The sequence below is a fragment of the Narcine bancroftii genome, chromosome 14, assembly GCF_036971445.1.
Source record: "Narcine bancroftii isolate sNarBan1 chromosome 14, sNarBan1.hap1, whole genome shotgun sequence".
Classification (NCBI taxonomy): Eukaryota; Metazoa; Chordata; class Chondrichthyes; order Torpediniformes; family Narcinidae; genus Narcine; species Narcine bancroftii.
In genome coordinates, this window is record NC_091482.1 from 48,511,332 (window position 1) to 48,633,227 (window position 121,896).

The 121,896-nt window shown below is 43.6% G+C and overlaps 3 protein-coding genes and 1 long non-coding RNA gene across 5 annotated transcripts in view; 3 read left to right on the top strand and 1 right to left on the bottom strand.

Moving 5' to 3' along the window:
• The window catches only part of LOC138749342 (pleckstrin homology domain-containing family O member 2-like), a 46,978-nt gene extending 25,579 nt beyond the window's left edge, over positions 1 to 21,399 (top strand). Inside the window, exons 4-6 of the mRNA XM_069910551.1 lie at positions 12,003 to 12,107; positions 15,978 to 16,076; positions 19,034 to 21,399. Of these exons, the coding sequence (XP_069766652.1) occupies positions 12,003 to 12,107; positions 15,978 to 16,076; positions 19,034 to 19,954 (1,125 nt within the window). The 3' untranslated portion in view covers positions 19,955 to 21,399. The remainder of the gene's footprint in view (positions 1 to 12,002; positions 12,108 to 15,977; positions 16,077 to 19,033) is intronic.
• A 14,219-nt stretch (positions 21,400 to 35,618) lies between these two features.
• On the top strand, positions 35,619 to 57,202 carry snrpa1 (small nuclear ribonucleoprotein polypeptide A'). 2 transcript variants are annotated; one of them, XM_069911762.1, is made up of 9 exons: positions 35,621 to 35,748; positions 36,180 to 36,327; positions 41,457 to 41,535; positions 42,876 to 42,922; positions 44,028 to 44,130; positions 49,617 to 49,696; positions 50,050 to 50,125; positions 55,322 to 55,415; positions 56,823 to 57,202. In XM_069911762.1, exons 1-9 carry the CDS (start codon positions 35,667 to 35,669, stop codon positions 56,882 to 56,884), a joined length of 771 nt encoding a protein of 256 aa, XP_069767863.1. In that variant the 5' UTR covers positions 35,621 to 35,666; the 3' UTR covers positions 56,885 to 57,202. The 2 variants fall into 2 exon arrangements, with proteins under 2 accessions (XP_069767864.1, XP_069767863.1); XM_069911763.1 differs by lacking the exons at positions 49,617 to 49,696; positions 50,050 to 50,125 and having other exon boundaries at positions 35,619 to 35,748.
• A 28,106-nt stretch (positions 57,203 to 85,308) lies between these two features.
• LOC138749697 (uncharacterized) lies at positions 85,309 to 88,912 on the bottom strand. The gene is made up of 2 exons (XR_011348825.1): positions 88,516 to 88,912; positions 85,309 to 87,295 (listed from the first exon to the last, which is right to left on the bottom strand). It is a non-coding gene; the product is annotated as an uncharacterized lncRNA (long non-coding RNA).
• Positions 88,522 to 121,613, top strand: chsy1 (chondroitin sulfate synthase 1). The gene is made up of 2 exons (XM_069911451.1): positions 88,522 to 89,656; positions 116,262 to 121,613. Exons 1-2 carry the CDS (start codon positions 88,679 to 88,681, stop codon positions 117,849 to 117,851), a joined length of 2,568 nt encoding a protein of 855 aa, XP_069767552.1. The 5' UTR covers positions 88,522 to 88,678; the 3' UTR covers positions 117,852 to 121,613.
• The last annotated feature ends 283 nt before the right edge of the window (positions 121,614 to 121,896 follow it).

The following is a 121,896-nucleotide window of genomic DNA, read 5'->3' on the forward strand; positions in this document are numbered from 1 at the left end:
TCCACCCCTCCTTCTACTCATCCCTCCCTCTAACTGCCCCTCGCACCACCATAACTTCCCCTGCCCATTACTCCTCACCTACACCCTCTGCCCACCCCTGCTTACCCACCCACTCAGGCCCAGCGCGCTGCCGATCAGCCTTTGCAGACAGCCACCATCTCTCTCTTCACGTGCAGGGCCGAACCAGCCGTCCCTGGGGTCCGCGCGGGTGCAAGCGCTGAAGGCCGTGGCAACCGGGAGAAATGCGCTCGCGCTGTGTAAGGGCCGTCCGGTGCCAGTCGCGCGGGGCTCGCGCTGCCCGGGGGCCATGCGTAGCCTGCCATGCCCGTCGCGCCGACAGAAAATCATAGGCGCTCGCCCAACCGCCGCACCGCTCGACAGGTGGGAGAAGTGATTGGTTGTGCGGGGAGCCTTCCAACTGGCTTGCCAGCTGATGACATCGACAGACTTCTCGTGTTACAATGGGGAAGGATGTGCAATGAAGGGGGAGGATGGTGGGGGTGACATTACCAAAAAACAGCATTGGCTCTCGCTGCAGGGCGGGCCACCTCTAATACATTTTTGAAATGATCTTGCGGGCCAAATATAATTATATCGGCCCGCGGGCCAGAGTTTGACATGTGTGTCGTAGACAGTTCCCTTCCTTATAGGTCACATGGTTGTATTGTGGAGTTTGAGCAAGAGAATCTGCAGATGCTGGGATTGAGTATAATGCACAAAAGTGTGCTGGAGAAACCCAGCAGGTCACGCAGTGTTCATAGGAAGTAAAAGGCAATCAGCATTTCGAGCCTGAGTCCTTCATCAAGAATGCCAGAAAACAGGTGAATGCCTGAATATACAGGTAGGGAGGGGGGAAAGGGCAGAAGCTTAGAGTTAATGTAGATGGGAGTGCAAGAGGAAAAATAACTGATGCGATGGGGCAGAGGGCTAAGAACGGTAGTTCTCTGATAGTAGAAGGAAGGGAAGGATGGGGAACTTCCGGCTATGCAGCTAGCTCCATGTTGTGATTTCTTCATTGGAAAAGTATCTAACAAAATGTAATCCTGAACTTATGGTTATGGTTGGAAACATGGATTTTGAAATATTTTGTAAAAATGCACCTTCAGAGAGATTGAAACAAGGGGTCATAAGTTAAGGGTTAGGGAGCAAAACTTTAGAAGCTTCTTCACTCAGAGAGGGGTGGCTGAGTGGAATGACCTTCCGGAAGAGTTGGTTGCAGCAGGGTCAATTTTGTCATTTAAGAGGAGGTTGGATAAGTGGATGGATGAGAGGGGGATTGGAGGGTTATGGGTAGGTGGGACTAGAGGAGTTTCACTTAAATCAGTGCGGACGAGCAGGGCCGATATGGCCTGTTTCCGTACTGTAATTATATAAAGGCTCTACCTTGAGGGGAGGTAACGTTAATGAGTTGATTGTCATATTTGGGCAGTGAGGTCAGTGTAGCAATTAACTCAGCGCCAGTGACCCAGGTTTGAATCCGGCTCTGTCTTCACTCCTTGCTTGTTCTCCCTGCGTGTGCGCAAGATTTCCCCGGTTTCTTCCCACCCTCCAAAACCCATGGGGGTGGTAGGTTAGAGTAAAGCACCAAAGTCTGCAAACGCCCTGGCTGCAGTTAAAAACACACTGATGCTGGAGGAACCCAGCCGGTCTCACAGCACCCAGAGGGGGGGTAAAAAAATATATTACTGACGTCTCGGGCCTGAGCCCCTCCTCAAGGTGTCAGCAAAAAAGGGAAGAATGTGAGGGGAAGCAGTATAGACCAACAGACAAAAGGATAGGATTGAAGGAAAGGAGAGAGGGAAGGTGTGAATGGAGAAGGGGGAGGGCGGGGTAGTGTTTGGCTTTGTGAAAGGAGTCAGAGGGAAAAGGGAGACAGAACGGCAACAAGAAGTGTTATTGGGCAGCACGGGTCTCAATGGCTGGAATCAACTTCTACCATGTTGCAAATAATAAAATAAAATATAAGGTTCAATGTAGATAATTCACAATCCTGACAATAGATTGATCAGCACCAAAGCAACACGGCATTCATTAAGAAGAAATTATCCTTATTTCTTAAGTGCATCAGTACATGCTTTGTTCTACTTGTTAAAATTATTTTGGTGAGTTAATTTACTACAAGATTTTTAAATTAGTTGGAATTATCCACTTCAGCTTCTTGCCATTTTCAAAAATTGTCATAAAAGGACCGTGAGCCCATTTACCAATGCATGGAAATAATTTCAGTTTTATTTTGCACGGAAATCTGAGCTTTAAAAGTTAGTGTAAAGGTCTTGAAGGGCAAAGGCCTCTCTACAATAGGCCCTGGGTAAGTCGGCCAATGGTGTCTGTGCTATTAATTCAGCATGTTGAATTTCCTTTGCGCGAGGATATTGTGTCATCTTTCCTGGTGTCACAGGCTGGAAGTGACTTCCGTTACAGTTCTTGCTTAATCCTATCTCTTGTTCAGAGACTCAGGCAGAGCTCAGTTCCTGCAGTGGAGCAATCAACTGAGAATTTTGACTTAAGCAGCAGATGGTCACTCAGATGACCTAATACCACACATGCTGGTGCACTCAAAGGTCGGCTTGAATACATTCCAGCTGTCTTGCTTTTGTACTCCTTTGATAGAGCTAATTTACAGTTGACTTGATTTTGGGAGGAACCCAGTCTTTATGCTTTCCCTCCTAACATTCCCCTTTCCGTCAACCCTCTGTAACATTGTAAATGCAAGTTATGGACTCCAGCATGTAAAAGCAAAACACTCAGCAGGTCAGCGAGCATCTGTGGGGAGTGGTCACCACCCTCACCCCCCCAACCCTAGGGGCTGACCACTTTCTACATTAGGTGCAACCACATTGTGATTGGAAGTCTCTAGGTCCACGGACGGTGGGGTGGGAAGGAGAGAAAGAGCAGAGATTGGCTTGAAGTTGCTGGAAGAGCCCTGTCGGAAGTAGGAGAATGTTGCAAAGAGAATGGGCTCTTTGTGATAGCTTCAGAGTGTGAATCATAGTGGGGGGGGGGGAGGTGGGGTTGGTAGAGAAGATGTGGCAGGTGGTGGAGACAGTTTTGTTCCCCTGAGCAGGACTGAGAAGATTCTCCCATCAGGTTAGGCCTTTATTCTTTGGAGTTTAGAAGATTAAGAGGTGATGTTATTGAGACATACAAGATCTTGAGGAGGCACTGGAAGGAGAGTCTTAAATGAAGTCACAAGAGGTAGATATCAGGGGAGTCACGTGATGGAGTAGTGGCCAGTTGGGAAAACCAGCCCTCTCCAGGAAAACAGGAAAAAAAGTTAGAAAAAGACAAAGCACAACAAAAATAAAATATAAGAAATAGAAGATAAAGTTACAGAGTAGAGAAGGAGGATGGCATCCAAGAAGGAGAAAATAAAAACAACTGGAATAAAAGAAGTAGAAAAATCTCCGAAGAAGAAAGAAGAAGGCCTTACCTGCACGAAGGAACAGGATGCTTTGGTGGCGAGGAGCGCCCGACTCCAGAGGTCAGTGCCTGCCCTACAAAGTTGCGACTCACCTGCCGGTGGACTACAAAAATGGCTCTCGGAACCAAACAAAAGTGCGCAACCAACGGAAACAAAGGAAAAAGAAGACACCGGTTGGAGGGGGGCCAAGCAGAGGAGCGGGCAGCCGCAGCGCAAACAGCTGAGGGATGCCCGACACCAGGGTGCTTAGCTGGAGGACGAGAAAGGCAGCAGAGAAGGGAGCGACGTGGGAGAGAGATGGAGAGACGACCGGCAAGAAGATCAACAGCAGGAGGCACAACAGAGGAGTAGCCCAAGAGGGGAGGACCAGCAACAAGAGGCCCAGCAACAAGAGGCCCGACAAAGAGATGCAAGTAGATCCACAGGAAAAACAGAAGAGCTACAGACACAAAGAAGAGAAGAAGAAGAAGACACAAACACAGGTACAGACACAGAAGAAGAGGATGAAGAAGACCAAGATCCTCACAGAAAAATAGAAGGTAAAACTGATGGACAAAGAGAAATAAAAGGAAAAACTGATGGTCAGAATATAGATAAAGTTTTTTTTAAGAACAAATGAGATCATTAAAAGAATGGTCATCATTAGAATTTAATGCAATTAAAAGGAAAATGAAAAGAACAGAAGATAAAATGCAAAGGTTTGAACTGGTAATGACAGAAATAGGGAAAAGAGTAGAGAATGTGGAAGAGCGGGAAACAGCTGTAGAAATGGAAGTAAATGACAAGAGAAAAATTGGAAGAAAGTGACAAAAAAATTAAAGAGACGCAAGAGTTATCTCAGAAAATTGATGTTGGAAAATTATAGTAGACGAAACAACATAAAAATAGTGGGCCTGAAGGAGCTGAAGAAAGCACAGACGTGAAGGAATTTATAAAAGGATGGATCCCAAAGGTCCTAGGAATGACAGAAATACAGGAAGAAATGGAAATAGAAAGGGCTCACAGAGCATTAGCTCTGAAACCACAGGCACATCTAAAACCAAGATCCATCTTAGTAAAATTTTTGAGATATACGACAAGAGAAAACATACTGGAATGGACAAGGAATAAAGTTAGAGAAGACAATAAACCATTGGAATACAAGGGTCAAAAAATATTTCTTTATCCAGACATAAGTTTTGAACTCTTAAAGAGGAGGAAGGAGTTTAATACCACAAAAACGATTTTATGGAAAAAAGGTTACAAATTCATGTTGAGACATCCAGCCATGCTTAAAATATTTATACCCGGGGAGCAAAACAGACTGTTCTCAGATCCGGAGGAAGCACAAGAATTCGCAGAATGTTTACAGGACAGATGAAGAGATGTAGCAAGAATGAAGAACGGCGATAAAGTATATATAAAGATGTAAAAACAATGTATATGTAAAGAACTAAAGAGGGAAAAGGGAAGGAAGGAATAAGGGGGGGGGAAAGAGAGCTTTGTTGTATGTGTAAAAAAAAAAAAGTTCTCTGGGGAGGGCTGGGGGGAGTGGGAATAACCGTTACTGTAAGATCAGTTGATGCTTGCGAGCAAGATCGCAATCCAAATGGAAAGGGGAGTTGTGGTTGCCCGACAAGGGATAAGGGGGAACTCAGAGAGGGGGGGAGCATTTGGAGTTATGGTATTATTGGCTGTGGGAATTGTTGGGGTATTTTATGTTTTAAATGTGTTGTCGTATATTGAGTTTAATAAGCGAAAACTAAGAGATGAGAATGGGAAAAAGGGGGATAGAGGTGGCAAGGAGGTGGAAAAGAGGTGTAAGCAAGATATAAGATAGCCACATTGAACTATATGACTAAACATTAATGGAATACATAATCAAATTAAAAGGAAGAGGCTACTAAATTTATTGAAGAAGGAAAAAATAGATATAACATTTGTGCAGGAAATGCATCGAACTGAAGAGGACCATAACAAATTAAATAGAGACTGGGTAGGACACGTAGCGGCAGCATCATATAATTCAAAAGCTAGAGGTGTAGCCATATTAGTTAACAAAAATGTACCAATCAAAATAGAGGAGGAAATAATAGATCCAGTAGGGAGGTATGTAATGATAAAGTGTCAGATATACTCAGAATTTTGGAATTTGCTCAATATATATGTGCCTAAGGAGGAGGATCAAAAGTTTATGCAGGATATTTTTTTGAAGATTCCAGACACACAAGGAAATATATTGATAGGAGGAGATTTTAACCTTAATTTGGATCCAATGTTGGATAAAACTGGACAAAAGACAAGCAAAAAGAGTAAAATAGCCAAATTTATGGTTAAATCAATGCAGGAAATGAAACTTAAAGATATATGGAGGAGGTAACACCCAAGAGAGAAGGAATATTCATATTATTCGAGTAGACACAAAACATACTCAAGGATTGATATGTTTTTGTTGTCAGCCCGTATTCAAGGGAGAGTTAGAAAAACTGAGTATAAAGCTAGATTACTATTAAATCATTTACCCCTGTTATTAGCAATAGAACTGGAGGACATCCCACCAAGAACATATAGATGGAGGTTAAATGCCAAATTAAAAAATATTTTGAAATAAACGCAGAATCAGTGAAAGATAATTTTATATTATGGGACGCAATGAAAGCCTTAATTAGAGGGCAGATAATAAGTTATGTGACTAAGATGAAAAAGGATTACAATCGGGAAATAGAACAGTTGGAAAGGGAGATAGTAAGTACAGAAAAGGAACTAGTAAAAAGGGATGATATAACGAAAAGGAGAGAATTGGCGGACAAAAAAATAATATACGAAACATTACAAACGTGCAAGGAGGAGAAGAACATAATGAAAACAAAGCAAAAGTATTACGAACTGGGAGAAAAAACAAAAAATATTAGCCTGGCAACTTAAAACCGAACAAGCTGAAGGCATCAAGGAAAAAGAACAAACAAATTACATATAACCCAATAGAGATTAATGAGAACATTAAGGAATTTTATGAACAATTATACCAAACCGAGAACGAGAGGAAAGATGATAAAATAGAGGAATTTTTAGCTAAAATTGAACTGCCGAAATTGCAAGAAGAGGAACAAAACAAACAAATAAAACCATTTGAAATAGAGGAAGTACAGGATATATTAAAAAAGCTACCGAACAATAAAACACCAGGAGAGGATGGATTTCCAATAGAATTCTATAAAACATTTAAAGAGTTATTAATTCCTCCTCTCCTGGAAGTAATGAACCAGGTAGAAGAAACACAAAACTTGCCAGATTCATGTCTTTTTTTTTTTTTTTTTTTCTTTGGCTTGGCTTCGCGGACGAAGATTTATGGAGGGGGTAAAATGTCCACGTCAGCTGCAGGCTCCTTTGTGGCTGACAAGTCCGATGCGGGACAGGCAGACACGGTTGCAGCGGTTGCAGGGGAAAATTGGTTGGTTGGGCTTGGGTGTTGGGTTTTTCCTCCTTTGCCTTTTGTCAGTGAGATGGGCTCTGCGGTCTTCTTCAAAGGAGGTTGCTGCCCGCCAAACTGTGAGGCGCCAAGATGCACGGTTTGAGGCGTTATCAGCCCACTGGCGGTGGTCAATGTGGCAGGCACCAAGAGATTTCTTTAGGCAGTCCTTGTACCTTTTCTTTGGTGCACCTCTGTCACGGTGGCCAGTGGAGAGCTCGCCATATAACACGATCTTGGGAAGGCGATGGTCCTCCATTCTGGAGACGTGACCCATCCAGCGCAGCTGGATCTTCAGCAGCGTGGACTCGATGCTGTCGACCTCTGCCATCTCGAGTACTTCGACGTTAGGCATGAAAGTGCTCCAATGGATGTTGAGGATGGAGCGGAGACAACGCTGGTGGAAGCGTTCTAGGAGCCATAGGTGGTGCCGGTAGAGGACCCATGATTCGGAGCCGAACAGGAGTGTGGGTATGACAACGTCTCTGTATACGCTTATCTTTGTGAGGTTTTTCAGTTGGTTGTTTTTCCAGACTCTTTTGTGTAGTCTTCCAAAGGCGCTATTTGCCTTGGCGAGTCTGTTGTCTATCTCATTGTCGATCCTTACATCTGATGAAATGGTGCAGCTGAGATAGGTAAACTGGTTGACCGTTTTGAGTTTTGTGTGCCCGATGGAGATGTGGGGGGGCTGGTAGTCATGGTGGGGAGCTGGTTGATGGAGGACCTCAGTTTTCTTCAGGCTGACTTCCAGGCCAAACATTTTGGCAGTTTCCGCAAAGCAGGACGTCAAGCGCTGAAGAGCTGGCTCTGAATGGGCAACTAAAGCGGCATCGTCTGCAAAGAGTAGTTCACGGACAAGTTTCTCTTGTGTCTTGGTGTGAGCTTGCAGGCGCCTCAGATTGAAGAGACTGCCATCCGTGCGGTACCGGATGTAAACAGCGTCTTCATTGTTGGGGTCTTTCATGGCTTGGTTCAGCATCATGCTGAAGAAGATTGAAAAGAGGGTTGGTGCGAGAACACAGCCTTGCTTCATGCCATTGTTAATGGAGAAGGGTTCAGAGAGCTCATTGCTGTATCTGACCCGACCTTGTTGGTTTTCGTGCAGTTGGATAATCATGTTGAGGAACTTTGGGGGACATCCGATGCGCTCTAGTATTTGCCAAAGCCCTTTCCTGCTCACGGTGTCGAAGGCTTTGGTGAGGTCAACAAAGGTGATGTAGAGTCCTTTGTTTTGTTCTCTGCACTTTTCTTGGAGCTGTCTGAGGGCAAAGACCATGTCAGTAGTTCCTCTCTTTGCGCGAAAGCCGTACTGTGATTCTGGGAGAATATTCTCGGCGACACTAGGTATTATTCTATTTAGTAGAATCCTAGCGAAGATTTTGCCTGCAATGGAGAGCAACGTGATTCCCCTGTAGTTGGAGCAGTCTGATTTCTCGCCTTTGTTTTTGTACAGGTTGATGATGGTGGCATCACGAAGATCCTGAGGCAGTTTTCCTTGGTCCCAACAAAGCTTGAAAAACTCATGCAGTTTGGCATGCAGAGTTTTGCCGCCAGCCTTCCAGACCTCTGGGGGGATTCCATCCATACCTGCTGCTTTGCCACTTTTCAGTTGTTCGATTGCCTTATATGTCTCATCCAGGGTGAGAACCTCATCCAGCTCTAGCCTTAGGGGCTGTTGAGGGAGCTGGAGCAGGGCGGAATCTTGGACTTTGCGGTTGGCACTGAAAAGAGATTGGAAGTGTTCTGACCATCGGTTGAGGATGGAGATCTTGTCGCTGAGGAGGACTTTGCCGTCTGAGCTGCGCAGCGGGCTTTGGACTTGGGGTGAGGGGCCGTACACAGCCTTTAGAGCCTCGTAGAAACCCCTGAAGTCGCCAATGTCCGCGCTGAGCTGGGTTCATTTGGCGAGGCTAGTCCACCACTCATTTTGGATCTCCCGGAGTTTGCGCTGAAGATGGCTGCATGCGCGACGGAAGGCTTGTTTCTTCTCTGGACAGGACGGCTTTGTAAGGTGAGCCTGGTGGGCAGCTCGCTTCTTTGCCAGCAGCTCCTGGATTTCCTGGCTGTTTTCGTCAAACCAGTCCTTGTTTTTCCTGGAGGAGAAGCCCAGTACCTCTTCAGTGGATTGCAGTATGGTAGTCTTCAACTGATCCCAGAGGGTTTCAGGGGACGGGTCTGTGAGGCGGGTTGCATCGTCGAGCTTTGCTTTGAGGTTTGCCTGGAAGTTTCCTCTCGCTTCGTCTGACTGCAGGTTTCCAACATTGAACCTCTTTCTGGGGGCTTTATTGTTCCTGGGCTTTGGCTTGAAGTGAAGGTTGAGCTTGCAGCGAACCAGCCGGTGGTCAGTGTGGCATTCTGCGCTAGGCATGACCCTGGTGTGAAGCACATCTCGTTTGTCACTGTCTCGCACCAGGATGTAGTCCAGGAGGTGCCAGTGTTTGGATCGGGGATGCATCCAGGTGGTCTTAAGGCTGTCCCTCTGCTGAAAAAGGGTGTTTGTAATGACAAGCCGCTGTTCTGCGCAGAGCTCCAACAGGAGGCGACCATTGTCGTTGCACTTGCCGACGCCATGCTTGCCCAGGATTCCTGGCCACGTTTCTGAGTCTTTGCCGACACGAGCGTTGAAGTCGCCCAGGATGACAACCTTGTCGGCTGTAGGGGTGCGTTGGATGAGGTTGCGCAGGTCGGTGTAGAACTTGTCCTTTTCTGCTGGTTCCGCCTGGAGGGTTGGAGCATAGACACTGATGAGGGTGATGTGACGCTTGTTTTGAAGTGGGAGTCGCATGGACATGATTCGGTCCGAGAGGCCTGTCGGAAGGTTTTTGAGTTTGGAGGCAATGAAGCTCTTGACCATGAAGCCTACACCAGATAGGCGTCGTTCATCCGAAGGCTTGCCAGACCAGTAGAGTGTGTAGCCCGCGCCGCGTTCTTGGAGGCTGCCTACATCTGCCAGGCGGACTTCACTGAGAGCGGCTATGTCGATGTCAAGTCTGAGGAGTTCATGTGCAATGAGGGCAGACCGACGTTCAGGTCGGTGGCTGTCAGCCTTGTCTAGCATGGTTCTGATGTTCCAGCATGCTAGCTTGAGTTTGTGAGCATCTTTTGAGGGCGAGGACGTGGAGGGGGAGGACGTGGAGGGGGAGGACGTGGACCTGTCCTCGGGCCTGCGCAAAGGAGCTTTTAGGTGGAGTGCAGTGCGCGCAGTACTGGCCCCACCCTTTACACCCATGGTTCGTGTGCCGTGGCCAAGCAAGCTGGGACGTGGCAGCGAGGTCCTTGGGTCGTAGGTTTTATATCGGAGTGGCCTTCTCCTATGCAGGTTTCTTACCCGGGCTGGAGGGGCCTGCCTCCCCTCCTAGGTCGGTCCATACTGCCCGGACCGGGGCCGAGGCAACACTAGAACATTTACAAATGAACAATGTGCTAATAAAGGGGGAAGATATGTACGCCAGAAATTGGATTCAATTTCTCCTTGTATTGTTCTAAGGCAAATTTTTTAAACCATCGACCTCTTCATGGAATCCTTGATCTCCCATGGACCCCCAAGCATGTAAAATAAATATTATCAACGATAACTTTCTCAATAGCCCCTTGGATAGCGCCATTGACTCCCAGGGGTGAATTTCGACCACTTTGCCGACTCGTGTTCTAAGGGCTGGGTGTTTTATCAACGTTAGCATAGAAATCACAGAAAAGTTGCACGGCAGAATGAGGCCGTTTCGCCCATTGCAGAGGGGATTTACCAGGATGCCGCATGGATTGGAGAACGTCTCATACTAAGGGAGGTTGACAGAAGTGGGGCTTTTCTCTTTGGAGTGGCGAAGGACGAGTGGTGACTCAATAGAGGTATATGAGGGGCTTGGACAGCTCCTTTTCCCCTGGGGTGACAATAGCAACTACTAGAGGACATCTGTTTAAAGTGAGTGGAGAAAAGGGGAAATGTCAGAGGTGAGTTTTTTTTTATACGCAGACAGTGGTGGGTGCCTGAAATGCCTGGCCAGGGGAGGTGGTGGGGGTTGGTGTGTAATGGAGTCATTTAAAAGACTCTTGGACAGGCATGTGGACGCAAGAAAAAATGGAGAGTTATAGGGAAAAATTTGTATGCTGTGGAGTAGGTTTCCATAGGTCGGCACAATGTTCTGGGCTGAAGGGCCTGTACTGTGCTGTAATGTTCTATCTTCTGCTCATTAAAATTAAAGAGCTACCCTGCCATAATCCCACCTTTCAGCTCCAGACCCTACCCTTCCAAAACTGTTTGCATCTGATGAGAACGTCTGCCTGTCCAAACTTTCAGGCGGTAAGTTCCTGAGCCACGGATGACAAAAAGATTCAATTTTTCTTACTCCAATCCTTTCACTAGTTAATTCAAACCTGTTGCCCTTGGGGTTTTTTTATATATAAACCCTGTGACGGCGCACATCTCTTGGAGCGAACTGCCCCCGCTTGTATCGCCGCGCTGGCGGGGCAGCTGCAGGAAGATGGCGCCGTCGGGGCTTGCTGATTGCCTCATGGCTGAGGCCGCAGCTCACGCCCCCAGGCAACGGGATGACAGCATCGCCACGCGGGGCGGAAATCCCATTTGACCTTAAAGGGGCACATGCGGAATTCAAATAAACAGTTCAGCTGAAACCTCCACTGGGTCCTGTGGTGTGTTTCTGTGTGTGTAGCAGCCGCTACAACCCTTTGGATAAGGGAAATAGCTCCTTATTCCTTGCACTACCTCAGCCCCTCATAAATGTATGTATCTCGTGGGGTTCCCCCTCAGCCTCCCATCCTTGTACCCTCACCAGTGTAATCTTATCCTTGAAATGGTGATCAGTATCAGTGTTCCAACTAGTGTTGTGTCTAGTTCTAGTGTATCATTGTATCCTACTAATTAAGGGTTTTATTTACATTTATTGACTTGCTAACGTTAAGGATCTGCAGAATTACACCCCAAGATCCACTTCTTTGTTCATACCTCTCAATGTCCTGGCATTTACTATCCATTCCCTTGCATGGTTTCCCCTTTAAATACACCATTTTGCACCTCTCCAGATTGAGCCCCATTCGGCACTTTTCTGCACAACGAACCAAACCATCTTGAAGAAAGAGTGAAAGGTGAACTGAGCCCTTCCAATTCTTGTTTTTCAGGTGCCCGAACCAAAGTTTCAAGTTCCAAATGCTGAAGAAAAGGATTTGTGGCTCGCTGCCTTAAATGAAGCAATCAAACAATCCAACTATGAACAGTTTGATCAGGTGATTGTTGCCATTGGCCGTAAGATGCTGTGCGGGGGAGGGGGGGATTGGTAATCAATTTGCTCCAGTGGGTATCAATCTAGAAAAGGGTCTCAGTTCCAAATGTTTCTCTCCACGGATGCTGCCTGACCCATCGGGTCCTTCCAGCCTCTCACTCTTTGCTTAACATTTCAGCATCTGCTGTCTCCCATGCGCAAACGTGCAAGAAAGTCTCCAGATGCTTTGGTTGCGTGCAAATCACAAAAGTGCTGTGGAAATTCCCCAGGCCACACAACATCTATAGAAGGCAGTATGAGCATCTCACAGATTAGTGGTTCTCAACCTTTTTCTTTCCACTCACATACCATTTTAAGCAATCCCTATGCTACCGGTGCTCTGTGATTAGAAAGGGATTACTTAAGGTGGGATGTGGGTGGAAAGAAAAAGGTTGAAAACTGACTGGTTGGCTGGACCCTGCGGGAGCGCTGCATCTCCGCTCCCCGTGGGTCCACACCAGCGGCAGCACTGTCGTCACAGCTGCTCTGGTGCCGCCGCCCAGATAATCAGTAGATCTGCCTGGCGGCCAGGTTAGGAATTGAAATCTAAAAATATGTACTCACCACAGTGAAAACAGTAAATGGCAGTGTTATCACATGATTTAACGCAAGCAAGTATTCTCACTTTCCAGTTTCACTTCCCAGGGACTTGCCAATCTTGCCTTGTTATGCACAGGACCGGGCCTCACAGACTTAAAGTGATGGAGCCAGGTATAGAAGATGCAGGAAGAAACTTTCCTAATGCATTTGGGCTCTGGAGTTCAACTGCATTGTTGCCAAAGCTGGCAGTCACTGCAGTGCAGGAATTCAAAACAATTCTAGGATGGTGACATGCAAATGCAGGCCTGTGATCCCAAGGAGTTTGTCGAGAAACCCCATTGCTCCCATTCCCCTGCTTATCTGTGAGGCTCTGAGTGTAATACTCAGTCAAATGCTCATAGAATTCCCCTTGCACCAGATTGCCACTGTTTAACTGTGTGTAAGAAAGCTTCCCATACCCCTTTCACCATGAAGGCTGTGTTGCCTTGTCCTTGAACTCTTCATATGGGAATAGCTTCCCTCTGTTTACTTCATCTAAGCACATTCTGATCTCGTACACCTCCATCTAATCTAAACTTCCAAGGAGAACATTAGTCTAACCTTGTGGTTAAAATCCTGGATCTGTTGCGGTAAATATTTTAAAAATCTTCTCCAGGTCGTGTAAAGTTAAATGAGCCGAGTGAGATGAAACACTCCGTAATACTCCAGCTGTTCCCGAACTAGTTCTTTTTTTTTACAACAAATGTTCTGTATAATTTACATGATTCCAAGCAAACTTCAGATGCTGAAAATTTGAAATTAAAATAGAACATGCCCCTTAATGGGCAGGCAGCATCTGGGAAGAGAGAAAGAGCGTTCACACTTCGGGCCAATGAAGTTTCTTCTTCCTCAAGGCTGACTGACCTCTGAGTGTTTCCAGCACTTTGGGATGTTGGTTTTGTTCTCCATTGGTGGTTCCCAGATCCCCACATACTTCACAATCACGCGTCAGTAATTTACTCATCGACCATACAGAAAACACGGTGGTTTGGCTTCTGGCTCCTTGTGTAATATTTGCTACCTCAGGAAGTTCCCACCCTCTTGTCCCCTCACCAGGGCTCTGGTTCCCACTCTCCCCCCATCCCCTCACTGGGGCTCAGTTCCTGCACTCACTGGAGCTCTGATTCCCACCTTCATTGTCCCCTCACCAGCGATCTGATCCCACCTTCCCTGTGCCCTCACTGGGAGCCGCCGTCCCCACCTTCCCCGACCCACTCTGGGATCCAATTCCCATCCTCAACGTCTCCTCACTGGGACCCCTGGCTCCTTGTCCAATCACCAGGACCCCTAGTTCCTTGTCCAATCACTGGACTCCTGGCTCCTTGTCCAATCACTGGACTCCTGGCTCCTTGTCCAATCACTGGACTCCTGGCTCCTTGTCCAATTACTGGACTCCTGGCTCCTTGTCCAATCACTGGGCCCCTGGCTCCTCGTCCAATCACTGGGCCCCCGGCTCCTTGTCCGGTCTTCGGGACCCCAGCTCCTCGTGGATTCACCAGGACCCCGGCTCCTCATCCAATCACCGGGACCCTTTCTCATCTAGTCACTGGGACCCTGGCTCCTCATCCAATCACCAGGACCCTGGCTCCCTGACCAATCACATGCTCCCTTGATACCTTCCTATTTCTGTTTCCTGCGTTCCCTTTAAAGTCAACATCACTAAATGTGTCATTTCATTAAAAGGCAAAGTATTAATAAAACCTTCCAATAATGTGGAAAATCTGCTAGCCTGGCACTGCCAAAATCCCGAATGAATCCTTTACAAACCACGCTCTCAATCACATTTGGAGATTTATGGTCACATTTCCCATTGTTAACTTTTAGCTGCTATTTTACTCACATTAAAAACTACTCGCCCTGGCACTCCCTGATGGACCCTCCGTCCACAACCCTGAGTCCTTCAGCCAATTTCTTTACTATTTTACACCTGGCCCGTTTATTTCACAGGCCTCCATTTACCTGCTGTGTGAGACTTTTATCTGATATCTTCAGAAAATCTTTGGTGGAAGATATAGAAAGTAGTGACACAGGTTGGCAAGGGGGTGAAGAAGGCTTTTTTTGTCCCGCTTGGCTTCATCTAGCAGAGCACTGAGAACAGGGTCAGGGACATCACGCTCCAACTGTGCAAGATGTTGGTGAAACCAGACTTGGGGCAGCGTGCGCAGTTCGAGTTACCCAGCCACTTAGCTGAAAAGGGGTGCAGAAAACATTCACGAGAATGTTACTGGGGCTTGAATTCCAGGGAGAAGCTGGATAGGCCGAGACTTCTCTCACTGGGGCTTAGGAAGCGAAGGGAGGTTACAGAGAATCCCCATTATCCAGTGCCTTCGGGGAACGCGGATGCCGGAAATGCATATTTTCTGGTTGACCGAGATTCACTGTGACAATATGCATTAAGAATACACTGTTCAAAAGACAGTGCGAAGTGTAAAATTATATGAAAAATATCAGTGTTGTAGTCTTTAATTATGAAAAGTTCACTTTAATGAGGTAATTTCCATAACTTTTAAAAATTTAAATTTGAACCCCAGTCGCTGGTCTGTGATGATGTTGCACTAACCACGAAGCTAAACTGTGTTATCATCATAATTTTAAACTTGCATATTTTTACAAATCGTATATGCCAATTATAGGACGATCCAAAACTTTAAAATGTCTCCTCAAAATTGGGTAATCTTAAACACCGGGTCTAAAATCCAAATCTTGGCAGCGAAGTCCCAGCACCTCCCCCTCCATATCCTATCTCCGCTGGCTCTGCCTTGAATGTCCCGGTCAGGCCCTAGGCACACTCTACCACGTTCCTCGCACCGACCGACAACCCAACTGACCTCTGCGCAAGTGTCCCGCTCAAGCTCTTCGAACAACTTCCTCGCGCTGGCAACCTGACTCACCTCCATGCAAGTGTCCCGGTCAGGCCCTGGGCGCACTCCACCACCGTCCTCGCGCTGACAACCCGGCTCACCTCCACGCAAGTGGCGACAGCGAAAAGGAGGCACATTGAGGGGCGTTGCTAGTTCAGCAGGGAAAACCTGCGCATATCCAACAAAGTCTCAGTGCTCCCCCCGCGGGGTTCGTCTTATTTATTCCAAAGTATTTATTTATTTCCTTGCCTTTGTTGTCGGTTGTTTGAGTTTCTGGTTGATTGAATTCCAGGTAACAGGGATTCCACTGTAAAATCGTGGGTGCACGGTATAGATAATGTAAATAGTCATGGTTATTCCCAGGTTAGGGGAGTGTAAGACATGTTTGTGCTTAGGTTACAGTGGACGAAAAGAATTCTCTGGATCACTTGACGCGTAACAGAGTGAAAATAAACCACACCAGAAGACCACCAACCAGACAACATCGGCGAGAAGTGAGTTTATCTGAAAGCTGTAAAATGAAGAATTTCCATGTGTGGACTGTATACGTTCTCTTATCAAAAAAAAATCAGGAAATGTTAATGAAAACACTGACTCAGCCTGCATTTTAGAGTATTAAGGGTTAAATGTACACAATGTTATGTAAGAATTTTGTAATCAAAATCCACAACCTACTGCAGCCAAATGAGAACTTTATACGACAGCATTGAACAAGACCCTGCGACATTGGCCAAAAACACCCTCTGTTCCCAGTTTTATTTCCTTCCTCGTGGCCCACCCATCTGGAATATGCTTGGGGGAAATAGGTCAGAAATCATTCACTTCAACACCCAAATGTCACTCTGCGATCCAGTGGCTTGTGCAGAGTCAAACTTTTCCTCTTTTATAAGGATGTGAATTGTAAGGAATTTTGTTTTAACTTTTTGGACTCCGTGTACCGGTTTTCCAGGACTGGTTTTACACCCAACCACCAGCTGGTTTGTACTGCTGTCCGCACTGTAGTTTACACATGGACCCATATTACGAAAGGTTAAAAATGGCCAGAGTCCAAAGGGTTTTAAATTAGCTTTGTTGGCTTGTTCCATTCCCTGTAACTGAGCCATCGTCTGCTGTTCTCAAACTCAGCGGAGATTTCTCGACCTCTCCATGTGTCATTGCAACAACTAGCAGTATGGCATTTTAATGAGATTTACGAACTTTTAGACCGTTTGGAAGACCATAGAACCTTTCGAGCAAAATGTCTGCTGAAGATGGGGTGTGCCTGGAGTTGATATTCAGGATTGGAAATCCCATCTCTCAGGAAGATTTCGTACTTGGAACCCAAAATTAAATGAATAAGCTTTGTCACATCAGTTCATTAAAAGGGCCACAGGCTTTAGGAATCTGAAACCCAAACAGAGCCGGTGAAGTATTTATGGTGAGAGCAGAGAATAAACAATTCAGGAATGGACCCCTGAGATAAAAGTTGCTGCACTTTAGCAACCGGCAGTAACATAAGAAACTGAACCACCTCTGCACCACTTTCCTCCTCCTTATCAGTTCTTTTCCTGTCTAAAATATCTGTCAAATCAGTTTCATCCATGCACTGAGCCCTCTTGCGCAGGGAGTTCCATAGGTTCACTGCTTTCTGGGTAAAGAAATTTCTCCACAGCTCTGCCTGACTTACTGATTCCTTGTATTTGCAACCTTGACCCCTGGTTCTAGATCTCCAATGGGGGAAGACTTCTGCTGAGCCCGATTGAACATAGTCCATAATTTCATAATCATTTCATAATCAATCAACAAATAGCTTTGGTATGGCTGGTGTTACAAGCCCAGAGGACTCCAGAAGCCAGCAGCAATAGAAATTCACCAAGACAAATGGTTACTTAAACAAAAATTGCTTTTAATTTTCTTTACACATAAAAACAGGATCAATCTTTAATTTATTACTATTAACTTAACCCTCTTCTAATTTTAAGTGCACGTGTATGTAATGTGTATATGTTCAGGAAAGATCTGTTTCACTGTCCAATCATTCTCTTTTCACTTTTCCAAGTTCACTGGTATCAGACAATTTTTATCCTGTGCACAGAATTTAACATTTATAAAGTCTTCAGGATCTGGTGCTCAAAGTTAAGTGGTTACCACTCAGGAAGATTCTTGTTGGTTTCAGAGAGAAATTTGTTGCTCGTTGGACACACACAAACTGATTTCCTCCAATCAGTCACTTCAGTGTCTTGCTGAAGAAACTTGCCCCATCATGGGTTTTCCGAATGATCACCTCTTCTTCCAGGTCACCGCAGAGTTCCTCTTGTTTCCCTTAGTTCAGGAGAAACACTCTAGCCAGTCATTTCCTCTTGTAAGGACTATTAGGGTTTTGAACAGGCTGAACTCAGAACTCGCAACCTGTCTTCAAAATGGGGTTTTCAACAAACCTGCCAGCTTGCCATGTTGCAGCATCAAAAGCTACTGTAGAACTGACCACCCCCCCCCCCCCTCTCTCTCCAAAAGAGAAATGACCTGTTTGTTTTTTCCTCTCTCTGCTTGTAAAAACCAAATGAACTTTCCGAAGGCTCCAATCCCAATTTTCAAAAGATCTTATCAGTTTCTGAGCCTGGACATGATCAACTTTATGTGCCATTTGCATCTCCTTTCCAAAGCAGTTCCATTGTCTCTGCAAAGTCACTGGTGACACAATGTCTCACTTCTGCATTTTAAATAAGATCTCTTTTGTTCCTCTGTTTGTGAAGTGTAACCTAAACTAAACCCCCCCCCCACAACCTATCTCTTTTAAAGACATATTTTACCCATAACTATTCTGATATATCCCGTAATACTGGTTAGATTGCCTTGGTCAGCAATAAGTATTATTTTTATATTGAGCCTATATTTGGCATGGAAGCAGAAATTCCAACCCCCCCTGTGAACCTTGCCCTTGTGCGTGTTCTTCACCCAAATTGTTTCAGGGATGAGAAGTGAAACAGCAAAATCTATAGACACTGTGGTTTAAGTAAAAACATGATGCTGGAGAAACTCAGCAGGTCAAACAGCGCCCTTTATGTAGCAAATATAAAAGATACAGAACAGATGTTTCAAGCTTGAGCCCTTCATCAAAATGTAGGCAGGTGCCTGGTTCATTGGTTCTGTATTTTTATCTTTGCTACCTAAAGGACAGTGTTTGACCTGCTGAGTTTCTCCAGCATTTTGTGTTTATACTTCAATCGCGGTGTCTGCGGACTTTCCTGTTTTACTCCTATTTGTAGGGATTGCTGCTGTTAAAAACATAGTCAGGCAGCTTGTATGGATTCACACATGATTCATCGGCTCCTCCAGAGATAGCCTGGTCAAGTTTGTTGTTGGCTAAGTGCACTGTTCCTCTCTCTCTCTCTCTCTCTCTCTCTCTCTCTCACTCTCTCTCTCTCTCTCTCTCTGTGTCAATGAGCTCTAATCATTTCTTTTCCAATGGTAGGTTGCCACTGCTGTGTCTGATGGAATGCAGAGATTGGAACTTGGTGCTCAGGATCTCATTGAAGACTCCACAAATGAAGGGAACTCAAAGAGAAAAGTTGTTGACCACACTAACAAGAACATGCCTATCCTTGTGCCTAAGGCCAAACCCAGACACTTAAAAGTTGACGATGGCTTGGAGGTGACAGTCAACCAGACCAAGGAGCTGGGGAGCAAGGAGGGTGTGGAATGGGAGAGCAAGCAGCCAGCGGCCACGGAGATCGAGGAGCAGGAGGGCGAGGAGCCGGCGTCCACGGAGGACAAGGAACAGGAGAATGATGGGGAGCTAGTGACCGATGAGGGCTTGGAAGATGTTCTATCGGAAACTGTTTCTCAAAGCCCAGAAGGTGGAAGTGAGCCTGAACTCCAGGCACATGTATCCAAGGACGATGAAGAAAAGAAGCTGTCTTCCAAAACAAACAGTGTTATCTTACTTTCTAAAGCAAATCTATCCAGAGTTAAATGTTCTTCCTTGGGGGATATCTTATCAGACTCCAAACCAGAAGGAGCAAAGAAAGAATTTAAGGCTTATTATGCTGACCTAAAGAATACAAATGTGGCAAAAATGGAAGGTGAAATAGCACTGGAGCTAAAAGTAACCGAGAAACTTCTCCAACAAGTGTCTAACTCTAAGGTCTGGAGTCTGGGTGATGGCACACGGGATGAGCACCATCCTCAGAGTGAGGTGGCAAAAGACGGCCAGTCGACTCAGAGTGCCGCTTACTTCTTAAACGAAGCTATGGCTAAGTGGTCAGAGGCAGACAGAGTCTTGCAGGAACTTAAAGGCTTTAAGGAAGTGTGCAAGAATTCAGAGGCGGTGACCCTGGAGGAAAAAGAGAGACTCAAAAACCTGTTGGCCGTCCACAGAAGAAGTGCGCCGTAGATTTGGATGTGTGGCGACGAAGAATGCCAAGGCATAAAACTGGTGGCCATACGAATTGGAATGCCCCAGTCTGGATCCAGGTTTTATTACGTTGTGTTAAATTTGTTTGTAGAAGTTGGACGGGAAGTGAAAGACTTGTGAACAGATGACCAAGAGCTTCTGTGATGAAGTGATGGATTCTTTTTGTACAGTATTGAGCTGATGGACTGATGATTCCACTGGGGTTATGCTAATCACCAGCTTGACTGCTATGGAGAGTCAAACATTTTGCACATGCTCAGTTTTGTTTTTGCCTTTTAGCCAAAAAGAGCTTCCTCTTTTTTTTAAAAAAAATGGCTCTTATCTTGCTCTGACCTTGTTGTTTCAAGTCTGGCTTTTCCTGCTGTGTTGCTCCACTCTGATGTAGAGTAAACGCAGGGGGATTTAGAGCTCCTAACTGCATGCGGCATGTCCCTTCCTGTATTGTCGAACAGTATGATGAAGGCTGTTGCAACAGATTTCTTTCCAGCAGTGGTGGTGTCAGTGGGGCGAGCGGAAGGTTTGCCTGTGAAGGGAAGACACAACACTGGAGAAAACTCAGCAGGTCAGTGTCCTTCAAGTAGCAAAGGTAAAAATAAATAACGGGCATTTTGTGCTCGAGCCCTTCATTAAGGTATTGAAATACATCGGCAGTGTCCGAATAAAAGGGAGGGGTAGCTGGGTGAATAGAGAGGGAAGGGGGTGGAGAGCTGACAGGGACCAGGGAAGGGAGGGGGAAAGGCGAGCAGTTCAGCAGAAACCATTTTTATCTTTTAAATTGTTTAAAACCAGGCAGTGATGCAATTGCACAGGATACATCCTCTGTAGTTTTTGCCATAGTTCAGGCGTCTGCTTACATTTTGCTCAGACCTTAATGAAGGGCTCAAGCCCGAAACGTTGGTTCTGTGCCTTTATCTTTGCTACATGAAGGACGCTGTTTCTCCAGCGTTCTGTTTATACGCCAACTACGGTGTCTGCAGACTTCCGTGTTTTGCTTCTTGCTAGTGAAGGAAGCAGCCTGTGAATGTCTAATCCTCACCAGGCTTGAAGGCATTTAAGTTCAAAGCTCTGTAACCATTGAAATATGAATGTAATGTTACTGACTTCTGTTCTCCAATCAGTATTTGAGTTACCACAAGTATTACTGTATTCCGATAACTGCATTCTCCAGACAATATTTGTATTTCTGTGAACTCCGATTATTTTTACTTCCAGTATTAATATTTAAGCAAAAAAAACACACACACAAAGACTGTCTTCGCATACACCCAATGGAATGTTTTTTATATATCCTACCAATTAACACTGGCTTGTTGCTTAATTTATATTTTAACCGTTTATATTTTTCTGTAATGGGGGATTCATGCCATGAAATAATGTGGAAATGTTTCAAAATAAAATGGCATCCTGTCACCTGCAATTTTAAATGTATCGTTTTTATATTGAATGGTTTGGGATGGGCAGAACTTGAAATGCTTTGGCGCGACGGGGAATCAATGTAATCTAGTTTTTATTTTGCCTGTACCGCCGTAACTGTTCCGCCCAGCGAACTTTGAACTGTTGGTGTAAACTCAAGATTACAATTGTCCGTGAATTAATTCTTGCAATGGTTAAGTTCATGTGGCCTTGTTCCCCTGTGATGGTTAAGACACTCTTGCGTGTCCACCTGGTGGGACCACAGTTTTAACATCTCAGCTGAAGAAAATCACCATCCTTCTTGATGCACTCCCTCAGTACTGTAGGAAGAAAGGGAGGTGAAGCCATGCAGAGAGAGTTGAGAAAGTGAGGACTATAAGACGTAGAGGCAGAATTGGGCTATTTGGCCCATTGAGACTTCTCCGTCATTTGAACCATTTTTCTTCTCAACCCCATTTTCCTGCCTTCTCCCTGTAACCTTTGACACCTTTAAATTATCAAGAACCTTTCAATCTCTGCTTTAAATTTACCTAATGACCTGGCCTCCACGGCCGTCCATGCCAACATATTCCACATTCACCCCCCCTCCTCCCGGCTGAAGAAACTTCCCATTTCTGTTCTGAAGAAACATCCTTTTTTTCTAAGGCTATGCCCTCTGGCCATACACCCTCCCACTGCTGGAAGCATCCTCTCCATGGCCATATTACATCTTTGCATTTATATTCTAGTTCGTATGAAATGAATGCTAACATTACATTTGCCTTCTTTACTACCTATTCAGCCTGCAAGTTATCCTTTAGGGAATCCTGCACTAGGACTCCCACGTTCCTTTAGACCTCTGCTTTCTGAATTCTCTCCCCATTTAAAAATAAATAGTCTGTGCTTTTATTCCTTCTGCCAAAGTGTGTGACCACACATTTCCCTACCCTGTGTTCTACCTGCTACTTCTTTGTCCATTCTCTCGGCCTGTCCAGGTCCTTCTGCAAACACCCTACTTGCTTAACACTAGCTCACCTATCTTTGTATCATCTGCAAACTTGGCCACAGAGCCATCAGCTCCATCGTCCAAATTATTTGCATATCATGAAAGGTACCAGCCCCAACATCGACCCTAGCGGAACACCACCAGCGGCCAACCATAAAAGGCTCCGTTTATTCCCACTCTTTGACTTCGGCCAGTCAGCCAATCTTTGATCTATTCTAGTTCCTTTCCTGTTACACCATGGGCTCTAATTTTTCAGCGGCTTCAAGAAAACATGATATACAGCGCAGTACAGGCCCTTCAGCCTACAATGTTGTGCCGACCTATAGAAACCTGCTGCACAACAATCTAACCCTTCCCGAACTCACACCCATAACCCTCTATTTTTTCGTACATCCATGCGCTTAATCTAAGAGTCTTGAATGTCCCTATTGGACCATCCACCACCATCACCCCCAGCAATGTTTTCCAGGCACCCACCACCTGTGTAAACAACTTACCTCTAACATCTCCCCTAAACTTTCCTCCACCTACCTTAAACAGATATCCTCTGGTATTGGCCATTGTTGCCAAAGCAAAATGATGCTGGCTAAACTCTTAATAATCTTATATACTGAACATCTATTAAGTCACCCCTCATCCTTCATCACTCCAAAGAGAAAAGCCCAAGCTCTGTCAACCTTGATTCATATGGCATGTTCTCCGATCCCTACAACATCCTGGTAAATCTCTCCAGATCATCTACATCCTTCCTGTACTGTGACTAGAACTGAACGCAGTACACCAAGTATGGTCTCGTTTTATAGATCTGCAACATTGCCCCGTGGCTCTTGAACTCAGTCCCCCGACTAATAAAGGCCAACATACCTTATGCCTTCTCATCCCCACTATCAATATGGGTGGTTATCGTACAGCACCGTGTCAAACGCCATCTGAAAATCCAAGTAAATCCATCCTTTGTCTGTCCTGCTTGTTCATTCCTCAAAGAACTCCCAACAGATTTGTCAGGCGAGATCTGTCCTGAAGGAAACCGCGCTGACCTGCCAATTTTATCACGTTCAATGGTTGTATTTGGTGGGTTATAGAAACTGAGGGACTCTGCTTGGCTGGGGAGATGGTGTTGGAGGAGGGCTTCGGAGACACGTAGTAAAAACATAATGCTGGAAAAACTCAGCAGGTCAAACTACTTCCTGTAACATAGATGAAGACGCACAACCAGCATTTCAAGTCCTTCAACGAGGTTTGAGTAAAATGTCGGCAAGCACCCAAACAAAATGGTGAGGGGGGGGGGAAGGGCAGGGAGAGGAGCACAGTCCCACAGGCAGGAGGTAATAGGTGGATAAGGGAGAGAGGGCACACTAGCAAACTGGAGGAGGGGGGAGAGAGCTGGAGGAAAGAAGATAAAGGGAAAGGAGAACGGAGAGTAGGCTAGCAGAAAGCAGAGAAGTTGATGTTAATGCCATCTGGTTGGAACAACACTTGATTTTCCATCTGGGCACTCGCCATCTGGATGGCATTAATGTTGACTTCTCTAGTTTCCGCTAGCCTGCTCCCTGCTCTCCCTCAATTTCCCATTCCTCTGCCTTCTACCCTTCATTCACAGAGCCATCCCTCCACCCCTTGTGGTACCCTCCCTCTCCTCCATTTGTTACCTCCTGCCTGTGGGACTTTTCCTCAACCTGCCCCTTCCCTACCCCACCATTTTATTTCAGACGCCACTCCACATTTTGTTCAGACCTTGATGAAAGGCTCAAGCCCGAAACGTCGACCATGTATTTTTATCTTTGCTGCATATAGGACACTGTTTGACCTGCTGAGTTTCTCTAGCATCGTGTTTTTACTTCAATCACGGTGTCTGCCGACATTCGTGTTTGGATGCTGTGGAATTGGAACACTTTCTGGGAGAAGGGAATTCTTGACTAATCGGATTGATTGCATTCCCATCGGAAAAGGACGAATATCCTAACTTGCTGGTGCTAATGGGGGGGGGGGGGGGGTCACAGGAGGAGAAGGCTGGAGGAGCAGCGGGAACCCGAGGGTAGAATGCGGAAGAAAGCGAAGCTGGAATTAGAACTGTGCGGCCCAGGCTATGGGTGGAAAGGAGTGAGAGGACATCCCTGAGACTGAGCAGACAGTGAATTACCGGAGGTCAGTGCGTCACTTCAAACCTTCTGACCCGGGAAGAACTAAAATATGAAAGTGATGCATCTGGGAAGGTCAAAAAAACTTCAAGGCATGACCAATTGCAGGATTCGTAATAGCAGAAGCACAGAGGGACCTTGGGGTTCAAATCCATGAATCTCTCTTAGGTTGCTGCATAGATTGATAGGGTAGTGAAGAAGGCTTAGGCTGGGGATTGAGTTCAATAGTTGAGAGGTAATGTGGCAGCTCTATAAAACTCTGGTTAGATTGCACTAGGAATATCATATTCAGTTCTGTTTGCCTCATTACAGAAAGGATGTGGAAGCTACGGAGAGAGAGTAGAGGGGTTTTGCCAGGATGTTGTCTGTATTGGAGAATATTGGAGGAAAGGGCTTTTTTGGAGCGAAGAAAGATGAGAGGTGACTAAATGAGGTCTACAAGATTGAGAGATGTAGATAAGGTGGACAGCCAGCACATTTCTTTCCCCATAGGGCAGGAGTAGCAAACACCAGAGGACAAAGTGAGGGGAGAGAAGTTTAGGAGCGATGTCAGGGGTGCTTTTTTTCCCCCACACAGAGAGTAGTGGGTGCCTGGAATCTGTTGTCAGGGGTGGTGGCGGAGGCTGGTAAATAGGGACATTTAAAAGACTCAGGCACATGCATGGAAGAAAAATAGAGGGTTACGAGGAAGGGAAGGTTTTGTTTTTGAGTAGGTTTCTATAGGTTGGCACAACAACGTGAGTCAAAGGGCCTGTGATGTTCTACTTAAAATGCATCAAGCATTGTCATCTGATCCAGAGGTCTGAGCACGGCTCCCAGAACTCCACCCCAGTCATTCTGAAATGAACTCGGTGGTTTGGCATTGGGTGAGTGAGATGAGTGGTGAGGAGTGGGCAATGTGTCCACAGGAGTGGAAGGGGATGGATCAATGGGAGCGGAGAAGAAAGTTTGTGGAAGGAACGCAAGGAAATTAAGATGAGTTTTTTTTCTTAGAAACGAAATACAAAATGATGAATTTCAAAGCCCCACCTTGTAGGTGGGGGGGGGGGGGGGTTGGTGGTGATGAGAGAGTGGGACTGGGTAAGAAACCCGTGGAGAGCTGGAAAAAATTTAATAGGCTGAATATCCATTTAAGACCATGAACATGAAAGAGAGGAGGGAAGAGGCATTCTGCCTGCTCTGGTTAATCACACTCCTCAGCGGCATTTTCTAATACTCCCAGATCCCTTGATTCACCAAGCATCCACAGATCTGTGGATCTCTGGCTTGAAGACACTCAGTCATTGAGCCTCCAGGGCTGAGGGTTCCAACAGCTCCCCACCCTCTGGGTGAAGAAGTGTCTTCTCCACTCTGTCAGAAAAGGCCGACCTCTGCGGCCCTGGGTCCCAGGTAAAACGGCCAGCGAAACATCCCTGCAATACTCTGTCCTGGTCAGAACATTGTCAGAATTGACCTACTGGACCTTCACTGTCTTCCCTCTATCACAAGTATTTCTTTTAACTCACGAGGCCAGACCACTGCCATCTGAATGTTTGGTGCAGAATGCCTCTGGTCCTCAGATCCTCCGTGCCATGATTAAAAACTTTGGCCAATCTACAACCAATTTGAAAATGAAAACCCTACAGATACTGTCAGTCTGAAATAAAACCAGGAAATGCTGGAAACACTCAGCAAGGCCAGGCTGTATAGGTGAAACATTTACCAGAGAAGCTCCCTTTGTCCCATACATCTCCCTCACAACCTCTGGATCTAACTTAAAATGAACCAGTTCCCTCTCCAAATTCTGATGAAGGATCTTTCTCCTGCAGCATTAACATTTTGCTGTGAGAACTGGGAGCCTGGCTAATTTTCTTCACCTGTACCTTGGGATTTTCAGGGTACCCTTGGTGGAAAGATTCTATTTTGAGAAGAACAGGTCAGACAGGGAAGTGGCCAGTCAGATTTACGAGATGAAACCTTACTTCAGGACAGGGACAAAGATCGCCCAAATCACAACTGAGGTATTCAAGAGTTGAATTGACTTGTGACACAGAAGGTGCTTCCAACTTGTAAAGAAACCCTGAATTTAGAGCACAAATATTGGCCAATTGTCCCATGCAATGTTGAAGGAACAAAACACTTTCACACACATTAAACCAAAGCTACACCTGCTCTTAATGCATTCTATTACACTATTTTATGGAATGGTCAGGGGGTTAACATTTCTACTTAACGCTGCACACAAATAATCGGTACTCAAATCAGGGTACAAAGTGGAGTGGGCAAATGGACAGCTGTCTATCCTCCATTAAAACCCTTTCTACACTTCAAAAGCACTTGATAGTCTCCAACCTGTTTTGGGACATGAACGTGCAATGTCAATGCATGCCTCCTTTTGGGTCAGTCATATATCCAATAGGCAACTTACAAGAAACTCCTTGTGGCAAGAGAGTGGTGAGAGTGTATGGGGTTGTATGGTGGGGGGGGGTGGTGAGTTTGCACGTGTTCATGAGCCTGTTTCCGAGCTTCATGTCTAAAACTTTTTAAAAGCGGATTCTCTTTCCGCAGAAGCTGCCAAGCCTGCTGTGCATTTCCAGCCTTTTCGTTTTTGACTGCAACGACTTTGATCAGTTTCTAATATTGGTTTCAGTGGACCTCGTTTCATTTCTTACCACTGACTTACCAGAGGACCATGCCTCAAAACTCTTCTACTGAGTTTTTTTGTTAATTATTTTCTCTGCCTTCCTCTAATCTTTCCACCAGTGAACTTAATTACATGGCTATTGCCTTCCCTGCCGAAGGAACTGAGTCCCTCATGCCTTCCCTGCCGAGGGAACTGCGTCCCTCCTGTTCGCACTGACTAGATTGTGGGGACAGGGAAAGGTGTGGTCTTAACAGGTCGGAGGTCATCGGTGGATACAGGTGGGAGGGTAGAAAAGTAAAAATCTGAGAAGTGATGGGGAGAGAGGAGCTCTGGGATAGGAGAGGGGAGAGAAGGGGGTGGGGGAGACTGAGGGATAGGGGAAGAGAGAGAACTGGGGGAGGGGCTCCTTACCCTTCCACCTCTTCTCTCCCCCCCCCCCTCCCCCAGCTTTTTATTCATATTCCTGGCCCAAAATGTTGGTTAACCTTTACTTCCCTGCTGAGTTTCTCCAGCACCTTTGGGTATTGCACTCGACCCCAGTATCTGCAGATTTTCTTGTTTGAAGAGAATGTAATTAATGGTTCTTTAAAACAGTCTGTGCTGACCAGAAGAACTCCTAATCTGCTTTACTGCCCCATGTGTCCGTACAGAATGCAGGATCAACCTTGGAGAGAGTTCAGAGTATGGAACTTGCTACCACAAAGTGTAGTTCAGGTAAAACACTGGAGCATTTAAATGTGGATAAAGCAAAGCAGCAGACCAGGGTAGATGGAGTGGCAGAAAGGTCAAGGGGAGTTGCGAATTCTGAGGCAAACCAACGTGATTGGGAGATGTCACTTGTCCCCAAGTTTGTCATTTTCAAATATGCTTGAGTTGCAATTAAACGTTCCTGTACGTAATGAGAATCAGCAAGATCACGTACCGAGGTGCTAGAACGGCTATCGCATCCATTTAAGGAAAGAGCAGAATATTTTAGTAGAATGATATGCTGCGAGTCTGTTTGATGAGTGATAGCTAGAAGGAGAAGTTGAAAAAAAATGGGCTAAAAATAATTGACTGCATTGACACCAAACCGCCGAACACTGCGGCACCAAGAACACTATTTCCTCTTAAATTCACATTTACTGTCACTGGAGACGATAAAACAATTCCAGCAAAGTTTTTCTTTGCTGTAATTGCAAAAAAAAGAACGGTCTTGTTTCCATATTTATGCAACTGTCAAAGTCATTTGATTTTCCAAATGGGCAAACCTTGCAGGTGGGTATAATTCAGCAGTGGAGAGCTGAATTACTTTGAGGTTAAATGCATAAATGTTTATCGCAAAGACTTGAAAAGATTCAGATGTTAGATTCACTGTCGGAGTGCTTGCATGACATCACATACAACCCTGAGATTCTTTTCCCTATGGGAGAGGCAGAATTTACCACTTATTGGCAGAGCAAAAAAAAAGACTGGCTCAATATAAAGAAATGTAAACAAACTGTGCAATACAGAGAGAAAAAAAAGTGCAAAAGTGAGAGTCCTTAGATGAGTCTCTGATTGAGTTTGTTCCTTGGGGATTCTGATGGTGGAGGGGGGAGCATCTGTTCCTCAACCTGGTGGAGTGAGTCTTGTGGCCCCCTGATGGCAGCAGCAAGAACAGAACTTCTGCTGGGTGTTGTGAATCCTTGATGTTTGCTGCCCCTCTCCGACAGCAGTGTTCCCCGTAGATGCTCTCGATAGTGGGGAGGGTTCCGCCTGTGATGCCCTGGGCTGTGCCCGCTATGTTTTGCAGGGCTTTACGGTCAGGGGGTATTGGTGTCCCCATACCAGATGGTGATGCAGCCGTTCAGTGCCCTTTCCACCATACGGCTGTAGAAATTTGACAGGGTTTCTGATCTCATGCCAGAAATCTCACAATAAGACATCTCGGGTTCACCGCTGGAATGGACAGGACACTGTGCAGCTACGGACGTTATAGGCGAGCAATAGGCAGCAGAGCAAGTGGCGGGATCCATGGATGCTTGATGTCTCTGAAGGGACTCTCTTGTTCATGTTGTTGCATGGACAACACCTCTTTGTGTCCCCTTATGGGGCAAACAGAGAAAAGATTTGTGTGCACCTGAGAATAAATGGAACCTTGCCCATTATGAACCTCTCACGAGCCTGCTGTTCCAACAGGGATCTGGCTGCACTCCAGTACGAACTGGAGCGGAGGTGAACAGGCAGCAACGGGACAGCATGGAGGAAAATTCAGGATTGGATCCAGGATAAAATGGAAGCATAGGATGGGGATAGCTCTAGGTTCCCAACCAGTGGGCCATAGGGTGTATCCGTGTGGGCCATGGAGGCTTCCCAACCCACTGAGGTCAGGGTGGGTCTGGGTTCATGCCTCGGTCCTCCCAGGTGACCTTGGCTGGGGTGGCGAGCAATCGACCATGTCTTTAGGCCTTCTCACATTATACCCCAACATTGTGAAGGAGGGTCTTCAGAAGATCCTGTCCTTCATGACCACTTAATCAGGCTTTTCGACGTTGCTGCAGGTGAAGACAAAGGTACAAAACTGCACTGAAGTGGAGGCAGATCCTTCCTATTTATTTATTTATTAAACATTTAGTCATTCAGCACGGTAACAGGCCAATTCAGCCCTACGAGTCAGTGCCGCCCAATTTACACCCCATTAACCTACACCCTGGTACATCTTTGGAGGGTGGGAGGAAACCTGAACGTGGTGTTCGGTGGCGACCATACAGATATCTGTATGGCCACCACAATGTTTGGGACAAAGACATTTTTATCCTTAATTTGCCCCTGTGCTATACATTTTTAAATTTGTAATCAAACAAATCACGTGATTGAAGTGCACATTCCAGATTTTATTAAAGGTAGAAATGACAGTATTTTTTATACATAGTCCCCTTATTTCAGGGCTCCATAATATTTGGATCACAGCTATGGTATGTATATTAGTCATGTTTAGTACTTTGTTGCCCATCCCTTGCATGCAATGACTGCTTGAAGTCTGTGATTCGTGGACATCACCAGGTGCTGAGTATCTTCCATGGTGACGCTTCGTCCTTAAGTTTTCTCTTCAACATATGGAAGGCGTCCTCAATTGGATTTAGATCAGGTGATTGACTTGGCCAAAATTTTTTCGAGTATTTAGCTTTGGAAAAAAAATCCTTTGTCTTGCTGTGAAATGAATCGCCGTCCAATGTGTTTGGAGGCATTTGCTCAAACTTTTTTTTTATTTTTTTTAAATTTTTTATTTTTCGCACTATAGATCACATTATTCAAGATATACACATTTCTCCTTTCAAATATATACAGTGTCGTTTTCTCCCCTCCTCCCCTCCCCCCCCCACCTCCCCCTCCATCCATTCAAAACTCTGAGTCCAAGATACATCAAACCCATCAAACAATGTTGTCACTCAACATTAACGAACAAAAACTTCCACTGAGTCAATTCTTTCCATTCTCTTTTCCTTTTGTCATTTTAGGTGATAGATGTTCCAGTAGGTTTTCTCTATTATATTCTATGTACGTCTCCCATATTTGTTCAAATAATGTTATATTATTTCTTAAACTATATGTTATTTTTTCTAATGGAATACATTTATACATTTGCTCAAACTTGATGCTTCTACAGACCTCGGACAACAGCCATCAGCAGTTACATCATCAATGAAGATTAACTCTGCCATTGTCTGTGGCAGCCATACATGCCCGGACCATAAGATCTCCACCATCCTGTTTCACAGAGGAGGTGGTAAGTTATGGATCCTGGGCAATTCCTTTACGCCTCCACACTTTGCTCTTGCCATCACTCTGATACAGGTTCATCTTGATCTTTTCTGTTCCGAAGACCTTTTTACCAGAATTGTGCAGGCTCTTTTAAATACTTCTTGGCAAGCTGTAATCTGCCCATCCTGTTTCTGCAGCTAACTAGTGGGTTGCACCATGCAGTTTAGCCTCTGTATTTCTGTTTATGAAGTCTTCTGCAGACTGTGGTCATTGACACATCCACTCCTGCTTTCTGCAGAGTGTTTCTGATCTTCCGGACAGGCATTTGGGGATTTTTCTTCATTATGATGAGAATTCTTCTGTCATCAGCAATGGAGGGTATTCCTTGGAAAACCAGACCATTTGCGATGACTGACCTCACCAGTGCGCCTTTTCTTCATAATGATGTTCCAAACAGTTCATGTTGATAATCCTAAGGTCCTGGGCAATGTCCATTTATGTTTTATTCTTGCTTTTCAGCTTCATAAGAGGATTTGAGTCCAGGAGTAGGGAGATCCTGCTGCAGCTGTGCAGGGCCTTGGTGAGACCACACCTGGAGTACTGCGTGCAGTTTTGGTCACCTTATCTGGTCATCATGGAGGAGGTGCAGTGAAGATTTACTAGAATGATACCAGGGATGGAAGGACTTGGATATGAAGAAAGGTTGGATAGACTAGGCTTGTATTCTCTGGAATTTAGACGATTGAGGGGGGATCTTATAGAAACATATAAAATTCTTAAAGAGTTTAGACAGACTAGACGCAGGTAGGTTGTTTCCAATGCTGGGAAAAACCAGAACCAGGGGTCACAGTTTAAGGATAAGGGGGAAGTTTTTTAGGATTGAGATGAGGAAAAATTTCTTCTCTCAAAGGGTGGTGGATTTGTGGAATTCTTTGCCACAGGAAGTAGGTGAGGCCAGTTCCTTGTCAAAATTTAGAAGTAGGTTAGATTTGGCCCTTGTGGCTAAGGGGATCAGGGGGTATGGGGAGAAGGCAGGAACCAGGTACTGATCAGACATGATCATATTGAATGGCAGTGAAGGCTTGAAGGGCCTTGGCACAACTCTGGTTGAAATCTGGCAACTAGAGACTCCAAAGGTGATCAAAAGCTCAGAAGCAAGCTTAGCTCTTTTATACCTGCACCAATGAAGCTATTAAACTTACCTGAGTCCTCACAAACACCTGTGAAGCCAAATGTCCCAAACATTATGGTGGCCTGAAATGAGGGGACTATGTATAAAAAGTGCTGTAATTTCTCCATGGTCAAACCAAAATGTACATAAATAACCTTGAATGAAACCTTGAATAATCTTCAAATAAATCTTTAATCACATGCAAATTGCTTGATTATAAATTTAAAACTGTGGAGCACAGGGGAAAATAAAGGAAAAAAAAAAGTGTCTTTGTCCCAAACATTGTGGAGGGTCCTGTTAAAGTCCTTGGAAAATGTGGAATAGAATGAATGGGATTAATTTTAGTTTTGTGTTTAAGATTCCTTTTATTGTCACATAATAATACCAGAAGTGCAATAAACTTTAATTTTTGCCTGCTGTAAGACATTGCCTGGCACTCCCAATAAGAGTCAGAGAAGCAGCAGAGTCCCTTCAGAGTCACTGAGTGTCCATGATTCGCCTCCAGCCCTCCCACAGCCTCTGCAGCCGCACAGATTCCTGTTCAAACCATCGGCAACCTGAGATCCAGATCCGAACCTCCCACACGATCAGGAAGCCTTCAGCATCCGAGGCCCTTCGGGAACCCTTCTTGCCCCTCAGCACCCTCAGTGACTCGGACTGCCTCCACAAAACTTATGTACCCTTTGAAAAATTGAATTCCTTGGATACTTTCCACGCCATATACTGTCAGTGTAATTGTAGAGACGTTGTAAAGCTGTGACTCATCAAAGTATCGTGGATTTTTAAATTTAGTTAAATCTGCCAACTTAGTTCCATTGAGGGCTTTGGAGCTAAATGGATGGGAGTGTGGCTGACAGGTCGTGAGAAATGCAGAAAATAATTACACTGTCTATGCATTACAATGTCCACATCCTAAACAAATTACAGGTTAGATGCTGGCAGACTGAGTCCAGATCGCAGAACTTAAGAAATAGGAGCAGGAGTCAGCCATCTGGCCCGTCAAGCCAGCTCTGCCATTCAAATATCATGGCTGATCTGAAGATAGACTCATCTCCACTTACCTGCCTTTTCCCCAATAATTCCCCTACAACGTAAAAATCTATTCCAACAAAGTTGTGGTGATGTGGCTGTATATACTGGCTGGCCTGCCCTCTGCGGGTCTCCCTTGATCCTTTCCATGTGACCCCTGGCTATAAAGGTCAAGTCCCATCTCCTTCCCGCTCATTTTCCTAGCCTTGACCCGGGCCAACAGTCATAAAGCCTGTTGTTCCCCTCAGTCTTCTGTCTGCATCATTATTGGGCTACCGATAGGGCCCAACACACATCTTTAATATATTTACTGAGGTTGCCTCCTCTGTTTCAATGGGCAGCGAATTCCACAGATTCACTTCCCTCTTGGAAAAGCAGTTCCTCCTCATTTCTGTCCTAATTATACTACCCTGAATCTTGAGGCTATGTCCCCAAGTTCTGGTCTCCCCCACCAATAGAATCAACTTACCTACCTCTATTTAGCCATGCCTTTCATAATTTTATATGAATCTATAAGATCTCCTTCCATTTGTCTGGCACATGTGGCCCCTCATCTTTATCCAGGCTAAATATTGTGTACATGTTCATTGAAAGGATCTGGCAGAAGTGTGTAGAGCTGCCAAATCCGAAAGGCAGTCAGACAGATTGATGGATGGGAAAGGTTTAGCGGGAAATGAGATAAAGGCAGGCAAATGAATCTAGCTTGGGTGGACAACTTGGTTACCAGAGACCAGTTGGGCTGAAGGGCCTATTTCCATGCTGTAAGACTCAATGACGACATGATTAAAAACATCGAGAATCCGCAGCTCTTGGCAGCAGGGGACTCCAAAGATTCTCAAGTCTCTGATCCACCCTCACCTCAATCCTTTCCCCTCCCAGTTCAAGGCTCCAGTTCCATTAAAGTCTCTCAGAACCTTCCATCCCCCATTCCTCTGACATTCAATGGGCGCCTACTCTGTGATTTCATGCAGAACCCATCAGCTTATCTCCAATTAAACGATTCTGATGAAACCAGCTGTTAATGTTCCTTTCCACAAACACTGTTTTATTCCAGTTCCCTTTCCTGATAAGCTTGTTGACGATGTACATATGCACTGAAAATCTTACTTCCTGTAACCAAATAGGTATCCTTGGGGGAAAAAAAAGTATAAATGATCCCAGAAAGAGAAAATGAATAGAAAATATTGACAATAAATAATGTTTATTACCTAATTATAGTTATATAATAATTAGTGCAAAATGGGCGTTTCAATCATCCAAACAGCTTTTTTTTGCTGTCATCCTAGTGCCTACACTTCCTAAGGAGGCTGAGGAGGGCAAGGCTACCAGCCCCCATCTTGCCAACATTTTACAGGAGAAAATTAAGAGTGTCCTTTCTGGCTGCATTGTTGTGAGGGACAGTAGCCACACAGCAATGGACTGAAAGTCTATAAAGAGGATCATCAAAAAGATCACTGGGGTCTCCCTTTCCTCTACTGACAATATTTACTGGGCAAGTTCCTTAAATAGGGCTCAAAGAATCATTTCATGCAGCACACAGTTTTGTTGACCCACTACTATCAGGAAGGAGGTACAGTAGCATCAAAATCCCAGGCTGGGGAATAGATTCTTCCTGCAGGCTGTTAGATGGATGAGTAACTGAGTAAATCGTATACTGTATATAGTCAAATTATGTGAACCAATTTTTGGAGTAAAATTTAGGGGGGTGGTTGACTATTACACCTATTTTACTTTGGATGGTGGTAAGTACCTGTGTTGCTCAGGGTGTTGGGAACTCAGATGGGCTGGAGGTTGGGGCCAAAAATAGGGGGTCAACTTTTATATGGTATTGACTATGACATATAAGGTGTATATATTTATTTAAATTATATCTTTATAGGTCATTATGATGTGCTGTGGACAGAGACACACTGGTTGTATATGTACAATCAGATGTTAATAAATTTGAACTTGATCAGTGTTCAGGAGCCTGACCCTACTGGGGAAGAGGCTGAGATGCCGGACCTCAGGCCAGGAGGTTGTGACCAAGGGGATGGCATCGTTCTGCTGTCCCTGACAGAGATGGGGAAGTCGCAACCAGCATTGGGGATTTAGCCACAAGCCCAACGAAACCACGTGCTGCGGACCTTGGTGCAAACCATGCAGACACACAGTCAGACATAACACACAATGCATATGCAGAACAGGGATTTAATGCAAGGCAAGGCTGGTTTATCACAGCGTTGAATTCCCCAGTTAATTCCGGGCCAGAGGAAATTAAAGCAAGGTGCTAGAGCAACTCAGTGGGTGAGGGGGAACCTTCCCACACACGCTACGGAACTTGCTGCGTTTCCCCAGCTCATGCACACGTTCCTGTCCGCCATTAACCCAAGGTTTTCGGCTGAATAGGAAGAGGGAAATACTGAGCCGAGACCGGGCAGCAGGACCTCCACGTCACCCCGCCCCGCGCATGCCGGGAGTGAGGGCAGCCCGTCCCGCTCCGCGCATGCCGGGAGTGAGGGCAGCCCGTCCCGCTCCGCGCATGCCGGAAGTGAGGGCTGCCCGTCCCGCCGCGCGCATGCCGGGAGTGAGGGCGGAAGCTCCGGGATCTCGCGAGAGTGCGGCTAAGCATGGTGAAGCTGACGGCGGAGCTGATCGAGTTGGCGGCGCAGTACACCAACCCGGTGCGGGACCGGGAGCTCGACCTGCGGGGTGAGAGAACATTGCGGGGTGATTGATCGGTCCGATGGTGAACGCTCGGCGGCGGTGGGATGGACCTCGGTGTCCCTGGTCCGCTCTTTCCTCCCCGGGCCCTCCTTTCTCTCCCCCTCCCTCCCGGCCCTCCTTTCTCTCAACCCCCCCGGGCCCTCCTTGTCCTTCTCCCTCCCCCCACCTCCTGGGCCCTTCTCTCCTCCCTTTGTCCAGACCCCTCTACCTCTTTCTGTTTGACTTCCCCTCCCTGTAGGCCTCAGAATCTTTTTTTCCATGTCACTCACTTCAGGCCCCATGTTCTCTGCAGCCCCACTGCCCCGCACACCTTCTGCCAGTTACTTGCACGCATCCTACTCTCTTGTGACCCTTGCATCGGTTTGTCTCTATGTCACCAATGGCAGAGGTCGAGCATTTTTTTTTTGCTGTTGCAGGATACAAGATTCCTGTGTTGGAGAATTTGGGAGCATCCTTGGATCAATTTGACTCCATTGACTTCTCAGACAATGAAATACGGAAACTGGATGGTTTTCCTTTGCTGCGGAGACTGAAGAGCCTGCTGTTGAACAACAACCGAATCTGGTGAGTGAGACCCCTGATGCTGGAAGGTTGGCGTACTTGACTGAAGTGGGGGGGTGGGGGTGGGGGGGGGGTGGGGGGGGGTGGGGGTGGGGGGGGGGGGTGGGGGTGGGGGGGGGTGGGGGTGGGGGGGGGTGGGGGGGGGTGGGGGTGGGGGGGGGTGGGGGGGGGTGGGGGTGGGGGTGGGGGGGGGCGGCGGCAACTGCAAATGAGTTGGTATGATCCATGCCAAATGTTAATTAAAAGGAGAGATTGAAGGGTAAAATAGTAAATAGGTATTGGAATGCTTTCAAAGGATAAGGAGTTGCATTGCAGTCTGCATGAGAGTGGGGCTCAGTCATAGTCATTGCTCAACTGCACAGAAACCAGCCCTTCAGCCTAATTTGTCCTTGCTGACTAAAATATCTTCCCAAGTTAGTCCCACTTGCCTGCATTTGGCCCACACCTCTCCACCTCTTTGCCCAATTCATCAAAATCCTGTTGTAGCCTTAGACAATCTTCACTGAGCACAACACCACTGATGTAATGAAAGTGCATCAAAAGTTCCTGGATAACTTCAGGTAATTGTTCAGGAAAGAATGTACATTGGATTCACGAACCAATCTGAGTATAAAAGTAGGAATAGAAGAATTACTAAAGAGCTGAACATTTTTGTACTTTTTAAAATAATAATTGTTATCTTCTTTGGCTTGGCTTCGCGGACGAAGATTTATGGAGGGGGTAAAAAGTCCACGTCAGCTGCAGGCTCGTTTCTGGCTGACCAGTCCGATGCGGGACAGGCAGACACGATTGCAGCGGTTGCAAGGGAAAATTGGTTGGTTGGGGTTGGGTGTTGGGTTTTTCCTCCTTTGCCTTTTGTCAGTGAGGTGGGCTCTGCGGTCTTCTTCAAAGGAGGCTGCTGCCCGCCAAACTGTGAGGCACCAAGATGCACGGTTTGAGGCGTTATCAGCCCACTGGCGGTGGTCAATGTGGCAGGCACCAAGAGATTTCTTTAGGCAGTCCTTGTACCTTTTCTTTGGTGCACCTCTGTCACGGTGGCCAGTGGAGAGCTCGCCATATAATACGATCTTGGGAAGGCGATGGTCCTCCATTCTGGAGACGTGACCCATCCAGCGCAGCTGGATCTTCAGCAGCGTGGACTCGATGCTGTCGACCTCTGCCATCTCGAGTACCTCGACGTTAGGGGTGTGAGCGCTCCAATGGATGTTGAGGATGGAGCGGAGACAACGCTGGTGGAAGCGTTCTAGGAGCCGTAGGTGGTGCCGGTAGAGGACCCATGATTCGGAGCCGAACAGGAGTGTGGGTATGACAACGGCTCTGTATACGCTTATCTTTGTGAGGTTTTTCAGTTGGTTGTTTTTCCAGACTCTTTTGTGTAGTCTTCCAAAGGTGCTATTTGCCTTGGCGAGTCTGTTGTCTATCTCATTGTCGATCCTTGCATCTGATGAAATGGTGCAGCCGAGATAGGTAAACTGGTTGACCGTTTTGAGTTTTGTGTGCCCGATGGAGATGTGGGGGGGCTGGTAGTCATGGTGGGGAGCTGGCTGATGGAGGACCTCAGTTTTCTTCAGGCTGACTTCCAGGCCAAACATTTTGGCAGTTTCCGCAAAGCAGGACGTCAAGCGCTGAAGAGCTGGCTCTGAATGGGCAACTAAAGCGGCATCATCTGCAAAGAGTAGTTCACGGACAAGTTTCTCTTGTGTCTTGGTGTGAGCTTGCAGGCGCCTCAGATTGAAGAGACTGCCATCCGTGCGGTACCGGATGTAAACAGCGTCTTCATTGTTGGGGTCTTTCATGGCTTGGTTCAGCATCATGCTGAAGAAGATTGAAAAGAGGGTTGGTGCGAGAACACAGCCTTGCTTCACGCCATTGTTAATGGAGAAGGGTTCAGAGAGCTCATTGCTGTATCTGACCCGACCTTGTTGGTTTTCGTGCAGTTGGATTGTTATAAGTAAATAAAATCAACATAAATAATGAGAGCTGCCATTGTAAGTGGTTGAGGCAGGTACTATTGCAATGTTTAGGAAAAAAAATTAAATAGATACATGAATAGCTCTTAATGAAGGGCTCAAGCCAGAAATGCTGGTTATGTATCTTTATTTTTGCTAAATAAAGGAAAGATACATAAGATACTGCTGAGTTTCTCCTGCATTGTGTTTTTACTGGCGTGAAGCAAGGCTGTGTTCTCGCACCAACCCTCTTTTCAATCTTCTTCAGCATGATGCTGAACCAAGCCATGAAAGACCTCAACAATGAAGACGCTGTTTACATCCGGTACCGCACGGATGGCAGTCTCTTCAATCTGAGGCGCCTGCAAGGTCACACCAAGACACAAGAGAAACTTGTCCGTGAACTACTCTTTGCAGACGATGCCGCTTTAGTTGCCCATTCAGAGCCAGCTCTTCAGCGCTTGACGTCCTGTTTTGCGGAAACTGCCAAAATGTTTGGCCTGGAAGTCAGCCTGAAGAAAACTGAGGTCCTCCATCAGCCAGCTCCCCACCATGACTACCATCCCCCCCCCACATTTCCATTGGGCACACAAAACTCAAAACGGTCAACCAGTTTACCTGTCTCGGCTGCACCATTTCATCAGATGCAAGGATCGACAACGAGATAGACAACAGACTCGCCAAGGCAAATAGCGCCTTTGGAAGACTACACAAAAGAGTCTGGAAAAACAACCAACTGAAAAACCTCACAAAGATAAGCGTATACAGAGCCGTTGTCATACCCACACTCCTGTTCGGCTCCGAATCATGGGTCCTCTACCGGCATCACCTACGGCTCCTAGAACGCTTTCACCAGCGTTGTCTCCGCTCCATCCTCAACATTCATTGGAGCGCTTTCATCCCTAACGTCGAAGTACTCGAGATGGCAGAGGTCGACAGCATCGAGTCCACGCTGCTGAAGATCCAGCTGCGCTGGGTGGGTCACGTCTCCAGAATGGAGGACCATCGCCTTCCCAAGATCGTGTTATATGGCGAGCTCTCCACTGGCCACCGTGACAGAGGTGCACCAAAGAAAAGGTACAAGGACTGCCTAAAGAAATCTCTTGGTGCCTGCCACATTGACCACCGCCAGTGGGCTGATATCGCCTCAAACCGTGCATCTTGGCGCCTCACAGTTTGGCGGGCAGCAACCTCCTTTGAAGAAGACCGCAGAGCCCACCTCACTGACCAAAGGCAAAGGAAGAAAAACCCAACACCCAACCCCAACCAACCAATTTTCCCCTGCAACCTCTGCAACCGTGTCTGCCTGTCCCGCATCGGACTTGTCAGCCACAAACGAGCCTGCAGCTGACGTGGACTTTTACCCCCTCCATAAATCTTCGTCCACGAAGCCAAGCCAAAGATGGGATGGGTTAGACTGGATATGGGCCTAGTATGGGTGAGACATTGTGGTTGGGCCAAATGGCCATTTCCATGATGTACGATTATCGCAGCCACTCTCAACAGGGGTCATACAGCCCCTCCTGGGTGGGGTCATGAACTGAAATAATTTTTTTTTAATAATGTAATTGGTAGGAAAGGAGTATGGAAGAAACCGATTAAACTTGACTGCTTCACCGGGAAGGGTCTCTTAAACTTTGAGCTCCTAGTTCATAGACAAAAAAAGTTGAGAATAGTCTCCATCACACTTTTTTCTCCTATACTCTTGTCTCCTTCAGCTCTGTACTCCCTTTCCTCCTTTATCCTATAAGAGAGCTACCCTTGACCCTCTTCCCCCTACACTTAACTTTTTTTTCTCTTTTCCCTCTCACCTGAATCCTCTTGCTAATTAGCCTGTCCTCATCCCTCTCCTCCCACCTTTTATCCAGGCACCTGCCTTTCTTTGCTTATATCTGTTAAAGGGCCCGGGCCTGAAACATTGGCTGCCCTTTCCTTCTTGTGGATGCTGCGTGACCTGCTGAGTTTCGGCCCGGGGGGGTGGGGGTGGGGGAGAAAGTTAGTATACTTCCCATAATGCATCTGTAAAAGTTTGACAGAGTATGTGACAACATGCCAAATCTCCTCTGGCTTCTTAGAAAGTTGGTGTGTCGCCATCAGTTTCCTTGATGTGGTGGCTCCAGATATCCTCCCCAAGCTAAAATCAACCAGTTTATGCTAGCTTTTTTTTCAGTAGTTTACTGATCCTCTGTCCAAGATCAAGACATTGCCTCCCAGTGCCATTTGCCCATCTCCTCCAATGACCTTTTATGTGACATATGTTTAAACTCTATCTGAAAATCCAAGCACACCATCCACCGGCATTCCTGCTCCTTCACTCTAGTTATGTCCTGAATTCCAAAGCCTCTATATCTTAAAGTTGTCTTGGATTTGCTTGATTATAATTATGTTCTGCTACTAATTCTCGCCATATGATAGGTCAACTGGTCTAAAGTTTCCTGGTTAATTCCACTCTTCAGTTAGAAGATTGTGCTTGCAATCTGGGACCTTTGCAAAATCTTTTTCTCCATTTTCTCACCTATTCTTCATTGCATGCTTGCAAAGGGGAAAAACTAGTGCTGCAGGGAAAGACATGATTGTTGAAACTACTTAGCTATTTCTTTCATCTAGTACCCCAATGATGGGCTGAATGGCCTTTTGTGTTGTGCCACTCTAGATGCTAAGCAGGTCATGCAGTGTCTGTAGAGAAGTAATTTTCTGTATTTAATATAAGCCGCTTTCAGGTGACCAGAATACCCTAACGTAAAGCTGCCTGAAGTACCTGAATGCGGCTGTTGGGAGGCTACCTGAAAGCGGAGAACACTGACCCGAGGAGTACTTACCCAAACCTCCTCGGGTAGGTGTATTCTCCGCTTTGAGCACTCCCCCTAGGCACCTGATAGCAGGCGGGACTATGGCCACAGTCGACAGGAGCCGGCGTTTGCTCCGCGGCACCTCTCCCCGCTGTGGACCTTTCAGGTGCCAGAACAGCGCCTTCAGCGCAACCACCTGATTGTCACTTTGCTCACACCCGCAGCCGGCTCCGGAGCTGCACGCTCCCAGCTATTCCACCTGAAAGCGACTATAGTTTCCGACTCAGTGGTTGTTCGGTTGGACGAGTTTCCTCCATACCATGAGTGGGGAACGGTTACAAGGTACAACATTTGTAAGCAGTATTGAATAATGTGTAAAATAACTTTGTTTCAGTCGCGTAGGTGAAGGCCTCGAGCAATCCCTTCCAAACCTTCGGGAGCTGGTGCTCACTAATAACAACTTGCAGGAACTGGTAAGTTGAACAAACTTCTGAAATGTGAAAAACACTGTGAGCAGCGGACAGCCAACCCGATCTCTCCTGCACTCAGGGGCTTCGCATCTTTTACATTGTCCATTCTGTATTAAACGTTGTGGTCATTAAAGCAGAATATTGCTCAATGGTAGCAATCTGGCTTGTGAGTTGGAACATCAATAAACTCTGGGTGCACATTGGAAGCATAAAGTTTAACAGCGTAAATTAAGCAGGAAGAAAACAACATAAGCTGACAGTAGATAATGTGATATGGGAAAAATTCAAGAGTCTTGGGGAGAAGACAACAGTGTGAAAGGAAGAGAGGGAATATGGAATCCTAATCATCTGCAAGTACTTGAAAGAAAGGTTGAGATGAGAGAAATGATCGAGGATAATATTATAGACGCTGAAATATTAAATGATTAATAATAAAATGCCAGAAGCTCTTAGCGGCTTGTGTAACATCTGTGCAAAGAGAAGCAATTCAACCCAAAGTCTTTGTCTGAGTCCTTTCATACTTGAAGAGTAAACTTTCTGCTCCAGATCTGCCATATCAGGGCATCTAAAACTTTGAAGGGAAGTGAATTCCGAGGCATGTAATCGCTTGTAAGGAACTGTTGAAATTGGTGTTGGTATGTAAGAGTTTGGATGCATCTGTACATTGTACTTGTGCATATATGGTCAAGTTTTCCATCCTTCCAAGCTGCATTGCTGGGTTACAGATATTGGGCAAAATGCTCTCCCTGTTGTTTGGTCAGGAGTTGAGAGATTTGAAGGTCAATAAGATGCTGAAAAGTAATTTGGAAGATCAATGTTAATTTGAAAGGGTCTATAAAATCATCACGTAACCAAATGATCAGATGGTGGGGCCACGGCTGTGAGTCTGCATTCTGCTGTGGGGACTATAAATCAAGGAAACCTTGGAGTGTTTGTGACTTGGCTATTTTAAAAAAAATGTAGACATACAGCACAGTATCAGGCCCTTTAGGTCCATGAGCTCATGTTGCTCAGATATGCTAATTATTCTAGAATGAATTTAGGGTGAAGATTAAACTGTGAGGATGGCCAGGCTGATGCTCCTTTATATAGAGGACCAACAAAGGATTGAAGAATTTGGTAAACTATTGATGATATTGGCATATTATTGGAAAGTTTTTCAGCCCCATCGAGTTAGTTCACAAACCATCCTCGAGGAGTTGAACAATGGGATGGTTCCTGCCCTGTTCTTGTAACTAGCATTCATTTGAGTATGTGTGCTGTTGGTTTCCCTTGGCCTGTAATAACAACACAGTAGCTGTTCTCTTGACGGTGTTCATGCTTGTCTTTATCTTCCTCCATAGGGGGATCTGGATACACTTTCAACCATCAAGTCCCTCACGTTCCTGAGGTATGCTCACCATTCTTCATTAGAATCAGAATTTATTGTTGTGAACATGGCATGAAATTTGTTGTCTTGCGGCAGCAATGCAGTCCAAACATTGGAACAAAAATTACATTTAAATGTAAATAAATGAGTGCAAAAACAAGAGAAAGTGAGGTCGTTTCTATGGTTCATTTTTCATTTGCTGGCAGAAGGGAAGAATCTGCCCTTAATACTGGTGAGGTTGCAATGGAGGACAACATGCATGAGATTTCTGGCTGTTAATATTTCTTGATGTGTTTAAGATAGCACCATGATTTGACATGCATATTTGCAGTATGTATCTCTGGGGCTGTTTTTGAGAATGAAAATGCTGCATACAATTTCATTGCATCCTTTAAAATTGTAATTTCTTGCCTTGTCACCATACTGGTGCCTTCTTTAATTTTTCTTTGGTTAGAAGTAGGTGTTTAGATCATCATTCTTACACCATGGAAAACAGCCCATAAATGTAAGCTTGTGTGTCCAGCTCTTGTCAAACTCGCCAATGGTTTATCAGTTGAATGCTGATAAACTTTGAGGGCAAGAAACAAATTGCTGGCTTTGGAAGTTAATGAATGGTATGGGTCTCCTGTTGTGGAGGAAGTGAACCAGGATCGTGCAATCGTCGAGTTGAGGAAAGAAAGCCTTTGGCTTGACCAGAAATACAAAGATTTGTGTTTTCGGCCAGGAGATGGCGGTGCACACCACTGTACTTCATGCCATATTCTTAAAAGGCATGGTTTGACGCTGCTTGAATTGGGTTCAGCTTGCAACACATTTTGATTGTGTCTCTGAGGTGACAGAATCCTAATGACCCGATGTAATTAATTTCTAACACCGGCATCAGTAGTGCCTTGCATAGTAAGTATTTTCTGTTATGTCATCTTTCTTCTGAACCCCGCCATGTTTTATCTCTAGCCTTGTGCCAAATATCCCACAATATGTGTTGTCTGGGCTAAGCCATTAACTTGCTCTTTTCCATCTTGCCCTGTATTACCTCCTTTCCCTTCTGCATAATGAAATTTTGACTGCAGTGAGGGTTTTGTTTTGGTCCAAGTGCAGTAACATTACGAACCTGCTGATTTTGCAGCCTCCTGCGGAATCCTGTAACAAGCAAGAAGCATTATCGTCTTTATGTGATCCACAAAGCTCCACAGATCCGAGTCCTAGATTTCCAGAAGGTGAAGTTGAAGGTATGGTTTGGACCAGCTGCTATAGTGCAATTCGCTTGCAAATTTTAGGTCTGTATATCTTTGTGTGCTGGAATATGAAATGGAACCCTTTAACATGGTGTGTTTTTGTAGGGACTCAACAAATCACTTTAGTCTTTATTGCATGGTAACGTCTCTTCTGAAGTTGAAGGGGAAGATACTCCCAGTGGTTCTTGGTTACAATACCTCAGCACTGACTGAGCTTTGAACTCTATTAAATATTCCTGAGCTCAGCAAATTAGAATTACAGAAGCAAATTGTCTACGTCAGCTTTTTTCCCCTCTGGTATCTCCTTCCATCGTCATCCCTCACACTGCTCAGTTGTAGAAAAGACGACGTCTTGGCCTGAATGCAGGCAATGAATCCTGCTCAGTATTAACATGTTACATAAATATTTCAAATAATATGCTTATTAAGGAATCAATGGCAAAATGGATGCAACTAATGTCAGTGGCATTTAATCGTAAATTGTCATCTGATTGCAGACAAAACCACATTTTCCGGTCCTTGATGCAAAAACGCGCAGACACACAATCAACATAACACACGTACAAACAATACACGTGCAGGACAAGTGTTTCATCTTTACAAATACTGTTTTGTGAATATGAGAGTCTCCAGTGGTTCGTGTGAGCAGTTGCTTTGGTCGTTCAGCATTCTCACTGCCCATGGGAAGAAGGTGGTCCTCGGCCTGGTGGTGCTGGCCCTGATCCTCTTGTATCCCTTTCCCGATGGGAGAAGCTGAAAGATGCTGTGTACAGGGTGGAAGGGGTCTTCAATGATCTTGGGCGCTCTCTTCAGACAACGATTGAAGATTATTAACTTGATTGTTACAGTTTGTCGCTTATTCTCAAAACTGACCTTGCCATCTAATCTTTCATGTTGCAATTGCATATAAAGATGGCTGATTAGACTAATCAGGGCTCAAATGTTTTCCACATGGTCGCCAGAGGTGCAAGAATATGGTAGCATCAGCGGTTCTTGATTTTCAAGATTAGCTGAAAGACACTGTTGGTTCTTCAGTATTAACAGTTGATGTATCTTCTGATCCTGGAGAGCTGGCTATCTCAGCTGTTAGTTACTGTGGAAAGAATGGAATGGTTGAAAAGCATGTGGGATCTCAGGAGAAAACCATGATCTTGGCACTTCTGGGTAAATATATTTGTAAATGCTTCAGCCTTAGTATTTTTTTCTTCCTGTGAAATGGAGATATTCTTTGAGCTGCTGAACTGAGTTTGCATCTTGATTATGTGGTCCAGTTTGGGCTCCCTCCAGCAGGCTCTTCTGTGAGTCATGGTTGGTGTTGTCCCTTAGAGTTATGGCACAGTGAGCTGTGTGGTACAAATCACAATGAAGTACAGTGCATGGGCATGGTTTGATCTCTGAGTAGTCATCTCCATTCCATGGCTGTCTCATTTCGCATTGTAATAATAGTGGCTAAGTTTCTTCTCCATTTGAAGAAGAGGCTCTTTCTCCACAATGACCTTCAGTTTTTCTTAGTCATGCAAATCACTTGTGCAGTGTGGTTTCAGGAGGAATTCATGCTGGTTGTTCACCACTTGCACAATTCTAGGACAGTGGGTCTTAACCTTTTTCCACTCACATACCACCTGAAATAATCCCTTACTAACCACACTGCACCTATGCCCATCGGAGCTCCTGACAACCCAGCCACAGCCCCAGCTGCCACCCATCTGAGCTCCCAACTGCCCGCCCATGCAAGCTCCCAACACCCCGAACAGTCTTGCCATCTGAGCTCCCAACGCCTCGAACAATGCAGGTGCTTTTCACAGTCAAAAGTTTGTGTAAAAAGTCGACCCGAATAATTGGTCCAAAAGACTTGACTATTTATATGAGTATAAACGGCACTTCTATTGATTTTTTTTTTTTACAATGTCACAGGAAGCAATGACAAAAGTGCAGCATTGCCTCTGCAGATTTTTAAAAGGCCAGTTAATAAAATTGAAGATTTTGGAAGAGTGCTGGCTTCAGTCTGGATTAGTTTTTTTTTCTAATGGGTTAAGAAAAGCAAACAGCAGGTTGGGGTAAATGGCTGATTATCCAGACTTTTAAAATCTTTTTTTATTTTTCACACTGAACCATATCAACCAAAATACATACAAACATTTCCCTCTTAAATATACACAGTGGCATTTTCTCCCCTTTTTTCTGCCTACCTTCCCTTCCCCCCCCCCCCCCCCCCCCCCCTTCCCACCCCCCTCCAAAACCAATAAACATTCAACATATACAATAAACCCATTAAACAATGAAAATAAACAAGAAAATTGTGTCATTACTTTTACACACTGGATCAGGTCATTTTATCTTCTTATCATTTTAGGGGCTGGAAGTCCGAGGCAAGCCCTCTCTTCTGTTCCATGTACGGTTCCCAAATTTGTTCAAATAATGTGACTGTTTTTTAAATTATATGTTATTTTTTTTCCAATGGAATACATTTATTCATTTCCATGTACCATTGCTGTATTCTCAGGCTCTCTTCCGATTTCCAAGTTGACATTATACATTTTTTTGCTACAGCTAAGGCTATCATAATAAATCTTTTTTGCGCTTCATCCAGTTTGAGGGCTAATTCCTTACTTCTTGTATTACTTAGAAGAAAGATCTCTGGATTTTTTGGAATGTTGTTTTTTGTGATCTTATCTAATACCTGATTTAGATCTTCCAAAAACTTTTTCACTTTCTCACATGACCAAATTGCATGTACTGTTGTTCCCATTTCCTTCTTACAGCAAAAACATCTGTCTGATAATGTTGGATCCCATTTTTAAAAAACTTTTGGGGCGTGATATATAACCTGTGTAACCAATTATACTGTATCTTGTGTTTATTATTCTTCATAGTTCACCTCACTGACAAAAGGCAAAGGAGGAAAAACCCAACACCCAACCCCAACCAACCAATTTTCCCCTGCAGCTGCTGCAACCGTGTCTGCCTGTCCCGCATCGGACTTGTCAGCCACAAACGAGCCTGCAGCTGACGTGGACTTTTACCCCCTCCATAAATCTTCGTCCGCCAAGCCAAAGAGTTCTAGAACATAACTTTTCCTATGTTTCATTTTTTTATCTTTATGTTTAAATCTTTTTCTCACTTTTGTTTGGGTTTATGGCTTATTTCATCATTTTCCTTCTCTTGCAGCTTAATGTACATGTTGGTTATAAATCTTTTAATTATCATTGTGTCTGTAATCATATATTCAAAGCTGCTTCCTTCAGGTAATGTCTGTTTCCCAATGTATCCTTTAAGTAGGCTTTCAGTTGATGGTGTGCAAACATTGTACCATGAGTTATTCCATATTTGTACTTCATTTGTTCAGCTGATTATCCAGACTTGAGGGCAGGAGACTTTGTTGTGTCTAAGGGTCTGTGCTGGTACCACTGCTTGCTGTATACACATTGGAATATAATGAATAACATTTCAAAGTTTGTTAATGATGCCAAACCTGGGAGTGTGGCAAAATGGATGGTAGCAGTTGACTGCAACAAGGCATTCTCTGTGAATTACTGGTAACTAAAGTTAGATTCCCCTGTTGATGTGCCAGAACTTGAAAACACTTCTGGATAGTTGTTCAGGCCTCTGGGTTCCTTGCTTTTGCTTTAACTAGTTGTCACAGTTCCTTGAACTCTTGTTTAAAAATGGTATAAATACACAGAAGGATTTCTGCCTCGTACTGCATTTGTTTTCAACTGCTCCCTCTGAGTTTGTAGCTGTGACTGTAATTCAAGTTAGTGCTATCCCATTGTGCATGGACAAGAGGCTAGTGTTAGCCTTTGATTGCACATTTGGCCCTTTCTGCCAGTTTACTCCATGTGGTGAGTCCCTTTAACATTGCTTGTCTGGACGCTGAAGCTACAAGATGCTTGTTGCTCCTCTCTCAACTTTGCTACTTGCCCTGTTCAGATTGTGGGTGAACTGCAAAATTGCTATCTCCCAAAGATTACACCACTGCATACGAAAACCTGAATCTGATCATGGTGTTGACTGGGTGATTGAGAGGTGACTGTGGACAGTCAGTTCATGGGCAAAAGTTTCATTAAATTTGAAAGCACCCTTGCCTAATTGTACAGAATATATTGGTTGTAAAAGTTTCTACCTTGGACCTGACTCAGGATAAGCTTCAGTGTTGTGGTGACAAAGAGTACTGCAGCTACGATTTCATGATTTGCTGTTATTTTGTCTTCTAAGTTCTTTAGACATCTTTAAAATTTCCTATTGTCAGTTGATGTGCAAGTTGAACTAAGTAACTTGGTAATGTTAGTGTATATAAGAACAACGTTGCCCATTTCTCAATCCTGGAAGTGTCTGCCACTTGAATGAATTGCATTATTGTGCTAAGCGCATGGATCAATATCTTTGGTTTAATGACATGCTGATTATTTTGGGCATAAAAATATACTAAAACCTGTTGAATTTTCAGAGCAGCAACATTATTAAAAAGTGTATTGACTTGGTGCAACATAATGTGCAGACATTAAAATCCACACTGCTCTGAATAAGCAGGTCATGTTGTGTCGCTCTGACCTGACTGATTCCTGCGAACATTTGCCATGGTTAGATGTGACCCAATTAATAATAGAAGCTGACTTCAAATCTCATTTATGTGTGATCTTTGCCAGCTTGATCCTGTTAATAATGCTAAGTTGCTATCCACATACCCATAACCACAGAAGTGATTTGCAAACAAGAGTTTACACAAAGGTTGTTGGAACAGTTTTGTATTCATCTTGTGCAATCTTCATCTTGAATTTAAGCATGTTGCAGTTGCTAATGCAGGTTCTCTCGGGTGAGGGGGAGACTAGGGGAACAGGGAGAGATAAGTGATTACTGAACTGCAGAGTGCTGGGCTGTCAGAGGTTTAATAGCCCTTTGAAACTCTTTCCATTCCTAATAACTCAGTGTGAGAAGTGGGGATTCAAAGGGGTCCCATTACTCCAGTACAGGCCCTTCAGCCTTTGATGTTGTGCTGACATATATTCCTGCCAAAAAAAAGTACTAAACCCTTCCTACCTCGTAACCCTCTATTTTTCTTTCATTGATGTTCCTGTCTAAGAGTCTCTTAAATGCCCTTGATGTGTCAACTTCCACCATCACCACCCCCAGCAATGCATTCCAGGCACCCAGTACTCTTTGAGTGGTGTGATGTTTCCCCTAAACTTTTCTTCCTTCACTTTGTAGTGATGTCCCCTGGTGTTTACTATTCCTGCCCTGGGAAAAAGGCACTGACTATCCACCTTATCTGTGCCTCTCAGAATATTGTAGACCTCTATTAAGTTTCCAAAGTGAAAAGTTCCAGCTCTGCTAACCTTGCCCGAGTTCCCTTGTTTGTTATGATGCAGTTTAGTGTAAATTGTGTACTGGTGTTCCTAGAAGTGTGGGAGTAGGCAGAATATTACTATTTTGGGATGAGACAATCAGTTTGACTGTAACTGGATTGTGATGTATTGTCACAGGAACGTCAGGAAGCGGATCGAATGTTCAAAGGCAAACGTGGGGCTCAGCTTGCAAAGGATATAACCAAGAAAACAAAGACGTAAGATACAGATACTAAATTTGACTTGATATCTTGCCTCAGAAACACTGCAATTTGGGCTTTTTATTTTGTCAGGCAAGCATTAACCTGTTAAAGGTTGCTGTCTTCATTCAGGGCCAGTGGAATCTCCAAATTGTGGGTTTCTTCATTGAATGTTTCTAGTGCCACCATTCCAGCACCTTTGTTTCTGAGGGAAGTTATTTCAAGTAATCTGTTCAGGGCAGCGCTTTAAAATGTATCAGTTAATGAAAAGATCAGATACTGCACTGATTTTTAAACTTTGTAGCTTTAAAGGTCCAGAGAAGATCTTGTGAGGCAGCTTAATTGACTAAATTCTGTGTTCTATTCTTAAGTTTCACACCAGGTGCAGGATTGTCGGGGGAGAAGAAAAAAGCAGGCCCTTCTGGACCTGAAGTTGAAGCAATTAAGGTAAGGAGTCTGGTCCAAGCTGCAGTCCTTGCAGATGCTGGAACTCAGACAGGAAAGGAGAGGGATTATCAAGGGTTGGGATATGGTGAGAAATTTGGCATCTGGGGAACTGCCCTTTTGACATGCTGAAGGCAACATATGAACAAGATTTTCGTTTGACTCTGAAATAAAACCAGGAAGAATTAAAAGGGAATTTTCACTGATCAGAGTAATGCACGACTTGATAATGCTAATTGGAGCCACCTGATGAAATATTCTGTGAGGAGTTTCATTAGGCTTGTAAAGAGAGCTTTTGGCATATATGAGGCATTGCTGAGGCCAAATATGGAGTATTGTATACAGTTTTGGCCACCTCACCAGGAAAGATATCAATAAGATTGAAAGAGTGCAGAGATGTTGCCAGGATTTCAGGAACTGAGTTACAAGGAAAGGCTAAATAGATTAGGGCTTTATTCCCTAGAACGTAGAAGAATAAGGGGAGATAGAGGTATTTAAAATTGAGAGCTTTTTTTCACTGAGGATAGGTGAGATACAAACCAGAGGACATGGGTTAAGGGTGAAAGGGGGAAAGTTTAGGGGGAACGCTTTCACACAGAGAGTGGTGGGAATGTGGAACGAGCTGCCAGCTGAGCTGGTGAATGCAGGCTCACTTTTAACACATACTAAGAATTTGGACTGGGATGGGAGAGGGCTATGGACTGGGTGCAGAAAAATGGCTTGGCACAAACTAGAAAGGCCTGTTTTTATGCTGTAATGTTCTAGGGCGGTGGGTGAAGCTTTGGAATGGGAATAGGTGATCTGGTCTCTTGGGGTCTGATCTGCTGTTCACTTGCATGATGGCTGAGCACCATGTTCTGCAATAGCTTTGTCCACTCAAAGAAAGGCTGAATGTTTCAAAGAGGGGAGATGTTGGATGATTTCTGTTCCCTCACAGTTATTTTGTCGCCATCTTCTTTCCACCTTTATACTCACTTTTCTTTAATTTTTATTTTTGTGCCTTTGTGTTTTCCTTTGTTTTTCCCGACTTTTCTGGAGAGGGCTGGAGTTCACCGTCCGGCCACTACTCCATCACGTGACTCCCCCTCACAGTTATCTTGGATTAATTTTTAGGCGCAGATAGAATGATGGGTAAACAGGCTTGGTCCATTATGTTTCCGTGGCAAAAGAGTATTTTAGGAAGGTAATTACGAGGAGGAGTAAAGCCAACTAGTCTTTCAGCATGTGGCACTGTCCATCAGAATCACAGCCAGAATCCCTCAGTTTCTGTCGTGAGTGAAAACTGACTGAGTCTCCAGGGTAGAGAATTCTAATAGTTTACCCTCTGAGTAAAAAAAAATGTTTCCTCATCTGTCTTAAACTCCCCACCCCTTATCCTAAACTATGCCCCCATTCCTAGGTTTCTGTTCAATGAAATGTACCAGTTTCTCTCCAAATTGCATGGGGTACCTGCATATTTGATTTCAGTGATTTGTGTGGAGGGACTATCCAAATTCTTGCTATTTAATAAACATGGAAGCATGTCCCTTAGTTCCCTTGCCTGAAGAGAGAGATGATGAATAGCTTTGGCCCAATTACTGATCCCTACAGTTCCCCAGTAGTCACACCTGCTAACTTGAGAATGATCTGTTTATTCTCACTCTTTGCTCTGTCCAATACCATTCCTCCATCCATTATCAGGAAATTTCAAAATTCCGTGTGTTCTAACCTTTGATCACTCTCCAATGAGGGACTCTGAAAGCCTTTTGAAATTCAAATACACTGGTTATTTATTCCTTAGTCTTGTCTTCAATTCCAGTAGAGTACCATTTCACTCTGCTCAATCTTATTGCATCTTTCAGTATTTTCCACCCCACTGATAACATGCTGACCGGTTGACATCCACATCCACAGGAACTATAGAATCCTGGAATAATAGCCATCTTCTCTAAAATTTCTTCCTTCAAAACTCTGGAACATAGGTCAATGGTATTTATCAGTTTTTTATAGTGCTTTATATTTTTTTTACTAATAGCAAGTTCATTCAATTGATCTCTTCAGACTCTTGATTCTCTAATACAGTCGAATCCCCATTATCTGGCACCTATAGGGATAGCAGATGTCGGATATGCGAATTTTCTGGTTGACTGAGACTCGCTCTTCCAATGCCTAACAAATGCACCTGCAATACGAATACACTGTTTAAAAGACAAAATACAGTGCAATTAACCCCTCCCCCCAAGTTACCTGGTACACCTTACTAATACAGATAGACCCCGACTTACAATGTCTGGACTTGCGATATTTCAAAGATACAATGGTCAGAATCGGGCACTTTTGGTTTCAAGTTACAATGTTTCCTTGCACTTGTGATTCACAGCACAGCTTTGTAATTTTTTTTTCAGTTTAATTTGTAATAAAGGTTTTCAATGTTTAAATAAAATTTAATTAAAAAACCGGTAGAGTGCACTGTTGTTTCATGATGCGATAATTTCAATTTACGATGCGAGTCCCGGATTGGAACCCTATCGTAAGTCAGGGTCTACCTGTACAACTAATACTAATATAAAGATAAAGACTCTCACAAGGCAGGGATAGAGAAGTCCCCACACCACTGCCATTTTCCCCCTCCACCTCCGTATTGTATTCCATCCCGCCAGCTCCGACTCAAGTGTCCCAGTCAGGCTCCATGTGCACTCTACTACCTTCCTTGAGGTGACAACCCAACTCACCTCCACGCAAGTGTCCTGGTCAGGCCCTCAGCGCATCTTCCACACACTGATGTGTGTGCATTGAGGGGCATTGCTATTTAGCAGGGCAAACCTGGGCGTGTCAAATGAAGTTTTGTTGCTCCCTCATGGGGTCCATCTGTCCAGTCTTATTTATCTGAATTTCTATTTATTTATTTGCCAGTTGTTTGAGTTTCTGGTTGATTGAATTCCAGATAATGGGGATTCTACTATATTTCTGGCAGATCATGTTTTGATGTGATGTCAGTAGAGACTGTGTGGGAGGTTGTATATAACTCCAATTTCTAGGTTGGCATTGAGCGTGTATCTAATTGTTTTACCTCATTCAATGTGAGAAGAAGGTTTAGTGGAAATGTGAGTTTCTGGGGCATTCACATGAAGCAGGGTCTCACTTGAACTGCTACCCATTTAGTGTGCTGTGTTCGTAAACTGGTGGTCTTTACTTTGGAGAAACCCCCCCCCCCTCAGATCGTGTAACCACCTCACAGAACACCCCCATTCAGCCTGTAGTGGTTACCTTAAGCTCTCGTCACTTAACACTTTCATGCTCCATCTTGCTCCCTTTCTAAATTGGGTCTTTGGCCTGTTCCAGTAAACAGTAGGGCACATGACAGCTCTCAGGATGACTGTTGAATTCGCGTCTGCTTGTGTCAAAATTGGTCAATTCACATGAAATATCATCAAACTGTGTTGCTCTCTGTGGATGCTATATGACGTGGAGATTTCTCATCATTCTCTTTTATGTTCCCAGTAACTGTCATACTTTGGATCCTGTAGTTGCAGAATTCTTTGACCTCATTTCATCTCCTCCACACAGATCAGCTGCAATTCATCAGGGCCTTTACCATGTCTTTTGTGTTCTTCAATCTTTGTCTCCACCCTGCCACAGATGTTCCCTTCCTTTTTGTAGCTTCCAACTTCACCCACCCTGAAACCAAAAACACATTTGTTTTTTTTAAACTTCTGATTCTGAAATATTAATCTGATTTCTTTCTCTCTCTACAAATAAAGCATTTTTTTTTAAGAGTCCTGGCAAACTTGCCTGTTTTTTCTCAGATGATATTTGAATTGGGGGGAACATCCACTGTTAAAGTGCAGAGGGTGGCTTAGTGAAAATAGGCTGGGCTTGAGGATGGGATTCAGGGAAAGAGTATTGATGTGGACTAAGAGGATTAGTTAGGTTGGGTACAATGTTATGATGAGAGACGAGGATTGATCTTTGTCTAAAACGAGCAGAGGTTGGTTAAATGGCCTTGAATATTTGGTTATGGTAGATTATTGGCATCAAAGGTTTTCTGTTTTGTATTTGATTTCTGGTGGGAACTCTGATCAATATATATTTTTTAAAAAGCACTTTAATTCAAGTATTCTGCTATTTTGGTTCCACAGTGGCAAGTTCAGAAATGTACTCTAGAGAAAAGGACAGTTCAAATGATCACAAGGGTCATTTTTGTAACACTGAGCTATGTATGGAAAACACATCACTATAAAATGCATCTTAACTCCTGTATATGGCTCGCTCCCATAAATGGTGCTGACAGTTTGTGCCAACTCCCGGTTCTTATCAGTCCCAAGCCAATTACTATGCTATGTGTTGTGGTAACCTGCCTGTCGGCTGTATACCCCATTCTCCCCTGCCCTTCACTACCATTGCACAGCTCTCAGTGACTGCAAGCTTAGACCAATCTTCTGTCTTCTCCACCATGGTACCATGTGGTGGTAATCAACTGTAAACTTCTGTGGTCTGTCTACACAGCAGATTCAACAAAAGTTCAGGAATTTGGGTTGATTCATTTTCCTTCTGAGTCCTGTTTCAATCCCAGAGAGGGGAATATGAACAAAAATGGCCGTTTAACCTGTGGAATGAAACATGAAAGTCAGCAGATCCTGTGACCGCAAAAAAAAAACCAAACCAAAAACTGATGCACCAAACAGTAACAGGTTCAATTGTGAAAACGAAATTGCTGGAGGAACTCCGCACGTCCTCATGGAGGTAAAGATATAAGCAATGTTTCTGGCATGAGCCTGCTGTGTTCCTCCTGTATTTTTGTTTTAACAATTTAGCCAGTTACAGTTTGTTGTGTCAGTTTAAAAAAAAATCTGATCCTGAAGTGAAATTTTATGAGTTTGTATTCTTTATTCCTAGTTCATGGATGTAGAAGTATCATAATGACTGGCTATTTCCCTTAAATGCCGCCCATTATCCATTGTACTCTGTGCAGAGGACTTGTCAGTGAAAATTGCTTTCTTGTTTTCCTAAATGTTCACACTAGCTTCACCAAGTAGTTCCAGGTCCCCAGATTTTGCTTCTTTTAAATGGTTAGTGTATTGTTTCCTACAGTCTAGGGCAACTAGGTACTTCAGCAAGGACGGGAACAGCAGAAAAGGCAGAGGATCTTGTTACTGAGAATGCCAAGGTACCTTCAAACCAGTCATGCTCTGAGCTTGTGTGCCTCTGTTTGGTTTGCAGAATGCTATTGCCAATGCATCAACTCTGGCTGAGGTGGAGAAGTTGAAGGGCATGCTACAGGCTGGACAAATCCCAGGCAGAGACAGGAAGACAGGTGAGTGGCTGGCAGTCTGGCATCAGATAAAGCAACACAAAATTAAAAGGTCCAGCACAACCAAAGTTTCTTTTTCACGCCATGACTGTTAATGTTTTGTTCTTCTGCTCCTTTGACACTATATTCCTTTATTTCTCTAGATATTCAAAAAGGAACTATCTGCCTGAGGTCAGGAAATCCTAATTTGAGGCTCTGACCCTCTGACTCCAATTGGGGAAGCTTTCTCTATATCTCTACCCTGTGGAGTCAAATAATTTTCCAAGTTCCATTGAGGTTCTTATTTTATTCTAAACTCTTTTTGAGAAATGGAGACCTATCTACTTAGAACCATAGAAAATTACATCACAGAAATAGGCCCCTTTGACCCTTCTAGTTTGTGCTGAACCATTTTTCTACCTCATCCCACTGACCTGCACCCAGTCCACAGCCCTCCGTACCCCTCATATCCATTACCCTATCAAATTCTTCTTGAATGTTAAAATTGAGCCCGCATTCACCACTTCATTCCACTGTTGTCTTTTTACGTGACATTCTTCCTTATCCTTCAACCAGTCTGCAGAATCTTCACTGCATTCTTGATCAGAAGGGACTACGGTGATCAGTGGTGCTTGGAGAATGCCCCTGAATTTTTTTTCCTACTTGGTAACCTTGTGCAGTGGTCACACCTGGATTGAAAAGGCTCTAGTGACTTAGTGCAGTCTCTAAGTGATTGGAGATGAGCAATTTTGATTAAATAGAAAGACAATACTCCACCTACCAATGCACAATAGTTAAGTGATTATGTCTTGTTTAAGTTTAGAAAAAAATTAGATGTGCCATTAGAGTCAAATATTAACTTTCAAGAGATGTGGGGCCCATTTATGGACTATTATATCATAACCTAAAGAATTTGGGTTGTTCTGAAGCTTTGCAGCTGTTCTAGGTTGTTGTCACTTGATTCCTGTGTTAACCTTTAACTTTGCTTAGTGGTAGGGGTTCTGGATTATAAGGGTTTTTAATATTTTTTCTTATCTTTTGAATTATACATTACAGTATATAACTGTACTGTTCAATTTTTGCATTATATAAACATCAATAAAAATATTTTAAAAAGCTAAGTAGCACCTTCCTCTCTATCACTTGTGTGACCGTCACTGATGTTTGTACTTCATGGTAGTAGATGAAGAATTGAACCAGTTTTACTTTTATCAAATCTGCCTGTTGAAGTACTGATTTCATCAGCTGGTGCGTGCTTTTCATTCACGAATGTGCCTTTTCCCCTGGGTTCTTTTCCCAAATGTTTGAGGTGGAATTTGTATTCTGTTCTGCACCCAAATCATAATACCTTATTCTGGTGCAAATTGTTCTTTCTCAATTATTGTAATCTTGGAATGTAAAATGCTGAATTCATGGTTTCTGTGTTTGCAGGACCTGCGGATGAAGTAGAGGAGGAAGACATGGAGACGGATACTGTTACCAATGGCAACTGAGGCTTCTGTGTTAAAGTTCCTTTTTCCACAGTCTCGGGTTTGGAGGTGAACCTTGGGTTTAGAGAAGGTGATGAGACTTGAGCTTGTCTTTAATTTGTCAGTGGACTGGTTTTTCTCATCTGGAACCTCTCCTATCCCCTATTCCCATTCAGCTGACATCCGTGCAGAGACGACTGTCTATGCAAGTCAGTGGTCGCTGCAAGAAAGATTGGCTTGTGTTTCTATTCCAACTGTCACTTCAGTTGTCCTTACAATTGTGTTCAGGCTGTAAATGTTTGCTTTTCAGAGTTTTGATAATAAACATTTGTAGAATTATAATTGTTCATCAACTCTTAATTTGAACAATGACGCAAGTACTTGTGTCTCGCACCATTTTTAGGAATGCAAGTGACCTTTCCAACCAAAAAATTATTTGAGATGAGAAACTTTTAATAGCTACAGAGTCGGGGATGGAGAGCTGGTTAGACCTAGAGAACAAGGCAAGAGAGAATGCCACAAAATGCAAAACAAAGGATGGTGAAAATACTCAGCAAGTCGGGCAGCATCTGGGAGAGGTGGGGAGAACTAATATACAGGCTGATGGTCTTTCATGAGGTCGGGAAGTGGGTTTGTTCTGGACACTTCCACTTCCAAAAGGAGGATTATTTAGCCAATGTACTACTTGGAAATTGCTGAAGTTCAAGTTTATTATATACCGATACAACCAGCCAAAAATGTTTTTACAGGCCACAGTGCACTCACATAAAAGCTCAATAGTTGTCCGCAAAGTGTATTTTATCTGAGTGTATGCAACAAGGCAGAAGTTGGAATTTGAAATCATTTTCAGTTTTACATTTAAAATCTTGAGTAACTTTAACAGGATTTAAAGTTACTTGGGCTCAAGGCAAGCAAACTGTCAGTAACAAGTTTTGCATTTAATTAGATGGTGAGTAAGGACTGGTTTCTTGATAATTACCATCCCAGCCAAGACTGGGACAAGAACACTTCCCTTGTCCAGTGGGAGAATTTCCAAGTGTGTAGAGTGGTGGGTCTGGAATTTGTTCCTCTGGGAGGCTCGGCTGTTTGTGATTTTTAACACTGGATGGGGAGAACAGTGAATAAAATTATTGCTATCAGAGACAGGCCATTGGGGAGAAATGTAATTTATTGTAAAAGAGGAAGTCACTCAAAAGAGTGAACCAAAGCAAAAAGTACAACTAAAGTCATTATTCGGTTATCTGAAAAAACCAGTTAATGAAAAACATCCGATCCCAAGCTTTTCGGATATGGGGAAACGTACCGATCATGTCCTGACCTCCAGTTCCTATGGGCATCCATTGTTAAAGGCAGTGCCAGACTTCGTCACAGTTGATCATTTGGGAGCCAAGCTGGAGGCTGAGTGTTGAGGTGTGATTTATGAGGGGGAAGTGGATTGCTGACAAACATTTGGGGCACAGAGTTGGACAATAAATAACATGAAACCAACTTGAGAAGGGCAAGTAACGACCGAGGAATTAAAAGGCAAAGGAAATTGCGCAGCATACGACCACTGTATGAAGGCATCAGGACTGACATCTCCAGCAACAGGAGCCATGTTTGGAAGCAACTGCTCCAAGAACCCATTGTGGGGGGATGAAATGAATAAAAAAATGCGAGAAATAAATCCCCACAATGGTAAAGTTCCAATGGGAGGCCCCATGATAATCCGAGTATGAGAGTGTCAGAGCATAGAAACAGGCCAGTCAACCCAACTTGTCATTGCCAACCTACACAGCCCCATTTACCTGTGTTTGCCCCATACCCCTCAAAACCTTGCAGACAAAAGTTGAAGTATATCATGTGTACATAAAACCCTTATTTAATTCAAGCAACTGGTAATTAAGTGTAAAATAAATAGGCAAAAAATATGAAAGCTTAAAATTGATGTTTTGCTGTTAGTTCGCCAATCCATGCAACTCTCAAGTAACTGGAAAATTTACTTATAACCATATAACCGTTTACAGCACGGAAACAGGCCATGTCGGCCCTTCAAGTCCGTACCGGTTCACTTGAACAACTCCACTAGGCTCCTCCGCAAACTCCTGAGGAAGTAGACCTTGTTGGTTTTCATGCAGCTGGATAACCATGTTGAGGAACTTGGAGGGGGGGGGGGGCATCCGAGGCGCTCTAGTATTTGCCTGGCATCTACCATGCTAAGGTGCTGGATACCAGGGGTTTTACTGTATTGCGTTCTTGTATATTAATATGTGACAATAAAAAGAACCTTGAACCTTGCCATGCATCTGTCTAAATATGAACATGGCAACTGTGTCTGTCACCTGTCAGCTTGTTTCACTCACCCATGCCCCTCTCTGAATCAGTTGCCCCTCAGGTCCCCTCTCACTGCAAATTTACACCACGCGATTTTGGAGGAACCCCCCCCCCCCCCCCAATATCTTGGATAAACATTTATCTTCAGGAAGGAGAAATCAGGAGAACACAAACCAGTCCTCATCAAGGGGTCAGCAGTGGAAAGGGTTAAGAGGTTCAAGTTCCTGGGTGTCAGCATTTCTGAGGATCTGTCCTGGAGCCTCCAGGTTGATGCAATTCTGAAGAAGGCTCGCCAGCGGCTATACTTAGTGAGGAGTTTGAGGAGATGAGGTCGCAAACTTCGACAGGGTTTCAGATTTATTGTCAAAGTACATACATGACATCACGTAGAACTCCGAGATACTTTTTCCTGCAGGTGAGGCAGAATTTGCAATGGCTATAGGGAATTTGCAGCCAGTTGTTTGAGAAGGGATAAAGTGTGCGATTGAGAAATCCCTCGCGTGGGCAGTGGGCAAATTGTTGGAAACAATTCTAAGATAACTGATGGAGGGTCGGGGGGGGGAGTTGAGAAAGAAATTTTTACTAGACGGCTTGAAAGGTGGTTGTGGGTGCATGATGTGTATTGAATGGAGAGAGAGGAGGAGAGGGATGGATGGAGATTAGATTAGTAATAAAGGATGAATGAAACACCATGTTTCCATGTACTAGTTATTTCTAAACAGATTGCTGGTGAGGATGGGATGTCTTAGTTTTCATGGTCTTCACAAACAATTGGTGCAAAAAAAACTATGCATATAAATAAAAAAAATGTAAATGAAATGCAACACAGAGGGGGGGAAAAATCAATAAACTGCACATGAATTTGTGGTTGCGGAGTCTGATGGTGGAGGAGGAGCAGCTGGTCCTCAACCTGGTGGGGCTTGTGGCATCTGTCCTGAAGAGTGTCTAGTGTGGATCCTTGATGGTTGCTGCTGCTCTCTCACACGTTCTCAATAGTTGGGAGGGTCCTGGGCTGCGCCCACTACCTTTTGCAGGGCTCGGGGTATTGGTGCCCCCCCCCCCCCCCCCCCCAATACCAGACGGTGATGCACACACCCCAATACCAGACGGTGATGCACACTTTGCACCCCGCGCCTGTCCAAATTTGCCAGGGACTTGCACAATTTATTTTTGAAGAGTAATTGATAACCATGTTTACAGTGCAAAAGAAGGAATTCAGTGGCATGTTCACGATCATGGAGTCTGATGCACGGCTCTCCTGTCCCCTGGACTTCGCAGTGTCTGTGTCCCCCACGGCGGCCTGAAGGCTCAGTCCCGGGGGTTGCATTGCAGATCCCCCGCCCCCGCCACGGGGGCCCTGAGGTTCTCCATCACGGGTTGCAAACCCCGGCCCCAGTGTCCGGACGTGGCTGCATCGACCTCAGGCAGGCGGCGAGAGTCCCGCTCCGATGAGTGGGGCCCACCGCCTTTACCGCTTTAAGGTGCGGGATGGCGAGCCCTGATCCGGCTACGTCAGGCGCGACGCTGATTGGCGGAGCGCGGCCGGAAGTCGCGGTGGTTTTACTGTCGGAAGTGGAGAGATGGGATGAGCGAGAGGGACCGGCGGTTGTCGCAGGTGAACGAGAGGCCGAGACCGGGATGGGAGACGGAGGGAGGGGCTAGAGAGGGAATGAAGGGATGGATAGAGGGGGGGATGGAAGGAGAGGGATGGATGGAGAGGGAGGGGAATGGAGGGAGAGAGAAGGAATAGAGAGGAGGAGGAGGAGATGGAGGAGAGAGAGGGGTGGATAGGAGATGGAGGGAGAGGGAGGGGAATGGAGGGAAGGGATGGAGGGAGAGGAATGGAGGGAGAGGAATGGAGGGAGAGGAATGGAGGGAGAGGAATGGAGGGAGAGGAATGGAGGGAGAGGAATGGAGGGAGAGGAATGGAGGGAGAGGAATGGAGGGAGAGGGAATGGAGGGAGAGAGAGGAATGGAGGGAGAGAGAGGAATGGAGGGAGAGAGAGAGGATGGAGGGAGGGAGAGAGAGGAGGGGAGGGAGGGAGAGAGAGGAGGGGAGGGAGGGAGAGAGAGGAGGGGAGGGAGGGAGAGAGAGGAGGGGAGGGAGGGAGAGAGAGGAGGGGAGGGAGGGAGAGAGAGGAGGGGAGGGAGGGAGAGAGAGGAGGGGAGGGAGAGAGAGGAGGGGAGGGAGGGAGGAGAGAGGAGGGGAGGGAGGGAGAGAGAGGAGGGGAGGGAGGGAGAGAGAGGAGGGGAGGGAGGGAGAGAGAGGAGGGGAGGGAGGGAGAGAGAGGAGGGGAGGGAGGGAGAGGGAGGAGGGGAGGGAGGGAGAGGGAGGAGGGGAGGGAGGGAGAGGGAGGAGGGGGAGGGAGGGAGAGGGAGGAGGGAGGGAGGGAGAGGGAGGAGGGGAGGGAGGGAGAGGGAGGAGGGGAGGGAGGGAGAGGGAGGAGGGGAGGGAGGGTGAGGGAGGAGGGAGGGAGGAGATGAGGGAGGAGGGGAGGGAGGGAGAGGAGGAGAGGGAGGGAGGGGAGAGGGAGGAGGGGAGGGGAGGGGAGGGAGGGAGGAGGGTGGGAGGGAGGGAGGAGGGGGGGAGGGTGAGGGAGTGGGAGGAGGGGAGGAGAGGAGAGGGAGGGGAGGGGGAGGAGGGAGGAGGTGGGAGGGAGAGGGAGGAGGAGAGGGAGGAGGGAGGGAGGGAGAGGGAGGAGGGGAGGGAGGGAGAGGGAGGAGGGGAGGGAGGGAGAGGGAGGAGGGGAGGGAGGGAGAGGGAGGAGGGAGAGGGAGGGAGAGGGAGGAGGGAGGGAGGGAGGGGAGGAGGGGAGGGAGGGTGAGGGAGGGAGGGAGTGGGGAGGGAGGGAGAGGGAGGAGGGGTGGGAGGAGAGGGAGGGAGGAGGGGAGGGAGGGAGGAGGGAGAGGAGGGGAGGGAGGAGGGGGAGGTGGGAGGGAGGGAGAGGGAGGGAGAGGGAGGGAGAGGGAGGTGTGAGGAGGAGGTGGGTGAGGGAGGTGAGGGTGGAGGGGGAGAGGGTGAGGGAGGGAGGAGGGAGGGAGGTGGGGATGGTGGGAGAGGGGAGGGAATGGAGGGAGAGGGAGGGATATGGGTGGAGTGGGAGGGGAATGGTGGGGTGAGGGTGGAGGGATGGGAGGGATGGGGATGGTGAGGTTGGAGGGGGTGGAGGGATGGTGAGTGGAAGGAGTTAGGGTGGAGAGGTATGGATGGGAGGGGAGGTGGAGAGATGGAAGGAGAGGGATGGTTTTGGTTTGGGGATTTAAGTGAGGATTAAAGGTCGGAGGGTTTGGGGTTGGGGGGGGGGTGGGTTGTGAGGGGGGGGGGGGGGAAATGGGTTCAATTCATGTGCAATGATTGTTATAATAGTGTATGGTGTTTTGTAATGTAAATGTTTGCTGGTTTATCAGTAAAACAGTGTCCTTTATGTAGCAAAGATAAAGATACATAACCAAATACATATTTTGGGCTTGAGCCCTTCATCAAGGTATGAACTAAATGTAGGCAGGTGCCCAGGTCAGAAACTGTTTCTAGCATTGTGTTTTTACTTCTCCACAATAACACCAGTTTACCCCCATTTTGCTGGGCATTTTGTTGGTTCAGGAAAGCACCACTGCCCATTTTAGGGGGAGTGGTTTAGATAGATAGGTAAAATCTTTGGATACAGGGGTAGGGTGGGTTTAGAGCAGTGGTTCAGCCTTTTTTCCCCCACTCTCATACTCCTAAATCCCTATGGCATGTGGGTTCTGATCAGGTCAGATGGGTTGCACCTTAACATTTCTGGGAAGGATATCCCTAAAGGGAACTTTGCTCCTGTTGGTAAGGGTGTAAATAAGAGAAAAAGAGAACCTCCTTTTCAGAAAGGAGAGTCAACATGGAAGGTTTGGGATCAGTAAAGGAGCTGGGATTGGAAGGCATAGGAAGCAACAGTTCAGAAGCAAAATATCAAGAAAATAATTTGGCTGTGCTTAATATGAGAAGTGATGTACTGATTGAGCAAAATATACAGGAGTCACTGAAGCCGGCCAATAATGGAGAGGAATCCTGCAGGATTTTCAGATGAGATGGGGAAGGTTGATGGAAGTGGGGATAGTGGTATTTAGGTACAATTACATGTGTGAGAAGGAATGATATGCAAGAAAAGTCACCAAATGAGGCCACATGGGATGAATTCAGGAACATTGTACATTGGCCTCCTAAGGCAAATGCGTGGACACCCAATGACTCTTCTGCTTCTCTTTCTCTGACTGTAAGATGCACTTCAGGTAATTTCTGCCAACAGCAAATCTGCCTTATGGCAGACAAAAGCAAATTCCATGTAACATTGCACCATTTTTATTACATGACAATAAAGGAACCAGCATCTGTAGAGCGAAAGTGTCTTTCTCTGTGTCTGAACAATTTGGGTCTGTGGCCTGGTGTCAGTACTGGCAAAGAAACGAATGTACCCCAGTTTTCAGTGGGAGAGGAGGTGGTGAAGGAAAGCTGTGGAGAGAAGATGAGAAAAAGCAAGCGAGTTACAATGAGCCATGATCTAATAACAGTAATTATTGGTACATTAGGCTTTCTGGGTCTGTGTAATGAGTTGTTAATGTGAGCTTTGACCAAAGGATGCACCTATTTATCTAGAGTAGTCTGTGTAGTATCTGCAGATTTTAATACTTATTTCTAGCTTTGAACAACTATTTTGATCTTGCCATCAAAGTGGAGGATAACATGGGTATTTGTGGAAAAAAAGGTGACACTTTGGAATTGATAAATATTCTGGTATATTTTAGAGTGGTTAAAATATATTTTAGGTGCTTAAGAGTAGAGGGAGGAAATAGCATGTGATTTTTCTGGTAATTTTCCAATGGCTATAGGGAATTTGCAGCCTGTTGTTTGAGAAGGGATAAAGTGTGCGACTGAGAAATCCCAGGCTAATCAGCCTCATGTGGGCAGTGGGCAAATTGTTGGAAACAATTCTAAGATGACTGGTGGAGGGTTGGGGCAAGTTGAGAAAGAAATTTTTACTAGATGGCCTGAAAGGTGGTTGGAGGACAATAGTTAGATAGTTGAAAAACAGAGTGCTGTAGGAGTGAAACATGAAGGTGTGCCAGCTGTAATTGTAGTAAAAACACAAACATATGGAGGAACTCTGCCTGAACTCTTCTGCTTCTCTTTCTTTGACTGTAAGATGCACTTCAGGTAATTTCTGCTGACAGCGAATCTGGATGCTTCATGCAGGGCTCAATACAGATGATTATCAGAATGGTTGAGAAGATCACTGGGGTCTCCCTTTCCTATATGGACAACATTTACCAAGAGCATTGCTTAAATAGGGCTCAGAAGAATTACAAAAGATCCTTTCCATCCAGCACAGAGTATCTTTGACCCATTACTATCAAGGAGGAGGTATAGGAGCATCAAAATTAGGACTGCCAGGTTAGGAAATAACTTCTTCCCATAGGCTGTGAGATTCTGTAACTGATTAAATCATCCCAAAATAGTAATTATATTTATTTAATCTTGTGTATACACAGTAAAACCTATGTTATCCCAGATTTCAGGCAAAGGCAGCCTCAAGCAACCAGCAAAATAATAGTGGAAAATAAATAGGTAAAAAATACTGAAGTTTAAAATTGGGGCGCCTCACCGTTAGTTCGCCAATCACGCAATATGCAATCTCAAACAACTGCAAAATTCACTTATCCAGCATCTACCAATCCCAGTAGGTTCTGGATACCAGGGGAATTACTGTGTGTGATTATCATGTACCGTGTACTGTGTGCACCATGGCCTGGAGAAACACAGTGTTATCGGGTTGTATATGTACAATTAGATTATGATAAACATAAGGAATGAGCTGCTCAAGAAAGTGGTAGAGGTGGGTACAATATAGCCAGCTATGTGGATAGAAAAGATTTGGAGGGATACGAGCGGTGCATACTAATGGAAACACTTGGGTAAACAACCTGGTCAACATAAACTTGTTTGGCCAAATGGCTGTTTCTGTCCTGTAAAACAACAACTGTGACTAATGGCAAGTTCAATTCCAATTTTTGATCGCAAGGCATTGAAGGCCTAATGGGATTGTGCTGTGCTCGAAACCAATTAGTTGTGTGCATCAGCCGCATTTCCCTTGTAAATAATTTTCTCTCAAGTGCCAAACCAGTTTTCTTTTCATAAATAATGTTTCTCCACCTTAAAAAATACTGAGTTACAAATCATAATTTCTCTAGAGAGAGAAAAAAGTACACTTGGATGCTTGTTGTAATTTTTGGCCAGAATTTTAAATCTCTATCCCCTGGTCTTCCATCTAATTATCTAGGTTCATCAAATTTCCACTCAACCTTTTTCTGAAGAACCATTTCTCCACTCCATCCTGGCAGCTAAAATCCTTCGTTCCTGGAACCCTACCAGTAAATTGTTCCAAGAGCCTCTCTAGGATTTAAAAAAAACTCAAAATATAGTAAAATCCCGTTATCTGGAATTCAAGCAACTGGCAAGAAAAAAAAATCACAAAATAAATAGGTAAAAAATACGGAAATTTAAAATTGGTGTACTTATCTGTTTGCCAATCACACATCACGCAATCTCAAGCAACCGGAAAATTCACTTATTCGCCATTTTCCAATCCCCATAGGTGCTGGATACCAGGGGTTTTTACTGTAGTTGGAAAAGGCCACCTGACCCCTAAAACCTTCCCATGTCAGCATGTCAGTATCCAACTCACCACTGGCCTTGCCTCGTCTCCAATCACTCAGCTCATAATTCCCTGATGTTTAAAAATGTAATTAACTTTGCAGCCTCCAATGTTCCAGCCACCTCAACGCTTTAAGGTAGAAATTTCCAGAGATTCATTCATCCTGGAAGTAACTGGATCCATTCCCCGGCTGGTTGTAATGGAGATGTAAACAGTCTGTCAATTGCTTTTTGTAATGTAGACCTAAACATCTATTCAATTGCTGGTTGTAATATTTAGCCATACATACTCTGTGAAGAGGAGTTCCTGTGTGCCGTAGTTTCAAATGACCATCCCTTTACCTTGTAACCATATTGCTTTGTTTGAAACACTGCAGCATCTACCATGCCATGGCCCAGTAAATTGTATATGTTTCAATGCAATCACTCATTGTCACTCTTTCACAATCTTCCCATGGTCATTTGACTAGAATTGGTTGGAATACTTCCATTATAGTCCAATCACTATTTGTACGTTCAGCATAACTTTCTTGTTTTGTACTTGATGCCAGTTTTCATGAACCATATGCTTTTGCAAACCAGTCTCTAAATGTGTTCTGCCTTTTTCAATTATTTATGCATGTAAACTCCCCAGTCTCTTTAATTCCTCAACTTTGTTTAGGTCTATGGCACATTTAAGGAACGTTGTCGCTCCTTATTCCTTCTGCAAAAGTATTTCACATTTATCAGTCTTTTCTTGTCACACTTCCAAGTTCTGTGATCATTAATATATTTTAAAAAAATCACATTTATCCCAGCATTTACTTCTGGGAGGCACTAATGTCTCCGGTCTTAAAAGCATCCATTTACCAACACTAGTAAAAAGATAATATTGGAGAAACTCAGCAGGTCAAACAGTGTCCTTTATGTAACAAGGGTGAAAATACATAGCTGACATTTCGGGCTTGAGCCCTTTATCACGGTATGAAAAATTGTTGGCTGGTGTCAAAGGAAAAGAGTACGGGAGTGGTGTGGTGGCAAAGGCAGGATGTAATAGGTGGAGGAGAGAGGGAGGGAGGGGACAGCAGCGATCAAGGAGAGGAGGGATGGTTTGTGAATAGAGCGGGTAGGGAGGGAAGAGAAGCAGGGGGGAGGGGGAAGAGAAGAGCAGGTTAGCAGAAACCGGAAAAGTCTGGCTGGAGAATATCCAGACGGAAAATTACGTGGTGCTCCTCCAATTTGCTGGTGGTCTTAGATAGTATACAAGGCCGAGGACGAATGCGAGTGAAGTGCCAGTTAATGAAGAAAATGAAGACCGTGTAGTCAAGCAGTAATCATGGCTTTTATTAGCAGAAACTAGTGGTACAATATTGAAAGACAATGGGTGCATACACAGTTATTCCCAGGGGGAGTGTCCTAAGTGGTAGAGATAATACACGTTCAATGTCAGTAAAGCAGGGCTAATATAGAGAGAGACTGACAGTGCAACATAGATTCGCCACAGTGAGCATGGGAGTGTGACACAGAAATGAAATGGTTGGCTATTGTTGCCCCCTCACTCCCTCCCTCCCTCCCTTCTCCACCTAACCCCTCCTGCCTTTGTGAGCACTCTTTTGTTCAGATGCCTGCCAACATTTTCCCATACCTTGATGAAGGACTCAAGCCCAAAATGTCTGTTATGTACCTTTACTGAATAAAGGACACTGTTTGACATGCTAAATTTCACCAGCATTGTGTTTTTACTTCAACCACGGAATCTCTAGATTTTCGTGTTTTACTTTTTCCATTTACCAACACTTTTCCTTTAAGCAATTTCCTGACAGTTTTCTGAGAGCCCATCAGCCTTCTGAAAACTCACGAGCTTGATATCTTGCAGCCCCCACTGTTACCTCATCAAAACCATCGACCAAGTTAGAAAACATAATGCTGTAACTTGGAAGTCAGATATAGATTTGGGAATGGAGAGATGTCGTGCAGAAGTTCGGAGTTGTATTCCACTTGAGAAAGTTACTTATAATTTAAGAGATAAATATACCTTTTGTAAAATATGGAGCCCATATTTACAAACTGTTGGTATTAAAATTTAAATGAATCTCAAACATTCCCTTTCTCTTATGGGTCTCTATAAATATTTATATGTTTAAAAGTATCAGAAAGTGAAGTGGTCCTATTGTGGTTTTTTTGTAGTTTGTTAGGGGGAGGGGGTGAGAGGGATTTATTGGAGGTTTTCTTTTCTATTTCTTTGCTCTCTTTTTTAGAAAATACCACATGTATTTGGATGACGTTTGAAATATTGTGATATGTTTGCTAAGTGGTTTTTATTTTAAATAAGGTATTAAAAAAAAACATCGATCAAGTTAGTGCTCAAGAACTATCTGTTGCCAGGAAGAGCCCAATGATTGACCCAATCGTTTCAATAGAATTCAGATTTATTGTCAGAGAACATACATGACATCATATATAACCCTGAGATTCTTTTCCATGCGGGCGTGACAGAATTTACCACTTATTGGTAGTGCAAAAATATAAACTGTTCATATGCAAACAAATAAAATTGTAAATAAACTGCAATACAGAGAGAAAAGAATCAATAAAGTACAAGAGTCCTTAAATGAGTTCCTGATTGAGTTTGTCATTGAGGATCCTGATGGTGGAGGGGTCGCGGATGTTCCTGAACCTGGTGGTGCGAGTCTTGTGGCTCCTACACCTCTTCCTCTATGTGCCTATTAATATTTTTACTGATAACTCTCAAAGTGTTCCCACGACCAAGAAGCTGATTAGGACTAAATCCTGAGATACTTTTGAGCTCACCATTTTGGGTCAACAAGGGGGAAAAAAAAGGTTGAGTCTCCTCTTCTGGAAGTCTCCCTGATGACACAGAGGAAGGAGATTGGGCCTAGTTTTTATAATGTCCACTTAGGGGCCTGGAGGTGTTTGGGGCAAGAACGCCAAGTTAAACCCCACCTCCAGCTGCCCCAGGGACCAGGCAAAGTGATTGAGATGGAGATGGAGACACAAAGTTACAATCTGCCACCTTGGGTCTTTTGTCTGGGGACAGAAACCATCTGGTATGAATGGGCCTCGTGCTTAGCACTTTTATGTGTGTGGGTAAAATGTCAGGAGTTGTCTCTTTTTGCCTTTCAGTGACGCAGTTGCTCCACATCCTTTCGGAGTATGGCTGGTACATCTTCTTCAGCTGCGTTGCTGGTTATTTTGTCCTTCAGCGAATCGGTTCGATGTTGCAGGTGAAGAGCCGCCAGCAGCCACAGGCTTCAGAGGCTGAACTCGGTACAGAGTTTGTTATTTTACAATGTTCAGTTAAGAGTTCCTTATATTTCAACAGAATTTTTTAAAAATTCAGATCCTAAACTGAATTAATGTACTTGTCATCTATAAGGGAGAATAGAATTTTAAAATAATCCAAGGAACTTTGGACTGGATTGCCTTCTGATGATCTGCAGTTTGTTTCTTGTAGTGAACTTTAATCTGTGGAATAGGACTACGGATCTTGTTCTGGAAGCTGGGAGCAGTCCTTGACATAATGAGCTGAATGGCTTCTGTTTTTAATCATGCGAACTTCAAACAAACTGCATTGAAAAAAAATCAGTGGGGCTGAAAGGCAATAAATCCTGGGAACCTGATGACCCCCAGCCTTGGATTTTGTCTCATCCGTTGGTTGCACAGAGGTTGATAGATTTCTGGATTCCTTTCTGGTGGGGGGGGGGGGGGGGAGGGGGGCAATCTGGAGAGAACAGGATCTACTGAGGTTCTCTCACAGAGACAAAAAAATTAAATTAAGATTTGCTTAAAATGATAAAGGTAATTGATAAAGTAATGGAAAGCCGAAAGAGAGAGAGAGAGAGACCAAACTATAGTAGTCAGTGAGGGTTATATTTATTTAGATTTTTTTTAGACATCAGCATGGTAACAAACCTACTAGCCTGGCCACCCAATTAATCCACAACCCCTGTACATTTTTGAAGGGTAGGAGGAAACCGGAGTGCCTGGAGGAAACCCACAGGGAGAGTGTACAAACTCCTTACAGACAGTGCCGAATTCAAACCTGTGTCGCCGTTATGATTTTGTACTAACCTCTACACTAACCGTGATGCCCGAATAGAGTTAGATCTTGGTTACGGGAACCTACTTTCACTTCCAGAAATTACCCTGCTTCCATTCTGCTGAAACCTTCTTTAGTGTCTTTTGTTATTTCTGGATTGGGATACTACAGTCTTTTATGGCTGTCTTCAGCTCAGCCCTATTTCCAAAGCAACATGAGGCCCCATAGGCTCATCTTTCTTCTGCCTGCTACCTATATCGGCTTCAGGCCACCCAGTGAAACACTAAAGTCTGCTGACATCCCGCCTTTGCTTATACCTTGAAGAAAGGTAAATTTTAAATTTAGAAGTTACATTTTGAACTGTGGGAAGAAACCAGAGCCCCCGGGCAAAACCCACACAGACGCGGGGAGAACGTACAAACTCCATACAACACGGGCGGTCCCGCCAGCTGGCACTCTAGAGGCATTGCGCTAACCACTACGCCAACCATATCTTTACCTCCTAGGAACATTGTGAGACTGGCTGACTTCCTCCAGCATTTCTGTGATTCAGGTTTCCAAGAGCCATCTTGTACTTCGATTCTAATATGGCCTTATCACACCTTACTGTAACCTTCCACAGCTGGCTGGTAGTCCTGTACAAATCTGAAGGCCAGTGGTTGCGCTGGTATTCCCCTCTATCACTGTGATTCTTTTTTACTTCTTCAAAGGGTTTTGCTAATTCCCATCTGACAGTTACCTGGTTTTACTCCCCTATCAGGGCATGCAATCTGAATCATAACCACAGTGGATAAAGATGCCGAGAGGGATGCTTACTGGTGCCACTCTTTTGTAGCACGTCAGTTATTTTGAATGCCACTGCAGCACAGAATCAGGGGCTTTCTAGTCTGTGATAAGTGCCTTTACATCCTGGAAGTAACTGGATCCATTCCCCGGCTGGTTGTAATGGAGATGTAAACAGTCTGTCAATTGCTTTTTGTAATGTAGACCTAAACATCTATTCAATTGCTGGTTGTAATATTTAGACATACATACAGCACGGTAGTTGCCCTTTCGGCCCCCGGTACCTTTTTGAATGGTGGGAAGAAACTGGAATCCCCCAGGGAAAACTGACTCAGACATGGGGAGAATGTACAAACTCCTTATAGACAGTGTGGGATTCAAACCCCTGGTCCCGATCGCTGGTGCAGTGAAGGCTTTGCCCAAACTGCTACACCAACCACCTGAATCAGTCTTGTGCAAGCTTCTTGTTGAACAGATAACTAATGCAATAAAGCCAGAGTGAGATCGATGACAGAAAAAAAAAAACTGGAAAACTAGAATAAAGAGATAAGAATTAAATTTAATTCTTCTGATCCAGAAAGTAGGAAATAGCCAAGTAAATCATAACAAATTCAACTGAAAAGAGAGAAATCTGGCCATCAAAGCTAGTGAGAGAAACTGTGTACTATAAGGGCAAAACAAGGCTCCTGGGGCTGAGTGCCCAATGTACTTGCAGATTCTGCTGTTTTGTTTAATACTGACAATAATGGAACCCCACAAGTTGGGTTCATGACAAGTTTTGGAGAAGGTTGTGCATATTGTTATAATTTATTATTTCGATTATATTTTCTCGTCTCATTTTAAGTGTTTTTTGGAATAATTCCACATTTGAATCTTTCAACAATTACATTTCTCTTGTTTCCTGTTGAGGGGTAGGTCTTTGTTAATTTTGCATTGTGGACCACCCCACCTCACAGATATAGCAGAAAATAATAACCCATTCCCTTAGGGCAGAAATGTGGTAATGTCTCGCTGGGTGAATGAATGAAGATTTGCCTTTACTCTCCATTTATAAGTATCGTTTGATCTAATTTTTAAAATATCAACATGATTAGTATAGCAGTTAATGCAAGCCGGTTACAACGCCACCAACTGGGGTTCAAATCCGGCGCTGTCTGTAAGGAGTTTGTACGTTCTCTTGTCTATGTGGGTTTCCTTCAGATGCTCTGGTTTCCTCCCACCCTTTAAAATGTACGGGGGTTGTGGGATAATTGGGAGTAATTGGGCAGAATTACTCGTGGGTGGAAAGGGTCTGTTACCATGCTATTAAAAATTAAACTCAGTTTTAAAATCAGATACAAGCTATGACAATGCAGAACAGTGACTCTTCTCAGAAAGGTGAAAACTATTTTGAAAATAGCTCATTAAATTGGAGATTTGATTTGATTCTTTAAATAGAAGTGTTCTCACAACTTCATCGAGTTAATAATTGCTCACTTTTCATCCAGAACCATTGTTAATTGTGAGACGACAGGAAGCCATGGAGGCAGCTCGCCACAGGATGCAACAAGAATTGGACACCCAAGCAGCAAAATACAAAGAGAAACAGAAAGAAGTAAGAGGGCATCAAATCAGTTGGTCCTGATGGTAACATTACATTGGATTTGAACTTCAGCACATGTAACACCATCTTTACCCTTGGACTCCGGACCTGGGTAAATTACAGTACAAACCAGTTGGTGGTTGGGTATAAAACCAGTTCCGGAAAACCAGGACATGGAGTTATATACCCTTGTTGGTAGTCCCTGAAAACTGGGACATGAAGTCCAAGGAGTAAAATTACACTATGTACACAGGGCAGCTGTAAACCAAGGGAAAACAAGGAAATTTATTTTAAAGCATTCAGTTGTGTTCTTAAATATACTTTATCATAGGCTGCTAGTAGATTCAAAAGGCATTTAGTTAAACTATTTATAAAAACATTTATTCAGGGCTGTGAGGTAAGAGATGGGAGGCAGTGAGGACATGATGAACGGAACAGCTTCTGAAGGACTCATGGCTCTAGAAGGTTAACAAACAACAGGCAGAACAGAAAATGCATCTGTTCAGCAGAATTATGAGATGTTTGGATCATGAAAGATGTCATTTGGATGACTCTTCAGAGGAACATTTTTGAAAAGGAAAACTAAAAAGGTAACGAGTGGTGTTAACCCTTTGGCCTCCATGTCCCCATTTTCCGGGACTGGTTTTATTCCCCATCACCAGCTGGTTCATACGGGTATTTGTACTATAGTTTCCCCATGGAACCTGTCTGGAGTATACATTATGAAAGGTTAAAAATGGCTGGAGTATAAAGGGTTACTTTTATACTTGGGGGTTTGTGGGTTTGGGCTCGGGGTGATGCTTTTAGAACATAGTACATAGAACATTTCAGGCCCTTTGACCCACGATATTCAACCTACTGAACAATCTAAACTTTCCCACCTCATGCCCACCACCCTCTATTTTTGGTGCATCCGTGTGCCTGTCAAAGAATCGCTTAAATGTCCCCATTGTACCAGCCTCCACCACCATCCCTGTCAAAGCATTCCAGACACCCACCCACTCTGTGTATTCTCTGTACACTTCGGGCACATTGCAGTCATGTTTCTGCAATAGTAATTAGATCACAACCATTCAATTTAATTCAGCCGCCTTTTCTTGCAGAGAAACTGGCTGCAATAAATGTCAGATTTGGTTGAATAATAAATTGCTTTAATCTACATCATGAAGAAGATTAATTGGATCAGGGAGTGCAGATTTGACTCTGGAGTGGTGAATGCTTTGTGATGTATTGTTACTATTTTTAATATAGATTGAAGAAGAGAAAAGGAAGGAGAAAATCGAAGCGTGGGAAAATATGCAAGATGGAAAGAGTTCCCGGAAGAAAATAAACTTGAATCCCGTAACGTTATCTTGTTATGTTTCATTATTTGCAATTGAGATATTTTCTTTGTGATATTTGTAGAACTTGACTAATTGTTTTATCTTTGTTTCACATCAGGAGCCAGAATCCAACACACCAAGACCGACAAAACCCAAATCTGACAAGAAGCCCTTGAGAGGAGGTGGGTGCTGGTAATTAGCAAGTACTCAGTTGTGTGGATTCAAGCGTTCGGTAACAAAAAGAGCAAAAATATTTATGTGGGCAGTGAATATTTTAAACTCTCATGATGTTCACTGCTTTGAACAAATGATTACCTGGGCATCCACTTTACATTCTGGCAGGGTTAGATAATAGCTCTGGGGGCCCAGTAACACCATGACCCAGTAACACCATGACTCAGTAATAGCATGACCCAATAACAGCTATGGCCTGGGTCACATTGGTTATGGTCTGTCTGTTCTTTGAGAGAAGCACAGTTTCCTTGCAATTTAAAGTAGTATAACAGTTGCTACCAGCATAGTGGGGCAGCTCATAGAGCTACTCCCTCCCTGCTCCAGTGTGCCGGGCTTATTCCTGACTTCCAGAGGGCTGTTGTTTTTAAGCATGCACATTATCCCTGGGAAAAATCCAGAGCTCAGAATCTTTGAGGTTCTAATTTTCACCTTGCTACTTTTCTTTTGAGTCAGAATCAGAATTTATTGTCATGAACAAGTCACAAAATTCATTGTTTTGCAGCAACGTCACATTGATATAAACCACCTTACCATAATAAATAAAAATAGTGCACAAAAAGTCAAAGTGAGGCAGTGTGTGTGTGGTTCATTGATCATTCAGGAGTCTGATGGCAGCGGCGAAGAAGCTGTCCTTGTGCCACTGAGTGCTCATCTTCAGGCTCCTGGACTTCTTTCCTGATGGTAGAGCGAAGAGGGCATAGCCTCGGTGGTGGGGGTCCTTGAGGATAGAGACTGCTTTCTTAAGACTTTGCCTCTTGTCGATGGGGTGAGGACTGGTGCCCGTGATATCGCAGGCTGAGTTAACAACCCTCTGGAGTTTTTCTTGTCCTGAGCTTTGGTAACTCAATACCAGACAGTGATGACGTAACCAGCCAGAATGCTCTCTACGGTCCACCTGTAGAAGTTTTCAAGAGTCTTCAGTGACATACTGAATCTCCTCAAACACCTCACAAAGTATAGCTGTAGATGAGCCTTCTTCATGATTGCATCAACTGGAGGCCCCAGGACAATCTCGGAGATGTTGACACCCAGGAATTTGAAGTTCTTGACCCTCTCCACTACTGAGCCCTCATTGAGGACTGGGTTGTGTTCCCCTGACTTCCTCCTGAAGTCTACAATCATCTCTTCGGTTTTGCTAATGTTGAGCTCGAGGTTGTTGGTGTGACACCACTCAATGAGCTGATCTGCCTCCCTCCTGTACGCTTTCTCATTGCTGTTTGATTCTGCCAACAACCGTGGTGTCATTGGCAAATTTGTAGATAGCATTGAAATGGTTCTGACCACAGTCATGGGTGTATAATAAGTAGAGCAATGGGCTAAACACACGTAAGCTAAGTCTGGCTCTAGGATGCCATTTCCTGCTGTTGGTACCAATGTATGTGACAGCTTCTGTCTTAAAGTACTTCTTGCTATCAGTTACTGCCTCTTTCTCCCTCACATAAGGGTGCAAGAAATAGGAACAGCAGCCAGCCATCCGGCCCATCAAGCCTGCTCCATCATTCAATGAGATCATGGCTGATCTGAATGTAGGCTTATCTCCACCTACCTGCCTTTTCCCAACATCCCTTAATTCCCCATCTTTGTAAAATTCTATCCAAATAAAAATTGCCCAGAAACACTCAGGAAACTATACATCCATGACAAAGCAGCCAACTTGATTGCACATAACTCCCCCCCAACCCCCCCAGTCAATCGCATGAAACGTTTATTTGGCTGCAGTGTGTTTAGTCCGTAAGATGTCCTGCAACGAAACACTCAGCCTACTCTATCAATATTACCTCTGCAAATACAAAGGCTGAGCACAGTGAATGAGAATGTCATCAGGTATAGGGTCCCTCCAGGTCACATGGAAATCTATTGCCAATCTTTCATCTCACTGGAGCTAAAACCTGAAGTTATTGCTCAACAACATCTTGGGATCCTAAGACAGCAGTGATTGAAGAAGGAGACTCAACAACTTCTCGGTCAATTGGGTATGGGTAGTAAATGTCTAGTCAGTGATGCCCACAGCCCAAAAAAATATAAGGAAGGATTTGCTACCATTTGTCTGTCTTCCTGACTTTGGAATTTCTTGTGTCTAATGCTTTTCCCTCTTCCTGTCTGCCCATAATCTAAGAAGATTATTTCAAGACAAGTCTGTTGTCATCTGATTGAACAAGTACAACGCAATAAAACAGTGTTCTCCGATCCTTGGTGTAGACGACACTTTCTTTATTCTGATATATCCTAATTTCAAAGTATCATATCCCAAATTTCTCTCTAATCCAACAAATCAAACTCTGGCTGTTACTTTATGGTGATTTAATTTGTTGATAAAATGGACAAACATTTTGCATAGCTTCGCAACAAGACTTTCATAAAGGTGAATAACTAAGCATTTACTGTAAAGATAGTCCTTTAGACTCTATTTACTCAAAAGTTGTCATAACAAAACCAATAACTAAAGATTGCTATAAAAACACAAACATATAGAGATACAAATATTAAAGAAAAATTTCTCGTGCTCACGCTTCCTTCACGTCTTGTAGAATGAGAGCAAGCAGTTAGCCTGGGCGGATATTAGGACATATTACATCATAGTCACTATGGTAACACTACAATCAATAGTTGTCTTAAAGAGACAGGCACAAAGTTAACTAAGAATCAAAAACACAAGGTTTTAACCTTTACACTCAGTGCAAAACATGCAGACACACAACTAGACAGACAATACAGGACAAGTATTCATATATATATATATATATATATATACAAGAAAATAAATAAATATTGTTTCATGAATATGAGAGTCTTAGATGGTTAGTGTAAGCAGTTCCTTTGGTCATTCAATATTCTCACTGCCTGTGGGATGAAGCTGTTCCTCAGCCCTGGTGGTGGTGGCTCTGATACTTCTGTACTTCTTTCCCGATGGGAGCAGCTGAAAGATGTGTGCACAGTGGTAGGGGTCCTCAATGATTTAGCGCACCCTCTTCAGACAACAATCCCGGTAGATCACGTTGATGGGGGGTGGGGTGGAGGGAGACTCCAGTTATTCTCCCTGCCCTGTAATCCATTTCTCTGCATCAACCATTTCATCTATATTCTCTATTTATTCATCTTTTATAACATGGTTGGCGTAGCAGTTAGCGCCAGTGATCAGTACTGGTTCTGAATCTCACGGACTCTGGAAGGAGTTTGTATGTTCTCCCCTTGTCTGGATTGGTTTTATCCAGGGGCTCTGGCTTCCCCCCACCATTCAGAAAACATATCTGGGGTGTAGGTTGACGTAAATTGGGCAGCACAGACCCATGGGCCGAAATGGCCTGTTACTGTGCTGTATGTCTAAATTAAAAAAAAAGATTTCTGCAAGTGAACTATTCACTTATTTAATTCTTTAAACTGAAACGCTTAAACTTTGGAAAGCTAGAACTGTTGATAATCACAAGTGAACTATGTGCTGCTCTATGAGGCCCCCCCCCCCCCAAACCCCAAGACCTTTCTTTGAATCTGAGAGCATGCTATAGTCCACCAATTTTGGAAGTAGGCACTAGCCTCAAGCCTTGGGATTCAGTTTATCTTCTCCTGGTCAAAAGCATCTCTCCCCATCATCTTTTCTCCTACTGCAGATGCTTTAGGTATGAAGGGGAGAACATACAAACTCCTTACAGATGAAGGGCATTGACGTTCATCGTGTGTACATTTTGTGTCCCTGTAACTCTAAATGATTCTTCAATGCAGCATTTATCATGGAGGGGGGGTGAGGTGGGGAGGGGGGTCGACTACTGATACATTAATTTTTCCTCAACAATTCCATAATTTCATGGTTTACACTATGAGAGTGGCCTTATTTTAATTCCAGATTTATTTAATTACTTAAATAATGGTGCTGAACTATTGGCATACTGTTTACACGGCCAACAAAGAAAAACAAATGTTTTGTATTTTGTGGACATAACAATCTTGAATTTTTCCTTGAATTTAATGCTAATATAAGATTCAAACTTGTGAAAACACGCAATACTGGAGAGACTCAGCTGGTCAAACAGTGCACTTTATATAGCAAAGGTAAAGATAGATAACCAACATTTTGGGCTTGAGTCTGCACAAAATGGAGGCAGAAGGCCAAATTAAATGGCGGGGGGGGGAGGGGCAGGGGAGAAGCAAAGTTCCAAAGGCAGGAGGTAGTAGATGGAGAAGGGAGGGAGGGCACAACATCAAACAGGGGGAGGGGGGATGGTTCTGTGAATGGAGAGGGTAAGGGAGTGGAGAGCTGGTGGAAAAGACAGAGGGATGGGGAAGAAGGGGAAAACGAGGATTAGGTTAGCAGAAACCGGAGAAGTTGATGTTAGCGCCATTCAGTTGGACAGTGCCCAAAATTAGGTGTTGCTCCTCCAATTTACGGGTGGTTTGGGTTTGATGGAACTTGACTGCACGGGAGTGGGACGCAGTATTGAAATGGTTGACCACTATCACTGATGCGGATGGACACTGATGCATCACCTAGTGCCTGCTGACCTTTGTGTTTTACTCTAGTTTCAAACTAGACTCATTGGGTCAGTAGTCCAGAACTCAGGCTGCACATCCACTTGAATAACTACTTTGCTTCTGTGCCTACACTGTAAAATTTGATAATTCCAATGCATGCATGTTCTTTGAAATATCATGGCACCTTGGTGTTGTTTTTTTCAGGTTTTAATCCTCTGACGGGAGATGGTGGAGGCTCGTGTTTGTGGAGACCGGGCCACAGAGGCCCATCCTCTGGAGCATGAGGTTAATGATTGGTCAGTGGGCTTTGTTATGCGAGGCACTGGCCACGTTTGGAGAATCACTATCCGGGTACCCTAGCTTGTCAATTTCAATGATTTTTTTTCTACTAGGGATTAGTTTCAATGTGCTGTAAGACAGACCTATCTTTTAACGTTCACTTCTTAATGTAAAGAGTGGTGTTTACTCAAATGAAACCTTATGAATTGACAGCTGTGAATGATGTTATCCTTGTAAATGGCATTATTGCCAATGAGGATCTCTGAAAATGGGCATGGATAGTGGCACAAGAACATGTTAAATGAACAGCTTTGATTTTGAAGTATTGACATAGAGAATTTTTTTGAGTTGATTAAAAACATTAAATATGTTTCAGATTCTAAAAGTTTAATTGGTTGTACATTAAGTGCATTTTGTACTGCTGGCTATGTGACTGAGTAGATTTCTAAAAAAAAAATCAACGTGCATGTGTATCTGTTTATTTCTGTTATTATTTATCTCCTTTTCTCTCTAACTGTGCTTACCTTTATGCTTTTGTGGAAATGAGGGTGTTTATGTAGATGCATGTAATTTTGAAGATGATTCGTTTTCTTTGTGGATAAGAGAGCTATTTGTCGACGTGTCGAAAATAATTCCAAGGATTCTGCAGCATTGTGTGTGGATTTCTGTAGATCAGTATCTGTCCCTTTTGCATTTTTCGAAGCGTTGTGTATCTCTGCATGTTTGCTCCTGCTGGTCTATCTACAGTTGTGTGCATGTTTCTGGAAACAGTCGTGTTCCTCTGAGCACATGGCGAGGTAGTTCTTTGGGTGTGCTTCTATACAGCCGTTGGGATGCACATCTGAAGGACTGAATGAATCAGTCGGCTCAGTTATTAATGTAGGATCAGTGTACATGGGTGGTTGAGGGTTGGCGCAGACTTGTTGGGTTTCCATGTTGTAGGTCTTTATGACTCCATTTTCATATGTGATTGTGCAAATTGTTTATTCATTTATGTCAGTTTGTGTATCGGCGATTTCTAGATCTGCGGGGGCCTAGAGGTTACATCTATATGAGGATATCTAAGAATGTATGTGAAAACACAGGGCTGGAGAAACACAGCGTCACCTGCTGAGTTTCTCCAGCATTGTGTTTCTATCACAATGTCTGCTTCACTCTGGTAATGTTTGTGTAAGCTGATTCTGGTGCACAAATGATTTGTGCAGGGTCATTTTGGAAGTTACATTTGTGCGTTTGAACTGTTTTATTGAAGTCAAATGTGAGTGGTCCTGCAGAATTCTTTCAGTGGACGTACGAGAGTTTTTGTGCTTTCATGTGCAATTCTGAGTGGTCCTCTGTGTAGACTTGTAGGGTTTAATGCATGTGGGGTTGTAAGGATGTTTGTATTCCAGTGGTTTTTTTTGTAGATTTCTGTGTGTCCGCTCGTTAGAATTTCTGAAATTTTGAGTCCACAAATGGATCAGGTTCTGCAGATCCTTGGCAATATCTGCAGAACTATCTGACCTCTTCTGTAAATTTGTGTCAGTTTCTTAAAATCTGAGTACATTTGTTGAATTTATTGCATGATTACATAGAAATGTGTGCATGGTCCAGTTTGTGCACGAAGAATTGTATGCACTTTATACTTTTTTTTCCTGAAAACCTTGGTGTGTGCACATCCATGTTGTGTATCCATGGGTGTATGTTTTACATACCAGTACTTATGAAATACATGACTATATTGTGTTAATAATTCTGCAGGTCCCAGTATGTGTGTGCAACTGACAGTACCAACTTCAGTGTCTTTGTAGATCATTAAGTGTGCCTCTGTGGAAATGAGGAATTTTTCTGTGGATTTGTGTTGTGTTCTCGTTCATCCATGTGTGTGTTTCTATAATGAACACGTAATGCTGGAAATACTCAGGAGGCCAGACAGCATCTGTGGGAGAGAAAGTGCATTAGTGTGTGTGCTTTTTGTAGTTTTATGTATGTGTGCTTTTGTTTCTGTGAATTTGTGCCGCTCCATGCATCATTGTTTCTGTAGTTTTGAGTGTTTGTAGACCCATGCATTGGATTCTGCAGATCCAAGTAGTTTCTTTAGATCCTATTTATGTTTATTTCTGCAGCTGCATGTTTCTCTCAGTATGTGTACAGCAGATTGCCACCACCCACTTCCTCCCTCCAGCTCTGAATCCAAGTTTATGGTTTTCAGAATCTCATAATGTTTTGAGAGGATAAACAGCAAGTGATTGTTTTCTTCCATTGATTACACTGGACAACAAAGATTTTTCTTCCTAAACCCTTTTGGGTGTATTTTATGGATTTTGGGCTGCTGACCACGAAAATCACCTTTAATATTTTCCTAACACATACAGTTTTTAAAATATAACCTATTTTTGTGATTTCCTGCCATATTCTAAGCCTAAAAAACCTTGAAGTGCAACATGTCATTGAAAATTCATTTTCTGCATTCGCACTTGGACTTCTTCCCTGCTGATCTGGGTGCAGTCGGTGACGAACGCAGTGAAAGGTTTCACCAGGACATTGGAACTGTGGAAAAGCTGATTCAGGGCAACTGGAATCCATCAATGCTGGCCGACTATTGTTGGAACACTGGCATGAAAGGCATCAGATGCTGAGTACAAACAAAAATCACCAAAACACTTTTACATCGGTTGAACTGACTCAATGTCAGCATCATTATGCGATTAAACTTGCTAATTTCAATAAAGTTAACAATGTATTTCCAACTTCCTATATGATACAGCAAATCTGAAATGATCTTTGTGTTCAGTCTGAAATTGCCTATCATAATCCCCATTTTTTTTTAAGGAAGTAAACCTTTTGAAACAAATTGTTGCCCAGTGTTATGAAGATAGAGGCTGAGGATATTCACTGGAAGAATATAGTAAATTAGTGGTGTTATCTTCACAGTTAGAAACAGAAAAATATTGAATGATTACTTGTAGTGGATGTCGAGGAAGTGGTTGCTAAAGAATTCATATTAAATTCTATAAATATTTGAAGAGTTAATGAGTTTGGGTTTGCTCCATTTACTGACCAACAGAGACTCAATTCGTGAACACATGACTGATAACACACAGACAAGTATGAATAAATAATTGACTCTATTTTAAACAGTTTAATGCACACTCTTTAAATACATGGTTGAAGTTACACTGAGGATCATTGCCTAACAAAACCAGAAAATGCTGGAAATACCTGATAGGATTAGACAGCATCAGAGGAAATAAAAACTAACTTAATGTTAACTTAAGGGTTTTTAAACCCCTTCATTAGTACTGCAAGTAAGAAAACAAATCAGTTTTAAGCTGCTGAGAAAGTGGGGAGATGGATATGGCAAAGGGAATACTCAGCAAGGTGCGGCAAGGATTGCCATGGGGATAAGTTGTAGCGGTCCTTTCATCACTTCCAACTTAACCTGCCTTGCAATTCCAAGAGTTCCTGCTTTTGCTTCAGATTTCTAGCATTTGCAGTACATTTTTAAGGATTGTCACTTGTATCTGTTTGCTGTGCCAAAACTACAGCCATGCTGTCCAACTGCAAAACACCCGAGTTATTCAACAGCTCCAGATGTTTGGAGTAATTATACTGCTCAAATCAAAAGAAAGGGGGACAATTTAAAGTTTTAATTAGGTCAAAATGTGCATTTCATCATCCATCTGGGCATCCTCCAACCGGATGATATTACCATCAACTCCAGTTTCTGTTAAACCCCGCCTCCCTTTTTCCCCCTGTCGCCTTTTCCTCCAGTGAGCACTCTCTTTCTCCTACCTCTCTCTCCCCTGTCTGTCTGTCTCCCTCTCTCCCTCTTCTGTCTCTCTCAATCCCTCCCCTTTTTCCCCTTTGACTCCTTTCACAGAGCCAAAATCAAACATCATCTCTCCTCTTATCCAATTAAAACTTTTGTTCATCTGGAAGTCTCCCCCCACCAGTCTACATTCTTTTTTTTGTCACCTTCCTGTTCTTTGCTCATTGCTTGAAGAAGTCCTCAGGCCCAAAACTTTACATCTTTACCTGTGAGACCTACTGAGTTCCTCCATCATTTCTGTGTTTTGATCACAGCTTCACACACTTAAAAAAAATATACCCAGCATTTGCAATCTTTCATTTGATGGGTAATCTAATGTAGAAACAGGCCATTTGGCCCATCATATTCAGACAGCCCCTTCCCAGTTTATTACTATCTCCCCCTACTTCTCCTCCCAAACAACACAAGGGCAATTTCTAGTGGCATTGAGCTACCAGCTAGCATGGTTTTGAGATATGAGAGGAATCGAGAACATCCAATAGAAACCCATTGATCACCAGTGAACATGGTAGAAAGAGACTTGTGCAACTGTCTCTTATGATCAAAATAATGACAGTTAAAGGAAATATCTTGAGGAAATAATAATACATTACCAGCCAATTCATCTTTGAGTGATTTTTTACACCTAGCAGTCATATAGAATTGTAGTGTGATTGCAAAACTGGCTGATACAATGTTTAGTGTTTAAAATTAGGATGATAGCCCACATTTTCACAGGTCTTGCATCCTCACAATTGTGTGACATGGAGACATGAACAGCATACACAAAGAGGTGATGTGTTGTTATATAGTACCTAGCACTGAATTTTCCTAGGATTTTTGATATCTGCTTCGCTGTTGTCTCTTACTAGGAAAATAATCTAAAGGCAATGTCCTCATCAAAAATATATACCAAGTGAGCTTTATCCACCTTGTTTCCTATCTCTTCCAAATATTTAAATAGTAGTTCTCATGTTGTATTAAATAAATGGGGAGAGAGGAGGAAAATGGATTTGAGGCCAAGATTGGATCAGCAATGATCTAACTGTACAGTGGAGCTTACTTTAGGAGCCAATTCCTCACTTTAACTTTCCCATTAACTGAAACAGGCCTTGATTTTGCACAGTTCTCTGAGGGGAAAGAGTTTGGCTACTTCAGAGTACAAATAACATCTGTGCCAAAGGCACAACAAAAGAAAAGTTTAAGCAAATGACCTGAAATCAGACCAAGATCACTCTGTACTCTTGTGTTAAAAGTAAATATCAATAAAGCACAAAGGGGTCCTTGAATGCTGTTGATGAATGTCAGACTTTTAGATTTTAAACATTACTCTGCAAGATCATAATTAGCTGCAATAAAGTTACAGCTGAGATCTTGAGTAAAAGTCAAATCCAATTGACAATATTCAGCCTGAACGGGTCACACTTTAACCCTTAACCTTACTTTTTTGTTTAAATCAAAGAAACTAAGTGACAGTTACCATCTGATGTAGGTTTGTTCCTAAAAATGTAATTTATTCAATTTCCAACAAATTTGCTTGTGGTCTGCTTCAGTTCTATATAGCGTGTCGAGGTTACCTCATCACCCAGGTTGAATCTTGGTCCGGGTATACCCTGTTTCATTAATACTCGCTTTACGCAAATTTACTTTTACGAAAGGATTTGAATGGGTTTTCGCTTTTGCGAAAATAGTTTTCAATGGTAGTGAATGGGTCTTCGCTTTACGCCATTTTGGCTTACAAACAATTTCATAGGAACACGCTAGTTTTGTGAAGCTGGGTATACTTGTATTGGCCATTGCACTTGGAGCTCATGACTTCTGAAAACCCAATAAAATTTTGCAGTGGTTTGCCTCTGAAGGATGAACTGAGATCTTGGTTGCAAAGTTATCAACGTAACAGAAAATGCTCAAAATACCCAGCAGATCAGGGGGAGAGAGAGAGAAGGTTAATGTTTCAAGAAGATAGTGTTTCACATTGTTATAGCAATAAATAGAGGGTAAGAGGGCAATTAAAGTATATTATGAGCCAATTCATCTTCAGTGATGGACAACTCCAGCCCTTCGCTCTCACGATCAAACTGATATCCCGCTCACTGGCATTAGCCCATTCTTGATACATTGACTGTTTCTCCTCATGGAAGCGACCTGACCCACTCAGGCCCTCTAGCTTCTCGTTGTTCACCCAAGGATCCGGCATCTGCAGTTTTTTGTGGTTCTCTAGTCATTCTTTGTCACGCTGAGATCAACCCCAGCCTACTCACTCACACGGAAACATAAAAAACATGGAAAAATTAACAGCGGGTAGACCATAAGGGCTGTCAGCCCTGTTTTGCTTTTCAATTAAATCATGGCAATCTCCATATTGTATTCCTTCTTCTCTATCTCTTGACACTTTTTTGTCCATAAATGTATCTCCTTGAATATATTCAGGGATGTAACAGTTCAATGCAGCAGTAAATATTATGGGTTTATCATCCTTTGAATTAAGTTTTGTTTTCTCATCTCAGTCCTAAATATCCTGCGCTATATCCTGAGATTGTGACCTCTCATTCCAGATACCCAAGCCAGCAGAAATACCCTCTCTATAGCCTGTCAAATCCTGTTAGAATTTTCTAATTCTCAATCACATCTCAGCTCTAAACTCTTATCTTTTCTCACAGGACACTATTGCACTTTTCTCTAAGGCAAGTGCATCCTTTCAGCTGGAGTTCCAATGCAGAAGGTTTAATCTCGAGGGGATTGTTGGGTTTAAATCGTGAAAGAGATCCTGGGGTTTTGAACCCACTAGGGCAGTGGTTCTCAACCTTTTTCTTTCCACTCACATACCACTTTCAATATTCCCTATGCCATACGTGCTCTGTGATTAGTAAGGGATTTCTTAAGGTGGGATGTGGGTGGAAAGTGTTATGGGCCCAGAGGACACCAAAACCCAGCAGCAATAGAAATTCACTAATAAATGGTTACTTAAACAAAAGTTGCTTTTAATTATCTTTAAACATGAAAACAGGATCGAACTTATTACTATTAACCCCCTTCTAATTGTAAGCGCACATGTATGTAATGTGTGTGTAAGTTCAGAAAAGTTCTTTAATTCACAGTCCAGTCTCATTCCTCCAAGTTCATTGGTTGCAGGCAATTCTTATACTGTGCACAGAATTTAACATTTATGAATTTCACCAGGCTTTGGCTTGAAAGGAAGGCCTTGTCAGTTTTCAGAGAGATTTGTTGTTCCTTCCAATCAGCCACATCAGTGTCTTGCCGAAGAATCTTGCCCCATCAGAGTTTTCCAGATGATAACCTCTTTCTTTCAGGTCACCACAGAGTTCCTTTTTTGTTCCCTTATTTCAAGTGAAACATTATACAGCCCGACATCTCCTCTGTATGGACCACAAGGGCTTTGACCTTGCTGAACTAAGAACTCACAGCCCATCTTCAAAATGGGGTTTTTCTACAAGCTTGCCAGCTTGTCCTGCTCCAGTCCCAGCTGGTGCTGCTGAACTGCAGAACTGAATCCTCTCTCTCTTTCTCTCTCACTCAGAAAAACCACATGACCCTCTTAGAACAGCAAACGGCACTCATTGGGTCCGGTGCCACAGTCTGAGTGCAGTTCATCTGTTGCTTTCCAAAACAATAATCCATTACTCCACAGCAGGTCCAATTGATACCTACTTGTGAAGTCCTTAGAGGCATTCTTCTGTTTTTGCAAAGGCACCCGGAGCCAGGACTTTTTGGCTTGAGCAGAGCTCTGGCATTTTAAATGAGATCTGTTTTGAAGTCTTTCTGTGTGACCTATCTAAAAACCCCACAATTTACTTTCTTTTGTATATAAAATATAACATAATCTGTCAGAAAAGAAAAAGTTTGAAAACCACTGTCTTAATCGTCCCTAATGGACGCGTTATCTGAACGGTTTCAGAACTCCAAAGGAAATGGGCCAATGGCTATTTTTCTCAAGCAAAATATTTCAGTAACATTTGGGTCTAGAGCAGTGATTCTCATCCTTCCCTTCCCACCCTCATACCACCTTAAGCAATCCCTGACATTATTGCCCTCTAATGAACCTTTAATTGCGAAGTGCGTTGCGAAAACTCCTTGATTCCGATGGACTAGTTTCATAAGTGCCTTCACTGTACCTTCACTTTCATCCAGGTTTGATGTTTGTCTCATGCTTACAACATGCAAGAGTGATCTCAGGCTGCTTACAACATATATTCTGGGTATGAGGGCAACCAGGAAATTGGGTAAAAGACCCAGCGATAAAAGATAAAATTTTCTTTTATTTCAATTCGTGGATCTGTGGATGTGGTGTGATCTGATGAGTTTCTCCAGTACTTTTGTGTACTGCACTAAACTCCAGCATCTGCAGGATGCCTTAACTTGTTTTTATTGCTGGTACTGGAGAAGTCACTCCACATCCATAGGCGTGTGTACTGCAATAAAACTAAGTCCATGGGTCTTATGTGGCCTGCTGAGTTTCTCCAGCATATTTGTATACTGTACTAGACACTGCCAATTGCAGATTTTCTTCTTTATTTAAAATTTGATTTTATTGATTGGTTTCTGCTATGAATCTTTGGGGCAGGTCCAAGGTCTGGAGCCACATTCACCAGGGATTGGGCTGAGGCTTTACCATGGATTGGGGCCACATTCACTAGGGTCTGGGTGTGACATTCACCAGGATTCACCACAGTCTGGACAGCTTTGTTCATCAGGGAATGAGCTGAGGTTTCCCTAAAGGAACACCACCAGAAATTAATTCCCCGTCCAAAGCCAGATTTTCACATCCTCTGCAGTGCTACATCTGGTTCCAGTCCCTGGGGTGAGGGGATGGCTGGGTGGGGAAGGTGTTTGGGTGGGGGTGGGGGGGAAAGAGTGAAAGAGATGTACAGAACATTTCCCAGACAACTTTTGGCCATGTGGGGCCAGTTCTTCATTTACTGGAAGAAGCTAAAAATAAGTAGAAAGAGAAAAAACATCAGGTAATCTTAGCAGTACATCTTTCCCTGGAAGTAAAACATGAAAGTCTGCAGATAATGTGGTTGAAGTAAAAATACAAAGTTGGAGCAACTTGATAGGTTAGACAGTGTACTTTATATAGCAAAGGTAAAAATACATAACTGACATTTTGGGCTTGAGCCTTTCATCAAAGTATGAGCAAAATGTCGGCAGGAGCAAAGATAAAGATACATGTCCAACGTTTCGGGCTTGAGCCCTTGAGCTTCATCATACCTTGATCAGAGGTGTCACTGAGGTTGGTGTCACCCAATTTAGTAACTCATGGTGTCATCACCCCCCCCTCCACCCCCCCTCCCAATATTGTAGCTAAAACACCAGAAAAATGTGACAAAAACACCGGCAGTAACGAAAAGAACAGCGCGTGCTTGTAGCGCGTGCAGACGAATTTGAAGTGTCATTGTGTAATAATGACGGCTCTGTCCAGAGCACATTAGAAGGTTTAAAAAGTAAATGAACATTGAATTTTAGCCTTGTAGATCTATTGATGCATGTAAGTTGGGCTTATGAAAAATGTTTTTGTTGTTATAACTAACTTCAGGGATATTTTTCTTAAAAAAAATGATACATTTCTGCCAAAACAAAATTTTTATAGGCAGTCATTTTGGTGTCACCCCTCAGATGGTGTCACCTGGTGCGGTTTGCACAACCCCCCCCTGCCCCAGTGACCTTGACTCAAGCCCAAAATGTCAGTTATATTTCTTTCAAGTCAAGTCACCTTTATTTATTGTTCATTCCACGCTCGCCCGGTAAAGAGGAGCTAGGGCCACGGAGCATATTTTCACAAATATACGTTAAACATTAAAATACTTAGAGGCAAGTTCACGACCCCCTATCCACATCTATTCTGGGGATTCAGGAGCCTGATGGCTTGGGGGGGGAACTGGAAGTAAGGATCCGAGTGCTACCGTATCTACTTCCAGGTGGCAGACGGGCGAACTGTTTACACGAGGGGTGTGTGGAGTCCTTCACAATGTGTATTGCCTTTCGCCTGCATCGAGTGATGCAGACGTCCTTCGTGGTTGGAAGCGAGCCCCCCTCCCCCACCCCCCTCCCCCACCCCCTCCCCCACCCCCTCCCCCTCCCCCACCCCCTCCCCCACCCCCTCCCCCTCCCCCTCCCCCTCCCCCTCCCCCTCCCCCTCCCCCCATGACCTTTTCCACTGACTTGGCTATCCTCTTCGGAATCTTCCGGTCTGAGGTGGTCCAGCTTCCAAACCAGTTGCACAGGATGGTCTCCATCTGTCCTCTGTAGCTATAATTCTTTGCTCTACTGCCTGCATTTTGCTCATACATCGATGAGGGGCTCAAGCCCGAAATGTTGGTTGTATCTCTTCACTTTTCCTACTGGGTTTCTCCAGCATTGTGTGTGACTTTAACCAGGGTGTCTGCCGACTTTCGCGCTTCTCTGCCGGATTTAAATCCACGGCGCATTGCGCCTTTAAGGGGCGGAGTCCGTGCCGCAGCAGCCAATCGGCGGCGAGCCGGCGGCCGGGTTAAAGGCGCAGCCGCCGGCTGCGGGAGCCCCGCCACCGCGGAGGAGCCGGCCGCCTCACTCGCTCCCCTCCCGCCGGAGCGCGCCATGGCGCCCCGCTGCCGGCGCTCCTGGCTCGGCGTCCTCCTGGGCCTGGCGCTCGGCTTCGCGCTGGCCTCGCGGCTCGTCGTCGTCGTCGGCCCCCGCGGCCGGGCCGCGTGCGGCGGGCGAGCGGCGGGGCCCGAGGCGCCGGCCTCGCGCTTCATGTACGTGGGGGTGATGAGCGCGCAGAAGTACCTGAGGAGCCGCGCGCTGGCGGCCTACCGGACCTGGGCCCGCCACGTCCCCGGCCGGGTGGAGTTCTTCAGCAGCGAGGGCTCGGACCTGAGCCTGCCGCTGCCGCTGGTCGCCCTGGCCGGCGTGGACGACACGTACCCGCCGCAGAAGAAGTCCTTCCTCATGCTCAAGCACATGGGCGAGCGGCACCTGCAGCGCTACGAGTGGTTCGTGCGGGCCGACGACGACACGTACATCCGGGGCGAGCGGCTCGAGCGCTTCCTGCGGGGCCTCAACAGCAGCCGGCCCCTCTACCTGGGCCAGACCGGCCTGGGCGCCGCCGGCGAGCTGGGCGAGCTGGCGCTCGAGCCCGGCGACAACTTCTGCATGGGCGGCCCGGGCGTGGTGCTGAGCCGCGAGCTGCTGCGCCGGCTGCTGCCGCACATCGGCCAGTGCCTGCGCGAGATGCACACCACGCACGAGGACCTGGAGCTCGGCCGCTGCGTGCGGCGCTTCGCCGGCGCCCAGTGCGCCTGGTCGTACGAGGTAAGCCCTCCCCCTCCTATAGATCCCCCGGGAGGGAGGCTCTGGCGCTGCTGACCCGGGTCTGGCTGCACCGCGGCGATGCATCCCAGTACAGAGTGGACCCTCCCGCAGGCAGTGGGGGGCTGCTGTGTGCAATTGCACATCCCAGTACAGAGTGGGCCCTCCAGCAGGTGGGGGGAGGACCTGTACAACTGCACATCTCATTGCAGAATGGATACTCCAGCAGGCAATGGGGAGCTGCTGTGTTTAATTGCACATCCCGGTAGAGTGGGCCCTCCAGCAGGTTGGGGGGGGGGGGTGTCCTGTACAACTGCACATCCCAGTACAGAGTGGGCCCTCCAGCAGGTGGGGTGGGGGTTCCTGTACAACTGCACATCTCAATGCAGAGTGGACACTCCAGCAGGCAATGGGGAGCTGCTGTGTTTAATTGCACATAACAGTACAGAGTGGACCCTCCAGCAGTGGGGGGCTGCTGTATGCAATTGCCCATCCCAGTACAGAGTGGGCCCTCCAGCTGGGGGCGGAGGTGTCCTGTACAACTGCACCACACGGTACAGAGTGGGCCCTCCAGCAGGTGGGGGGGGGGGATCCAGTACAACTGCACATCCTGGTACAGAGTGGGCCCTCCAGCAGGTGGGGGGGGGGGGGTGACCTGCACATCCTGGTACAGAGTGGGCCTTCCAGCAGGTGGGGGGGGGGGGGGGGGTCCTGTGCAACTGCACATCTCATTGCAGAGTGGGCACTCCAGCAGGCAGTGGGGAGCTGCTGTGTTTAACTGCACATACCAGTACAGAGTGGGCACTCCAGCAGGTAGTGGGGGGCTGCTGTGTTTAATTGCACATCCCAGTACAGAGTGGGCCCTCCAGCTGGGGGCAGGGTGGTCCTGTACAACTGCACATCACGGTACAGAGTGGGCCCTCCAGCAGGTGGGTGGGGTGGGGGGGATCCTGTACAACTGCACATCCCGGTACAGAGTGGGCCCTCCAGCAGGTGGGAGGGGGGGTGTCCTGTACACCTGCACATCCCGGTACAGAGTGGGCCTTCCAGCAGGTGGGGGGGTCCTGTGCAACTGCACATCTCATTGCAGAGTGGCCACTCCAGCAGGTAGTGGGGAGCTGCTGGGTTTAACTGCACATACCAGTACAGAGTGGGCACTCCAGCGAGGGGGGGGGTGTCCTGTACTACTGCTCATCCCAGTACAGAGTGGGCCCTCCAGCAGCTGTGAGGGTGGGGAGGGGTGGCTGCTGTGTGTAACTGCACATCCCAGTGCAGAGTGGGCACTCCAGCGGGCAGTGGGGGGGGGGGGGGGTGCTGGGTACAACTGCGTATTCCAGTTCTGAGTGGGCACTGCAACAGTGGAGGGGCTGGGCTGCTGTATATGACAGCACATCCCAGTAAAGATTGGGTACCCTAGCAGGCAGTGAGGGCTGCTGTGTACAACTGCACATCCCAGTACAGAGTGAGCACCCCGGCAGGCAGTGGGAGGGCTGCTGTGTACAACTGCACACCCCAATGTAGAGTGGGGACTCCAGCGAGCATTTAGGGGCTGCTGTGTATGACTGCACACCCCAATGTAGAGTGAGTACTCTTTCCTCTTGTCATTATCCAGTCAACATCTTTTGTCTGTTGGTCTGGACTCCTCCCTTTCCCATTTTTCCCCTTTCACTTCCCAGTCTTTAATTCCGATGCCTGCTTACTTTTTGTTCAATTGTGAAGAAGGGCTCAGGTGTGAAATGTTGGGAATATATATTTGTCTCCTTTGGTGCTGAGTTCATTCTGCATTTGTGTGTTTTTATTCCAATCCTGGATGGACCCTCCAGCAAACAATGATTTGCTGGAGGGTGCTGAGGCATGTGATGTTGCTGTGTAATCCAGTGCCTGGATTCTAATGCAAGAAACACTGCAGATGTTGCAGCAAACCCTGAGTTGCTGGAGGAACTCAACAGGCCAGGCATTAACTATTGGGTAGAACTGGTTTGGTCAAAGTTATTGGTCGGGCCTCTTTATCAAGTCCCTCCCAAAATGTTGACCATCGTTACCCATGGCTAATGATAATGATGAGTTAAAGAGTAAAGTCTGTACATAGTTGCAGAATGAAAAAACAATATTACTTTATTTTCACATGCAGAAGTACAACGTGCTCGTGCACTGAAATTCAGGATTTTTGCCACGAGGATGAATCTGGAGCTCTGAACTTTTTTTTTAAAAGGAAAGTTGCCTATTTAACATGGATAGGATACATTATAAGAATTGCAGGTCCTTGGCAGCGTGGTAAATAGTGTTTGGAATAGAGAGGACTGCTTATCAATTATCTAACTTGAATGTTAGATGCTTGCTAAAGAGCTGAAGGGAATGTGATGTTGAGATTACAATCAGTTAAATTGGTGTGACCTTATTAAAAGATGAATTTGGCTCCTAATTTATATGTAAACTTGTCCTGATTAGGTCAGAATCAAACCAATTATGATTCTTTGCAGTTCTGCAATCTAATTGTTGATCTGATATACCTGTATTGTAGAATTCTTGTAGGATAAATGGCAAAGAGCATACTGTCAACTGTTCCAGTATTTAAAAACTTGCTTGATCTTGTCTGCAACTGAATCTAAACTTCAGCTATTTGGTTTCTCCCTGGCATTCCAAAAAATGTCTGATGCTTCATATGATGCCTCCAAGGGTTGTAGGCAATGGTGCTTTAATTTCTTAATTAATTAGTTTAAAACTTGGTTGCAGTTATGTTCAAACAAGCCAAGAGAATATGGCAAGAGAATTAAGGTATTAATTGCTTAAAGACTTTTCCTATGATACAAAAACATCTGAACTGAGCTTGCTAAATAAATGTCCTTTGGATCTGTTATCTCCAACTCTGGCCAGTGTGTTGTGAACTAGACAATGGGGATGTGGGAAATCCACAAAATTGCTGGAGAAACAGGGTGGGTTAATGGAAACTGGAGAAGACTATGTTATTGCCATCTGGTTTGAGGGTGCCTAGACAATATGCGGTGGCATCCCTCCATTTTTGTGGATGGTCTCAATGGGGCAATGCACGAGACCATGGACAGATATGTCAGCATGGAAATTGAATTGAAGTGGATGGCCTCTGGGAGATCCCCATCACAGCAGACAGAGTGAAGGTGCTCGATGAAGCTATCTCCCAGTCTGCATCCAGTCTCTAACATAGAGGGGAGCACCAGATACAAGAGATGACCCTTTAGGAGATGGGTACCCTTTGTTTGTCCTGCAGATGTGCACCCTCCAGTCTCCCTAGCTGTTGCCTCAAGATGAATCCAATATGTTGATTATCCACCAATAAGAGTATCATTACCTTTTTCATCAGGCTTTCTTTTGTTCTATTCCCAACTGTCTTCCATTTCTATCTCATTAGATACAGGTCCACCTCCCAGATTTCTTGTATTTCTCCCACAGATTTGTTTATATGTTCCTTTATATGTAAGGAAAGACGGTAAATCAATTGCAAATGCCATTTTAATTATTGTTGTTGGGTATTAACTTGAACTTCTCTGAAACTCAAAGCAATTTTACAGTTCATTTCTCTTCCCCATCCTTGTTGTACATCAAAGATTACCACTACATCTGAAACATGCTGATGCTTGCATGCAGATTATTTTTTTTAAAACCCAAATCTTAGTATGTGTATTTTTCTTGATGCAAAGGCCAGATAGGGTGAAATAACTTAGGAGCACTAGAGATCCAAGATCTTTGATTTCAAGTGTGTGAAAGCAACATGATCTGGGATAAGCTTAAATTGCATCAGAGCTATGATTCTAATACTTTATCCCTTTTCCCCTCCCAACGCTAACTACATATCCAACAATGCCCCTATTGTCCTCTCAATTGCAATGTAAATATGTTGTATGGAATCTCTGAAGAGCCAATTTGGAGCCAGCTTTGGGCAGGAACAGGTACTGATTGGGGTATCGCTGGAAGATACTAATGAAGCTATCACTACTGGATGCTGTTGGAAAATGTAATGAGAGAGGGATTGTGCATGCCAGATTCCTGATATTTAAAATGATCCCTGCAGTGGGACAGAGAACTATTATTTGTGTGTCCTCTGGTGCCCTGCATTTGGGAGCAGCGAAAACAATTGTAGAATGGACAGGTAAATATTGTGGACTCTGTTTTGGATATGGGCAAGTTAGTGTCTCATAACAGACTGGATTTTTTGGATTTTGGTGCAAAGATTCTCTCTATGGTGGCATGTTTGTGCAAGATCTTGCACAGATGGAGCTGGTCATTTTGAAAAAAAATTGCCAACATGGAGCTCGACTATTCTTATCTCCCTGATCTATGAGCTTTAAACAACTGTAAAAGCTGACCTTATATTTGCTTTCAGGCAAGGAAAAGTTTGCACAAATTTTCAGCAAAAGCTAATGTCAGGTTTGTAACGGAACTGAATTATTTTAAATGTCGACCACCTTTTTGGGTCCTGGATCACACCACAGTGAAGTTGGTTGGTGGGAGGGTACCCCTCTTAAAATTTTAAAAAGAAACTTGAATTGGCTGACCATTAAGATGCAACAAAGAATTCAACAGCATTCTAAATCTTGGTGTATTCTGCATCATACTATAGATCTGGTGGCAAGATTCCTGCTTTATAATTGAAAATCAAGAAACAAACTTCAGATTTTGGAAACCTAGAATAAAAACAATGCTGGAAACCTGTCAGGCAGTATGCGAGGAGAGAGAACATACCACTTCAGAATGAAGATTTGAATGCTTGTTATTTTTTAAATTCCTATTTTATGAAACTGCAGTTGTTTTGTGATCCTATTGTTTGTCAACTATTTAGTGCTTGGAGGAGTGATGAGAAAGTGCAGTTATCTGATTGCCTTTTCACACTGCCAACCCTTTTAGGAAGAGGGAAGAATTAATTACCAGGCACCTCTGGAGCCGTTCCCACTGCACCATAATTTACCTGGCCCCCAACCAAGTGCCAGAGCCTGCCAGGCTGGGATGATTCACACCACACGAATACTGGGAACAGACCCGCTAAATTAGCCGGTTAACCCACATGGAATTGATGGTGTGCAAGTGGCTAGTTCGGGTAATGGAGTGGATGGTTCTACAGAGTTGTAACCTGTATGCTATGTGACAGATGCTAAGTGCTGCGTATGTGTCTTATACAATCAAATTCTGAACTGTCTGTTTTGGTTTTAGACCTGTTGGTTTTTGGGATTGATGCACATTTAATTTTTGATCCTGTTTTTGTTCACTAAGACATTAGTTTGGGTGCAGAGGAAACTGGTGGAATATCTCAACCCCAGTCTGTAGCTGTTCCTCCTCTTATGCATGAAATCTTCAAGATCTGTATCTTCTGCCACTTGCTAATCACTATAACAGGTTTGGTTGAGATACTGACTAATTAGTTTTTTTAGAACGTAAACATTGAATTACTAAAATCAGGCAGTGTAACATTGGAAAAGTCTCCCCACCTGATTTGGGTTCAGGACCTGACATTTTTACTGTTCTTTAGTTTTGATTCTTCTTTCTTTCTTCCCCCTCCCCAGCCCTTTGATTTTTTTTGTTTCATCAAACATTTCCCAATACACTATAGGTATGACTCTGTCCCCTACCTTCCCCCACACCCCCAGGCTTTGAATCCATATTAATCTCACAAATGTTCAAGTTTATTATCATCTGATTGTACATATACAATCGGACAAAGCAGCGTTTCTCCGAACTATGGTGCGCATACATGCACACACAAAACACAGCACATAATAATCACATATACTATATTATACATATTTTGGAGTAATTTACTCAGTTACAGGTTATCGTTCATCAGTCTCACAGCCTGTGCAAAGACACTACTTCCCAGCCTGGCAGTCCTGATTTTGATGTTCCTGTATCTCCTTCCTTATGTAGTGGCTCAAATATTTGTGGAGTTTGCAATTGTCCATGATTTTTGAATGATGTTTTAAGTTAGTGTGATTGCATGAGGGTCAGTAGACCACTTGAGGACAGTACTGGAAAGTTGACTCGGCTTCAATTTAAATCGGAAGCTTTGTTTACCTGACATTTTTTCAAAACTGGTTCTTTGGTTTTTCTCAGTAGTGAACTTGTGACCAAAAACTTATTATCATTCTTAAAATGCTTGAAATTTATGGTATAAACAGTTTATATTCCCAAATACCAAAATTATTATTGACGCAAAATCCACTAATCCCTTTTACAATAGATAACCTTTCCTTTAGAGAATGGGAGAGAAAAGGAATCAAAAGAATAGAAAATTGTTTTTTGGGAAATAATTTATTGACATTTGAACAGTTGAAGCACATATGGAACAACTCATGGTACAATGTTTACATATCATCAATTGAAAGCTTATTTAAAGGATAAATTGGGAAACAACTTGAGATTACCTGAAGGAAGCCACTTTGAATATGTGATTACAGATACAATGATAATTAAAAGATTTATAACCAACATGTACATCAAGCTGCAAGAGAAGGAAAATGATTAAATAAACTATAAACCTAAACAGAAGTGGGAAAAGGATTTAAACATAAAGATAAAAAATGAAGTATGGGAAAAGTTATGTTCTGGAACTATGAAGAATACAGTAAACACAAGGTTACGCATGATACAGTATAATTGGTTACACAGGGTATATATAATCACTCCTCAAAAATTAAAAGAATGGGATTCAACATTATCAGATAGATGTTTTCGCTGTAAGAAGGAAATGGGAACAACAGTACATGCAATTTGGGCATGTATGAAAGTGAATACGTTTTGGGAAGAACTAAATCAGATATTAAATAAAATTACAAAAAAATAACATACCAAAAAAATCCAGAGATTTTTTTTCTTTAAGTAACAAATAGTAAAGAATTAGGCCTCAAATTGGATAAAGTGCAAAAAAAAATTCATTATGATAGCCTTAGCAGTAGCAAAAAAAATGTATAATGTCAACTTGGAAAATGGAAGAGAGCATGAGAATATAGCAATGGTACATGTAAATGAATAAATGTATTCCATTGGAGAAAATAAAATAATTTTAAAAATAAAGTCACATTGTTTGAACAAATTTTGGAACCGTGCATGGAACACAACAGAGAGCTTGCCTAGGACCTCCATCCCCTAAAATGAAAATGAAAAGAAGGCAAAACGACTAGATTCAGTGTGTAACAAATAGATGACACATTTTCCTTTGTGTGAAGATATTGTTTTATTGTATTGTATATGTTGAATATTTATGGGTTTTGGAGGGAGGTGGGAAGAGGGGAGGGAGGGAAAGTTGGAAAAAAGGGAGAAAATGCCACTGTGTATATTTAATGAGGAACGTTTGTACATATTTTGGTTGACATGGTTCACAGTGTGAAAAATAAAAAAATATAAACAGTTTCAAGGTTCACTGGTGCCCTGATTTGGTTATTCTTTTGACATGTTTGACTTTGTTCTTGATTTTCTGATGACAGAAAGTTTTAAATCAATTCCAGGATTCTTTTGATGTGATATTCCATATCCAGCCCCTTTTAGCAGAGACCTATTCATTAAATAAATCCTTAAACTGCTCACTGCTTGTGTAATGGGCAGGGGAGCCTGTAGTCTATTTCCTGAAATGTCTTCTGACTTCATTTAGTTCTTTCACTCTCAACTTCTGAAATACTTGAGTCTCAAGTAAAGCTGTTGACGAGTTTCTATCTAGTACTGTAATGAAATGACAGTCTGGTGTTTCAGGTCTGTTTTTCCAGTTTAGAGTTGATGGTTGGTCTTGTGATAGGTAGCACTTGGCCCAAATGGCTGATAGTGGACTAAATATTGATTCATCTAGGAAACGTGATCTCAATTATTGTCTATCTTCAGTTACCGAATGAAAACTTTATCATAAAGCCATTTAATCCATATCTGGAAAGACTAGAACCATTTTCAGAACATTACTTTACACTACCTTCCTGGTAAATCCTTGCATTTGGGAATCTGTGGGGACTTCTCTAACTAGATTATTACTTTTGTGTCCTTGTGACGTTCTGGTTGATTCAGATTTTAGCAGTGGTTCGCAACCTTTTTCTTTCCACTCACATACCATTTTTAAGTATTCTCTATGCCTTGGGTCCACTGTGATATGTAAGGGGTTGTTTAAGGTGGAATGTGGGTGGAAAGAAAAAGTTTGAAAACCACTGTTTTAATCGTCCCTAATTGACTTATTATGTGCATGGTTTCATAACTCCAAAGGAAATGGGCCAATGACAATTTTTCTCAAGCAAAATGTTTCAGTGACAATTGGATCTAGAGCAGTGCTTCTCAACCTTCCCACTCACATACCACCTTAAGCAATCCCTTACTAATCACAGTCCACTTATGACATAGGGAGTACTTAAAGTAGTATGTGAGTGGGGAAAAAAAGGTTGAGAACCACAGTTTTAAAGACAGCAGCAAATCAATTATAATGGGTGGGAATTATGCAGCGATGAGTGGATTACCATCTGTAAAATGTGGATATATGGTATGTCTTCTTCTTCTTTGGCTTGGCTTCGCGGACGAAGATTTATGGAGGGGGTAAAAAGTCCACGTCAGCTGCAGGCTCGCTTGTGGCTGACAAGTCCGATGCGGGACAGGCAGACACAGTTGCAGGGGAAAATTGGTTGGTTGGGGTTGGGTGTTGGGTTTTTCCTCCTTTGCCTTTTGTCAGTGAGGTGGGCTCTGCGGTCTTCTTCAAAGGAGGTTGCTGCCCGCCAAACTGTGAGGCGCCAAGATGCACGGTTTGAGGCGTTATCAGCCCACTGGCGGTGGTCAATGTGGCAGGCACCAAGAGATTTCTTTAGGCAGTCCTTGTACCTTTTCTTTGGTGCACCTCTGTCACGGTGGCCAGTGGAGAGCTCGCCATATAACACGATCTTGGGAAGGCGATGGTCCTCCATTCTGGAGACGTGACCCATCCAGCGCAGCTGGATCTTCAGCAGCGTGGACTCGATGCTGTCGACCTCTGCCATCTCGAGTACTTCGACGTTAGGCATGAAAGCACTCCAATGGATGTTGAGGATGGAGCGGAGACAACGCTGGTGGAAGCGTTCTAGGAGCCGTAGGTGGTGCCGGTAGAGGACCCATGATTCGGAGCCGAACAGGAGTGTGGGTATGACAACGGCTCTGTATACGCTTATCTTTGTGAGGTTTTTCAGTTGGTTGTTTTTCCAGACTCTTTTGTGTAGTCTTCCAAAGGCGCTATTTGCCTTGGCGAGTCTGTTGTCTATCTCATTGTCGATCCTTGCATCTGATGAAATGGTGCAGCCGAGATAGGTAAACTGGTTGACCGTTTTGAGTTTTGTGTGCCCGATGGAGATGTGGGGGGGCTGGTAGTCATGGTGGGGAGCTGGCTGATGGAGGACCTCAGTTTTCTTCAGGCTGACTTCCAGGCCAAACATTTTGGCAGTTTCCGCAAAGCAGGACGTCAAGCGCTGAAGAGCTGGCTCTGAATGGGCAACTAAAGCGGCATCGTCTGCAAAGAGTAGTTCAGGGACAAGTTTCTCTTGTGTCTTGGTGTGAGCTTGTATGTACTATGCTACTAAATGTATTTCAGATTTATTGTCAGATACATGACATCACATACAACTGAGATTTTTTTCCTGTGGGTAAGGCAAAATTACCACTTATTGGTAAATACAAAAAAAACTACACAGCATGTACATTTAAACACATAAGGAACTGTAAACAGTTGAATGTAAGCAAACTGCAATTCAGAAAGAATTTTAAAAAATCAATAAAGTGCACAAGTAAGAGTCCTTAAATCTGTCCCTGATTGCATTTGTTGTTGAGGAGTCTGATGGTGGAGGGGTAGCAGCTGTTCCTGAACCTGGTGGGGCTTGCGGCACCTAGACCTCTTTCCTGAAGGCAGCAGAGCATGTGCTGGTTGGTATGGATCCTTGATGATTGTTGCCGCTTTCTGACAGCAGTGTTCCCTGTAGATGTTCTCGATAATGGGGAGAGTGATGTCCTGGGCTGAGTCCACTACCTTTTGCAGGGCTATGTGCCCAAGGGTATTGGTGTCCCCATACTAGACCGTGATGCATCTGGTCAGCACACTTTCCACCGCACCTCTAGAAATTTGCTAGGTTTTCTGGTGTTATGCCAAAACCTCTGCAAAATCCTGTGGAAGTAGAGGCATGGATGTGCATTCTTCACGATGACATTGGTGTGTTGAGTCCAGGAAAGAACCTCCAAGATGGTGACTCCAAAGAACTTAAATTTGCTCACTCTCCACCTCTGATCACTGGATTGTATACCTCTGGCTTTCCCTTCCTGAAGTCAACAATCGGCTCCTTCATTTTGGTGACAATGAGTGCAAGGTTGTATTGGTGCACCATTCAGCCAAGTTTTCAATCTCCCTCCTGTACACTGACTCTTCACCTTTCTTTATACAACCCACTACTGTGATATCATTGGAAAATTTGTAGATGTTGTTAGTGTCATACTGAGCCACACAGTTGTGTGTGTAAAATGAGTAGAGCAGGATGCTGAGAATGTAGACCTTTTCTCCGGTACTGATAGAGATTGAGAAGGAGATGTTCTTACCAATCTTCATTGATTGCATTTGCTCACCTACAGACCACATAATCCATTTACACAATGGAGAGTTGAGACCCAGATCTTGGAGTTTGGTGATGGTCTTAAATGTCAAATTGTAGTTGATAAAGAGCATCCTGGTGAATGCATCTTTACTGTCCAGGTGTTCCAGAGCTTTGTGTGGAGCCAGAGAGGTGCCATCTGCCATAGACAATAGGCAAACTGGAACAGAGTCACTTTGCAGCTGACTGAGATAACATTTTCCCTTTTATCCCCTCAACCCCTATCCCAATCAATTGGGATAGTAGAAACTTTTTCCTTCAAAATATCTCAGCATTCAAGAAAATACCAGAATTCTAAGTGAATACACATCACTATTTTACACATTTGTATGGCAGCAGAAAGCAAGAATGTCAGTATAGCATTGTACTTTTTTAAGGAATATATCGATTGCCATAACAATGAGGGCCGAATGTCCTGTACTGTGCTATAATGCTCTATATAAACATGTATACAATTGTTACGAGGGTATATGCCATCACGTGACTATGTAGGGTCAACGGGTTTTATAGAAAGAGAAATAAAAAGACTTAAATACAGTAGAAGTCTAAAGATCCAGACTGCTTGAGGATTGGATTGGTCCGGATACTTGGGCAGTACTTTTAAAATTCACATTTTAGGAGGAATAAAGGTGAATTTTGATGGTTTATTCATTACAAATACAGCATGCTTCATTTATCAAAATGAGCAGTTTAAAGGAAAATAAAGTCAACACTTGACAAAAGGAGTGGTCGCTTGTTGCTGCGGTGCATCTGTGGTGCTAACGCATGCACACACACAGTAGCCCATTAAATTTAAAATGTTTGTGAGTTTTTGAAAAGACCAGACTCATGTGGTCTGGACTTCTGGCACTTAGATTTTTGGACTTTTACTGCAGATTTTGACCATGGCAATGGTAGCATTTTTTTTGTTCTTTTAAACAAATTGGAGATGGATTTTAAAGGTCAACTGCGTTGTCAGCCAAGGCAAAGTTGGCATACTTTGTTTTGTGAAGGACTTGAATAAACCTGAGTGTCTTGGCAACTATTCCTAATACTAGTGCTTCATTCAACTAATTTAACTTTTTAGGGCTGTTGCAGTATTTGCATTTTCCTTTGTTCCTTCTTTATTAATTTCACCACTTGTCCCATCTCTGGATGTAGGAATTTGGATATCCAAAAAAATTTATTAGCCTACCAGGTTTCTTGCAGAAGATGACTAGATGGAGGATTGAAGGTAATTTTGTCATGAGTGGAAGAATGGTTAACAGAAAATGGTATGGATAAATGGCAAACTATTGGGATATCTCTGAACATAGCAAGTCGAATTGATATTAATGACATTGCTGGAGGGTGTATTTAGATGGTCCAATGAAACAGATGGAGAAATCAAGTTCCAAAGAATGTGGATGAGATTAAATGGGCAAACAGATGGTGTTGGAATATAATGAGGGGAAATGTGAAATTATCCACTTTGGTAAATGAATAGAATAGCAAAATCTTTAAATGTTATTCAGAATGCTGTCTTTTCAAGAAATTTGGCATGCAGCAATAGCAAATAATTAGGAAAGCAGACAAAGTGCTGGGCTTATATTCCACTCTTGCAATAAAGAAGTCTTGCTGCTGCTTTTTGGGCTTGGTGTGAATACATCTGGAGTACTGGATCTGATTTGGACTTGAAGAGTCTACCTGCCTTTGGGAAAATGCAGCAAAACTTTCTGAAATTATTGAGATGAAGGATTCAAGCTTAAGAATGATCAGAAAGGATCTCCACTTCCTGCAGTTTTAAGAGGGCTGATTTCATTGAAACAAGATATTGGGAGACTTGGTGTGACAATGTTTCTTCTGGGAGTGTCCAGATCCAGCGTGAGATAGAACCAAAAATGAAGATGTCAGCCATAGTTCCAAAGCGAGGAATTTTTTCGTGTTGTAATTGTTTGAAATTCACCGCCCAGTGGTATTAATTGGAGTTATTAATTATAATCGGGACTGATACTTTAAGACTGCTGGATAATTCAGTAGTGTGGAAATCAGATGGATGAATAAGATCAGAGGCTAAATAATATAAAACTTGCTGTCTGTTTCAATTTCTTGTGAAAAGAATTTGTGTTTTAAATGTTATTATCATTTGAAATTCAGCAAACCCTCGTGTAATTCAAACTCCCGTTTCTCTCTTCTACCAACCCTCCATTCTCTTTCTACCCTTAATTTCTCCAATTCCAATTGCAATTCAAAAGATCCATCCTCTGGAAAATTGTCTTTCTCCACAAATTTTCCCTCACATATATATTTCACTATAATCCTCTGTATTTGTATTTTCTTCATCAAATGGTCAACTTCAGCTGACTTTAATTTCTTAGCAATGACCATCAGTCCCTTTCTTTTTCTCTGCAGGTGATGGTTGTACTAAAAATGTACTAGCATCCATTGCTGCTGTTTTTCCCTACACTCAAGCTTTAAATTAGCTTGGAAAAACCAATTAACAAATACATTTTAAAAAAGCCAAAAGTTTAAGATCCCAAAAGTCCAAATATTTCAATCCAAAAAAAGGACGAATCCCTACTTTGTTGCGAGCCCAGAACCCCAAAATCCAGCAGCAATAGAAATTCACCAAGACAAATGGTTACTAAAACAAAAGTTGTTTTTAATTTTCCTTAAACATAAAAACAGATCAAACTTATTACTATTAACCTAGCCTAACAATCCCCTTCTAATTCTAAGTGCAGGTGCATGTAATGTGTACATGTTCAGGAAAGTTCTTTGCTTTAATAGTCCAATTATTCACTTCTCCAAGTTCACTGGTATCAGGCAATTCTTATAAACTGTGCTTGGAATTTAACATTTATGAATTTTCAACATACTCTGGTGAATGGTTACTGCTCAGGAAGGGTTCTTAATGGTTTCAGAGAGATATTTATTGTTCATTGGACACACACAAACTCTGATCAGTCACTTCAGTGTCTTGTGCTGAAGAAACTTACCCCATCATGGGTTTTCCAAATGATAACCTCTTCTTCCAGGTCATCAGAGTTTCAGGGGAAACACTCTAGCCAGCCATTTCCTCTTGTAAGGACTATTAGGGTTTTGAACAGGCTGAACTCAGAACTCGCAACTTATCTTCAAAATGGGGTTTTCAACAAGCCTGCCAGCTTGCCATGTTGCAGCTTCAAAAGCTACTACAGAACTGATCTCTCTTTTTTCCTCCCTCCTTCCTTGTAAAAACCAAACCTCCTCCCAAGGCTTCAAACCCAATCCTTGAAAGGTCTATATCAGCACTTGAGCCCCAGACTTTTTATTTGCAAGAATCACTTGTACTTGAATGTCCAGCTTCAGCAAAGCTCTTGCATTTTAAATGAGATGTATTTTGTCACTTCCTCAAAAAACTCAACAAGGTTTGTCAAACATGACTTTCCTTTTACAAATCCAAGCTGGGTGCCCCTAATCAATCCCTGCCTATCCAGATACTATCTCAAAGAATACCCTCCATAACCTTCCCCACCACCAAAGTCAAATTTACTGGTCGATAATTACTTGACCTACATACACCTAATACCTTTTTTGAACAACGGAACTACATTTTCAACGCTCCAATCCTGTGGTACCACCCCCTCCTCCAGTGATCTTTGAAAAATGACTGTCAGTGGCCCCACTTTTTGTTCCCTGACCTCCCTTAAAGTCCTGGGAAAAATCCCATCAGGACCAGGAGACTTATCCACCTTAATTAACCCTAGAGACTTCAAAACCCTTGCTTTACTAATCCCTATCCTCTCCATAACTAAGCCCTTTGCCTCTCATCTCGTATAGCCCAATATCCCTTTCCCTCGTGAATATGGTCAAGAAAAAATTGTTCATTATTTTTCCCATCTCATATGGTTCCTGACATAGTTCACCGGTCCCATCATCCAGTGGACCTATTCTATCCTTAACCCTCCTTTTACTGTTCACATATCTGTAAAGACCCTTAGGATTCACCTTCGCCTTATTAGCTATGGACACCTTTTTACCTTTCTAATTTCCCTAAAGGTTCTTCCTGCAATCTAAGTAACGACCATACATCTCCTCAATCCCTTGTTTTTTTTAAAATATTTGGTATAGGCCTCCCTCTTGTCCCAAACCAACTTAATTTCACCAGAAAACCACGGCTTCCTCGAACTTTAGTCTTCCCTTTCGGCCTGACTGGATCATAAAGATCCTGTACTCTCAAAATCTCACCCCTAAATGCCCCCCAAATTTCCTCTACGTCCTTTCCGTCAAAAAGATCAACCCACACAACTCTCTTCAAATTCCTTCTAATTTCTCCAAATCTGGCCTTCCCCCACTCGAAGACCTTCAACCTTGGACCTGACCTATCCCTTTCCTATCAGTGTTGGCTCTGATACTCCTGTATCTCAGGAGTAGCTGAAAGATGCTGTGTATGGGATGTAAGGGTTTTGCGCACCCTCTTCAGACAATGATCCTGGTAGATCACATCGATGGGGGGGGGAGGGAGACTCCAGTAATCCTCTCTGCCACTCATGGTCCTGTGGATTGACCTTGGATCCATTTCTCTGCAAGAACCATACCATTTTGTTGCATCTGGCCAGGGCACTCTCAATACAGCGCCTATTGAAGGTTAATATAATGGTGGCTAATAGCCTTGCCTGCTTCAGTCTTCTCAGGAAGTGCATTTTCTGTTGCATCTTCCTGACAAGTGAAGAGAATTGTGTCCACAATAGGTCACTAATTCTGTGAATTCCAATGAACTTGGGACTTTTCACTCTCTCCATTACAGAGTTGTTGATACACTGTTTGGCCTGCTGAGTTTTCCTTGCATTGTGTTTTTACAGGAAACCAGAATAGTGGACAATTCTGATTCACATTTATTAAAGGAGTGTTCTCCAAAGTATTTGGGCCACTGATTTTTAATGTATATTCGTGTCAGGTGTGCAAGGCACATTTTCCAAGCTTGCCCAGGAAAATTACTTGATTGCTGAAATCCATGCTTTGGCGTGCAGGAGTAGCAAGGTGATGACTTTTCCCAGTCAGCACTTTGTCATGGAAGGTAAACCTGGAGTCCATTCCTTTAAACACCAAATCTACCCTGCATTTTTAAATGCTTCCTGGTAGGGACATCTGTCTCTGGCTGCAGAAATCTTTCCTGTTCAATTAGCCAGATAATACCAAATTGGTTGCTTGTACCTATTCTGGTTCACACTCTGGATTCGACGACTCCTTTAAGACATTCCACTCACACAATATGTACATTATTCTTTGACTCCTTTAAGACATCCCACTCACAATACGTATGTTATTCTTGGCTTAACTGGTCATTTCCAGGAGCTGGTTCATTTTTTTTTAATATATAAAGGAGCTGGGTGCATGTTAGGCTGTTGGAGTGAATGCCTTACTGTTATGATAAGGAGTTGTGAAAAGTTGTGCAGTGGTGTCCAGTGGCAGTGATGTATCATTGTGTGGCCTGGACACCCACAATGCTGATTGATGTTGGTTATGGGAGGTGTCAAGTCATGCTGAACACATTAATTTAGTTGTGATGAAGCTGTTTTTATTGTCCCATCCCTTTCAGCTCATCGGGTCTTAGGAATCTGTCAGAATGAACAATCTGAAGGAGGTGTCTGTGAGCCAAAGTCTGGACCTTGGGGGCATAGCTTTTGTTTGAATTTGCAGATGTCTAGTTTTGTTGCTGTTCAATTCACTGCGAGTCTATGAACTGATTTCAGGTTGGGAAGCATCAAAATGGATGAAAAGCTGATTGATAGTGTCCTACATCATGTAGCACTAAATGTATTTTGTTTATTATTAGATATTTCTGTAGTGCCGCAATCTTCAGGCTGTTACTGAAAACACTGGATTTCTCCCAAAGTTTCTTTAAGCTTCATTGACAAATATTTGCCAGAATCTTGCTTGATCTTAGATTTCCTAGACCAGGAGTGGTCAATCTGCAGCTGATGAGCCCATGTGCGGCTTTTTTGACGTGAATGCGCGGCTTGTGGAGGTATTTTTGGCTGTGTCGTGTTAGTGGGCATGCCTTGTGATTGTGGTGCATGTGGCTGTGTTTGGGGCAGTGGAATTAAAAGTACCTGCCTATCTGAGCTCCCGACATCATGACTGCCCACTTGCCCATCTGAGCTCCTGATGCCTCGACTGTCTGCCCACCAAAGCTCCCGACGTCTCAAATGCGGACTTTCCACCCGATCCCTGCCAGTCGCCCATCCGAGCTCTTGATGCCTCAAATGACTCGGGAACTTGTATATGTGTAATAATCAACCCCCTAAATTTTACCCTAATATTTCGTCCACAAAATTCAACTATTATGTGAGTTTATGCTATGTTTACATTTTGATTACTCAATTTAATACAAATTAGCAGTTTAAAAACTACATTTTTGAATAAATATTATTACATATGTGTATTTCTTATTTATAGAACATTTGTTACAAATGTAAGTAAAAACATGTATGTAATGTTTTCCTTTCTTGTGCCTCTCAAATGTGAAGTTTATACTATGTGCCTCTTACATTAACCAAGCCTGCCCGAGATCTGTCACGTATGAGTATTTGGTTGTGATAACTACACTGATCAACAATCACAATGGCAGTTCAAGTCTTTGTGGATAGTTGTCTGCTTTGACAAAATGCACAACACCTTCAAATCACCATTTTTCTACTGTACCCTTGCAAGTGAATTTTTGGTACTGTACAAAGAAAGGAAACTAAATTTGAAACTGGCTTTAAAAATAACATTAATTAAGCAGAGAGAATCTCTAAAATCAAGCATAGATCATCCTAAGTGTGTCTTAAGAAGTGAAATGCTTGTCCTGTTGCCATATATCAGAGCTCTATAAAAACTGAGTCCTTGGGATAAATGCTAGTTGAGGGCTTGTCTTGTGTTACTAGCTGAAGATTCTTGTAGCCATCCATCAAAATTCCAAATCTTCCCTTGGTTAGTGCAATCTAAAGTTTGACTTGACCGTGGTAAGATTTTAAAAATGCATGGCTCTGGCAGGATGACAAACGTGTTGGATGGTCTGCCTCTCACTGAAATTGGAGTTTCCAGTTTTAGCATAACCTAATTTCTTGACTGACAGATACAAAGCAAAGATAGTTTGTCAAGTTTATTGTTATCTGATTGCACAAGTACAACATGATGAAACGGCGTTCTTCAGTCCTCGGTGCAAAACACACAGCCACACAACCAGACTCAGATGATTTGTGTGAGCAATTCCTTTGGTCATTCAGCATTCTCACTGTCCGTGGGAACTTGTTGTTCCTCAGCCTGGTGGTGCTGGCTCTAATACTCGAGTATCTCTTTCCCGATGAGAGCACCTGATTTTGAGCAATGATTTTGCGTGCCCTCTTCAATCAATGATCCTGATAGATCATGTCGATGAAGGAGGAGGAGGGAGACTCTAGTGATCCTTTCTGTCACTTTTATGGTCCATTTCTCTTCGGCAACTAAACCCCACTGTGATGCAGCCGGCCAGGATACTCATTTTTTTATTTTGACAAGTACTGAGATGAGTAGCTTCAACAATAAATCTGCTGGCTGCCATGCAGAAGAAAGCAGCTTCTTGAATGGTACCCCATCCATTGTGCTTGCACTCTCTCCCACTACTTGCATAATGCAAGTCAAGGAACTATCTATTCAACTCTTGCAGGAGTACATTCACTTTAATAGCAATATAAAGGTGGCTTCGACCTCTTTGTGGTAAGTAAGGTTGGTCAATAGTTGTTGGACTTGGATAAAGTACAAAAATATTTGTAAATTTGAGGAAGTGGTCAAGCTACTGAAAAGAGAAGCAAGTGAAACTTTTTGCTCCCAGATATCAATTTTGCAAGGAATCAACTGTAGTTTGGCACAAGTGGTAAGAGATGGTAGGCTTCAGTTTAATTAAGACTTCAATGGGTTGAATATACAAACCTCTGCAAATGCAGGCTGACAAGTGCTTCTTGCACTCATTTGTCCTTTTTTGTTTGGCTTTATATCCTCTGCCAGTTGCTTTCAGGCCTGCAGAGGTCTTGTAGAATTGTTGTTCCATGCACGTGGCTGAGCCAAGGAAGCAGAATCCCTTCTCTCCAAGAGTTGATTCATTCAAATTATTTATTTCAAGCAAGTTAGAGATCTGGATATATTCTATCGAATTCTGCTCCATCAATTTCCTATCTCTTGGTTTTTTAATTGCTTATGAGTGATGAGATTGTGAAGAATTAACACAAAAACTAGGAGCAGGAATAAGCCATCAAGGCTGACTCTGTTCTGGATTCTGCTTCAACTATCTGCACTTTAATTCCCCTATGATGCAAAAGTCTGTCTGTTTTAAATATATTTTTGGGGTAGCCTCTACTGCTTCCTTGGGCAGAGAACTCCTCAGGTTTTCTTTGTAGAACAATATAATACCATACCTGATGACCACATCATCCGATGCTCTTTCATTCAAAGATCCATCTAAAGATTCTTAAGCCTCTGTTCTAACTTGGTATTCCTTTAAACTAGGCTGATCATCATCTTGGTCTTAGTGTGATGTATTCCAGGACACCACTTTGTGAGCAAAATAAATTAACTTGTCATCTGACTGATTCTATGCCAAATCATCTAAAATCTGTCTCTTCTAGTTGTTGGCTCACTGCCCGGATGGAAATGAATTGTTGTTCTTCAAGCTTGCAAGCACTTGTGGGATGGAAAATTGAAGTTGCAGGCAACAGGAAGCTCTCGTTTGGTCCCACACACTAAATGCAGGTGCTCCACAAAGGTTATTTTGCATTCTTTCTCATGCTCTCTCTCGCGCGCTCTCTCTCCCTCCACCCTCTATCTCCTCAGATCTTCATATTATTTTCCATGGATGCTACATGTCTTACTGAGCATTTCTAGTTTTTTGTGTGTTGTATCCCAATCAGCTGATCTGTTCCTGCTAAATCAGGCGTCAATAGACCTCTTGTGAAATGAATATGAAGGATTTGGTATTCCCAAGAAAATAAATTTCTTGAGTGTTTTACCTTTATTTATCTTGCGTTTGGACACCCACCTAGGGAAAATTGAACTTGGCAGCTGTCCTTTCAAGCCCTAGAAAATTTTTGAATATGTTGATTGCCTATATTTTCTAAACATGAGTTTAACGAGTTCATTACCATATGCATTGTGCCATATACACTGAAGTCTTGCTTGTGCAGCTTAACAGATGTATCATGAAATAGAACAATAGAATACATTAAAGCCTGTGATGGGCTGGTTACGTTTCCTATCTTCTGCAGCACTCTGTGTTCCTGGGCACTTGAATTACCAGAGCAGGTTGTGATGCAACCAGTCATGATACTTTCTACAGTTTACCTGTAGAAGTTCGGTAGTGCATCTGACGACATGCCAAACTGCCTTAAACCTCGGAAAGCAGAGGGATTGGTTTGCCTTAGTAGTTTGCCTCTGAAGAAATACTGAGGTCTTGGACTCCCAGGAACTTGAATATACTTAAGAACACACAGAAATGCTGGAAGAGCTTAGCTGGCCTTGTAGTGTCCATGGGAGATAAAGCTATATTACCGACATTTTGGGCCTGAGCCATTCTTCTAGCCCTCTCCACCCAATATAAGCCCAATATTTGCTTTGCTGTGATTTCTGAGTTTTCTTCTGAGGATATTCATTTGCACAGTTTGCTGGTACTGGTGGCTACTTACTTCATCAGAGATTTCTGCTCTGTGATTTGGAATTGTTTAAAAAGGATTATCTGGTCCCACAGCCTCTGCTATATCCACTGCACTTGGCTATTCCTTGATATAGAAGAATTGAATTGGCTAAAGTCTAGTTTTTTTTGTGTTGGTGGAGATCTCTGGAGAAAGCCCAAAATGAATCATTCACTTGGCTGTTCCAACTGAACGCTTGTGGATACTTTAACTTTTCCATTAGCGCTAATTAATGTGCCAGGCCCCACAAAGCTGAAGCGTTGCAGTGGCCAACCCATTTTCCCCCTTAACTGTTGAGTTATCCACCATCACAGAGAGGGGAGAGCACCACGTTCCTTGTGGTTCACTTAACTAGTGACTAATCGTAGACAGTCAACATCTCATTTGTCAGGCTGACTGCACTTCCTGAAAAGACTGAAGCAGGTAAGGCTACCGGCCACCATTATTATGTCTTCATTCTATAGAAGCTCTATCGAGAGTTCCGTGGCCGGCTGCATCATAGTGTGGTACAGTTGCTGCAGAGAAATAGATGGGGGTTGGTCAATCCTCCCCACCGCCCCTCCCCCAATCGATGTGATCTACTGGAATTGTTGTATGAAGAGGGTGCGCAAAATCGCTGAGAGCTCCTTCCATCCACACACAGCTTTTCCCATCGACTCTCAATTCCAATGTTTATACAATAAAATACTGAAATCATACAAAACTTCTGGATTGTTGTAACATACCTACAATGCTCTAAAATGCTGGAGAAACTCAGCAGCTCACACAGCATCCAAATGAAGCAAAGGATTACACTTTCTGTGGATACTGCGTGATCACTTTAGTGTAATGCACTTGACCCCAGCATCTGCAGATTTTCTTGTTTCACTCTGTCATAAATATATCTGGTTCTTTAATGTTCTTCGGGGAGGAATCTGACCTGGTCTGAGGGATTCCAGACTCGTATTGTTGACTGTTAACTGTCCCTCTTTTATAATCTGCTGGCAGTTTCAAACAGCAGCATTATTAATACAGAAAGGATAAATCCAGACAGAGCACCCTGACAACCTTGACATCAAATTATTAGCTAACCATGTGGCAGCACGGTTAGCATAACACTATTACCGCTCCAGTGATCTGGATTCGAATCTGGTGCTGTCTGTAAGGAGGTTGTATGTTCTGTGTGGGTTTTCTCCAAGTGCTCTGGTTTCCTCCCACCCTTAACCTATAAACCCTGTACATTAAAAAAAAATTCAATTTGATCAGTATGTAGGATACCCCTCTCAATTTAATACTGAAGTATTTGGGAAGCCCAGGCTAGTGGACCGGAAGGGCCTGTTACTGTGCTGTATTTATTTATTTTTTAATTAATTCTGATCCAGCAAAGTTATTTCCAATGTAGTTGACCTTGAAAAGTGCTCCCCACAAAATCTGAGGACCTGTGTTTAAATTGGAAGGGGGTATCCCAGTCAAACTGAAACTCAATATCACCAAGGTTATTATAATTACGTGTTTTATTTTGTGAAGTTTAGAATTGGACAGAGGGGTGGGTCACTTCGACCTGCTCTGCCATTTAATAAGCTGGTGGCTGATCCAATTGTAATCTTCATCCTGCATTTCTCGCTAGCCCTAGAAACTTTTCATGCACCTTGATAATCAAAAAATCTAACTCTGCCTTAAAAATTTTCAGAGACTCTTACTTCCACTGACCTTTTGAGGAAGACCTCAGACTTGTAACTGAGGGGAATAAAAATCACCATGTGTCTTATTTTTGAATAGTGACTCTTAATTCTGGATTCCATAAGAAGAAACTTGTCCATATCCACCCCATCAAAACCCTTTGGGTGTTGTGTATCCCGACTGAGTCTTTCAAACTCCAGTATACATTCTTGGCCTGTTTACCCTTATGAGCCTATTCCACATGTTAGAGCAGTAATCTTTTAACACATTGATATTCATTCTGTTTTGTCAGGAGACCAAATCTGAAGACAGTACTCCAGATGTGTTCTCCCCAAAGTTCGGTGCAACTAAAACATCAATTTCCTACATCTGTGCACTAATTGGAGAATTCTATCCTAGAATCACAGATGCAAACTAGCCATAAGTAGCTAATGTTCCTGATACTTCTGCATTTCCAACAGTGACTAATTTTTCACGCTTGATTTAAAAAAAAATGTAAGTTTAATGCTGTTGATGAATATTATTTTGATTTTCCCCACTGCTGGTTTTCATTTGATGAAAAATTCAGAAGTATTTTAAATCGTCAGGAATGGATGTGTTGGGAATTGGTAGTTTGGCATGTATCCTAAGGCCTGTAAGATGTATGCATAAAGTAAATAGCCTGGTGAGCCTCTGTTTGAATAACATCCAGAGGTAATTGCACATTAACTGGCAAAGTGGTCTCAATGCTGACTTATCAAGATACATATGAAGTGGCATTCCTTGTACAGATGGGATCCTTGGGTATTGGTGGAAGGTTAAAATTATGGCAGAAGGAAGGGTTGTTTCTTCAAAAACTGCAGGTGCATCCATCCACCTTTTTGCAATCTGCCTGAGCTTGCTCCAAGTGTCCTAGAAGGTATTTGATTTAGGAGGGGATTGGACCTATTGTGTCTGTGCCTGTTGAGTTGGGGCTGCCAAACTGAATGCCACTGTCCAATGGTAGGTGATATGCACAGAAGTGCTGGTGGAGAAACTCATCAGGTCATACAGCATCCATAGAAAGCAAAAGGTGGTCAACATTTCAGACCTGAACCTTTCAAACACAAAGAAGGGCTCAGGCTGAAATGTCAGCTGTATGAATGTTATCTGGTCAACTTTGGTTCAAAGTTTAGCTAGATTTCCAATTTTTTTCCCTCTCCACCCCTCACCATCTCTGAAAATTAAAACAGGCTTGTTTTCTCATTTCAGTTTTGTCCAATCGTTCAGCTTGAACGATTCACACCATTTCTCTCCAAAATTGCTTTCTGAATTGCAGAGAATCCCTACTATTTGTGTTTATTTGACCTTCACATTCATTAAAGCGAGTGGATTGTAATCTGGGGCTCTGCCCTGACTGGGCCAGGAAGCTTAGCCAGGAAGCTCAGGACTTCCAGGCAAGGGTCGACTTCTGTGACTCGGAGAAACACTTTTGGCATTTCTCATTAAGTTCTCCCACGAACACACAAAGGCCTATTTTGTGTTGAATAATTCATCAACAGGGAGACACTAAAATGAAAAATGCCACAGATGCTTAGAAGTCGTAACTTAAAAGCAAAACAGTGGAACAGGCAATGGCTGTGGAGACCATAAGACATTGAACTGGAATTAGGCCATTCAACCATTCCATCATGGCATTTAAACTCCCTTCTTCCTGTAACCCTTGATTCCCTTCCTAATCAGGAACTTGCCTACCTCTGTCTTAAATATACCCAACGATTTGGCCTCTACAGCCGTCACACTCTCTGGGTAAAGAAATTCCCCCTCATCTTAAGGAACCTCTTTGTTTTCTGAAGGCTTTTTCAGGTGCATTCTGCGCTAAGAACGCGCCTGAAGCGGCCCTTTAAATTGCCGTTCAGGTGGCAGCGTTTAAAGTGCAACACTGGCCACCTGAAGGACACAGCTGCACAGGATGCAGCTCGGAGCCCACTCAGGCTGCTGCCCAGTGTCAGCTGTGATCAGCAGCCTGACCCTTTAACATCTGCTTTCAGCCAGCTGCATTCAGGTGGCTGGGGGGAGCCGCTGAGCTGATTATCCCTCTCGGAGGAGGGTTACGTAGCTCACCTCAAGAGCGCCTTCTGCTCATGCAGGTGGCCTCAAAACAGCCGCATATTGCCTAAACGTGCGGCTTTACATGCAGGGCAATCGGCCACCTGAAAGTGCCTTGAGTCTATGCCATGTCATGCCAGACTCCCCCACCAGAGGATACATTCTCTCCATGTCCTCTCCATCCAGTCCTGCCATCTAGATAAGTTTTTACGAAGATCTGGTAGTCTTGTAGTCATTATGAAGATTTTTTTCTTGAATTGCCAGTTAATCTGCATTTAAAATATACATCTCTCATAATATGAACTGGTGCCTCTTGTAAGGTAAAAACATCATGAGATGGGACCGGAGAAGGAGTCACCCAGTACTAAGGAGTAACAGAATGCAGATGTGACCTTGTACACTCAAGATAAGCTTTGCACTAACAAGAATGATGAGCAGCAGACTAACAGAGAAGGGTAGCAACAGTTTATTCATTGGACAATGTCACGGTATGATAATTTACTAAGTACGTATCCTGAGGTATAAAAAAACACCATTTTGCTGATAACGGCAGAATGCATTCTCCGACTAACTTTGTTAGTCGCAAGTGTTACAATCCGGTAATAAAGAACAAAGAACCCTGATTTCGACTCAGTCTGGTGTTTGTCTCACTCATTCATGAACAAAGCAGACCTAACACTCTGGATTGTTGATTCAAGTTTATTAGTGTGGATCTGTATGTATTTCAGTCAGTATGGTTTATAGTGTGAAAAATAAAAGATTTTTAAAAAAGTTTATTAGTGTGGTAAGTTAACCTCTGGAGACAACACTTTACCCTCACTCCGGAGTTAAAATCCTGAATCGCTAAAACTTTCCATTCTATTCTCTCTATTTTCATTTGAAGTGTTGCTCATTCACACCCCATTAATCAGCATTATTTACTTTTAAAAAGAAGCATGAATGTTTAAGATTGGGTGCATGTAGCAATATGAAGCTTACACAGATATTCCAAATTAGACCCAAAAAGCTCTGCAACGACTAACCACACAAACTTATAATTGTACTTGTAATTTGTTTAAATGTAACTGATCAAAATCCAATGAATGGATCAAATGGCTGTAATTTGGCCAAACCTTGTTTCAGCATCTCCCTGAACCAGGGCTACTGTTGCAGGCAAATCATGAAATTGATCTTCCATTGATATTGAGAATTATCCACCTGGCCAATTTGGTTTCATCCATCTTGATGCAGAAGTTGTCTCCAAATCTTCCTGGATAATTTATGTAGGCCTCCTCAGGCAGAAATGACCTTAACTTGCAAAAACTGGAGAGAGAAAAAAAACTGGTTTTACTCCATATGGTCAGGCAGTACCTGAAGCAGAGTAAATGGAGGTAGGCTTTTTCCACTGAGGGTAGGTGAGATACAAAGGACATGGATTAAGGATGAAAGGGGAAAAGTTTAGGTAGAACATTAGAAGGAACTTCTTCATACAGAGTGGTGGGAGTGCGGAGCGAGCTGTCAGCTGTAGTGAATGCAGGCTTGATTTTAACATTTTAAGAAAAATGGACAGGTACATGGATGGGAGAGGTATGGAGTTCAGTGGGACTCAGCAGAAAAATAGTTTGGCACAGACAAGGATGACTGAAGGGCCGGTCGGTTTCTGTACTGTAATGTTCTATGGATCCAAAAGTCATTTCAGGTTGATGGCCTTTTTATCAGAACTTACTACTGTTCTGATGCAGTGCTGAAGGCTACTTCAAGGCAGAAGACGAATCAAACTCGTGGATATATGGAAGGCTGCAGACTAGAGTTGCATGGGTGAAGTTAGATGGCCTGCTGCTGCAGTGTGCTTCTGGAAGAGCGCAGTGGAAGACGACCCAAAACAAACTTCTGCATCAATCTTTTATTCCTAGCTGTTACTGAAAATGCTGTTCCTAACTTTTGCTTCTGTGGTAACCAGAGAAGCTCACTTTAACGATAAATATTAGCTTGGAAACATTGGACTGTGGAAACTGGTTCGTGGTGATAATATTTTAATACTGTGGTTTACATCTGCTCTATTTCAAACCTCTTTGGGGGGGCTTATTTTTCTCACTGCAGCAAGCTGCTGTTGTGTAAATTAAGTTTTCTACAGGTGATTAGTGTGATGTTCCTCACTGATAAGCTGATGTTTTTCAATGAACAACCATGCATCTTGGCGCCTGGAGCTAAAAATCAGTGAGCAAGTTGGTGCACTGACCAAGCAGAACAGTCCACAAGGAGCTCAGCGGTGGTTCCACTCTGTCATTGGTTGCTGGGCCAGGAGTGCCATTCCTGGTCACCACTCCTCCTCCCCCCGCCGGCTGCTGGCCTTGAGTGGTGGCACCAAGAGGTGCAGCGTTGTATTTGACTCTGCTCCCCTACCCCCCCTTGGTTTCACTACCCTGAGGCCGAAGTATAAAGAATGACAGTTTGGCAAGTTACTGCAGTGGCGTTGCAGGATGTAGCCATATCGTAATTTGTGTTAGGGAGATCTAGTTGGTAGTGTATAGATGACTGAATTTGGAGTATCAACTATAATTGTATTGAATGATCCAACTGCTCCAATTTTCCAAGTTTCTGTGCAGCAAAAGCATAATTTACTCAGCTCTCAGGGCTTTAATCCCTATCCGTACTCTTCCTTCACAGATGCAGCAGTTGTTTTATGAAAACTATGAGCAGAATAAAAAAGGCTATATCCAAGACCTCCACAACAGCAAGATCCAGCGGGCAATCACTCTACATCCGAACAAGAGCCCAGAATATCAGTACCGGCTTCACAGCTACATGCTCAGCCACCAGATATCTGAGCTTCGCTATCGCACCATCCAGCTTCACCGGGAGATCGCGCTGATGAGCAAATACAGCAACTCCGAGGTTCCCAAAGATGATGCCCAGTTGGGAATCCCACCTTCCTTCATGCGGTTTCAGCCTCAGAACAGGGAAGAAGTCTTGGAATGGGAATTCCTCACCGGGAAATACCTTTATTCGGCATTTGGTGGAGAGCGGCCAAGGAAAGGGATGGATTTGTCCCTGAAACAAGCTTTAGATGACATTTTGATGCAGTTGATGGAAATGATCAATGCAAATGCCAAGTCCAGAGGGCGGATTATTGACTTCCAAGAAATCCAGTACGGTTATAGGAGGGTTAACCCTATGTATGGGGCAGAGTATGTACTTGACCTGCTGCTCCTCTACAAAAAGTACAAGGGGAAAAAGATGACCTTGCCCGTGAGGAGGCATGTTTACCTGCAACAAAGTTTCAGCAAGGTCCAGTTTTCTGAGAGTGAAGAGATTGATGCTGCAGATTTAGCCCATCAAATTAACTGGGATTCTCAATCTCTTTCCATCCTCTCCAACCCTCTCCAGATATTTGTCCCCTTCCAACTTGGACCCAGTGACCTCGGACAAAATAAGCCCAAAGATCAGAAAATCAATATCTTGATCCCTTTGTCCGGTCGTTTTGAAATGTTTGCGAGATTGATGGAAAACTTTGAAAGGACTTGCCTTCTTTCCAATCAAAATGTCAAGTTGGTTATATTGCTACTCAATTCTGATTCTAATCCAGACAAAGCCAAGCAATTGGAACTGACCAGGGATTATCAGGAGAAATATCCCCAAGCGGAGATCCAGGTTCTGCCAGTTGCCGGGAAGTTTTCAAGGGCGGCTGCGCTGCATCTTGGGGCTGCCCAGTTCAGTAATGATTCCCTACTTCTGTTTTGTGATGTTGACTTGATTTTTTCAATCGATTTTCTCCAACGCTGCAGAAGTAATGCTGCGCCAGGGAAACAAGTGTATTTCCCGGTTATCTTTACCCAATATGACCCAAAGATCGTACATGCGGGGAAATCTCCCAATAGCAATAATTCCGCTTTTACACAAAAGACTGGATTCTGGAGACATTATGGGTTTGGGATCACGTGCATTTACAAAAGTGATCTTTTGCTTGCTGGAGGGTTCAACATCTCCATCCGGGGCTGGGGAATGGAAGATGTGGACCTCTACAACAAAGTCATTCAGGTTGGTTTGAAACCATTCAGGAGTCAAGAAGTTGGAATCATTCACATCCATCATCCAATCTACTGTGACCCAAACTTGGAACCAAATCAGTTCAAAATGTGCGTGAACTCCAGAGCCTCCACCTACGGCTCCACCCAGCAACTGGCAGAGCTATGGCTTGAGAAACAATCCAGTCATAGCAATGTTAGCACACTTAATAGCTCAAAGAGGACCACATAACATCCAGCTTAGCTGGAGATCTTTCTAATTTATTTTTTAATTTTTTTTTATAAAGTAAATTGATTATATTGTAAATAACTGTTTTACAGACAAGACATTTTACTTTGAATAAAGGAACTAAGTGTTTGCGACAGCATTGCTGGCTGCACAAGCCCTATTTAATATTCTGGTGAATGGCAGGATGATTGAAGAAGGCAATTACACCCTTGGCTTGTCTACATTTGGAGGAGCTGGCGGGGGGGTGGGGTTTGGAAGTCTATTCAGCTCCACAAAACTTTATAAATCTAACGTATAATGTGAATGGTCTGGTCGTGATATTTAAATTACTGAAAAGATTTGAGCCCATTTAATGTTGATGGGGCTATTGCACACTGACTTAGTTGTTACTCCACAACGTTTATTCAACAGTTTGTCAATGGACTAGTGTATCAGGACTCATTTCATTTGTGAACTTTTTTTTGGTCAGAATGTATAGATTTTAGATGCCAACAGTGAAATAATGACTTAAGTTATAATTTGTTTGTTCATCATGTGTTGTGTATATTTAGAAGAGCTTGGCTTTTTGTGGAGGTAGTTGATTGGTAGCCTTCTTTCCCATTACCTTTATCATCTGCAAAATCTCTCCTCCAAAAAGTAAGTTCCTCCATTCATGTAATACTCTTATGTGAGCCATAAATCTAGAATGTAGGGTTTTTTTTAAACACTTAATGTTTGTGTAGAAAAGAAATACAGTTCCTTTTAATTTAAAATGTTGACTATCCCTGGGATCCGGTCTCCAACACTCCATCCTGATTCAAAGGTGTCGGTTTTTGGGCTTTGATTGGGCCAAAATACTGTATATCCTTGTGTAAAAGTCTACCTATTTTTGGCCAGAAAAAATCTGGAATTTTCTTCACTTTAATCACTGCTTCCCTGAATGGGTACTTAATACCGTAAGTAACTATGGTAAAATTACAAAAACCATAACACGTTTGCAGATGTAAACAATCAATGATAGGAACACAGCTAGACCAAAATTCATTAACATTATCTTGCCCTATTACTGAGTTAGTACTAGGTATATTGCACCATCGTTCCTTGTGTACAGTAAGCTAGGCTGATGTGCATTTACAGGACTTCACTTCATTAACTCAAAATTATGGTATGTCAGCACCATGAATAGACTGTGTAAACAGGTATGAATAGCAGCTAGGTTGATTCAGCCGAAATGCATTAGTGTGAATTTCAGTCCCTCAAAAGTAGAAGATTTCAGATTTATTGTCAGAGTACATACATGAGATTCTTTTTTCCGTGGGCGAGGCAGAATTACCACTTATTGGCAGTGCAAAAAAAAAACAGACTCAATGTACATATGTAAACAAATAAAGAAATGTAAACAAACTGCAATTCAGAGAGAAAAAAAATCAATACAGTGCAAAAGACCTTAAACAAGTCCCTGATTGAGTCTGATGGAGGAGGTGTAGCCACTGTCCCTGAACCTAGTGGTGCGAGTCTTGTGGAACCTAGACCGCTTTCCTAATGATAGTGGGACTGTGCTGGGTGGTGTGGATCCTTAATGATTGCTGCTGCTTTCTATCGGCAGCGTTCCCTATAGACGTTCTCGATGATGGGAAGGTTTTACCTGTGATCCATGTACTAGTTGACCCCATAAATTTAACATTTAAAAAAAAAAAATGGTCTAGAAAATTTGATTTTTGCACTCGTATATACCAGTAGTTCAGAGAAAATTTGAGCAGAAATGAATGGATGGTATCTTTCGGATATGAGCACATCTTGGTGTGCACCATTAGGAAAGTTGCCACCAGGCTTCTCTCTCCAACCCACTGCATTGGTGCTTCACCTTGAAAAATTCTACCTCGTAGTCTGGTTCTTCCACTGGATCAGTTTTGTTTAATGTCTGCTGATTCAATACTTTAATCCCTGACAATCAGTCCCTTCCCAACAGATGCCAATCCAGCTCTCTTTTTAATTGATGATTTTATTTGAGCCCAAGTTAACTTGCTTCTCTCAGCATCTGTTCATTTTCTGCAAACAGAGGGAGCTATTCACTTTATGGTGTAGGACCTAGTGTTGAGAGAAAAAATTGAGGAGAAATGTTTGTATGTGCGTTTATAAATATTGATGGAGTGTTGGAGCAATGGTTAGTAAAGGTACGATCTCAAGAATTGTGGGCACAACTGAGTGACTGTGGATACTTTATATAAACAATGGTAGAATATTTTTTTAGACGAGTCTGGCTTTTCTGTCAAAAAATGGAAGTGGTTTAACACTTGGCTTCAAACGACACTAAATTTTCAGGAGGCTATAGTCGATTTCCTCCCAACCTTCACTGTCCAGGAGGGTGACTACTGATCATGTCCTTGTGAAATGTCCATACTTGATAGCATTGATTAGCAGGAAAGTCTGCGTAAAGTTTCTTTTGTGAATTAACATGGTGCCACCCGAGCAACAACATATGGTTTTGAAGCTCATTTGTCAAATGATTTTTGCACCTTTTTAAGATAATTTCCATATTTTCTGCCAAGCCCTGAATGTTGATCAGAATCTTGAGTGGCGTGGTCGTGTAGCAGTTAGCACAGTGCTGTTACAGTGCCAGCGATCAAGGCCGGGGTTTGAATCTAGTGGCGTCTGTAAGGAGTTTATGTTCTCCCCGTGTCTGTGTGGGTTTTCTCCAGGGGCTCTGGTTTCCTCCGACCCATCCAAATGTACCTGAGGTGGTTGTAGGTTAATTGGGTGATGTGGGCTGAAAGATCTGTTACATGCTGTATGTCTAATTTAGAATTTTGCTAGTCAGAAGACTGAGTGAAAACTCATCCAGTGAATAACAAATTAATTCAATAACAACTTGGTACAAATGAACATTCCTTAACCATCCAATAAGGGGCGGTGGGCTACCAGTAACTGCCTCAAGTGGTTTCAAGAGCCACTGTGGAGAACACGAGCTTAGGTTGACAATCCAGTCAAAACTGCAGAGCTGCTTTTGGGTGCAGTTGATTGGATAAGATCCATTCCTTATTACCTACAAAAAATAAAACTTCCCTCTCCATTTCAATGCCTGGGAGAATGCTTATTGATAGTTTTTTTAATATTTATGTACCAATGGATGAAATATATTAGTGCTGAATTTTATTTTGTGGATTGGCCCAAATTTGACCTTGTATTGGAGGTCTATGCAATGTACAACAGTTTTCAAGTTCCCCTTATTTTTAAGGTACCAAGCAAAGCTGTTTCAATTGCTTGTTAATTCTCTTGATTAATTTGTTCTGGCTCTTGAAGCCCATGGAGTCCTGAACTCTCTTTTGGATCGGCGTGCAGAGGTACAGATTTGTTTGCACAGGTGGCCCTTGTACACTCCCCAGATGGTACCATGCACTTTGGCATTGCATCTCGCTTGCCATTTCAGAGTCTGGCATTCAGTTGAGTGAAACCACTTGGAAACTGGACCAGTTCATACTATTTGTCTAAGTCCCCCAGCATTTTGAGGGAACATTACTGAATCACATTTTGCTTTGAACCAAGTGTGGAAAACCAACTTTGTCAAGGATTGGCATTCTTAAATGAGATGTGTTCCCAATTTTGAGGAATGCTATCTTCATAGCCAAAATATTTCCAGATCTCTTAACGAGTCTCACATTGGGACAGTTTTTAGGTTTTAAAATGTGATGCAACTATTTATGTATTGTTTTCCATCTTTTGCATTGCACAATTGTAACTTTCAATCCCCATGCAAAATTCTTAACTCCTTTGTACTTGTGTGTATACTGGTTTATTAAATTTGAATAAAATAAATTTTGATTTATTTATCAAAGAACACAGTAATTTTAAAAATAATTAGTTTTTTAAGTGGAACAAACTGAAAAAAAATACAAGCACCTAAATCAGTGGTTCTCAATTTTTTCCCCACTCACATAACCACCTTAAGCAATCCCATAAAGGTGGTTATGTGAGTTGGGGATAATGGGTTGAGAACCACTGACCTAAAGTGAGGGCAAGAAAATGGGAGTCGAGGGACAGAAGAGTGCCGCTGTACCTCAATTGATTGTAA

What these genes read in the sequence shown, in the direction of transcription:
- chsy1 (XM_069911451.1), top strand. Translation starts at nt 88,679, where the DNA reads ATGTTGGTTGTATCTCTTCACTTTTCCTACTGGGTTTCTCCAGCATTG. An exon ending in AGTGCGCCTGGTCGTACGAG is followed by an intron (nt 89,657 to 116,261) that starts GTAAGCCCTCCC and finishes CTTCCTTCACAG; the next exon opens with ATGCAGCAGTTGTTTTATGA.
- snrpa1 (XM_069911762.1), top strand. Translation starts at nt 35,667, where the DNA reads ATGGTGAAGCTGACGGCGGAGCTGATCGAGTTGGCGGCGCAGTACACC. An exon ending in AAGTCCCTCACGTTCCTGAG is followed by an intron (nt 42,923 to 44,027) that starts GTATGCTCACCA and finishes CTGATTTTGCAG; the next exon opens with CCTCCTGCGGAATCCTGTAA. An exon ending in ATAACCAAGAAAACAAAGAC is followed by an intron (nt 49,697 to 50,049) that starts GTAAGATACAGA and finishes TCTATTCTTAAG; the next exon opens with TTTCACACCAGGTGCAGGAT.